The 139913-nt window shown below is 47.2% G+C and overlaps 8 non-coding genes and 2 pseudogenes across 8 annotated transcripts; 9 read left to right on the top strand and 1 right to left on the bottom strand.

The window, feature by feature from the left end:
* The first annotated feature begins 4671 nt into the window (after positions 1-4671).
* On the top strand, positions 4672-4754 carry TRNAL-CAG (transfer RNA leucine (anticodon CAG)). The gene has a single exon. It is a non-coding gene; the product is annotated as a tRNA-Leu (tRNA).
* Positions 4755-12878: 8124 nt separating this feature from the next.
* TRNAL-GAG (transfer RNA leucine (anticodon GAG)) lies at positions 12879-12961 on the top strand. Its single transcript has one exon. It is a non-coding gene; the product is annotated as a tRNA-Leu (tRNA).
* Positions 12962-22569: 9608 nt separating this feature from the next.
* On the top strand, positions 22570-22652 carry TRNAL-UAG (transfer RNA leucine (anticodon UAG)). The gene has a single exon. It is a non-coding gene; the product is annotated as a tRNA-Leu (tRNA).
* A 2345-nt stretch (positions 22653-24997) lies between these two features.
* Positions 24998-25080, top strand: TRNAL-CAG (transfer RNA leucine (anticodon CAG)). The gene has a single exon. It is a non-coding gene; the product is annotated as a tRNA-Leu (tRNA).
* A 4778-nt stretch (positions 25081-29858) lies between these two features.
* On the top strand, positions 29859-29941 carry TRNAL-CAG (transfer RNA leucine (anticodon CAG)). The gene has a single exon. It is a non-coding gene; the product is annotated as a tRNA-Leu (tRNA).
* A 1128-nt stretch (positions 29942-31069) lies between these two features.
* Positions 31070-31152, top strand: TRNAL-CAG (transfer RNA leucine (anticodon CAG)). Its single transcript has one exon. It is a non-coding gene; the product is annotated as a tRNA-Leu (tRNA).
* A 22628-nt stretch (positions 31153-53780) lies between these two features.
* On the top strand, positions 53781-54343 carry LOC138276468 (heat shock 70 kDa protein 1-like; annotated as a pseudogene).
* Positions 54344-86644: 32301 nt separating this feature from the next.
* On the top strand, positions 86645-87228 carry LOC138276469 (heat shock 70 kDa protein 1-like; annotated as a pseudogene).
* A 43672-nt stretch (positions 87229-130900) lies between these two features.
* TRNAL-CAG (transfer RNA leucine (anticodon CAG)) lies at positions 130901-130983 on the bottom strand. Its single transcript has one exon. It is a non-coding gene; the product is annotated as a tRNA-Leu (tRNA).
* Positions 130984-131671: 688 nt separating this feature from the next.
* On the top strand, positions 131672-131744 carry TRNAV-CAC (transfer RNA valine (anticodon CAC)). The gene has a single exon. It is a non-coding gene; the product is annotated as a tRNA-Val (tRNA).
* The last annotated feature ends 8169 nt before the right edge of the window (positions 131745-139913 follow it).

Below are 139913 nucleotides of genomic sequence, written 5' to 3' on the forward strand. Positions count from 1 at the left end.
AGATCTATTGTCCGTTGCTTGCACTAATTTCCTGAAGTTGGCTAAATCGCAGTAAATTGGTAAAGCGGGAAATCACAGCATCTTCAACAAATCGTGATAGAGGGGTAGAGATAAAGGTTTTGACAATACATATCAAGAGCGCAGCTGTCAATAGTTCAGCAGGTTCACAGTGCAGAAGATTCAGTGGCACCAGGGTCCCCTGCGTCCCAATCACAACTGGTTTTTAACTTCTGTATTCAGGGCATGGGAGGGGTGTGTTGCATCGTGCACACACGGTGCCTGTTTCGCAGATAAGTTTTAATAAATACACAGAGAATAATATAGAGTCATTGGCCACAAGGATCACCTTCCCTGACCTTTTATTCTCTACGGTTCCACGTCACCGCGCCTACCATCCAAATCCAAAACTCGGGGGAGACTAACACTCCCTACCTCCCTTGGTGTGCATCATAGGCGTGCCCATGACGAACACAACATTTCTCCTTAACCAATACAAAACAAACATAGCTTCTCAAAAAAAAGATACTATACTAATCCAGTATACAAGAATAGTACACAACAAGAAATGCCACATTCAGTCAATCTACCCCGAATCCTTGCAGCCGCGTTGAGCATGGCGGTCGAGGACTCAAACTGTACCGTTCAAGTCCTTGTCTCAGAGGCACTGAGTTGATTGGAATGAAGCCAGGCACCTCCTGATCTGAATCTTGAACTGGCTCCAAATTCTGCATGTCCACACCCCCTGTAGTAGATTATTGAGAATTATTAGCAGTCACCACCGGCCATGTGCACTGGCTCAAAATTCAGCATGTCCACACCCCATGTAGTAGATGATTGAGAATTAGTAGCAGTCACCACCGGATCCACTGTCAGGATGATCCATCCTCTCTCCTTCATCAGCTTCAGAACCCACTGTTTCCCTGAGCAGGAAGGTCTGGAATTGAAAATACAGAGGACATTAAACAACATTCACTCAGTACATGGCACTCATTTTGGTTTATAAGCTGGAAATTGAGCCATCATTGCAGTGTCAAAAGTGTCAGGATGGCCGAGTGGTCTAAGGCGCTGTGTTCAAGTTGCAGTTTCCTTTGGAGGCATTGGTTCGAATCCCACTTCTTATAAGTGTCTTTTGCGAGGTGGATACATGTTTGGACTTTTTTTTTCCAAGCACCCGTATCAAAAACAATGTCAACAGTTTCTGTAAATTATCGATAAGATCTATTGTCAGTTGCTTGCACTAATTTCCTGAAGTTGGCTAAATCGCAGTAAATCGGTAAAGCAGGAAATCACAGCATCTTCTACAAATCGTGATAGAGGGGCCAAGATAAAGGTTTCGACCCTACATATCAAAAGCACAGCTGTCAATAGTTCAGAAGGTTCACAGTGCAGAAGGTTCAGTGGCACCAGGGTCCCCTGCGTCCCAATCACAGCTGGTTTTTAACTTCTGTATTCAGGGCATGGGAGGGGTGTGTTGCATCGTGCACACACAGTGCCTGTTTCGCAGATAAGTTTTAATAAATACACAGAGAATAATATAGAGTCATTGGCCACGAGGAACACCTTCCCTGACCTTTTATTCTCTCCGGTGCCACGTCACCGCGCCTACCATCCAACTCCAAAACTCGGGGGAGACTAACACTCCCTACCTCCCTTGGTGTGCATCGTAGGCGTGCCCATGACGAACACAACATTTCTCCTTAACCAATACAAAACAAACATAGCTGCTCAAAAAAAAGATACTATACTAAACCAGTATACAAGAATAGTACACAACAAGAAATGCCACATTCAGTCAATCCACCCCGAATCCTTGCAGCCGCGTTGAGCATGGCGGTCAAGGACTCAAACTGTACCGTTCAAGTCCTTGTCTCAGAGGCACTGAGTTGATTGGTATGGAGCCAGGCACCTCCTGATCTGAATCTTGAACTGGCTCCAAATTCTGCATGTCCACACCCCCTGTAGTAGATGATTGAGAATTATTAGCAGTCACCACCGGCCATGTGCACTGGCTCAAAATTCAGCATGTCCACACCCCATGTAGTAGATGATTGAGAATTAGTAGCAGTCACCACAGGATCCACTGTCAGGATGATCCATCCTCTCTCCTTCATCAGCTTCAGATCCCACTGTTTCCCTGAGCAGGAAGGTCTGGAATTGAAAATACAGAGGACATTAAACAACATTCACTCAGTACATGGCACTCATTTTGGTTTATAAGCTGGAAATTGAGCCATCAGTGCAGTGTCAAGAATGTCAGGATGGCCAGGTGGTCTAAGGTGCTGCATTAAGGTTGCAGTCTCCCTTGGAGACGTGGGTTCAAACCCCCCTTCTGACAAGTGTCTTTTGCGAGGTGGATACATTTTTGGACTTTTTTTTTCCAAGCTTCCGTATCAAAAACAATATCAACAGTTTCTGTAAATTATCAATAAGATCTATTGTCCGTTGCTTGCACTAATTGCCTGAAGTTGGCTAAATCGCAGTAAATCGGTAAAGCAGGAAATCACAGCATCTTCAACAAATCGTGATAGAGGGGCCGAGATAAAGGTTTCGACCCTACATATCAAAAGCACAGCTGTCAATAGTTCAGCAGGTTCACAGTGCAGAAGGTTCAGTGGCACCAGGGTCCCCTGCGTCCCAATCACAGCTGGTTTTTAACTTCTGTATTCAGGGCATGGGAGGGGTGTGTTGCATCGTGCACACACAGTGCCTGTTTCGCAGATAAGTTTTAATAAATACACAGAGAATAATATAGAGTCATTGGCCACGAGGAACACCTTCCCTGACCTTTTATTCTCTCCGGTTCCACGTCACCGCGCCTACCATCCAACTCCAAAACTCGGGGGAGACTAACACTCCCTATCTCCCTTGGTGTGCATCAGAGGCGTGCCCATGACGAACACAACATTTCTCCTTAACCAATACAAAACAAACATAGCTGCTCAAAAAAAAGATACTATACTAATCCAGTATATAAGAATAGTACACAAGAAGAAATGCCACATTCAGTCAATCCACCCCGAATCCTTGCAGAAGCGTTGAGCATGGCGGTCGAGGACTCAAACTGTACCGTTCAAGTCCTTGTCTCAGAGGCACTGAGTTGATTGGAATGGAGCCAGGCACCTCCTGATCTGAATCTTGAACTGGCTCCAAATTCTGCATGTCCACACCCCCTGTAGTAGATGATTGAGAATTATTAGCAGTCAACACCGGCCTTGTGCACTGGCTCAAAATTCAGCATGTCCACACCCCATGTAGTAGATGATTGAGAATTAGTAGCAGTCACCACCGGATCCACTGTCAGGATGATCCATCCTCTCTCCTTCATCAGCTTCAGATCCCACTGTTTCCCTGAGCAGGAAGGTCTGGAATTGAAAATACAGAGGACATTAAACAACATTCACTCAGTACATGGCACTCATTTTGGTTTATAAGCTGGAAATTGAGCCATCAGTGCAGTGTCAAAAGGATGACCGAGTGGTCTAAGGTGCTCTGTTCAGGTCACAGTCTCCTTTGGAGGTGTGGGTTCGAATCCCACTTCTGACAAGTGTCTTTTGCGAGGTGGACACATTTTTGGAGTTTTTTTTTCCAAGCACCCGTATCAAAAACAATGTCAACAGTTTCTGTAAATTATCGATAAGATCTATTGTCCGTTGCTTGCACTAATTTCCTGAAGTTGGCTAAATCGCAGTAAATCGGTAAAGCGGGAAATCACAACATCTTCAACAAATCGTGATAGAGGGGCAGAGATAAAGGTTTCGACCCTACATATCAAGAGCGCAGCTGTCAATAGTTCAGCAGGTTCACAGTGCAGAAGGTTCAGTGGCATCAGGGTCCCCTGCGTTCCAATCACAGCTGGTTTTTAACTTCTGTATTCAGGGCATGGGAGGGGTGTGTTGCATCGTGCACACACGGTGCCTGTTTCGCAGATAAGTTTTAATAAATACACAAAGAATAATATGGAGTCTTTGGCCACGAGGAACACCTTCCCCTACCTTTTATTCTCTCCGGTTCCACGTCACCGCGCCTACCATCCAACTCCAAAACTCGGGGGAGACTAACACTCCCTACCTCCCTTGGTGTGCATCATAGGCGTGCCCATGACGAACACATTTCTCCTTAACCAATACAAAACAAACATAGCTGCTCAAAAAAAATATACTATACTAATCCAGTATACAAGAATAGTACACAACAAGAAATGCCACATTCAGTCAATCCACCCCGAATCCTTGCAGCCGCGTTGAGCATGGCGCTCGAGGACTCAAACTGTACCGTTCAAGTCCTTGTCTCAGAGGCACTGAGTTGATTGGTATGGAGCCAGACACCTCCTGATCTGAATCTTGAACTGGCTCCAAATTCTGCATGTCCACACCCCTTGTAGTAGATGATTGAGAATTAGTAGCAGTCACCACCGGCCATGTGCACTGGCTCAAACTTTTGCATGTCCACACCCTATGTAGTCGATGATTGAGAATTAGTAGCAGTCAACACCGGATTCACTGTCAGGATGATCCATCCTCTCTCCTTCATCAGCTTCAGATCCCACTGTTTCCCTGAGCAGGAAGGTCTGGAATTGAAAATACAGAGGACATTAAACAACATTCACTCAGTACATGGCACTCATTTTGGTTTATACGCTCGAAATTGAGCCATGAGCAAGGTGTGAAGAGTGTCAGGATGGCCGAGTGGTCTAAGGCGCTGCGTTCAGGTCGCAGTCTCCTTTGGAGGCGTGGGTTCAAATCCCACTTCTGGCAAGTGTATTTTGCGAGGTGGATACATTTTTGGACTTTTTTTTCCCAAGCACCGTATCAAAAACAATGTCAACAGTTTCTGTAAATTATCGATAAGATCTATTTTCCGTTGCTTGCACTAATTGCCTGAAGTTGGCTAAATCGCAGTAAATCGGTAAAATAGGAAATCACAGCATCTTCAACAAATCGTGATAGAGGGGCCGAGATAAAGGTTTCGACCCTACATATCAAATGCGCAGCTGTCAACAGTTCAGCAGGTTCACAGTGCAGAAGGTTTAGTGGCACCAGGGTCCCCTGCGTCCCAATCACAGCTGGTTTTTAACTTCTGTATTCAGGGGATGGGAGGGGTGGGGGTGTTGGGTCGTGCACACACAGTGCCTGTTTTGCAGAGAAGTTTTAATAAATACACAAAGAATAATATGGAGTCTTTGGCCACGAGGAACACCTTCCCCTACCTTTTATTCTCTCCGATTCCACATCACTGCACCTACCATCCAACTCCAAAACTCGGGGGAGACTAACACTCGCTACCTCCCTTGGTGTGCATCATGGGCGTGCCCATGACGAACACAACATTTCTCCTTAACCAATACAAAACAAACATAGCTGCTCAAAAAAAAGATACTATACTAATCCAGTATACAAGAATAGTACACAACAATAAATACCACATTCAGTCAATCCACCCTGAATCCTTGCAGCCGCGTTGAGCATGGCGGTCGAGGACTCAAACTGTACTGTTCAAGTCCTTCTCTCAGAGGCACTGAGTTGATTGGTATGGAGCCAGGCACCTCCTGATCTGAATCTTGAACTGGCTCCAAATTCTGCATGTCCACACCCCCTGTAGTAGATGATTGAGAATTAGTAGCAGTCACCACCGGCCATATGCACTGGCTCGAAATTCTGCAAGTCCACACCCCATGTAGTAGATGATTGAGAATTAGTAGCAGTCACCACAGGGTCCACTGTCAGGATGATCCATCCTCTCTCCTTTATCAGCTTCAGATCCCACTGTTTCCCTGAGCAGGAAGGTCTGGAATTGAAAATTCAGAGGACATTAAATAACATTCACTCAGTACATGGCACTCATTTTAGTTTATAAGCTGGAAATTGAGCCATCAGTCTGGTGTCAGGATGGCCGGGTGGTCTAAGGTGCTGCATTCAGGTCACAGTTTTCCTAGGACAGGAGGGTTCAAACCCCACTTCTGACAAGTGTCTTTTGCGAGGTGGATACATTTTTGGACTTTTTTTTTCCAAGCACCCTTATCAAAAACAATGTCAACAGTTTCTGTAAATTATCGATAAGATCTATTGTCCGTTGCTTGCACTAATTGCCTGAAGTTGGCTAAATCGCAGTAAATCGGTAAAGCAGGAAATCATAGCATCTTCAACAAATCGTGATAGAGGGGCCGAGATAAAGGTTTCGACCCTACATATCAAAAGCACAGCTGTCAATAGTTCAGCAGGTTCACAGTGCAGAAGGTTCAGTGGCACCAGGGTCCCCTGCGTCCCAATCACAGCTGGTTTTTAACTTCTGTATTCAGGGCATGGGAGGGGTGTGTTGCATCGTGCACACACAGTGCCTGTTTCGCAGATAAGTATTAATAAATACACAGAGAATAATATAGAGTCATTGGCCACGAGGAAGACCTTCCCTGACCTTTTATTCTCTCCGGTTCCACGTCACCGCGCCTACCATCCAGCTCCAAAACTCGGGGGAGACTAACACTCCCTAACTCCCTTGGTGTGCATCATAGACGTGCCCATGACGAACACAACATTTCTCCTTAACCAATACAAAACAAACATAGCTGCTCAAAAAAAAGATACTATACAGTACTAAACCAGTATACAAGAATAGTACACAACAAGAAATGCCACATTCAGTCAATGCACTCCGAATCCTTGCAGCCGCGTTGAGCATGGCGGTCGAGGACTCAAGCTGTACCGTTCAAGTCCTTGTCTCAGAGGCACTGAGTTGATTTTTATGGAGCCAGGCACCTCCTGATCTGAATCTTGAACTGGCTCCAAATTCTGCATGTCCACACCCCCTGTAGTAGATGATTGAGAAAAGTAGCAGTCATCATCATCATCATCATTAGCTTTATTTCGGTAAATATAAATACCATAAAAGCACATCACATAAAAAAGGAACGGCAAGCTACATGATAAACAATTTAAGTCATAAAAGATTAAAAAGGAGAGAAAAAAGAAGAGAGAAATATTTACACATAAGCAGTTCCCTACTGGAAAATCGCACCTTATAGTTATACGTAAAAACACATTGTGGGTAAAAGAATAAAATACAAGCCTGGCAAACCATATCAGATAAAAAGGACGTTTCTATTTAAAAAGTATCTAAGAACAAAACGAGATAAAAACAACAGGTAGGGAATACGTCTGAACCAATAAAAGTAATATGTGCATACAATGATAAGTCCATCAATTGTTGCTTGCCACATTCATTGTTAAATTTCCCTCTGCTTTTTTAAGCGTGTTCAGTCTGATATGCCAGATTGAATCTAAATATTTTGACAAACAACAAACCACTAAAACCGATGAATCAGATTTTAAAATTCTCAAAGCTAGCGAGCAGTTTTTAAAACCCTTACTTCTGCACAGAGGAATAATCCAACGGGCTCTTTGTTTGGAGTATGCGGGGCATTGGAAGAGAATATGAGTTACTGATTCTTCTCTGGCACAGCCCATCGGACACATCTTAGAAGAACAACTAAAATTAGACCATTTATATGTGAGGGAACGCAAAGGAAGGGAGCCCACCCTGAATCTGATGTATAATGAACGAGCAAACGGAGAAGATACTATATCCATATATTGGGCAAATTCATAATGGCATTTAAAATATAGAAAGTTTCCCGTCATGGATGATGGCGAGACAACGGACAATTGGGAAAGTTGAGCGTGGAGCCAGAAAGCATCCTTTAGTGTCTAGGTTGCGTTCTTAGGGATAGATAATGGTTCCTTCCAATAGGACCCCAAACCAAGAAGCGAGAGGGTCCTTTCTACATATGCACACCACTTGATTTTGGAGCTAGTGTTGTTAGCCATCAAGTTAACTAGCGCACATCTATAATGGACGAGAGAATCTGTTGACCATAAGCGAATCCTGTACAACAGGAGCTTGAGTGCAACAATCTGGCTGATAGAAGGGAGATTTAGGTCCATGCGTATTGGGAGCAGTGGGGTGCTGGGAGGAACTCTTAGCAGTGACCTTAAAAAAGAGTTCTCCACTTTTATCAAATCATCTAGGCAACAGTGGCCCCACAGTTCAGCTCCATAAATTGCTCCTCCTCTTGCTTGTAGTTTATAAATTTCTACTGCGGGCGTCATGGCAAAGCTAGGAGATCTAGCTGCAAATCTTGCAATGCCACTCGCTCGCTGTTGCAATCGTAAAGTTGCCTTCTGGATGTGGCGCTGCCACTTGTGCGAGTCTTCTAATTTCAGGCCTAAATAATCAAAGTCACTGACTCTTTCCAGCGCGGCACCCTCTAAATAAATAGGTCGTCTCATTCTGCCTTTCCTATCGCCAAACACCATGCACTTGGTTTTTAATCGGTTAATTTCAAGCCCATAATCATTGCAATAGTCAATGAATCTTGAAAGCAGGGTTGAAAGGCCTGTGGCTGTTTGAGATACCAGCAGGGTGTCATCGGCAAAAAGAAGTCAGGGGATCTTCTGCCCTCCTATTTTAGGCAAGTCGTTAGCGCACTCCATAAGATAAGGGATGAATGCGTTTATGAAGAGAAGGAATAAGGTAGGGGCAAGAACACAACCTTGTCTTACACCTCGGGCAGTAAGGAATTTTTCTGTTAATTCACCTTGTGGGCCCCATCTAATTCTACCATAGTTGCCAGTGTAAAGATCCCTGATAATATTTAAAATAGAGCACGGGACTCCTATTTTAGACAGAACTTCCCACAGTTTGTGGCGGGGTACTAGATCAAAGGCCGATTTTAGGTCTACAAATGCTACATATAGGTGGCCTAAGTCAACATCGACAACTTTCCATTTAATGGAAGTAAAACGAAATATCTGATCTAATGTGCTAATTTTTTCTCTGAAGCCCGCTTGTAGATGATTTAAGATTTGATTTTCAACTAGCCACTTGTTCAGCCTGCTCAACAACTGATAACAGAAATTTTTTTGAAGGTTGTCGAGGAGGCTGATAGGTCTATAATTACCCGGGTTGTTCCTCTCTCCTTTCTTATGGATGGGCACTATGATCACCTCTTTCCATGCGTCAGGATAAATTCTGCTAATCAAGATGGCATTAGAAAGTCTGTTAATATATGGGCCCCAGGTATTCTGGTCCACTTTAAACATATCAGAGGGGATCCCGTCCATCCCGGAGGCTTTTGCTGCTTTCTGGGCTGCAATGGCCGACACATTTTCGTTCAGTGTAAAAGGGGGCAAGAAAGACATGGGCTCATCAAAAGTTGTTAGCTCCTCCGAAATTATGTCAGGAATATGACTTGCCAGCAATGGTCCATACAATTCCTTAAAGTAGGAGAGCCAGATGTCAGGAGGGATATAAGACTCCAGGTGAGATGCGCGGTTCTGATCACCACAGGAAACTAGGAGCCAGAACCGTTTGGAATCATGGACGGTAGCTGCCTCAAGTAAATTGCTCCATAGCCCCTCTTCGTACTCGAGTTTACTTTTATTGCAAGTAGAAGCATAATGGCGTCTAGCATTGATGATGCCTGATCTGTCCTTGGTCCTTAGCGCGATGGCCAAAGTATTTTTGGCCTCCCTACACCTCTTGTTGAACCATTTAGTATGTGGTCGAATACAGGAGATAGTCAGTGGCCTAGGACGTTTAGTAAACAGCTCTTTCAAAGTGGCAAAAAGGTCCAGATGGAGAGGCAATATTTCTAATGGAGCCAGAATAAGGTTGGTATCAAATAACTGATGAGAAGAGGTTAGGGCACGCAATTTTCCTTGAAGCTTGTTTGATTGCACAAAGGAGTCCCACCTGACTGTACGCCTATTACTAGACAGCTCCATAGCAGTAGAGGAGACAGGGGGAAATGCGACCCCTACTAGGAGAGGTCTCTTGTATGTGATCTGGAGGGGAGCATGATCACTAGTATGGGGAAAGCCCACCTCTAGGTCTAGAATATGGTGCCATAGTCTTAAGTCAAAGAGGATATAATCCAATTTGTTGCTATATGAGCCCCTGAAGAAGGTTGGTCTGGCCGGAATGTCCGCTGGAAAGCGGCCATTACCCAAACGAAGGCCATGGGATATCATGAGATCCACTATCTGTGAGGCCCTAACGCATGGTTTATATGAATTTTGCTGGGTAGAATGAGAAGTCACAGGAGGAGGGATATTCCATACACTATCTTCAGACTGCATGACCTCTATGTGATCTGCATTAAGTTCAAATAGAACGTTAAAGTCACCAGCTATTATGATATGATATTTGAGGCAAAGGTCTGAGATTAGGATATTCAATAGCTCGATAGTGGGAGATCGGTGATTTGAGGGTCCCGGTCTGCTATAAATATTTAGACAAAGGACAGGAGAGCCTGAGGCTGGGTAGATGGCAACGGCCAAAATATCATGGGAATCCACATATATCTCCTTTGTACCACTCCCCTCTGTAGATTTTACCCATGTGATTAAACCCCCTGCCGCCCTGCCAGCTAAAGATGGCTTAGCAGGCTTGAAAAAAGAGCTATACCCTTGTTTGTATGTACAATGCGTTGCCCATGTTTCCTGGAACATGCAGACGTTAAAATTTCCGACGAATGCCCCCCACTCAGTGTCAACAAGTTTGCTCTTAATGCCAGCCACATTCCAGGACAAAAGTTTTGCTGTGTGCTGGGCACAAGAGATGTTTGAGTTCGTGGTAGTATCAACTTGGACGTAACTGGCAACGGGGTTCGCCTTAAATAAACTTGTGGTATTATTAATAGTTCCAGGTTGTGGGTCCGATAAAAGAAGAGAGCCTGGGCAAGGTGAATTAGATGCAAAGTTCATGGCTGCTGTAGCTGTGCAAAGGTTGGTGAGACATAGTCAGTCAATATCTGAGGTAGCCCCAGGATCATGGGGTAGTTGGGCCCTTGAAACAGGGCCAAAACAGGACTTAGGGGCCAGATCAGGGAGTGGATCTCTCTGGACCTGATGGCCTGTTGGTCTTATATCTTGAGTAGTTGTAGAATAGTTCGGGACCAAATTGGCTGATCTAGTGGAAGGATTCACACACATGTAGCTAGCAATAGGACAGCTAGCTGAAAGAGTAATTGCTGAGGACTTCCTGCATATAGACCGTGCTTCCATTTCCATGAGGCCTGCTGCCAAATGTGGGCTTTTAAGACTAAGTGTTATAAAGTCACTAGGACCAGAGAGACCAGGGGAACCATTAGATCGTTCGACAGATACAATGTCATCATGGATGATTGAACCACAACCCCTGGTATGTCTCACCCAGTGCAAGACCTTGTTTGTTAGTGAGGCTTTGTCTTCTCTCACGTTTGGAGGCAAAGGTGGAACATTGCACATGTATATGTAGTTGTTGCTAATTGATTTATGATTGTGGTATGAAGCTTTGGTAATATCCCATTTGAAGGGAACATTAAGAAGGAGAGGAGTAGTTCTTCCAAAAGAGGACGTAAGCTGTTTTGCAGGACACTGATCGTCTATGGGACCTGCAGCACAAGCTAGTGGCAGAAGAGGCCCGTTTGATAAGACGCCTTTTGCAGGTGGATGCTTGGTAGGCAAAAGGTTTGAGTTAGGCTCGCTAATAGGGGAAGAATATTTGTTTTTAAGAAGGGTGGTGATTTCAAGCAATAATGCTCTCAACTCGCCAACTTCAGTCTTAAGGCTACACACCAATGTGAACAGATCATTTTGTAGAGGAGGACTCACTGTACATGGCAGAGTTGAGACGGCTGGTTGCTAATTGTCCGAATCAATGGATGCCAGCGGAGAAAAACGATTAGAGCATAAAATTGAAGGGTGAGGTGTGCAAGCTCTAGGAGCATCTAATTCAGAATAGGGTGTAGGGAGGGCAATGGGATCTTGACAAGGCAACGACTGTTGGAGTGGTTGGTGAGATGAGGCGACAGAATGTGAGTTAACAACAGTGTGTGAACTAGATGTTAGAAATGGAATAAGCGTGCCAGATTTTGAGCCCTTTCGACTAGGCTTCTCCTTGTTGTTTAGAATCTGTTCTACCTCTTCTATTAAATCGTCTATTTCCTTGGCAACATGGCTAGTGTGGGGTAACATAGTCTTATTGATTTTGAGTATTTTGGATTTGCCAGAGCCTAAAGTCGGGCTGTCTTTGGCCTTACGCTTCCCCATTGGCGAATGGTACTATGTCACAATATAGAGGAGAGATTGGGGTTCTTCCCTATGCAGAAGGGGCAATTGCCGTGCCTTAGGACCAAGAGGGGTGGCCCAGCCCGGCCTCCTTCGGCCTCTGACGGGCACGGACGGGCCCGCCCTTGGCCCGGGCTTCGTCTGGGCACGCCCGCGCGCGTCCCGCGAGCGGGAGCGCAAAGGAAGAATTTAAAGGGCTCCTTCCCTTTAGCTCCGGTGCTCCGATGTCAGCCCCCAGGTGAGGAGAGTCAGAACAAACCAACAGCGCAACCCGCGTCCCCGCGAGCGGGAGCGCAAAGGAAGAATTTAAAGGGCTCCTGCCCTTTAGCTCCGGTGCTCCGATGTCAGCCCCCAGGTGAGGAGAGTCAGAACAAACCAACAGCGCAACCCGCGTCCCCGCGAGCGGGAGCGCAAAGGAAGAATTTAAAGGGCTCCTGCCCTTTAGCTCCGGTGCTCCGATGTCAGCCCCCAGGTGAGGAGAGTAAGAACAAACCAACAGCGCAACCCGCGTCCCCCGGCCATGTGCACTGGCTCAAAATTCAGCATGTCCACACCCCATGTAGTAGATGATTGAGAATTAGTAGCAGTCACCACAGGATCCACTGTCAGGATGATCCATCCTCTCTCCTTCATCAGCTTCAGATCCCACTGTTTCCCTGAGCAGGAAGGTCTGGAATTGAAAATACAGAGGACATTAAACAACATTCACTCAGTACATGGCACTCATTTTGGTTTATAAGCTGGAAATTGAGCCCTCAGTGCAGTGTCAAGAGTGCCAGGATGGCTGAGTGGTCTAAGGCGCTGTGTTGAGGTTGCCGTCTCCTTTGGAGGCGTGGGTTCCAATCCCACTTCTGACAAGTGTCTTTTGCGAGGTGGATACATTTTTGGACTTTTTTTTTCCAAGCACCCGTATCAAAAACAATGTCAACAGTTTCTGTAAATTATCGATAAGATCTATTGTCCGTTGCTTGCACTAATTTCCTGAAGTTGGCTAAATCGCAGTAAATCGGTAAAGCGGGAAATCACAGCATCTTCAACAAATCGTGATAGAGGAGCAGAGATAAAGGTTTCGACCCTACATATCAAGAGCGCAGCTGTCAATAGTTCAGCAGGTTCACAGTGCAGAAGGTTCAGTGGCACCAGGGTCCCCCGCGTCCCAATCACAGCTGGTTTTTAACTTCTGTATTCAGGGCATGGGAGGGGTATGTTGCATCGTGCACACACGGTGCCTGTTTCGCAGATAAGTTTTAATAAATACACAGAGAATAATATAGAGTCATTGGCCACGAGGAACACCTTCCCTGACCTTTTATTCTCTCCGGTTCCACGTCACCGCGCCTACCATCCAACTCCAAAACTCGGGGGAGACTAACACTCCCTACCTCCCTTGGTGTGCATCATAGGCGTGCCCATGACGAACACAACATTTCTCCTTAACCAATACAAAACAAACATAGCTGCTCAAACAAAAGATACTATACTAAACCAGTATACAAGAATAGTACACAACAAGAAATGCCACATTCAGTCAATCCACCCCGAATCCTTGCAGCCGCGTTGCGCATGGCGGTCGAGGACTCAAACTGTACCGTTCAAGTCCTTGCTCAGAGGCACTGAGTTGATTGGTATGGAGCCAGGCACCTCCTGATCTGAATCTTGAACTGGCTCCAAATTCTGCATGTCCACACCCCCTGTAGTAGATGATTGAGAATTAGTAGCAGTCACCACCGGCCATGTGCACTGGCTCAAAATTCAGCATGTCCACACCCCATGTAGTAGATGATTGAGAATTAGTAGCAGTCACCACCGGATCCACTGTCAGGATGATCCATCCTCTCTCCTTCATCAGCTTCAGATCCCACTGTTTCCCGGAGCAGTAAGGTCTGGAATTGAAAATACAGAGGACATTAAACAACATTCACTCAGTACATGGCACTCATTTTGGTTTATAAGCTGGAAATTGAGCCATCAGTGCGGTGTCAAGAGTTTCAGGATGGCCGAGTGGTCTAAGGCGCTGCGTTCAGGTTGCAGTCTCCTTTGGAGGCATGGGTTCAAATCCCACTTCTGACAAGTGTCTTTTGCGAGGTGGATACATTTTTGGACTTTTGTTTTCCAAGCACCCGTATCAAAAACAATGTCAACAGTTTCTGTAAATTATCGATAAGATCTATTGTCCGTTGCTTGCACTAATTTCCTGAAGTTGGCTAAAACGCAGTAAATCGGTAAAGCGGGAAATCACAGCATCTTCAACAAATCGTGATAGAGGGGCAGAGATAAAGGTTTCGACCCTACATATCAAGAGCGCAACTGTCAATAGTTCAGCAGGTTCACAGTGCAGAAGGTTCAGTGGCACCAGGGTCCCCTGCGTCCCAATCACAGCTGGTTTTTAACTTCTGTATTCAGGGCATGGGAGGGGTATGTTGCATCGTGCACACACGGTGCCTGTTTCGCAGATAAGTTTTAATAAATACACAGAGAATAATATAGAGTCATTGGCCACGAGGAACACCTTCCCTGACCTTTTATTCTCTCCGGTTCCACGTCACCGCGCCTACCATCCAACTCCAAAACTCGGGGGAGACTAACACTCCCTACCTCCCTTGGTGTGCATCATAGGCGTGCCCATGACGAACACAACATTTCTCCTTAACCAATACAAAACAAACATAGCTGCTCAAAAAAAAGATACTATACTAATCCAGTATACAAGAATAGTACACAACAAGAAATGCCACATTCAGTCAATCCACCCCGAATCCTTGCAGCCGCGTTGAGCATGGCGGTCGAGGACTCAAACTGTACCGTTCAAGTCCTTGCTCAGAGGCACTGAGTTGATTGGTATGGAGCCAGGCACCTCCTGATCTGAATATTTAACTGGCTCCAAATTCTGCATGTCCACACCCCCTGTAGTAGATGATTGAGAATTAGTAGCAGTCACCACCGGCCATGTGCACTGGCTCAAATTCAGCATGTCCACACCCCATGTAGTAGATGATTGAGAATTAGTAGCAGTCACCACAGGATCCACTGTCAGGATGATCCATCCTCTCTCCTTCATCAGCTTCAAATCCCACTGTTTCCCTGAGCAGTAAGGTCTGGATTTGAAAATACAGAGGACATTAAACAACATTCACTCAGTACATGGCACTCATTTTGGTTTATAAGCTGGAAATTGAGCCATCAGTGCAGTGTCAAGAGTGTCAGGATGGCCGAGTGGTCTCAGGAGCTGCGTTCAGGTTGCAGTCTCCTTTGGAGGCGTGGGTTCGAATCCAACTTCTGAATAGAGTCTTTTGCGAGGTGGATACATTTTTGGACTTTTTTTTTCCAAGCACCCGTATCAAAAACAATGTCAACAGTTTCTGTAAATTATCGATAAGATCTATTGTCCGTTGCTTGCACTAATTTCCTGAAGTTGGCTAAATCGCAGTAAATCGGTAAAGCGGGAAATCACAGCATCTTCAACAAATCGTGATAGAGGGGCAGAGATAAAGGTTTCGACCCTACATATCAAGAGCGCAGCTGTCAATAGTTCAGCAGGTTCACAGTGCAGAAGGTTCAGTGGCACCAGGGTCCCCTGCGTCCCAATCACAGCTGGTTTTTAACTTCTGTATTCAGGGCATGGGAGGGGTGTGTTGCGTCGTGCACACACAGTGCCTGTTTTGCAGATAAGTTTTAATAAATACACAAAGAATAATATGGAGTCTTTGGCCACGAGGAACACCTTCCCCTACCTTTTATTCTCTCCGGTTCCACGTCACCGCGCCTACCATCCAACTCCAAAACTCGGGGGAGACTAACACTCCCTACCTCCCTTGGTGTGCATCATAGGCGTGCCCATGACGAACACATTTCTCCTTAACCAATACAAAACAAACATAGCTGCTCAAAAAAAAGATACTATACTAATCCAGTATACAAGAATAGTACACAACAAGAAATGCCACATTCAGTCAATCCACCCCGAATCCTTGCAGCCGCGTTGAGCATGGCGCTCGAGGACTCAAACTGTACCGTTCAAGTCCTTGTCTCAGAGGCACTGAGTTGATTGGTATGGAGCCAGGCACCTCCTGATCTGAATCTTGAACTGGCTCCAAATTCTGCATGTCCACACCCCTTGTAGTAGATGATTGAGAATTAGTAGCAGTCACCACCGGCCATGTGCACTGGCTCAAACTTTTGCATGTCCACACCCCATGTAGTCGATGATTGAGAATTAGTAGCAGTCACCACCGGATTCACTGTCAGGATGATCCATCCTCTCTCCTTCATCAGCTTCAGATCCCACTGTTTCCCTGAGCAGGAAGGTCTGGAATTGAAAATACAGAGGACATTAAACAACATTCACTCAGTACATGGCACTCATTTTGGTTTCTACGCTCGAAATTGAGCCATGAGCAAGGTGTGAAAAGTGTCAGGATGGCCGGGTGGTCTAAGATGCTGCATTCAGGTCGCAGTCTTCCTTGGAGACGTGGGTTCACACCCCACTTCTGACAAGTGTCTTTTGCGAGGTGGATACATTTTTGGACTTTTTTTTCCAAGCACCCTTATCAAAAACAATGTCAACAGTTTCTGTAAATTATCGATAAGATCTATTGTCCGTTGCTTGCACTAATTGCCTGAAGTTGGCTAAATCGCAGTAAATCGGTAAAGCGGGAAATCACAGCATCTTCAACAAATCGTGATAGAGGGGCAGAGATAAAGGTTTTGACCCTACATATCAAGAGCGCAGCTGTCAATAGTTCAGCAGACTCACAGTGCAGAAGGTTCAGTGGCACCAGGGTCCCCTGCGTCCCAATCACAGCTGGTTTTTAACTTCTGTATTCAGGGCATGGGAGGGGTGTGTTGCATTGTGCACACACGGTGCCTGTTTCGCAGATAAGTTTTAATAAATACACAGAGAATAATAGAGAGTCATTGGCCACGAGGCACACCTTCCCTGACCTTTTATTCCCTCCGGTTCCACGTCACCGCACCTACCATCCAACTCCAAAACTCGGGGGAGACTAACACTCCCTACCTCCCTTGGTGTGCATCATAGGCGTGTCCATGACGAACACAACATTTCTCCTTAACCAATACAAAACAAACATAGCTGCTCAAAAAAAAGATACTATTCTAATCCAGTATACAAGAATAGTGCACAACAAGAAATGCCACATTCAGTCAATCCACCCCGAATCCTTGCAGCCGCGTTGAGCATGGAGCTCGGGACTCAAACTGTACCGTTCAAGTCCTTGTCTCAGAGGCACTGAGTTGATTGGTATGGAGCCAGGCACCTCCTGATCTGAATCTTGAACTGGCTCCAAATTCTGCATGTCCACACCCCTTGTAGTAGATGATTGAGAATTAGTAGCAGTAACCACCGGCCATGTGCACTGGCTCAAACTTTTGCATGTCCACACGCCATGTAGTCGATGATTGAGAATTAGTAGCAGTCACCACCGGATTCACTGTCAGGATGATCCATCCTCTCTCCTTCATCAGCTTCAGATCCCACTGTTTCCCTGAGCAGGAAGGTCTGGAATTGAAAATACAGAGGACATTAAACAACATTCACTCAGTACATGGCACTCATTTTGGTTTATATGCTCGAAATTGAGCCATCAGTGCAGTGTCAATAGTGTCAGGATGGCCGAGTGGTCTCAGGAGCTGCGTTCAGGTTGCAGTCTCCTTTGGAGGCGTGGGTTTGAATCCAACTTCTGAAAAGTGTCTTTTGCGAGGTGGATACATTTTTGGACTTTTTTTTTCCAAGCACCCGTATCAAAAACAATGTCAACAGTTTCTGTAAATTATCGATAAGATCTATTGTCCGTTCCTTGCACTAATTTCCTGAAGTTGGCTAAATCGCAGTAAATCGGTAAAGTGGGAAATCACAGCATCTTCAACAAATCGTGATAGAGGGGCAGAGATAAAGGTTTTGACCCTACATATCAAGAGCGCAGCTGTCAATAGTTCAGCAGGTTCACAGTGCAGAAGGTTCAGTGGCACCAGGGTCCCCTGCGTCCCAATCACAGCTGGTTTTTAACTTCTGTATTCAGGGGATGAGAGGGGTGGGGGTGTTGGGTCGTGCACACACAGTGCCTGTTTTGCAGAGAAGTTTTAATAAATACACAAAGAATAATATTGAGTATTTGGCCACGAGGAACACCTTCCCCTACCTTTTATTCTCTCCGATTCCACATCACCGCACCTACCATCCAACTCCAAAACTCGGGGGAGACTAACACTCCCTACCTCCCTTGGTGTGCATCATGGGCGTGCCCATGACGAACACAACATTTCTCCTTAACCAATACAAAACAAACATAGCTGCTCAAAAAAAAGATACTATACTAATCCAGTATACAAGAATAGTACACAACAATAAATACCACATTCAGTCAATCCACCCTGAATCCTTGCAGCCGCGTTGAGCATGGCGGTCGAGGACTCAAACTGTACCGTTCAAGTCCTTCTCTCAGAGGCACTGAGTTGATTGGTATGGAGCCAGGCACCTCCTGATCTGAATCTTGAACTGGCTCCAAATTCTGCATGTCCACACCCCCTGTAGTAGATGATTGAGAATTACTAGCAGTCACCACCGGCCTTATGCACTGGCTCAAAATTCTGCAGGTCCACACCCCATGTAGTAGATGATTGAGAATTAGTAGCAGTCACCACAGGGTCCACTGTCAGGATGATCCATCCTCTCTCCTTCATCAGCTTCAGATCCCACTGTTTCACTGAGCAGGAAGGTCTGGAATTGAAAATTCAGAGGACATTAAATAACATTCACTCAGTACATGGCACTCATTTTGGTTTATAAGCTGGAAATTGAGCCATCAGTCTGGTGTCAGGATGGCCGGGTGGTCTAAGGTGCTGCATTCAGGTCACAGACTCCCTTGGAGACATGGGTTCAAACCCCCACTTCTGCCAAGTGTCTTTTGCAAGGTGGATACATTTTTGGACTTTTTTTTTCCAAGCACCCTTATCAAAAACAATGTCAACAGTTTCTGTAAATTATCGATAAGATCTATTGTCCGTTGCTTGCACTAATTGCCTGAAGTTGGCTAAATCGCAGTAAATCGGTAAAGCAGGATATCACAGCATCTTCAACAAATCGTGATAGAGGGGCCGAGATAAAGGTTTCGACCCTACATATCAAAAGCACAGCTGTCAATAGTTCAGCAGGTTCACAGTGCAGAAGGTTCAGTGGCACCAGGGTCCCCTGCGTCCCAATCACAGCTGGTTTTTAACTTCTGTATTCAGGGCATGGGAGGGGTGTGTTGCATCGTGCACACACAGTGCCTGTTTCGCAGATAAGTATTAATAAATACACAGAGAATAACATAGAGTCATTGGCCACGAGGAAGACCTTCCCTGACCTTTTATTCTCTCCGGTTCCACGTCACCGCGCCTACCATCCAACTCCAAAACTCGGGGGAGACTAACACTCCCTAACTCCCTTGGTGTGCATCATAGGCGTGCCCATGACGAACACAACATTTCTCCTTAACCAATACAAAACAAACATAGCTGCTCAAAAAAACACACTATACTAAACCAGTATACAAGAATAGTACACAACAAGAAATGCCACATTCAGTCAATCCACTCCGAATCCTTGCAGCCGCGTTGAGCATGGCGGTCGAGGACTCAAACTGTACCGTTCAAGTCCTTGTCTCAGAGACACTGAGTTGATTGGTATGGAGCCAGGCACCTCCTGATCTGAATCTTGAACTGGCTCCAAATTCTGCATGTCCACACCCCCTGATTGAGAATAAGTAGCAGTCACCACCGGCCATGTGCACTGGCTCAAAATTCAGCATGTCCACACCCCATGTAGTAGATGATTGAGAATTAGTAGCAGTCACCACAGGATCCACTGTCAGGATGATCCATCCTCTCTCCTTCATCAGCTTCAGATCCCACTGTTTCCCTGAGCAGGAAGGTCTGGAATTGAAAATACAGAGGACATTAAACAACATTCACTCAGTACATGGCACTCATTTTGGTTTATAAGCTGGAAATTGAGCCATCAGTGCAGTGTCAAGAGTGTCAGGATGGCTGAGTGGTCTGAGGCGCTGTGTTTAGGTCGCTGTTTCCTTTGGAGTCGTGGGTTCGAAACCCACTTCTGAGAAGTGTCTTTTGCGAGGTGGATACATTTTTGGACTTTTTTTTTCCAAGCACCCGTATCAAAAACAATGTCAACAGTTTCTGTAAATTATCGATTAGATCTATTGTCGGTTGCTTGCACTAATTTCCTGAAGTTGGCGAAATCGCAGTAAATCGGTAAAGCGGGAAATCACAGCATCTTCAACAAATCGTGATAGAGGGGCAGAGATAAAGGTTTCGACCCTACATATCAAGAGCGCAGCTGTCAATAGTTCAGCAGGTTCACAGTGCAGAAGGTTCAGTGGCACCAGGGTCCTCTGCGTCCCAATCACAGCTGGTTTTTAACTTCTGTATTCAGGGCATGGGAGGGGTGTGTTGCATCGTGCACACACGGTGCCTGTTTCGCAGATAAGTTTTAATAAATACACAGAGAATAATATAGAGTCATTGGCCACGAGGAACACCTTCCCTGACCTTTTATTCTCTCCGGTTCCACGTCACCGCGCCTACCATCCAACTCCAAAACTCGGGGGAGACTAACACTCCCTACCTCCCTTGGTGTGCATCAGAGGCGTGACCATGACGAACACAACATTTCTCCTTAACCAATACAAAACAAACATAGCTGCTCAAAAAAAAGATACTATACTAATCCAGTATAAAAGAATAGTACACAACAAGAAATCCCACATTCAGTCAATCCACCCCGAATCCTTGCAGCCGCCCTTGAGCATGGCGGTCGAGGACTGAAACTGTACCGTTCAAGTCCTTGTCTCAGAGGCACTGAGTTGATTGGTATGGAGACAGGCACCTCCTGATCTGAATCTTGAACTGGCTCCAAATTCTGCATGTCCACACCCCCTGTAGTAGATGATTGAGAATTAGTAGCAGTCACCACTGGCCATATGCACTGGCTCAAAATTCTGCAAGTCCACACCCCATGTAGTAGATGATTGAGAATTAGTAGCAGTCACCACAGGGTCCACTGTCAGGATGATCCATCCTCTCTCCTTCATCAGCTTCAGATCCCACTGTTTCCCTGAGCAGGAAGGTCTGGAATTGAAAATACAGAGGACATTAAATAACATTCACTCAGTACATGGCACTCATTTTGGTTTGTAAGCTGGAAATTGAGCCATCAGTCCAGAGTCAAGAGTGTCAGGATGGCTGGGTGGTCTAAGGGGCTGCATTCAGGTTGCAGTCTACCTTGGAGATGTGGGTTCAAACCCCACTTCTGACAAGTGTCTTTTGCGAGGTGGATACATTTTTGGACTTTTTTTTTCCAAGCACCCTTATCAAAAACAATGTCAACAGTTTCTGTAAAATATCGATAAGATCTATTGTCCGTTGCTTGCACTAATTGCCTGAAGTTGGCTAAATCGCAGTAAATCGGTAAAGCAGGAAATCACAGCATCTTCAACAAATCGTGATAGAGGGGCCGAGATAAAGGTTTCGACCCTACATATCAAAAGCACAGCTGTCAATAGTTCAGCAGGTTCACAGTGCAGAAGGTTCAGTGGCACCAGGGTCCCCTGCGTCCCAATCACAGCTGGTTTTTAACTTCTGTATTCAGGGCATGGGAAGGGTGTGTTGCATCGTGCACACACAGTGCCTGTTTCGCAGATAAGTTTTAATAAATACACAGAGAATAATATAGAGTCATTTGCCACGCGGAACACCTTCCCTAACCTTTTATTCTCTCCGGTTCCACGTCACCGCGCCTACCATCCAACTCAAAAACTTGGGGGAGACTCACACTCCCTACCTCCCTTGGTGTGCATCATAGGCGTGCCCATGACGAACACAACATTTCTCCTTAACCAATACAAAACAAACATAGCTGCTCAAAAAAAAGATACTATACTAAACCAGTATACAAGAATAGTACACAACAAGAAATGCCACATTCAGTCAATCCACCCCGAATCCTTGCAACCGCGTTGAGCATGGCGGTCGAGGACTCAAACTGTACCGTTCAACTTCTTGTCTCAGAGGCACTGAGTTGATTGGTATGGAGCCAGGCACCTCCTGATCTGAATCTTGAACTGGCTCCAAATTCTGCATGTCCACACCCCTTGTAGTAGATGATTGAGAATAAGCAGCAGTCACCACCGGCCATGTGCACTGGCTCAAACTTCTGCATGTCCACACCCCATGTAGTCGATGATTGAGAATTAGTAGCAGTCACCACCGGATTCACTGTCAGGATGATCCATCCTCTCTCCTTCATCAGCTTCAGATCCCACTGTTTCCCTGAGCAGGAAGGTCTGGAATTGAAAATACAGAGGACATTAAACAACATTCACTCAGTACATGGCACTCATTTTGGTTTATAAGCTGGAAATTGAGCCATCAGTGCAGTGTCAAGAGTGTCAGGATGGCCGAGTGGTCAAAGGTGCTGAGCTTAGGTTGCAGTCTCCTTTGGAGGCGTGGGTTCGAATCCCACTTCTGACAAGTGTTTTTTGCGAGGTGGATACATTTTTGGACTTTTTTTTTCCAAGCACCCGTATCAAAAACAATGTCAACAGTTTCTGTAAATTATCGATAAGATTTATTGTCCGTTGCTTGCACTAATTTCCTGAAGTTGGGTAAATCGCAGTAAATCGGTAAAGCGGGAAATCACAGCACCTTCAACAAATCGTGATAGAGGGGCAGAGATAAAGGTTTCGAACCTACATATCAAGAGCGCAGCTGTCAATAGTTCAGCAGGTTCACAGTGCAGAAGGTTCAGTGGCACCAGGGTCCCCTGCGTCCCAATCACAGCTGGTTTTTAACCTCTGTATTCAGGGCATGGGAGGGGTGTGTTGCATCGTGCACACACAGTGCCTGTTTCGCAGATAAGTTTTAATAAATACACAGAGAATAATATAGAGTCTTTGGCCACGAGGAACCCCTTCCCTGACCTTTTATTCTCTCCGGTTCCACGTCACCGCGTCTACCATCCAACTCCAAAACTCGGGGTAGACTAACACTCCCTACCTCCCTTGGTGTGCATCATAGGCGTGCCCATGACGAACACAACATTTCACCTTAACCCATATCAAAACAAACATAGCTGCTCAAAAAAAAGATACTATACTAATCCAGTATACAAGAATAGTACACAACAAGAAATGCCACATTCAGTCAATCCACCCCGAATCCTTGCAGCCGCGTTGAGTATGGCGGTCGAGGACTCAAACTGTACCGTTCAAGTCCTTGTCTCGGAGGCACTGAGTTGATTGGTATGGAGCCAGGCACCTCCTGATCTGAATCTTGAACTGGCTCCAAATTCTGCATGTCCACACCACTTGTAGTAGATGATTGAGAATTAGTAGCAGTCACCACCGGCCATGTGTACTGGCTCAAACTTCTGCATGTCCACACCCCATGTAGTCGATGATTGAGAATTAGTAGCAGTCACCAACGGATTCACTGTCAGGATGATCCATCCTCTCTCCTTCATCAGCTTCAGATCCCACTGTTTCACTGAGCAGGAAGGTCTGGAATTGAAAATACAGAGGACATTAAATAACATTCACTCAGTACATGTCACTCATTTTGGTTTATAAGCTGGAAATTGAGCCATCAGTGTGGTGTCAAGAGTGTCAGGATGGCCGGGTGGTCTAAGATGCTGCGTTCAGGTCGCAGTCTCCCTTGGAGACGTGGGTTCACACCCCACTTCTGACAAGTGTCTTTTGCGAGGTGGATACATTTTTGGACTTTTTTTTCCAAGCACCCTTATCAAAAACAATGTCAACAGTTTCTGTAAATTATCGATAAGATCTATTGTCCGTTGCTTGCACTAATTGCCTGAAGTTGGCTAAATCGCAGTAAATCGGTAAAGCGGGAAATCACAGCATCTTCAACAAATCGTGATAGAGGGGCAGAGATAAAGGTTTTGACCCTTCATATCAAGAGCGCAGCTGTCAATAGATCAGCAGACTCACAGTGCAGAAGGTTCAGTGGCACCAGAGTCCCCTGCGTCCCAATCACAGCTGGTTTTTAACTTCTGTATTCAGGGCATGGGAGGGGTGTGTTGCATTGTGCACACACGGTGCCTGTTTCGCAGATAAGTTTTAATAAATACACAGAGAATAATAGAGAGTCATTGGCCACGAGGCACACCTTCCCTGACCTTTTATTCCCTCCGGTTCCACGTCACCGCACCTACCATCCAACTCCAAAACTCGGGGGAGACTAACACTCCCTACCTCCCTTGGTGTGCATCATAGGCGTGCCCATGATGAACACAACATTTCTCCTTAACCAATACAAAACAAACATAGATGCTCAAAAAAAAGATACTATACTAAACCAGTATACAAGAATAGTAGACTACAAGAAATGCCACATTCAGTCAATCCACCCCGAATCCTTGCAGCCGCGTTGAGCATGGCGGTCGAGGACTCAAACTGTACCGTTCAAGTCCTTGTCTCAGAGTCACTGAGTTGATTGGTATGGAGCCAGGCACCTCCTGATCTGAATCTTGAAGTGGCTCCAAATTCTGCATGTCCACACCCCCTGTAGTAGATGATTGAGAATTAGTAGCAGTCACCACCGGCCATGTGCACTGGCTCAAAATTCAGCATGTCCACACCCCATGTAGTAGATGATTGAGAATTAGTAGCAGTCACCACCGGATCCACTGTCAGGATGATCCATCCTCTCTCCTTCATCAGCTTCAGATCCCACTGTTTCCCTGAGCAGTAAGGTCTGGAATTGAAAATACAGAGGACATTAAACAACATTCACTCAGTACATGGCACTCATTTTGGTTTATAAGCTGTAAATTGAGCCATCAGTGCAGTGTCAAGAGTGTCAGGATGGCCGAGTGGTCTAAGGCGCTGCGTTCAGGTTGCAGTCTCCTTTGGAGGTGTGGGTTCGAATCCCACTTCTGACAAGTGTATTTTGCGAGGTGGATTCATTTTTGGACTTTTTTTTTCCACGCACCTGTATCAAAAACAATGTCAACAGTTTCTGTAAATTATCGATAAGATCTATTGTCCGTTGCTTGCACTAATTTCCTGAAGTTGGCTAAATCGCAGTAAATCGGTAAAGCGGGAAATCACAGCATCTTCAACAAATCGTGATAGAGGGGCAGAGATAAAGGTTTTGACCCTACATATCAAGAGCGCAGCTGTCAATAGTTCAGCAGGTTCACAGTGCAGAAGGTTCAGTGGCACCAGGGTCCCCTGCGTCCCAATCACAGCTGGTTTTTAACTTCTGTATTCAGGGAATGGGAGGGGTGTGTTGCATCGTGCACACACGGTGCCTGTTTCGCAGATAAGTTTTAATAAATACACAGAGAATAATATAGAGTCATTGGCCACGAGGAACACCTTCCCTGACCTTTTATTCTCTCCGGTTCCATGTCACCACGCCTACCATCCAACTCCAAAACTCGGGGGAGACTAACACTCCCTACCTCCCTTGATGTGCATCATAGGCATGCCCATGACGAACACAACATTTCTCCTTAACCAATACAAAACAAACATAGCTGCTCAAAAAAAAGATACTATTCTAATCCAGTATACAAGAATAGTACACAACAATAAATACCACATTCAGTCAATCCACCCCGAATCCTTGCAGCCGCGTTGAGCATGGCGGTCGAGGACTCAAACTGTACCGTTTAAGTACTTGTCTCAGAGGCACTGAGTTGATTGGTATGGAGCCAGGCACCTCCTGATCTGAATCTTGAACTGGCTCCAAATTCTGCATGTCCACACCCCCTGTAGTAGATGATTGAGAATTAGTAGCAGTCACCACCGGCCATATGCACTGGCTCAAAATTCTGCAAGTCCACACCCCATGTAGTAGATGATTGAGAATTAGTAGCAGTCACCACAGGGTCCACTGTCAGGATGATCCATCCTCTCTCCTTCATCAGCTTCAGATCCCACTGTTTCCCTGAGCAGGAAGGTCTAGAATTGAAAATACAGAGGACATTAAATAACATTCACTCAGTACATGGCACTCATTTTGGTTTTTTAAGCTGGAAATTGAGCCATCAGTCTGGTGTCAAGAGTGTCAGGATGGCCGGGTGGTCTAAGGTGCTGCATTCAGATTGCAGTCTCCTGTAGAGACATGGGTTCAAACCCCATTTCTGCCAAGTGTCTTTTGCGAGGTAGATACATTTTTGGACTTTTTTTTTCCAAGCATACTTATCAAAAACAATGTCAACAGTTTCTGTAAATTATCGATAAGATCTATTGTCCGTTGCTTGCACTAATTGCCTGAAGTTGGCTAAATCGCAGTAAATCGGTAAAGCAGGAAATCACAGCATCTTCAACAAATCGTGATAGCGGGGCCGAGATAAAGGTTTCGACACTACAGATCAAAAGCACAGCTGTCAATAGTTCAGCAGGTTCACAGTGCAGAAGGTTCAGTGGCACCAGGGTCCCCTGCGTCCCAATCACAGCTGGTTTTTAACTTCTGTATTCAGGGCATGGGAGGGGTGTGTTGCATCATGCACACACAGTGCCTGTTTCGCAGATAAGTTTTAATAAATACACAGAGAATAATATAGAGTCATTGGCCACGAGGAACACCTTCCCTGACCTTTTATTCTCTCCGGTTCCACGTCACCGCGCCTACCATCCAACTCCAAAACTCGGGGGAGACTAACACTCACTACCTCCCTTGGTGTGCATCATAGGCGTGCCCATGACGAACACAACATTTCTCCTTAACCAATACAAAACAAGCATACCTGCTCAAAAAAAAGATACTATACTAAACCAGTATACAAGAATAGTACACAACAAGAAATGCCACATTCAGTCAATCCACCCCGAATCCTTGCAGCCGCGTTGAGCATGGCGGTCGAGGACTCAAACTGTACCGTTCAAGTCCTTGTCTCAGAGGCACTGAGTTGATTGGTATTGAGCCAGGCACCTCCTGATCTGAATCTTGAACTGCCTCCAAATTCTGCATGTCCACACCCCCTGTAGTAGATGATTGAGAATTAGTAGCAGTCACCACCGGCCAAGTGCACTGGCTCAAAATTCAGCATGTCCACACCCCATGTAGTAGATGATTGAGAATTAGTAGCAGTCACCACCGGATCCACTGTCAGGATGAACCATCCTCTCTCCTTCATCAGCTTCAGATCCCACTGTTTCCCTGAGCAGGAATGTCTGGAATTGAAAATACAGAGGACATTAAATAACATTCACTCAGTACATGGCACTCATTTTGGTTTATAAGCTGGAAATTGAGCCATCAGTCTGGTGTTAAAAGTGTCAGGATGGCCGGGTGGTCTAAGGTGATGCATTCAGGTTGGAGTCTCCTTTGGAGATGTGGGTTCAAACCCCACTTCTGACAAGTGTCTTTTGCGAGGTGGATACATTTTTTGACTTTTTTTTTCCAAGCACCCTTATCAAAAACAATGTCAACAGTTTCTGTAAATTATCGATAAGATCTATTGTCCGTTGCTTGCACTAATTGCCTGAAGTTGGCTAAATCGCAGTAAATCGGTAAAGCAGGAAATCACAGCATCTTCAACAAATCGTGATAGAGGGGCCGAGATAAAGGTTTCGACCCTACATATCAAAAGCGCAGCTGTCAATAGTTCAGCAGGTTCACAGTGCAGAAGGTTCAGTGGTACCAGGGTCCCCTGCGTCCCAATCACAGCTGGTTTTTAACTTCTGTATTCAGGGGATGGGAGGGGTGGGGGTGTTGGGTCGTGCACACACAGTGCCTGTTTTGCAGAGAAGTTTTAATAAATACACAAAGAATAATATGGAGTCTTTGGCCACGAGGAACACCTTCCCCTACCTTTTATTCTCTCCGATTCCACATCACCGCACCTACCATCCAACTCCAAAACTCGGGGGAGACTAACACTCCCTACCTCCCTTGGTGTGCATCATGGGCGTGCCCATGACGAACACAACATTTCTCCTTAACCAATACAAAACAAACATAGCTGCTCAAAAAAAAAAAACTATACTAATCCAGTATACAAGAATAATACACAACAATAAATACCACATTCAGTCAATCCACCCCGAATCCTTGCAGCCGCGTTGAGCATGGCGGTCGAGGACTCAAACTGTACCGTTTAAGTCCTTGTCTCAGAGGCACTGAGTTGATTGGTATGGAGCCAGGCACCTCCTGATCTGAATCTTGAACTGGCTCCAAATTCTGCATGTCCACACCACCTGTAGTAGATGATTGAGAATTAGTAGCAGTCACCACCGGCCATATGCACTCTCTCAAAATTCTGCAAGTCCACACCCCATGTAGTAGATGATTGAGAATTAGTAGCAGTCACCACAGGGTCCACTTTCAGGATGATCCATCCTTTCTCCTTCATCAGCTTCAGATCCCACTGTTTCCCTGAGCAGGAAGGTCTAGAATTGAAAATACAGAGGACATTAAATAACATTCACTCAGTACATGGCACTCATTTTGGTTTATAACCTGGAAATTGAGCCATCAGTCTGGTGTCAAGAGTGTCAGGATGGCCGGGTGGTCTAAAGTGCTGCATTCAGATCGCAGTCTGCCTTAGAGACATGGGTTCAAACCCCATTTCTGCCAAGTGTCTTTTGCGAGGTAGATACATTTTTGGACTTTTTTTTTCCAAGCACCCTTATCAAAAACAATGTCAACAGTTTCTGTAAATTATCGATAAGATCTATTGTCCGTTGCTTGCACTAATTGCCTGAAGTTGGCTAAATCGCAGTAAATCGGTAAAGCAGGAAATCACAGCATCTTCAACAAATCGTGATAGAGGGGCCGAGATAAAGGTTTCGACCCTACATATCAAAAGCACAGCTGTCAATAGTTCAGCAGGTTCACAGTGCAGAAGGTTCAGTGGCACCAGGGTCCCCTGCGTCCCAGTCACAGCTGGTTTTTAACTTCTGTATTCAGGGCATGGGAGGGGTGTGTTGCATCGTGCACACACAGTGCCTGTTACGCAGATAAGTTTTAATAAATACACAGAGAATAATATAGAGTCATTGGCCACGAGGAACACCTTCCCTGACCTTTTATTCTCTCCGGTTCCACGCCACCGCGCCTACCATCCAACTCCAAAACTCGGGGGAGACTAACACTCCCTACCTCCCTTGGTGTGCATCATAGGCGTGCCCATGACGAACACAACATTTCTCCTTAACCAATACAAAACAAACATAGCTGCTCAAAAAAAAGATACTATACTAAACCAGTATACAAGAATAGTACACAACAAGAAATGCCACATTCAGTCAATCCACCCCGAATCCTTGCAGCCGCGTTGAGCATGGCGGTCGAGGACTCAAACTGTACCCTTCAAGTCCTTGTCTCAGAGGCACTGAGTTGATTGGTATGGAGCCAGGCACCTCCTGATCTGAATCTTGAACTGGCTACAAATTCTGCATGTCCACACCCCCTGTAGTAGATGATTGAGTATTAGTAGCAGTCACCACCGGCCATGTGCACTGGCTCAAAATTCAGGATGTCCACACCCCATGTAGTAGATGATTGAGAATTAGTAGCAGTCACCACCGGATCCACTGTCAGGATGATCCATCCTCTCTCCTTCATCAGCTTCAGATCCCACTGTTTCCCTGAGCAGGAAGGTCTGGAATTGAAAATACAGAGAACATTAAACAACATTCACTCAGTACATGGCACTCATTTTGGTTTATAAGCTGGAAATTGAGCCATCAGTGCAGTGTCACGAGTGTCAGGATGGCCGAGTGGTCTAAGGCGCTGCGTTCAGGTCGCAGTCTCCTTTGGAGGCGTGGGTTCAAATCCCACTTCTGACAAGTGTCTTTTGCGAGGTGGATACATTTTTGGACTTTTTTTTCCAAGCACCCGTATCAAAAACAATGTCAACAGTTTCTGTAAATTATCGATAAGATCTATTGTCCGTTGCTTGCACTAATTTCATGAAGTTGGCTAAATCGCAGTAATTCGGTAAAGCGGGAAATCACAGCATCTTCAAAAAATCGTGATAGAGGGGCAGAGATAAAGGTTTTGACCCTACATATCAAGAGCGCAGCTGTCAATAGTTCAGCAGGTTCACAGTGCAGAAGGTTCAGTGGTACCAGGATCCCCTGCGTCCCAATCACAGCTGGTTTTTAACTTCTGTATTCAGTGCATGGGAGGGGTGTGTTGCATCGTGCACACACGGTGCCTGTTTCGCAGATAAGTTTTAATAAATACACAGAGAATAATATAGAGTCATTGGCCACGAGGAACACCTTCCCTGACTTTTATTCTCTCCGGTTCCACGTCACCGCGCCTACCATCCAACTCCAAAACTCGGGGAGACTAACACCCCCTACCTCCCTTGGTGTGCATCATGGGCGTGCCCATGACGAACACAACATTTCTCCTTAACCAATACAAAACAAACATAGCTGCTCAAAAAAAAGATACTATACTAATCCAGTATACAAGAATAGTACACAACAAGAAATGCCACATTCAGTCAATCCACCCCGAATCCTTGCAGCCGCGTTGAGCATGACAGTCGAGGACTCAAACTGTACCGTTCAAGTCCTTGTCTCAGAGGCACTGAGTTGATTGGTATGGAGCCAGGCACCTCCTGATCTGAATCTTGAACTGGCTCCAAATTCTGCATGTCCACACCCCTTGTAGTAGATGATTGAGAATTAGTAGCAGTCACCACCGGCCATGTGCACTGGCTCAAAATTCAGCATGTCCACACCCCATGTAGTAAATGATTGAGAATTAGTAGCAGTCACCACCGGATCCACTGTCAGGATGATCCATCCTCTCTCCTTCATCAGCTTCAGATCCCACTGTTTCCCTGAGCAGGAAGGTCTGGAATTGAAAATACAGAGGACATTAAACAACATTCACTCAGTACATATCACTCATTTTGGTTTATAATCTGGAAATTGAGCCATCAGTGCTGTGTCAAGAGTGTCAGGATGGCCGAGTGGTCTAAGGTGCTGCGTTCAGGTCGCAGTCTCCTTTGGAGGCGTGGGTTCGAATCCCACTTCTGACAAGTGTCTTTTGCGAGGTGGATACATTTTTTGATTTTTTTTTTCCAAGCACCCGTATCAAAAACAATGTCAACAGTTTCTGTAAATTATCGATAAGATCTATTGTCCGTTGCTTGCACTAATTTCCTGAAGTTGGCTAAATCGCAGTAAATCGGTAAAGCGGGAAATCACAGCATCTTCAACAAATCGTGATAGAGGGGCAGAGATAAAGGTTTTGACCCTACACATCAAGAGCGCAGCTGTCAATAGTTAAGCAGGTTCACAGTGCAGAAGGTTCAGTGGCACCAGGGTCCCCTGCGTCCCAATCACAGCTGGTTTTTAACTTCTGTATTCAGGGCATGGGAGGGGTGTGTTGCATCGTGCACACACGGTGCCTGTTTCGCAGATAAGTTTTAATAAATACACAGAGAATAATATAGAGTCATTGGCCACGAGGAACACCTTCCCTGACCTTTTATTCTCTCCGGTTCCACGTCACCGCGCCTACCATCCAACTCCAAAACTCGGGGGAGACTAACACTCCCTACCTCCATTGGTTTGCATCATAGGCGTGCCCATGACGAACACAACATTTCTCCTTAACCAATACAAAACAAACATAGCTGCTCAAAAAAAAGATACTATACTTATCCAGTATACAAGAATAGTACACAACAAGAAATGCCACATTCAGTCAATCCACCCTGAATCCTTGCAGCCGCGTTGAGCATGGCGGTCGAGGACTCAAACTGTACCGTTCAAGTCCTTGTCTCAGAGACACTGAGTTGATTGGTATGGAGCCAGGCACCTCCTGATCTGAATCTTGAACTGGCTCCAAATTCTGCATGTCCACACCCCCTGTAGTAGATGATTGAGAATTAGTAGCAGTCACCACCGGCCATGTGCACTGGCTCAAAATTCAGGATGTCCACACCCCATGTAGTAGATGATTGAGAATTAGTAGCAGTCACCACCGGATCCACTGTCAGGATGATCCATCCTCTCTCCTTCATCAGCTTCAGATCCCACTGTTTCCCTGAGCAGGAAGGTCTGGAATTGAAAATACAGAGGACATTAAACAACATTCACTCAGTACATGGCACTCATTTTGGTTTATAAGCTGGAAATTGAGCCATCAGTGCAGTGTTAAGAGTGTCAGGATGGGCGAGTGGTCTAAGGCGCTGCGTTCAGGTCGCAGTCTCCTTTGGAGGCGTGGGTTCAAATCCCACTTCTGACAAGTGTCTTTTGCGAGGTGGATACATTTTTGGACTTTTTTTTCCAAGCACCCGTATCAAAAACAATGTCAACAGTTTCTGTAAATTATCGATAAGATCTATTGTCCGTTGCTTGCACTAATTTCCTGAAGTTGGCTAAATCGCAGTAAATCGGTGAAGCGGGAAATCACAGCATCTTCAACAAATCGTGATAGAGGGGCAGAGATAAAGGTTTTGACCCTACATATCAAGAGCGCAGCTGTCAATAGTTCAGCAGGTTCACAGTGCAGAAGGTTCAGTGGCACCAGGATATCCTGCGTCCCAATCACAGCTGGTTTTTAACTTCTGTATTCAGGGCATGGGAGGGGTGTGTTGCATCGTGCAACACGGTGCCTGTTTCGCAGATAAGTTTTAATAAATACACAGAGAATAATAGAGAGTCATTGGCCACGAGGCACACCTTCCCTGACCTTTTATTCTCTCCGGTTCCACGTCACCGCGCCTACCATCCAACTCCAAAACTCGGGGAGACTAACACTCCCTAATTCCCTTGGTGTGCATCATGGGCGTGCCCATGACGAACACAACATTTCTCCTTAACCAATACAAAACAAACATAGCTGCTCAAAAAAAAGATACTATACTAATCCAGTATACAAGAATAGTACACAACAAGAAATGCCACATTCAGTCAATCCACCCCGAATCCTTGCAGCCGCGTTGAGCATGGCGGTCGAGGACTCAAACTGTACCGTTCAAGTCCTTGTCTCAGAGGCACTGAGTTGATTGGTATGGAGCCAGGCACCTCCTGATCTGAATCTTGAACTGGCTCCAAATTCTGCATGTCCACACCCCTTGTAGTAGATGATTGAGAATTAGTAGCAGTCACCACCGGCCATGTGCACTGGCTCAAAATTCAGCATGTCCACACCCCATGTAGTAAATAATTTAGAATTAGTAGCAGTCACCACCGGATCCACTGTCAGGATGATCCATCCTCTCTCCTTCATCAGCTTCAGATCCCACTGTTTCCCTGAGCAGGAAGGTCTGGAATTGAAAATACAGAGGACATTAAACAACATTCACTCAGTACATATCACTCATTTTGGTTTATAAGCTGGAAATTGAGCCATCAGTGCCTTGTCAAGAGTGTCAGGATGGCCAAGTGGTCTAAGGCGCTGCGTTCAGGTCGCAGTCTCCTTTGGAGACATGGGTTCAAACCCCATTTCTGCCAAGTGTCTTTTGCGAGGTGGATACATCTTTGGATTATTTTTTTCCAAGCACCCGTATCAAAAACAATGTCAACAGTTTCTGTAAATTATCGATAAGATCTATTGTCCGTTGCTTGCACTAATTGCCTGAAATTGGCTAAATCGCAGTAAATCGGTAAAGCGGGAAATCACAGCATCTTCAACAAACCGTGATAGAGGGGCAGAGATAAAGGTTTCGACCCTACATATCAAAAGCGCAGCTGTCAATAGTTCAGCAGGTTCACAGTGCAGAAGGTTCAGTGGCCCCAGGGTCCCCTGCGTCCCAATCACAGCTGGTTTTTAACTTCTGTATTCAGGGGATGGAAGGGGTGGGGGTGTTGCATCGTGCACACACAGTGCCTGTTTTGCAGATAAGTTTTAATAAATACACAAAGAATAATATGGAGTCTTTGGCCACGAGGAACACCTTCCCCTACCTTTTATTCTCTCCGATTCCACATCACCGCACCTACCATCCAACTCCAAAACTCGGGGGAGACTAACACTCCCTACCTCCCTTGGTGTGCATCATGGGCGTGCCCATGACGAACACAACATTTCTCCTTAACCAATACAAAACAAACATAGCTGCTCAAAAAAAAGATACTATACTAATCCAGTATACAAGAATAGTACACAACAGTAAATACCACATTCAGTCAATCCACCCTGAATCCTTGCAGCCGCGTTGAGCATGGCGGTCGAGGACTCAAACTGTACCGTTCAAGTCCTTCTCTCAGAGGCACTGAGTTGATTGGTATTGAGCCAGGCACCTCCTGATCTGAATCTTGATCTGCCTCCAAATTCTGCATGTCCACACCCCCTGTAGTAGATGATTGAGAATTAGTAGCAGTCACCACCGGCCAAGTGCACTGGCTCAAAATTCAGCATGTCCACACCCCATGTAGTAGATGATTGAGAATTAGTAGCAGTCACCACCGGATCCACTGTCAGGATGATCCATCCTCTCTCCTTCATCAGCTTCAGATCCCACTGTTTCCCTGAGCAGGAATGTCTGGAATTGAAAATACGGAGGACATTAAATAACATTCACTCAGTACATGGCACTCATTTTGGTTTATAAGCTGGAAATTGAGCCATCAGTCTGGTGTTAAAAGTGTCAGGATGGCCGGGTGGTCTAAGGTGATGCATTCAGGTTGCAGTCTCCTTTGGAGATGTGGGTTCAAACCCCACTTCTGACAAGTGTCTTTTGCGAGGTGGATACATTTTTTGACTTTTTTTTTCCAAGCACCCTTATCAAAAACAATGTCAACAGTTTCTGTAAATTATCGATAAGATCTATTGTCCGTTGCTTGCACTAATTGCCTGAAGTTGGCTAAATCGCAGTAAATCGGTAAAGCAGGAAATCACAGCATCTTCAACAAATTGTGATAGAGGGGCCGAGATAAAGGTTTCGACCCTACATATCAAAAGCGCAGCTGTCAATAGTTCAGCAGGTTCACAGTGCAGAAGGTTCAGTGGCACCAGGGTCCCCTGCGTCCCAATCACAGCTGGTTTTTAACTTCTGTATTCAGGGGATGGGAGGGGTGGGGGTGTTGGGTCGTGCACACACAGTGCCTGTTTCGCAGATAAGTTTTAATAAATACACAGAGAATAATATAGAGTCATTGGCCACGAGGAACACCTTCCCTGACCTTTTATTCTCTCCGATTCCACATCACCGCACCTACCATCCAACTCCAAAACTCGGCGGAGACTAACACTCCCTACCTCCCTTGGTGTGCATCATGGGCGTGCCCATGACGAACACAACATTTCTCCTTAACCAATACAAAACAAACATAGCTGCTCAAAAAAAAGATACTATACTAATCCAGTATACAAGAATAGTACACAACAAGAAATGCCACATTCAGTCAATCCACCCTGAATCCTTGCAGCCGCGTTGAGTATGGCGGTCGAGGACTCAAACTGTACCCTTCAAGTCCTTGTCTCAGAGGCACTGAGTTGATTGGTATGGAGCCCGGCACCTCCTGATCTGAATCTTAAACTTGCTCCAAATTCTGCATGTCCACACCCCTTGTAGTAGATGATTGAGAATTAGTAGCAGTCACCACCGGCCATGTGTACTGGCTCAAACTTCTGCATGTCCACACCCCATGTAGTCGATGATTGAGAATTAGTAGCAGTCACCACCGGATTCACTGTCAGGATGATCCATCCTCTCTCCTTCATCAGCTTCAGATCCCACTGTTTCCCTGAGCAGGAAGGTCTGGAATTGAAAATACAGAGGACATGAAACAACATTCACTCAGTACATGGCACTCATTTTGGTTTATAAGCTGAAAACTGAGCCATCAGTAAGATGTTAAGTTTGTCAGGATGGCCGTGTGGTCTAAGGTACTACATTCAGGTTGTAGTCTCTCTTGGAGGCGTGGGTTCAAATCCCACTTCTAACAAGTGTCTTTTGCGAGGTGGATACATTTTCGAACTTTTTTTTTCCAAGCACCTGTATCAAAAACAATGTCAACAGTTTCTGTAAATTATCGATAAGATCTATTGTCCGTTGCTTGCACTAATTGCCTGAAGTTGGCTATATAGCAGTAAATCGGTAAAGCGGGAAATCACAGCATCTTTAACAAATCGTGATAGAGGGGCCGAGATAAAGGGTTCGACCCTACATATCAAGAGTGCAGCTGTCAATAGTTCAGCAGGTTTACAGTGCAGAAGGATCAGTGGCACCAGGGTGCCCTGCGTCCCAATCACAGCTGGTTTTTAACTTCTGTATTCACGGGATGGGAGGGGTAGGGGGTGCTGTGTCGTGCACACGGTGCCTGTTTCGCAGATAAGTTTTAATAAATACACAGAGAATAATATGGAGTCATTGGCCACGAGGAACACCTTCTCTGACCTTTTATTCTCTCCGGTTCCACGTCACCGCACCTACCATCTAACTCCAAAACTCGGGGGAGACTAACACTCCCTACCTCCCTTGGTGTGCATCATAGGCGTGCCCATGACAAAAACAACATTTCTCCTTAACCAATACAAAACAAACATAGCTGCTCAAAAAAAAGATACTATACTAATCCAGTATACAAAAATAGTACACAACAAGAAATACCACGTTCAGTCAATCCACCCTGAATCCTTGCAGCCGCGTTGAGCATGACGGTCGAGGGCTCAAACTGTACCATTCAATTCCTTGACTCAGAGGCACTGAGTTGATTGGAATGGAGCCAGGCTCCTCCTGATATGAATCTTGAACGGGCTCCAAATTCTGTATGTCCACAACCCCTGTAGTAGATGATTGAGAATTAGTAGCAGTCACCACCGGCCATGTGAATTGGCTCCAAATTCTGCATGTCAACACCCCCTGTAGTAGATGATTGAGATTTAGTAGGCGTCACGACCGGATCCCACTGTTTCCCTGAGCAGGAAGGTCTGGAATTGAAAATACAGAGGATATTAAACAACATTCACTCAGTACATGGCACTCATTTTGGTTTATTAGCTGGAAATTGAGCCATCAGTGTATTGTCAAGAGTGTTAGTATGGCTGAGTGGTCAAAGGTTCTGTGGTTAGCTCGCAGTCTCCCCTGGAGGCGTGGGTTTGAGTCCCACTTCTAACAAGTGTCTTTTGCAAGTTTGAATACATTTTTTGACTTTTTTTTCCAAGCATCCGTATCAAAAACAATGTCAACAGTTTCTGTAAATTATCAATAAGATCTATTTTCCGTTGCTTGCACTAATTGCCTGAAGTTGGCCAAATCGCGGTAAAGCAGGAAATCACAGCATCTTCAACAAATCATGATAGAGGGGCCGAGATAAAGGGTTCGACCCTACATATCAAGAGCGCAGCTGTCAGTAGTTCAGCAGGTTCACAGTGCAGAAGGTTCAGTGGCACCAGTTTCTCCTGCATCCCAATCACAGCTGGTTTTTAACTTCTGTATTCAGGGGATGGGAGGGGTGGGGGTTGTTGCATCGTGCACACACAGTGCCTGTTTCGCAGATAAGTTTTAATAAATACACAGAGACTAGTATGGAGTCATTGGCCACAAGGAACACCTTCCCCGACCTTTTATTGTCTCTGGTTCCACGTCACCGTGTTGTAGTTTAGCAGCGATTAGATTAAGCATTAGCAGAAGACATCTTGTATTTAGTAACTATTGTGAACATTTCGCGGAATCCATTTTGTATTCATGGCAGCCATTTTCTCTGCCACATGCTGCCATGTGCTTACCATGTGCTCTGTCCTAACTTTCTGTTAACTACTCTTGAAAATCTGCCTAGTGACAAGTTATATTTAGCATCTCCCACTTCGCACATGCTCAGTAAGGTCTGCAGCTGTTAGTCCTTGGAAACTGTCAGCTCCTCCTACCTGTCGACTGTGCATTTCCACATGACCTTACATGTATGCAAGTCTTGCTTCTATAATTGTACCACCTCCTTTTAGCCCCTGCGGGGGTATAAAAGGACCATGCTCTCTCAGTTCAGTGTGCTACTTCAAACATTACCGAAGGGTGCTGTTTGAACTGTAGTACCACCTCATGAGGTTAATAAACTTTGTCTTTTATTTCAGTTTCTGTGCCAACGTCTTCCTACATGGTCTGAGGACTTTGTGCAGAGAAAGGTGAACCCCTTGCACTAGTGGGCCTTGCTGAGGCTTACTTCAACAACCGCACCTACCATCCAACTCCAAAACTTGGGGGAGACTAACACTCCCTACCTCCCTTGGTGTGCATCATGGGCATGCCCGTGACAAACACAAAATTTCTCCTTAACCAATACAAAACAAACACAGCTGCTAAAAAAAAAGATACTATACTAATCCAGTATACAAGAATAGTACACAAGAAATACCACATTCAGTCTGTCCACACCGAATCCTTGCAGCCACTTTGAGCGTGGCGGTCGAGGTCTTAAACTGTACGGTTAAAGTCCTTGTCTCAAAAGCAATGAGTTGATTGGTATGGAACCAGGCTCTTCCTGATCTGAATCTTGAATTGGCTCCAAATTCTGCATGTACACACCCCCTGTAGTAGATGTCTGAGAATTAGTAGCACTCACCACCAGACTCAGAGACAAGGATCCATTGTCAGGATGATCCATCCTACCTCCATCATCAGTTTTAGACGAACTTGCAAACTGAGATCCATTTTCTATCGCCACCTCACCATCTGGCATGTGAAAAAGTTTGAAGAATATTTTCATTATGATGGTCTCTTGATTCCATTTGGCGGTTACCATAGTGCTCTTGATTGCACTTACCACCCAGGGATCTTTCTCAAAAGGCAGCATAAATTTGTTTCCACTCTGTCTGTTTTTTGCAAGAACATAGTCCCCAACATTGATTTCTCTCCTCCGCTCTCTCCATTTCTTCGATTCCGTATAATTTTTTTCCTTTCTCCTCGACAGCGCCACACTTACTCTATCAAGGATTTTGAAGGACTCATTCATGTAAGGGATGGTGTCTCTTACCAGCTGATTCAGAAACAAAGAGCTGGGCTTTTCTCCAGTGGTGGCATGAGGAGTGAGTCTGTACTCACGCAAGAAAGCATATACGGCACAGCCCACCTTCTTGCCATTCGCAGCAGCAATTATTAGCACCTTGTTAAGGGTTCTCATGAAACGTTTGGCTTCTCCGTTCACCTGAGGCCAGCAAGAAGTGATCTTTTTGTGAATGATTACTCATGACATCAAATATTCTGCAAACTCCTTGCTGGAGAATGGCGGTCCATTGTCAGTTCGAATCTCCTGCAATAGCCCATGTGTGGCCATGATCTTTTCTAAACGAGGAATGGTTTGAGAAGCACTCATAGACTCCAAAACTTCAACTTCTGGATATTTGGAGAAGTCATCAATAACTACAAACATATGACGACCATCAGGCAAACTCTCAAAATCCGCACTGGCTCAGAACCAAGGAACAGGGTGAATAGTCTCTGTGATTATCAGCGGGTCGTTTTTGCTGGACCAACAGCTTGACACATTGAGCATTGACGCACTGTTCCTTTCACTTTGTCATCGAGTCCCAGGAACCACACCTTGCTCCTTAACCTTGACTTCGTCTTAACCATCCCTTGGTGCGAGCAGTGGGCCAACTCCACTACCTGACTCTGCAAGGAAACTGGAATCACAAGTCTCGGACCTCTCAGCAAACATCCTTCAGGAGACACAGCCAGCTCATGACAGATTTAATGTAACAAGGAAAACATCATCTGGCCTTGACATTTATTTGAGTCACATGTTTAAGAATGTTATGCCACTTGCCAGAAACCACTGCAGACATCACCAACTGCAAACACTCGTCTCTATCAGTGGCTGTTAGAAATGCGGTTTTTAGTTGGTAGTCAGGTTACCCCCGTCCAAGCAAGGACCCTCACTCTAGTTAGGGTAAAGGAGAATCACCCTCAGCTAACCCTGCTCAACCCTTTGGTAGCTTGGCACGAGCAGGCAGGCTTAACTTCAGAGTATTAGGTGTAAAATATTTGTACCAACACACACAGTAACTTAATGAAAACACTACAAAATGACACAACACAGGTGTAGAAAAATAGAAAATATTTATCTAATCAAAACAAGACCAAAACGACAAAAATCCAACATACACAAGTCAAGTTATTAATTAAAAAGTAAAAAGAGTCTTAAATCCTTGAGAAAACAGGTAAAACACTGTTAGCGTTGAAAAGTGCCTGGGTAGCGTCAAAATAACACGCACGGGTGAGTGTGCGTCGAAAAAGGTAAGCAGTGTGTCGATTTCTCACCCACAAGCGAGCTCGTGCGTAATTTCTCCTTCTCCGGTCGGTTCGGAGTGCGTCATTTTTTCTCCCTGCCGGGGAGCGCTGCATCAATGCGGGCAGCACTCGGGTCTGGGCAGGCGCTGCATCGTTTTTCCACACCCAGCAAGGCTTGCGTTGAAAATCCTTCCGCACGGTCTCAGCAAAACCGCGCAATGTGTGTTGCAACGTTAACAGCCTCCGTCAGCGGGTGTGAGCATCATTCTTCAAGCACCGTGTGTCAATTTTCTAGCTGTGATGCTGGTGGAGCGTTGATTTCTGTTGCAAAGCTGGCGGCGTGTCGTTTTTCAGCCACATCTCAGAAGGTGCGTCAAATTTTTCCCTGCACAGCTTCACCTTCCAAGGCCCCTGGAACTGGATAGGGCACCACTTGGCAGGGCAGGAGTCTCAGCAGAGAGTCCAGGTGCTGGCAGGAGAAGTCTTTGATGGCCCTGAGATTTCAACAACAGGGGTCAAGCTCAGGACAAGCCATAGGAGATTTCTTCACAAACAGGAAGGCACACAAAGTCCAGTCTTTGTCTTCTTGCACAGGCAGAAGCAGCAACTGCAGGATAGCTCCACAAAGCACAGTCTCAGGCATGGCAGCACTTATCCTAAGCTCTTCAGCTCTTCTCCAGGCAGAGGTTCCTCTTGATGTCCAGAAGTGATCTAAAGTCTGTGGTTTTGGGTGTCCTTCTTATACCCATTTGTCCCTTTGAAGTAGGCTTACTTTAAAGAAAAGTCTCTCTTGCTTGTGAAATCCTGCCTTGCCCAGGCCAGGCCCCAGACACACACCAGGGGGTTGGAGACTGCATTGTGTGAGGGCAGGCACAGCCCTTTCAGGTGTGAGTGACCACTCCTCCCCTCCCTCCTAGCACAGATGGCTTATCTGGAATGCAGACTACACCCAGCTCCCTTTTTGTAACTGTTTAGAGAGAGGTGCAAACAGCCCAACTGTTAACCTGGCCCAGACATGGAATCCACAAACAGACAGAATCACAGAAATGGTTTAAGTAAGAAAATGCCCAATTTCTAAAAGTGGCATTTTTAAACACACAATCATAAAACCAACTTTACTAAAAGATGTATTTCAAAATTGTGAGCTTAGAGACCCCAAACCCCACATGTCTATCTGCTCCCAAAGGGAATCTACGCCTTAATCATTTTTAAAGGTAGCCCCCATGTTAACCTATGAGAGAGATAGATAGGCCTTGCAACAGTGAAAACTGAATTTGGCAGTATTTCACTGTCAGGACATATAAAACACATTAGTATATGTCCTACCTTAATCATACACTGCACCCTGCCCATGGGCTACCTAGGGCCTACCTTAGGGGTGTCTTATATGTAAATAAAAAAAAAGGGAAGGTTTAGGCCTGGCAAGTGGTTACACTTGCCTAGTCGAATTGGCAGTTTAAAACTGTACACACAGACACTGCAGTGGCAGGTGTGAGACATGATTACAGGGCTACTAATGTGGGTGGCTCAATCAGTGCTGCAGGCCCACTAGTAGCATTTGATTTACAGGCCCTGGGCACCTCTAGTGCACTGTACTAGGGACTTACCAGTAAATCAAATATGCCAATCATGGAAAGCCCAGAGTAACAAAAACAGCAAAATCAGAGTCCAGCACACATCAACAACCTGGGAAACAGAGGCAAAAAGTTAGGGGAAACCACGCCAAGGATGAAAAGTCTAACACGTGTCCCCCCAGATGAAAGTGGGGAGCAACTACCCTACCTCATGGGAGTTCTCATCACTAAGGTGGAAGAACCAGGACAGACCATCAGCATTGGCGTGTTCTGTGCGAGGGCGGTGTTCCACCGTAAAGTCCATCCCCTGTAGGGAAATGGACCACCTCAACAGTTTTTGGATTCTCACCTCTCGTCTGCATTAACCATCTGAGGGGCCTGTGGTCGGTCTGAACCCGGAAGTGAGCCACAAACAAGTAGGGTCTTAGCTTCTTCAGCGTCCAGACCACAGCAAAAGCTTCACGCTCTATGGCACTCCACCTACGTTCCCTGGGAAGTAACCTTCTGCTCATGAAGGCTACAGGTTGATCTAGGCCCTCTTTATTAAGCTGTGAGAGTACTGCTCCAATACCATTTTCTGAGGCGTCCGTTTGCACAACAAACTCCTTGGAGTAGTCAGGGGCCTTCCGCACAGGTGCTGTGCACATGACAGCCTTCAGGGCATCAAAAGCCGTCTGGCAAGACTCAGTCCAGATCACCTTTCTGGGCTGCTTTTTGTATGTCATTTCAGGCAAGGGAGCAACAATGGTGACATACCCTTTGACAAACCTCCTATAGTATCCTGTGAGACCTAAAAAGACTCTCACTTCAGTATGGGTCTTGGGAGGCTCCCAAGCCAGAATGGTATCAATCTTTGGCTGTAGGGTTGCCACCTGGCCACTCCCCACCTGGTGTCCCAAGTACACCACAGAACCCTGCCTATTTGGCACTCACTTTTGCAGGGCCTCTAACACTTTACAGAGGTGTTGCAAGTGTTCCTCCCATGTGGAACTAAAGACAGCAATGTCATCCAGGTAGGCAACACTGAACTCATCCAGCCCAGCCAACACCTGATTGATAAACCTCTGAAAGGTGACAGGGGCATTTTTCATCCCAAATGGCATCACCTTAAACTGAAAGTGCCCATCTGGGGTAGAAAATGCAGACCTCTCCTTGGCCCCCTCAGTCAAGGCAATCTGCCAATACCGAGACGTTAAATAAAACATACTGAGGTACTTGTCAGCTCCCAACCGATCTATGAGCTCATCCGCTCGGGAGATGGAGTGCGTGTCAGTTTTAGTGACCGCATTGAGACTTCTGTAGTCCACGCAGAACCAGAGTTCAGGAGTGGCACCAGGAGCAGCAGCCTTTGGGACCAAAACCACAGGGCTGGCCCAAGGACTGCTGGAATGCTCAACAACCCATAGGGTTAAGATCTTGGATACCTTCTCCTTGATGCTAGCCCTGACCTTGTCAGTCACCCTATAAACCTTTTGCGTAATGGGTGTACTGTTCCCAGTGTCTACATCATGTGTGCACAAGTGTGTGACCCTTGGGATCAAGGAGAACAGTGAGGCGAACTGTCCCAACACCTGCCGACATTCCCTCTGCTGCTCTGCAGTCAGGGAGGGGGAGAGGTTCACTCCCTCCACAGACCTATCTTTCTCTCCTGCTGACAGGAGGTCAGGAAGAGGCTCACTCTCCTCCTCCACCCCTTCATCTGTCGCTAGGAGCATGGACAACTCGCTCCACTGAAAGTGTGGCTTGAGCTGGTTAACATGCAGGACCCTTAAAGAGTTCCTGGGAGTCCAAAAGTTCACCAGGTAGGTGACTTCACTGTTGCGCTCCACCACCTCAAATGGCCCAGTCCACTTATCCTGGAGCGCCCAAGGCTCCACTGGTGTCATCACCCACACTTTTTGTCCAGGTTGAAACTCGACCAGAGTGGCATTCTGGTCATACCAGCGTTTCATGCCCTCCTGGCTTGCTTCCAGGTTCTCCTGTACAAGACTCCTGAAGCGGGCAGTCTGGTTTCTCAGAGCCAGCATATAACTGAATACATCCTGGGGGGGGTTTACTAGGAGCTTCTTCCAAAGCCTCCTTGACCATACTTAAAGATACACCCTGACAGGGTGGCCATAAATCAGCTCAAAAGGACTAAACCCAAGTCACTTTTGAGGCATCTCCCTTTAAGCAAACAGAAGGCATGGCAAGAGGACGTCCCACTTCCGCCTCAAGGGCTTTGACAGGCCTAAAATCATGCCTTTCAAGGTGCAGTTGAATCTCTCAACCAGACCATTAATTTGGGGGTGGTAAGGTGTGGTGAACTTATACGTTACCCCACACACCTTCCACAGAGACTTCATATAAGTAAAAATGAATTTGGTACCCCTATCAGATACCACTTCCTTGGGGAACCCCATGCGGGTAAAAACTCCCATCAAGGCATGGCCCACCACAGGGGAAGTGAATGATCTTAAAGGAATGGCTTCTGGGTACCAAGTGGCATGGTTCACCAAGACCAGGATAAACCTTTTGCCCATGGCTGTCTTGGGATCCAGAGGCCCCACAATGTCAATGCCAACTCTTTCAAAGGGGGTACTGACAATAGGACACGGTTGGAGGGGAGCCTTACATTTCCCCCGCTCTTGCCACTTGCCTGACAAGTTGGGCAAGACCTGCAGTGAGCATCAGAGTGCCTGCGCATTTGGGGCCAATAGAAGTGGGTGACACGCCACTCAAAGGTCTTGTCCTGCCCCAAATGGCCAGCTAAAGGCACATCATGAGCCAGACCCAGAAGGAAGGCTCTGAAGCACTGGGGTATCACCAGCACAGTGGCTGACCCAGGCTCAGGAATCTTAGGCTTGCTACATAGGAGGCCATCCTCCCAGTAAATCAAGTGTGATCCAGGCTCCTTGACAGATGCCTGGACTGCAGCCTGCTGCCGCAAACCCTCCAGAGTATGGCATGACTTCTGTGCCTCACTGAATACTTCCCTGGTTGGCCCCCTTCCTGCTGCCACTTTGACAACTCAGGAACCTCACCCAGTTCAGCCACCTGTTCCCCTGTAGGCTCCAGGGCCTCCCCCTCAGGTTCAGCTCCTCCTGGACCATGGGAACTTCTGGGGGCGGTTTCCCGCGCCCCCTGCCCTTCCTCCTTCTGGCAGACACCTGGGCCACTCTTTCAGGCTCCAGGGTCTCCTGATCACCCTGACGGGCTGCCATAGACCTAGTGGATACGCATACCCACCCAGGCAGACCCAACATCTCCAAGTGTGACCTGTGTTCCACCTCCTTCCAAGGGGAATCCTCCAGGTCATTGACAAGCAAACAATCTACAGGCATGGTTGGACTCACAGTTACCTTCAAGGAACCTGAGACCACCCCCCATTCAAAGGGAACCTGCACCACTCTGCACAGGTGCTCTGAGTTGTCTCCCGCAACTACTTGGTGAAGTACCCAGGGATCTACCTGCCCTTCCGACACCAGGTGACTCCTCACTGTAGTCACACTGGCTCTTGTGACTCTCAGAGCTTCCACCCTCTGTCCATTGATGGTCACCCACTGCCTGTACTTTTTAGTGTTCTCAGGCACTAGGGTTCTCTGCACCATCTCACTGTCCCCTAGTGAGACAAACGTCATCTCATCTGGCTCCCACCCACCTCGAATCAAGTCCTCTCCAAGCACTACACTAGCCAAACCCTGGGACTGCGCACCGGTGGGTGCCGGTGTACTCTTGGGGCATTTGGGTCCAGCACACATCAACAACCTGGGAAACAGAGGCAAAAAGTTAGGCAAAAAGTTAGGGGAAACCACGCCAAGGATGAAAACTCTAACAGTGGCTATTTTGATTTCATCCATTGAGATAGGCAATGGTTGTGTTCTTTCTACCACCATTCTCACATACTCCCCACTTCATCAGCATCAGCAATTTCCCGAGGAGTAGCAGGCTGGGCATGCCGTGACAGATAATCTGCAGGATTGAGAGAACCAGGTCTGTACACCACCTGGAAGCGGTAATCCTGCAGCTGCAGGATCCACTTCTCGATCCGTGGTGGAGGTTTGGAGGAGAATCCATTAAAAGGGGTATTAAGGGCTTGTGGTCCGTGTGCACAGTGGATGGCTGGCCATACAAATAGAGGTGAAAATGCCAGCAGCCCCAATGCACCGCAATGGCCTCCTTTTCAATTTGAGAACAGCGTTGCTCAGTCTCTGTCAGAGCACGGCTGGCATATGCCACAGGAGCCCACTCTCTATCCAGTGGAGAAGTTTGGCTTAGTGGAGAAGTGTGGCTCAATGGTTAAAGCGGCAGACCCTGATGCAGAGGTGTGGCCTGGGACCAGGGTTCAATTCCTTCTTCAGTGGGTCTTGGGCTCAATTTCCTCAGACTTGATAACTCTTGCGTCGGTGCCAATCTAATCATGGGGTCCCACTCTGTAACTCTGGGCAATAGCTTGCTTAATCTCCACAACGGCCCCAACAGCGCTAGGGATACCTGGCTTCACCTTGGGGGTGCCCATGAGTGGGCACTTCACAGGGAAAGCCAGGAAGGGTTCCACAGCGGTATGTGTAAAAGTGCCAAGATGCCCTCAGTGTAAAAGAGTGCTATACAAGTACGAAGTTTACAGTTTCTTCTGTGCCAACACTGCCCCCAAACCAGTGGGACTGATAGCTCTGACTCTTTATTGGGATCAAAATATACTAACGTGGTGTGCTCTGATAAAGCTGTTTTGGTGGCCTGGAGGGATGCCTCTTATTCAGACCCCCGTTCCCATACCGCATTGGACTTTATCAGATCTCTGAGGGGGGCTTTTATAGCTGTTAAATTCTTGATAAAACACCCACAGTAATTGATCATGCCTGGCAAACACCAGATACGTTGGTAGGGGCTGACACTGACTGAATGTCTTTTACCTTGGCAGGATCAGGCATGACCCTCTCCCGAGAGAACCGGTGTTCAAAAAAACGCCACCTCAGTCTGTAAGAAAGCACACTTGTCTTGATGAAGTGTAAGGCCACCTTCTTGAAGTCGCTTAAATGTCGCTCTGAGACGATGAAGATGTGATTCTATGGTGGGAGCGTGCACCATGATGTCATCACTGACATTGATAAATCCTGGCAGAACAGTGAGCACTCTACGAATAATGTCCTGAAAAACCTCAGCAGCACTGGAGATCCCAAAACTCAAACGTTTATACCTTCGTAGACCAACGTGGGTGGAAAAGGTTGTGATGACTCGTGAGTCAGGATCCAACAGTAGCTGGTGGTATCCAGCACACAGATCCATTCTCGAAAACCACCGTGAATCAGCAACCTCTGCAACAATGTCATCTACAGTAGGTGTCAAATGACGTTCCCGCTTGATGTCAACATTTGGCAAGTGCATGTCGACACAGATCCTCACAAAGCCGGGCTGATTGGGTTTTCAAGCAATCAAAATTGGTGATACCCAGGGTGTGGGACCTTCCCCCTTCTCAATTATGTCCACTTGCTCCAGCTTCCTGAGTTCTACTTCCACCTCTGCCCGCAGATGGAATGCTACACGACGATGTTTTAGAGCCACTGGCTGCATAGACTTGTCGATATGCAAGTGTATCATGCGGCCTGTCAGACAACCAATTCTTTCAAGAAGCTGCCCAAATTCGGCTAAAAGACTATCAACTGTTCCAAGGTGTACACTGAAAGCAAACAAGATGAGGTTAAGTTGCTCAGCCGTTCTGCAGCTCAGTAACATTTCAGACCCAGCCTTGATCACAAATATTCTGGTGCGCACTAAGCTCTCCTCATGAGAATTATCGGTGGTGAAAACTCCTGCCAGTGGCAACGGTTGAGATGACCCAAACGCATACACCTGAGTCGATGTAGGTCGCAGTTGGGGCTGTATAGGAAGATTCTTTAGTACTGACTGCGCCAAGATGTTAATGGATGCACCAGTATCAATCAAAGCAGGAATCCTCTGACCTGCAAGAAGGACGGTGAATCGTGGTACTTGTCTCCGAGGGTACCCTCCAGGCTGCAGGGTGTGCACAACATGAACAGTTCCTTCTTGCTCCTCATCATTGTCCAGATCATCGTCATCCCCCATGGTCACAGGTTGCTGCACTAAATTAGCTGTTTTGGGTTTTTGTGTTTTCTGACGTGCAGATGAACGGCACACCTTGGCAAAATGATTCAGCTTGTTACAGTTTGAGCATTTTTTTCCTTGAGTAGGGCACAAACCTTGATGAGGGAATGGGCCACCACATAGGAAGCATGTCCATGAGCAGGTGGCAACCTTTGGCCATTTTTTCTTTTTGTCCATGACTGCCGCAGTGACTGCGTTTACTGATTCCACCTTGACCGAAGTCTGCAACGCAGCTTCCATGTGGGCTGCGCATACTTTTGTCAGCTCTTTGGAGCGGCCCATTGTGAGAATATTCACCTTAAACATGCCAGGTACCTGTAAAATGTTTTCTCGCAGCTTGACAGAGGCACAGCCCTGTATGAATTGCACGCAATTTCTTCATCTGTATCCAGCAACATGCAGGTGCTTGCAAGTTCTTTTAGCCTGGCATAGAACGTGTCAACAGATTAATCTGTGAGTTGTCTGGCTTGCCTTAATAAAAATCTCTCATAGTCTGGGTTCGCTGAAGTTTCAAAATGAGCCGTTAGAGCCTTTTTTGGTGATTGGTAAGTGAAAGGTGGGCCTTCTTCTACTACAGACTTGCCCAATTTATGAATAGTTGCACCCCCTAGGTGTAGGAGCATGGGGCGGCGTCTTTCATTATCCAACGTCACTGCTGCAAAATAAGTTTCCAACCTATCCACCCATTCTTTCCAAAGTGTGGTTTGTGCAGAGGGGGGCCCTTCAGGATGAAAGGCTCCAAAGCCGAAACTGAGGACATGGCTCTGGCACTGTGCAAAATGTTGACCAATAATTAGCAGGACACGTTAGCGGAGTGAAATGTAAGGGTGTGCATTCCTTGTAATGAGCTGAATAAGAGCACACAAGTGAGAGACAGCAACACAGCCACTTATTATCGGTGTCTTTTCTCTTTTTTGTTTTTTAGCGTGTACTGTACGTTGTAGCTTCGTTTCACACTACTTAGATATGTCCTGTTTCTCTGACTTTTTTGTTTGTTTGTTTGTTTAATGATGCCTGTCGAATCACTGGCCCCCTCCACGTGACTCTAGTGAAGTAGGCCCAAGTGCACACATATCCGCTGCTTACCAGTGCCGGAATGAGGCTTTCCTCGTGCTGTTGTTCAACAAGGCAGCACCATTGTTCGTTGGCCCGGCAACCTGGGAGACAGCCAGAGCATCGTGCATGTATAAAAACACTGTGGGTGCCGCCTCACAGCACGTTGCATGCGATCAGGGCCGCAGCGGACATAAAAACTGCCCCAGTCCATGCTGCTGCTCGAGAGTGGTGCAGGCGGCCCCTTACTGGATGTGGTGCCGACCTCTGGTGACAGCGTCCAATGTCAAGAGCTCTGGACGGCAGGTACGGGCAGACGGGGGGTCACATGCAGAAAAAGCTTTTCATGAGGGATACAAGCTGGAGTGAATCGCACCCTTGTTGTCAATTTGTTGTGTCATGCACACACAGCGCCTGTTTCACAGATAACAAGTTTTAATAAATACACGGAGACTAGTATGGTGTCACTGGCCACGAGGAACACCTTCCCGAACTTTTATTCTCTCTGGTTCCATGTCACCGGACCTACCATCCAACTCCAAAACTTGGGGGAGCCTAACACTCCCTACCTCCCTTGGTGTGCGTCAAAACCAGGAGAGCAGGAGGTTGGTCGGAGGTGAATCTGTGGTATTGGTGGTTGCCGGGGGGTCTGGGTGCTGAAGCTGTGGTGGATGTATGCAATCTTGAGGTGCAAGTAATAGGCTATGGAGCTACAGAGGTCTTTGGATGGTGGGAAGTCATTAGCGTTGGAGCTGGGGTGGAGAGTTCCTTCACTACTTTGAAGAGCTCCTTGTGGCTGTGTGCATTGTTGTTGATTTGGTCTTTGAAGGTGGTTCTCTTTGCGGCTTGGATGAGTTGGTGGTGTCTATGGATGGTGTTTTTGAAGGCTGTGTGGTTGTACAGTCTGATCTTGGCGTCACTTTCTTTCGAGCCTTTGACAAGTTTGCTTAGATTCATGGAGGTCGGCAGTAAACCAGAAGGCATTTCTGTTGGTGCGTCTGTTGGAGGGATTCTTGACTGGGGCGAGAGTATTGGCACAGGTGTCGACCCATTGCCCCATGGCAGCTGCATCAGTGTCGGTGGTGTCGATGGGTGGGTTCCAGGAGAGGGTTGCGATAAGTTGGTCTTCGGTGACCTTGTTCCAACTGAGGTGGGGGATCCGTTGTGGGAGGGTGTGTTGTGGGTTTCTTGAAGGAGAAGTGGGTGCAGCGGTGATCTGTCCAGTGGAGTTCGGTGTTGTGGCTGAAGGAGACGTGATTGCTGGCAGAGAAAATAGGGTCGAGTGTGTGTCTTGCGGAATGTGTTGGTGTCGTGACGAGCTGTTTGAGGCCGAGGTTGGAGAGGTTGTCAAGCACGGTGGCGGTGTTGTTGATGTTGGTGTTTTCGAGGTGGAAGTTCAAGTCCTCAAGGAGTATATAGTCAGTGGATGCGTGCGTGCTGATGACGTCGGTGATGGAGTCGTTGAACTGCTGTCGGGACCAGGGGGGCTGTAGATGAGGGTCTCTCAGAGGGTGGTGTTTGGATCATTGTTGATCTGAAAGTGCAGGTGTTTGGCGGTGCTGAGGGTGTCTTTGGTGTTGGTCGTGATCCTGATGGTGTTCTTGTGGATGATGGCGATGCCTCCTCCTAGTTTGGTGGAGCGGTCCTTGCGGGTGATCTTGTAGCCATCCAGGATGGCTATGGTGATGTCAGGCGCTGAGGAAGGGTTCATCCAGGTCTCGGTCAGAAAGGCAACGTCTGGGGAGGCTGAATCGAGTAGATTCCATAGCTCTACTGCGTGCTTGTGGACAGAGAGGGTGTTGAGGAGGATACATCTGAGATGATTGCGTCCTGCCTTGGTGGGTGGGTCACTGGCGTGAGAGGCTGGTGAAGGTCCGCGGGTGGTCTGTGCGGAGGCTTGAAGGCAGGCAGGAGAGCGGCTGGTGTTGAGGTTGCAGAGGGTGGCGGCGTTGTAGTGAAGACGTGTGTGGCGGTGGTGGGGGGTAGGAAGCCAGAGGTTCTGGTGCTGGGCACAGACCAGGTGCAGACGGGCGCAGATGGGCTTGCCTTTGGCGCGCCTTCAACGCGTAGCACCCCACATTAAGTAGGAAGGTAGGGGAGGAGAGGACAGCTGGGAGGCGGGAGCGGGCGTGAAAAACAGTGTAGTGCGCTGACCAGTGATAAAACTAAGTAGCTCACAAACAATAATGAGGGGCAAAATGTTTTTTAATACATATTTACCAGTTTCACAGCATCAAGGGTCTTGATTTGAACCTATTAAAATATTGGTTTCCATCAGACTTCAGAATTACAAGAAAACTGTGCTGTGAGTTATATAGAAATGACACCCTACAGCCTTTCCTTTTACACTCCCTGCACCCCCACAAGAATGTGAGAGCTCATTTTCAAAAATCCTCTAACTTTGCAGTCAGATAAACAAAAGTAAACACCAATTTGCATTTTAAAACATAAGCAGCAATTTGTCAGAAGACATTGCCTAACATTTGACCTCTTTCTATGAGTGCACAACAGGTGTGACAAGATAAGAAGACAATTTAAACTCATCTTCATTGTTTTAACCTTTTGAACTCCAGAATGGTTATTATGGGGATGCCGCAGCACCCCACCACCCACCCTGCACCCCTACTTCGAGCATCTAGGAACCAAACCTGAGCCTAAAGTTTTAAATCTTGCACACCTAAAATCTTAGAGCAGCAGATCCCAATCTGTGCAGCGCTGCAGATCACTGTGCTGTTAAAACTAGCCAGGGAGTGCCATGAACAGATAGTGATGCGTTTCTGCAGCTGCATATTTTTTCAGAACTTTGGTGATGCCCTTGATTAAAAAAAAAACAGACAGAAGCCACTTTCTTTGTTCAGAGCACACAGCTTTAGGGTTCTTGTCTTTTCCAGAACCTTTGAGCAGGGTGGGGGAGACAGCTTCAAAATGTCTGGAACAATCAACAGAGTGTGCGCTGACAGAAAGAAATTTAGATAAATGTGGTGAAATAAGTTGAATGCTTTGTTCCTTCTTAATCCAAGTTTATTAAGAAGAATCCTTAAGTTACATTATAACAGTAACAGAGACACATGAAATACAACCAGCACCGTTAAACCTCCTCACACCAATGTCACATTCCAATCCTGACATCAATACTCATGTCAGAAGTCATGTCACCAGATTCCACTCAACCCACTCCACACTCCCAACAGTCTTCTACAACCATCACTACAATAAACCACGCCTCCTCCTCTCTAAATGGCTGTGATATTCCAAGCCTACAAGGTGCTCTATTTTGATTGGCCAGCAGATTTGATTGTCGCGTAGGCTCTCATTATTCTAATGAGACTAATGGATTTTGAGCGGCAAGATCGTTCACAGTGTGGGGGACTGAGTCTGACCCACGGTGGATGACACTTGTCACTCTAAATCCGGGTTTTGCTCCGGCTAACTAGCAGTGCCTCATCTCTCCCAAATGGTAGAGACAATTGGGCAGCTGAGCGCATGACATATTAATACTTCTCAGGGAAGTCGTGGTCACTCAGGTCACAACCGGTTCTCTCATACACAGTGTGGTCTCATATATAAATGACAATAGAAGCAGTGTAAGTTTTAAAGATTGGTTTAATAAAAACGACTGCATTTTAGATAGCAAAGCGTGAGCTGCAATAACCAGAACTACACAACACAGTAATATTAAAATAGTAACGATGAGAGTGAAGCACAAAAATAAAGCTATCATAGTGCCGCTAGGTTATTCTCTCTCTATGTTATATTTTCGAGCACAGCATCTTAAGCTCTAAGCCTGCCTTTCAGGTTTTCCCGGGAGGACATCGACCCTCATACCTGAGCAAAGGCCTGTAATCTGCATCAGCATCTGCAACAGGGCATTCAGCATACAGTTGTGGGTCCCTGGCTGGAATCTTCCTCTTGACATGTACTAGGACTAGAAAGTGTTTTTATAACTAACACACAGATGTTCTAAGAAAATGGCCCTACGTAAGGATGTGTATTTTCTACGAATGCTGGAGACTAAGGGCCAGATGTAGCAAGCAGTTTTGCCCATTCTGTGTCTATGGGAAAATGTGTTCGTACATATGGCCCTAAACTTCTACCACGTTTACCCTCAATGTACCAGACTGTAGCCTTGACTGAAGCATAGGGCGATCAAGAATGCATTATTTGAGAACACAGTGCTGAACTAAGCTAAACAGTGCAATAAAAGAAATTAAAACAAGACCGTAAAAACTGGTTATTGTAAAATAACAGTGCAACGCTGAATAAAATATATCTAGGGCAAAGTGCACAGCGGCCTAGTATGTAAAACTAACGTGCATGAAGCTATATTAAAAATGGCTACACTACATGATCATGCCAAAGCCTTCGAGAAGCTGTGCGTTTGTCACCACCCAGGTCTTTTTTAATTGGATTACACTTGCTAAACTTCATGAAAGGTCCAGATGTGTGAGAATCATGGAGCTGTGATTGGCTGTGGGGCGGGTTCTACTGCGTGTGGCTACTTAGTGTATACGGCTGCTCTAGAATAAATACAGGAGCCTGTAAGCGATGCAGTCAGTTCTGAGTAGGAGAACAGAGCAGACGATGTACAGACAAACCTAACTGAGAAGCAGTTTCCATCACCTTCGAAGAGAGAAGTTAGAGAGCAGCAGCAGAGAGGCCATTTTAAATAAAGGCTCATAAAAGCACATACCATAGCCAAAAGAAGTCTGAAGGCAGGAATCTGCCAAAAGAACCTCCCCAAATCTACAACTACTGCTGAAGATGTCTGCACCCAAAGACTTCACTATCGTTATCGCCCTGGGCACCACCTACTCTTGTGTGGGGTCTTCCAGCATGGCAAGGTGGAGATCATCGCCAACAACCATGGCAACCGGACCAGCCCCATCTATGTGACCTTCACAGACACTGAGAGGCTCACAGGAGATGCTGCCAAGAACCAAATGACCCTCAACCACAAAAACACGGTCTTTGATGTCAAGAGACTGATTGGCAGGAAGTTTGATGACAAAGTGATACAGGCTGACATGAAGCACTGGCCCTTCAAGGTGGTGAGAGATGGTGGGAAGCCCAAGGTGATAGTGGGGCATAAAGGAGAAAACAAGACTTTCTCCCCTGAAGAGGTGTATGTAATGGTGCTGACCAAGATAAAGGAGATCGTTGAGGCGTACTTGGGCCACCAAGTCTCAAAAACAGTCATCACTGTGGCTGCTTACGTCAATGATTCCCAGAGGCAGGCCACCAGAAATGCTAGAGTGATCGCTGGTGACGGTTATGTCCAGCACCAGAGCCACACTGTGTCATTTCCAGTACATCAGTCCTGCTGAGAAGGGTTGGAACTGTCTGAATGAGGGTGTACAGCAAAGCTGAGAAGCAATGGTCTGGTCAGAACAAAAAGTATGGCATCCTTGCTAAGTAGCCTTGTAACTAACTGCCCTACTAAACATATACCAGCCACTGTTTAATTTGAACTGGTGGTTGCAGGTGAGGCTTACCAGCACAAACGTTTGGGAACCAGGACTTACTTTTCATCATAAAACTTTGAACATGAGAAAACCGAAAATGTCAAAAGAAGAAAGAAGAGAAATGCAGGAAAGAAGTGACAAAAGGAGAAAGCAAGCATGAAAAAGAACCTGCAAACGTGGGATAATGGGGTGTGCAGGGAAGTGCGGTGGGTGAAATAGCGCAAGTCGCTGGCAAGACTAGACAGTCTTGTTATTTGGCAACCTTAACATCCAGCAGTCGGCTTCTGAGAGAAACGTTAGCCCAGGTACTTATTCTTTTATAAAGTAAGCACAACAGCAGCTGTGAAAAGGTGTTTGCTTTCAGTAGAGGTGGCAGATCCAGTAAAGGTATAAGACGGGCTCGAGTTGGATGCCAGTCTCTGGCTCAGCTCTAACTTCTCTGGGTCAGTGGACCCCAAAAAGAGCCATGCTTTCAAGTGTCTTTTTTCTGCCACCCACACATACTCTAAAGTCAGGCTGCAAGAATTAGCAACAAATATTAAGCTTTAAATTAACTGTTAGACCTGGCATCCTTGGCATGGTTTCCCCCTGACCTTTGCATTCTGATATCCTCATTTTTTTGCTTCATTTTTGCTGGCCTTAGTATTCTGTACACGTTACCACTGCTAACCAGTGAGAAAGTGTTCGCTTTTGATCCATAAAACATGGTAACATTGGGTTATCCTCAATTAGTATATTTACTTTACTTATAAGCCCCTAGTAAGTAAACTTCCTGTGCCCAGAGCCTCTAAATTAAATGCTACTAGCGGCCTTGCAGCACTGATAGTGCCACACACTTAAGAAGCCCATGAAACTTGTCTCAGGCCTGCCATGGAAGAGCCTGTGTGTGCAGTTTAAACTGCCATGTCGACCTGGCAAAATGATTACTTTGCCAGCCCCAAACATTCCTTTTTAATACATGTGTCAGCCCTAAGGTATGACCTAGGCAGCCCCAAGGCAGGGTGCAGTTGAACATGTACTTTTAAGGTGTCCTGGTAATAAAAAAACACTTCGCTACTGCAAGGCCTATATCTTCCATGGTAACATTGGGATTACTTTATTACACCTTATACGTACAATTCACAATGTGGAAGAGATACATTTTTCAAGCTTGGTGTCTCTGGAATCGCAATTTAAAATAACAATTGATGATGAAGTTAGATTTTAAATTGTAATTCTGAAAATGCAAGTTTAAGAAAGTTGACATTTTCTTACTTTATCCATTTTGCTGCCTGTCTCTGATCACATGTCTGAGTTGGGTGAGGTGGGCTTTGTGTATTCCCCTTAGACAGCCACACACAAAGGGAGCTTAGGTGCGACATGATGGGCCATCTGTGTGCTGATAGGCCATCTTGGGCAGGGTGGAAGGGAGGAGCTGGACACAGCCCTACTTACACTTGAAAAGACTATGTCCCTCATTACAACATTGGTGGTAAAAGCTGCTTACTGCCATGCAGAAGACCGCCAACACACCACCGTGCCCGCGGAAAACCGCCACAGCTATTATGACCCACAGCACGGAAACCGCCAAAATTCAGACACCCACACAAGTCCGCCACACCAAAGGTCAGTGATAAACTGGTGAAAACAAAACCTCCACCGTCACGCCAACAGAAATACGCCCACACTATCACGACACACGAATCCACACGGCGGTCTTTCAACCGCATTATTCCATTGGCGGTACACACCGCCACGCTCAAAATACACACACATCTACAAAACACAGCCACACTGGACAGTTCAAAATACACACACTTGATACACATACACATACCACTACCACACACCCAATACCATATATAACACACACCCATATCATCCACAAACCCCTATGACCAAAATTCACGAAGGAAGGCCAGAGAGAGACACCATAAACAACTAACAAGCATCCACAGGCACACAACACCATCACCCACATAACTTCCACGCACCTCACTACACACAACTACATATCAGCACACTTATCACCACACACACCACCCCACACATCACCTACACCATCCCATGGCATGGCAAAGACACCCCAGGTTCTCAGAGGAGGAGCTCAGGGTCATGGTGGAGGAAATCGTCCGGGTAGAGCCACAGCTATTCGGATCACAGGAGCAGCACACCTCAATTGCAAGGAAGATGGAGCTATGGCGAAGAATAGTGGACAGGGTCAACGCAGTGGGACAGCACCCAAGAAATCGGGATGACATCAGGAAGAGGTGGAACGACCTACGGGGGAAAGTGTGTTCCGTGGTCTCAAAACACCACCTGGCGGTTCAGCAGACTGGCGGCGGACCCCCACCTCCTCCCCCACAACTAACAACATGGGAGGAGCAGGTCTTGGTGATTCTGCATCCTGAGGGCCTCGCAGGAGTCGGTGGAGGAATGGACTCTGGTAAGTCAAATCTTAACTATTACATCCCCCACCCCACCTGCATGCCAGCACATACCCCCACCCTCACCCCCATCACTCCTACTCCTCACAAATGTCCCACTATCACAACCCACCCATCCCAACACCAAGCCCTGCATGCAACAACAACGCATGGATACACAGCACTAAAGCATGCCCACTGCACATACCCATACACCCCCCTAAACCATCATCACACGAGGTCCCACACAGGAATGCAAGCATTGGGGTACACGGTCACCCACCCATTGCACACCATGGCACACACAGATGTAATAAACATCCTTTTATACCCCTTCAGGACCCCTACCCAACGTCATCGGACAGGAGGGTCCACACATGTCCACACCACCAACAGAAGAGGCCCACAGTGATGACAGCACCTCTGTCCAACTGGATCTAGATGACCAGCCCGGCCCATCGGGGACCTCGGGACAGTCGGTTCCCCTCACACAGTCACAGGCCACTACAGACCTTCCCCCTCTGGAAACACCAGCACAGCACCCACCCAGCGGGCCCATACCTCCGTCCCCAGGACACATCAATCAGCTGTGTGTCCACCACTATAGGGAACCCAGGCTAACCCACCACCCCAACAACAACAGGGACCTGGGGGCAGTGGTAGTGGGCACACAGTCCAGGGGACGGAGGCCCAGGAACACAGGGGAAATGGGAGGGCTGCTGTGCGACAGGGGTCGGACAGGCCAAGGGAACCCACTCTCCACGAGGCCCTCTCCTCCATCATGGGAGCCTACCACCACTCCCAGGAAACAATGGCAACGGTACTAGCCAAGTTTCAGGAGACCCAGCGCATGCAGGAGGAACAGTATATGGGCTTCAGGGAGGAACTCAGAACCATCAACTCCACCCTGGGCACCATCGTAGGGGTGCTGAAGGAACTCTTCAACACCAGGAGGGACACTGTGGCACTACAAGGGGCCCCTGACACTAGCTTGGACGATGAACTGCCCACCACCTCCGACGGCGCTAGTGGACAGGACACCCCGCCACAGGACCATCCCACCAGCACCCCACCCCCTGCAGAGGGAGAATCACCTCGCAAACGGTCCCTGAGATCCAGGAACAAGACAGAGAACGATGCCAAGACCCTCGCCAAGAAATGAGACCACCCTGATTTTCATCCTTCTGTCCCACTTTGTCACCCTGTCCATCCTTAAACTGCCCCAGCTCCACTTCCTATGCCCATATGGGCAATGCACCTGTCAGACTAATAGACTGGACTCTGCCATGGACATTCCTCCACCATCACCCCTCACCATTTTACTACCCCCTCCAATATTGAGCACTTACATAAACACCCTTAAAGCACAAAACAATCTGGAGTCTGTCTGTGATTTCGTAATACTGTATTAGCAATAACTGTGTCAAAAAGCTTTTTTCATTGGTAATGTCAACATACCTATGTCACACAGCTCTAGTCCATGAGGAATCAAAGCAGAAGTCACACAGTGGGACCCACATCTGTGAAATTGTAAGAGAAAGTGACAACTCAGTGACCATACACTGGGTGAAAACGACAGACAGTAGAGAGGCAGTAGTGATTAAGTACATGTAGTAGGCAGGTCTGTACTCTTACATGTGTCTCACTGGAAATATTGCTGGATCACTGAGTCCCTGTTGTCCATGTCTTCTTCCTCTGCTTCCTCGTCTTCACTGTCCACAGGCTCCACAGCTGCCACAACACCTCCATCTGGACCATCGTCCTGCAGAAAAGGCACCTGTCATCGCAAAGCCAAGCTGTGAAGCATACAGCAGGCCACAATGATCTGGAACACCTTCTTTGGTGAGTAGAATAGGGATACACCTGTCATATGGAGGCACCTGAACCTGGCCTTCAGGAGGCCGAAGGTCTGCTCGATCACCCTCAGAGTTCTCCCATGGGCCTCATTGTAGCGTTCCTTTGCACTTGTCCTGGGATTCATCACTGGGGTCAGTAGCCATGACAGGTTGGGTTAACCAGAGTCACCTGCAAATGGCGAGGGACAACTGTTAGACACACAATAACCTGGAGGGATATCCCCAGACCCAGACAACCATTCCCACTGACTAGCTTCCAGGTGCTCACCTAATAGCCACACTCTGGAGTTGACCCATCACATAAGGGATGCTGCTATTCTGCAGGATGTAGGCGTCATGCACTGAGCCAGGGAGCATGGCATTCACATGGGAGATGTACTGGTCTGCCAAACATACCATGTGTACATTCATTGAATAATAACTCTTCTGGTTTCTGTACACCTGTTCACTCCTGTGGGGGGGGTACTAAAGCCACATGGGTCCTATCAATGGCACCTATTATGTTGGGGATATGTCCCAGGGCATAGAAATCACCTTTCACTGTAGGCAAATCCTCCACCTGAGGGAAAACGATGTAGCTCCGCATGTGTTTCATCAGGGCAGCACGTTGGAAAACATAGACTGGGACATCCCTGATGCTATGGTCACTGTTGTTTGAAATGACCCACTTGCAAGGAAATGGAGCACTGACAGCACCTGCACTTGAGGGGGGGATTCCTGTGGGATGGCGGATAGCTGACATCAGGTCTGGCTCCAACTGGGTACACAGTTCCTGGATTCTGGCACGGTCAAGCCTATATGTGATTATCACATGTCTTTCCTCCATTGTCAACAGGTCTACCAACGGTCGGTGCAACGAAGGATGCCGCCATCTCCTCACATGTTCCAGCGGACGGTGCCTATGAAGGACAACAGCAAGCACAGAGTCAACCAACTCAGAGGTACGTACCCACAGCTTACACAGAACACCATTCATATTCAAAAAGTGGCCTGTATGTGTGTTAAGTCTAGGCCTAGGTATGTGTGACGCAGTTGAAAATGAAGCCATGTGGGCCCCTGAAATGGCAGCTGCCTGACCTGTAAAGTGGGACAATGAGATGTGAGGTAACTGCGCTGGTGTTGTACACCGTCGCGGTAGGCGGTCGAAGACCGTGGCGCAATGATGCATTGGTTAACATTGGACCCTATGGGTCCCAGGAGCCAATTGCGATGTACGCCGGCGGTGACGGTACGCACTGCCGCGGAAGTGACCGCCATTTTCTATCTGTTTAATCACTAGATACCTGATCTTCGACAGGAGAGGACCTACACTACAAGTGCTGCTGTGACCTCGGTCTGGAAGAGACAATGGTTCGAGTGTCTGGGGAAAGGGCCCCTGCCTTCACACCGGAGGAGTTGGGGAAACTCGTGGACGGGGTCCTCCCCAGTACACGCTACTCTACGGTCCTCCAGACAAACAGGTAAGTACATAGGGAGCATGATGTATGGGCTATGCCTGTGTGGAGAGGAGTGGATGTAAGAAGGAAGGGGGGAGAGTGCGGCGTGCATGAAAGGACGGTGAATGCATGTGCCACATGGTAAGGGTAGGGATGGGGGCCAATCACTTTGACGGTGCAGTTGGTAATAACTGTCTCTTCCCCCCTGTACAAATCATGTAGGTCAACACCCACCAGAAAAAAACATATTTGGCGTGCCAGCGCCAAGGACGTCTGGACCGTGGGTGCTCTACCACAGACGGAGCACCACTGCCCGGAAAAGAGGGGAGGACATTCGCCGCTGGAGCAAGAAGATGGCGGAGCCACAGCTGGGGATGGCCTCCCAACGTGGGAGGGGTGCCTGTCGCACCATGACCCCCCTGACGTTCAGGATCCTGGTGGTGGCGTACCCGGAGTTGGATGGGCGCTTGAGGGCATCACAGCAGCCACAAGGGGGGTGAGTACACTCGCATTCTGCTAACTTTGGGCGCAGTGGAGGGGTCTGGGTGGGGGAGGTGGGCTGTGGGTTTCCCTAGGCCAGGGCGAGTTCCGTAGGCAAGGTCCCTCCGTAAGGCAGGCCATGTGGCACCCCACCCCACCTCTGTCATGCCCCTGTGTCATCTATGTGTGCAGATGTCATCCATAGCCTTGTAGGCCATTTCCCAGGAATTGAACAGTGGAGCCCAAAAGTGTGGCGTAGTGCAGGGGGCTTCTGTGTCTGTCGTGTCCGCCAACGGTAGCGGTAATACATGCACTCAACATGTCTTTCTTCTGTCGTCCCCCCCTTTTTGTGGTCTCCCTGTTCTTGTGTGCATTAGCATCATCAGGCGGAGGAGCAGTGGCACCGGAGCACCAGGGGGCTGCATCCCACATGGCCATGGAGGGCCACACTACGGAATCGGACTTCACCAGTGGGACGGAGGGCGAGGGGAGCTCCACGGCGGGGACAGGAGCTGAGACCAGTGACACGGACACGTTGTAGGAGGCTGGACTGGCTTGTAGTGAGTACCAAGGGGTACTTGCACCTTGCACCAGGCCCAGTTATCCCTTATTAGTGTATAGGGTGTCTAGCAGCATAGGCTGATAGATAATGGTAGCCTAGCAGAGCATCTTAGGCTGAACTAGGAGACGAGTGAAGCTCCTACAGTACCACAAGTGTCACTTGCACAATATCATAAGAAAACACAATACACAGTTATACTAAAAATAAAGGTACTTTATTTTTATGACAATATGCCAAAGTATCTCAGAGTGTACCCTCAGAGTGAGGATAGCAAATATACACAAGTTGTATGTATACAATACCAAAAATATGCAGTATAGTCTTAGAAAACAGTGCAAACAATGTATAGTTACAATAGGATGCAATGGGGACACATAGGGATAGGGGCAACACAAACCATATACTCCAAAAGTGGAATGCGAACCACGAATGGACCCCAAACCTATGTGACCTTGTAGAGGGTCGCTGGGACTATTAGAAAATAGTGAGGGTTAGAAAAATAGCCCACCCCAAGACCCTGAAAAGTGAGTGCAAAGTGCACTAAAGTTCCCCAAAGGACAAAGAAGTTGTGGTAGGGGAATACTGCAGGAAAGACACAAACCAGTAATGCAACAACAATGGATTTCCAGTCGAGGGTACCTGTGGAACAAGGGGACCAAGTCCAAAAGTCACAAGCAAGTCGGAGATGGGCAGATGCCCAGGAAATGCCAGCTGTGGGTGCAAAGAAGCTTCTACTGGACAGAAGAAGCTGAGGTTTCTGCAGGAACGAAAAGGGCTAGAGACTTCCTGTAGGAAGTTGGCTCTGTATGCACTATTTCAAAGTAAGGAATAGTATGCACAGAGTCCAAGGGTTCCCCTTAGAGGTAAGATAGTGGCAAAAAGAGATAATACTAATGCTCTATTTTTGTGGTAGTGTGGTCGAGCAGTAGGCTTATCAAAGGAGTAGTGTTAAGCATTTGTTGTACATACACACAGGCAATAAATGAGGAACACACACTCAGAGACAAATCCAGCCAATAGGTTTTGTTATAGAAAAATATCTTTTCTTAGTTTATTTTAAGAACCACAGGTTCAAATTTTACATGTAATATCTAATTTGAAAGGTATTGCAGGTAAGTACTCTAGGAACTTTGAATCATTACTTTAGCATGTATACTTTTTACATAAAACACAAATAGCTGTTTTAAAAGTGGACACTGCAATTTTCACAGTTCCTGGGGGAGGTAAAGTTTTGTTAGATTTCACAGGTAAGTAAGTCACTTACAGGTTTCAGATTTTGGTCCAAGGTAGCCCACTGTTGGGGGTTCAGAGCAACCCCAAAGTTATCACACCAGCAGCTCAGGGCCGGTCAGGTGCAAAGGTCAAAAAGGTGCCCAAAACACATAGGCTTCAATGGAGAGAAGGGGGTGCCCCGGTTCCAGTCTGCCAGCAGGTAAGTACCCGCGTCTTCGGAGGGCAGACCAGGGGGGTTTTGTAGGGCACCGTGGGGGACACAAGTCCACACAAAAAGTACACCCTCAGCAGCGCGGGGGCGGCCGGGTGCAGTGTGCAAACAAGCGTCGGGTTTCCTTTAGTTTTCAATGGGAGACCAAGAGGTCTCTTCAGCGATGCAGGCAGGCAAGGGGGGGGCTCCTCGGGGTAGCCACCACCTGGGCAAGGGAGAGGGCTTCCTGGGGGTCACTCCTGCACAGGAGTTCCGTTCCTTTAGGTGCTGGGGGCTGCGGGTGCAGGGTCTTTTCCAGCCGTCGGGAAATGGAGTTTCAGGCAGTCGCGGTCAGGGGGAGCCTGGGGATTCCCTCTGCAGGCGTCGCTGTGGGGGCTCAGGGGGGACAACTTTGGTTACTCACAGTCGTAGAGTCGCCGGAGGGTCCTCCCTGAAGCGTTGTTTCTCCACCAGTCGAGTCGGGGTCGCCGGGTGCAGTGTTGCAAGTCTCACGCTTCTTGCGGGGAGTTGCAGGGGTCTTTAAATCTGCTACTTGAAACAAAGTTGCAGTTCTTTTGGAGCAGGGCCGCTGTCCTCGGAAGTTTCTAGTCTTTCTTGAAGCAGGGCAGTCTTTAGAGGATTCAGAGGTCGCTGTTCCCTTGGAAACAGTCGCTAGAGCAGGTTTCCTTTGGAAGGCAGGAGACAGGCCGGTAGGACTGGGGCTAAAGCAGTTGGTGTCTTCTGTTCTTCCTCTGTAGGGGTTTTTCAGCTCAGCAGTCTTCTTCTTCAGGTAAGTTGCAGGAATCTAAATCTTAGGTTCAGGGGAGCCCTTAAATACTAAATTTAAGGGCGTGTTTAGGTCTGGGGGTTAGTAGCCAATGGCTACTAGCCCTGAGGGTGAGTACACCCTCTTTGTGCCTCCTCCCAAGGGGAGGGGGTCACATCCCTAATCCTATTGGGGGAATCCTCCATCTGCAAGATGGAGGATTTCTAAAAGTTAGAGTCACTTCAGCTCAGGACACCTTAGGGGCTGTCCTGACTGGCCAGTGACTCCTCCTTGTTGTTTTCTTTGTTTCCTCCGGCCTTGCCGCCAAAAGTGGGGGCCGTGGCCGGAGGGGGCGGGCAACTCCACTAGCTGGAGTGTCCTGCGGTGCTGTGACAAAGGGGTGAGCCTTTGAGGCTCACCGCCAGGTGTTACAGCTCCTGCCTGGGGGAGGTGTTAGCATCTCCACCCAGTGCAGGCTTTGTTACTGGCCTCAGAGTGACAAAGGCACTCTCCCCATGGGGCCAGCAACATGTCTCTAGTGTGGCAGGCTGCTGGAACCAGTCAGCCTACACAGAGAGTCGGTTAAGTTTCAGGGGGCACCTCTAAGGTGCCCTCTGGGGTGTATTTTACAATAAAATGTACACTGGCATCAGTGTGCATTTATTGTGCTGAGAAGTTTGATACCAAACTTCCCAGTTTTCAGTGTAGCCATTATGGTGCTGTGGAGTTCGTGTAAAACAGACTCCCAGACCATATACTCTTATGGCTACCCTGCACTTATAATGTCTAAGGTTTTGCTTAGACACTGTAGGGGCACAGTGCTCATGCACTGGTGCCCTCACCTATGGTATAGTGCACCCTGCCTTAGGGCTGTAAGGCCTGCTAGAGGGGTGTCTTACCTATACTGCATAGGCAGTGAGAGGCTGGCATGGCACCCTGAGGGGAGTGCCATGCCGACTTACTCATTTTGTTCTCACTAGCACACACAAGCTGGTAAGCAGTGTGTCTGTGCTGAGTGAGGGGTCTCCAGGGTGGCATAAGACATGCTGCAGCCCTTAGAGACCTTCCCTGGCATCAGGGCCCTTGGTACCAGAGGTACCAGTTACAAGGGACTTATCTGGATGCCAGGGTGTGCCAATTGTGGATACAAAAGTACAGGTTAGGGAAAGAACACTGGTGCTGGGGCCTGGTTAGCAGGCCTCAGCACACTTTCAATTCAAAACATAGCATCAGCAAAGGCAAAAAGTCAGGGGGTAACCATGCCAAGGAGGCATTTCCTTACACAACCCCCCCCCCAAACGAAAGAGGATGAGACTAACCTTTCCCAAGAGAGTCTTCATTTTCTAAGTGGAAGAACCTGGAAAGGCCATCTGCATTGGCATGGGCAGTCCCAGGTCTGTGTTCCACTATAAAGTCCATTCTCTGTAGGGAGATGGACCACCTCAACAGTTTTGGATTTTCACCTTTCATTTGCATCAGCCATCTGAGAGGTCTGTGGTCAGTTTGAACTACAAAGTGAGTACCAAAGAGGTATGGTCTCAGCTTTTTCAGGGACCAAACCACAGCAAAGGCCTCCCTCTCAATGGCACTCCAACGCTGCTCCCTGGGGAGTAACCTCCTGCTAATGAAAGCAACAGGCTGGTCAAGGCCATCATCATTTGTTTGGGACAAAACTGGCCCTATATCATTTTCAGAGGCATCTGTTTGCACAATGAATTGCTTGGAGTAATCTGGAGCTTTTAGAACTGGTGCTGTGCACATAGCTTGTTTCATGGTGTCAAAGGCCTGTTGGCATTCTACAGTCCAGTTTACTTTCTTGGGCATTTTCTTGGAGGTGAGTTCTGTGAGGGCTGTCACAATGGATCCATATCCCTTCACAAACCTCCTATAGTACCCAGTCAAACCAAGGAATGCCCTGACTTGAGTCTGGGTTTTTGGAGCTACCCAGTCCAGAATAGTCTGGATCTTGGGTTGGAGTGGCTGAACTTGGCCTCCACCTACAAGGTGTCCCAAGTAAACCACAGTTCCCTGCCCTATCTGGCATTTGGATGCCTTGATAGAGAGGCCTGCAGATTGCAGAGCCTTCAAACCCTTCTTCAGGTGGACCAGGTGATCCTGCCAGGTGGAGCTGAAGACAGCAATATCATCAAGATAAGCTGCACTAAAGGATTCCAACCCAGCAAGGACTTGATTCACCAACCTTTAGAAGGTGGCAGGGGCATTCTTTAAACAAAAGGGCATAACAGTGAACTGATAATGCCCATCAGGTGTGGAGAATGCTGTCTTTTCTTTTGCTCCAGGGGCCATTTTGATTTGCCAGTACCCTGCTGTTAAGTCAAAGGTACTTAAGAATTTGGCAGCCCCTAATTTGTCTATTGGTTCATCAGCTCTAGGTATGGGATGGGCATCTGTCTTGGTGACAGAATTGAGACCTCTGTAGTCCACACAAAACCTCATCTCTCTCTTTCCATCTTTGGTGTGAGGTTTGGGGACTAAGACCACTGGGCTAGCCCAGGGGCTGTCAGAATGTTCAATTACTCCCAACTCCAGCATCTTGTGGACTTCCACCTTGATTCTTTCCTTAACTTGGTCAGACTGTCTAAAAATTTTGTTTTTGACAGGCATGCTGTCTCCTGTGTCCACATCATGGGTACACAGGTGTGTCTGACCAGGGGTTAAGGAGAAGAGCTCAGCAAACTGTTGCAGGACCTTCCTACAATCAGATTGCTGTTGGCCAGAGAGGGCGTCTGAGTGGATCACTCCATCTACTGAGCCATCTTTAGGGTTTGATGAGAGGAGATCAGGGAGAGGTTCACTCTCAGCTTCCTGGTCCTCATCTGTTACCATCAACAGATTTACATCAGCCCTATCATGGAAGAGTTTTAGGCGGTTTACATGGATCACCCTCTTGGTGCTCCTGCTTGTGCCAAGGTCCACCAGGTAGGTGACCTGACTCTTCTTTTCCAGGATTGGGTAAGGGCCACTCCATCTGTCCTGAAGTGCCCTGGGGGCCACAGGCTCCAAAACCCAAACTTTCTGCCCTGGTTGGAATCCAACCATTGCAGCCTTTTGGTCATACCAAAACTTCTGGAGCTGTTGGCTGGCCTCAAGGTTTTTACTTGCCTTTTCCATGTACTCTGCCATTCTTGAGCGAAGGCCAAGTACATAGTCCACTATGTCTTGTTTAGGCTCATGGAGAGGTCTCTCCCAGCCTTCTTTAACAAGAGCAAGTGGTCCCCTTACAGGGTGGCCAAACAGAAGTTCAAAGGGTGAGAACCCTACTCCCTTCTGAGGCACCTCTCTGTAAGCGAAAAGCAGACATGGCAGGAGGACATCCCATCTCCTTTTGAGTTTTTCTGGGAGCCCCATGATCATGCCCTTTAATGTCTTGTTGAATCTCTCAACAAGGCCATTAGTTTGTGGATGATATGGTGTAGTGAATTTATAAGTCACTCCACATTCATTCCACATGTGTTTTAGGTAAGCTGACATGAAGTTGGTACCTCTGTCAGAAACCACCTCCTTAGGGAAACCCACTCTGGTAAAGATACCAATGAGGGCCTTGGCTACTGCAGGGGCAGTAGTCGACCTAAGGGGAATAGCTTCAGGATACCTAGTAGCATGATCCACTACTACTAGGATGTACATATTTCCTGAGGCTGTGGGAGGTTCTAGTGGACCAACTATGTCTACACCCACTCTTTCAAAGGGGACCCCCACCACTGGAAGTGGAATGAGGGGGGCCTTTGGATGTCCACCTGTCTTACCACTGGCTTGACAGGTGGGACAGGAGAGGCAAACCTCCTTGACCTTCTGGGACATGTTGGGCCAGTAGAAGTGGTTGACTAACCTCTCCCACGTCTTGGTTTGTCCCAAATGCCCAGCAAGGGGAATATCATGGGCTAAGGTCAGAATTAACTCTCTGAAACTCTGAGGCACTACCACTCTTCTAGTGGCACCAGGTTTGGGATCTCTGGCCTCAGTGTACAGGAGTCCATCTTCCCAATAGACCCTATGTGTTCCATTTTTCTTGCCTTTGGACTCTTCAGCAGCTTGTTGCCTAAGGCCTTCAAGAGAGGGACAGGTTTCTTGTCCCCTACACAACTCTTCCCTTGAGGGTCCCCCTGGGCCCAAGAGCTCAACCTGATAAGGTTCTAGCTCCATAGGCTCAGTTCCCTCAGAGGGCAGAACTTCTTCCTGAGAAGAGAGGTTCTCTTTTTGGTGTTGTGTTGCAGTTGGTTTCCCAGCTGACTTTCCTTTCTCTTGGTAGGCTGGGCCATTCTTCCAGACTCCAGCTCTACTTTTTCACCCTGTGCCTTGCACTGTGCCCTTGTCTTGACACACACCAGTTCAGGGATACCCAGCATGGCTGCATGGGTTTTCAGTTCTACCTCAGCCCATGCTGAGGACTCCAGGTCATTTCCAAGCAAACAGTCTACTGGGATATTCGAGGAGACCACCACCTGTTTCAGGCCATTGACCCCTCCCCACTCTAAAGTTACCATTGCCATGGGATGCACTTTAGTTTGATTGTCAGCATTGGTGACTGGATAGGTTTGTCCAGTCAGGTATTGGCCAGGGGAAACCAGTTTCTCTGTCACCATAGTGACACTGGCACCTGTATCCCTCAGGCCCTCTACACTTGTCCCATTAATTAAGAGCTGCTGCCTGTATTTTTGCATGTTAGGGGGCCAGGCAGCCAGTGTGGCTAAATCCACCCCACCCTCAGAGACTAATGTAGCTTCAGTGTGACACCTGATTTGCTCTGGGCACACTGTTGATCCCACTTGGAGACTAGCCATTCCAGTGTTAGCTGGAGTGGAGTTAGAAGTCGTATTTTTCTTGGGACAGGCCTTGTCTCCAGTTTGGTGTCCAGACTGACTACAGCTACGACACCAGGCCTTTTTGGGATCAAAGTTTTTACCCTTGTACCCAGAATTGTTTTGTGAAGAGGCTCTGGGCCCACCCTCCTGTGCAGGTTTTTGGGGGCCTGTAGAAGACTCTTTACTATTTTTGTTTTTGGCTGTCTCACCACCCTTCCCCTGGGGAGGTTTTGTGACCCCTTTCTTTTGGTCACCCCCTGTGGAAGTTTTGGACACCCTAGTCTTGACCCAATGGTCCGCCTTCTTTCCCAATTCTTGGGGAGAAATTGGTCCTAGGTCTACCAGATGCTGATGCAGTTTATCATTGAAACAATTACTTAATAGGTGTTCTTTCACAAATAAATTGTACAGCCCATCATAATCACTTACACCACTGCCTTGAATCCAACCATCTAGTGTTTTTACTGAGTAGTCTACAAAGTCAACCCAGGTCTGGCTCGAGGATTTTTGAGCCCGCCTGAATCTAATCCTATACTCCTCAGTGGAGAATCCAAAGCCCTCAATCAGGGTACCCTTCATGAGGTCATAAGATTCTGCATCTTTTCCAGAGAGTGTGAGGAGTCTATCCCTACACTTTCCTGTGAACATTTCCCAAAGGAGAGCACCCCAGTGAGATTTGTTCACTTTTCTGGTTACACAAGCCCTCTCAAAAGCTGTGAACCATTTGGTGATGTCATCACCATCTTCATATTTAGTTACAATCCCTTTGGGGATTTTCAACATGTCAGGAGACTCTCTGACCCTAGTTATGTTGCTGCCACCATTGATGGGTCCTAGGCCCATCTCTTGTCTTTCCCTTTCTATGGCTAGGATCTGTCTTTCCAAAGCCAATCTTTTGGCCATCCTGGCTAACTGGATGTCCTCTTCACTGGAGTTATCCTCAGTGATTTCAGAGGTGCTGGTCCCTCCTGTGAGGGAGCCAGCATCTCTGACTATTATTTTTGGAGTCAGGGCTTGAGAAGCTCTGTCCTCCCTAGATAGGACTGGTAGGGGGAATTTTCCTCCAATTCACTATCATCTTCATCTGTGTTGCCATCCACAGAGGGGTTGGCTCTCTCATACTCTGCCAACAGCTCCTGGAGCTGTAGTTTGGTAGGTCTGGAGCCCATTGCTATTTTCTTTAGTTTACAGAGTGACCTTAGCTCTCTCATCTGGAGATGGAGGTAAGGTGTGGTGTCGAGTTCCACCACATTCACATCTGTGCTAGACATTATGCTTCTAAAAGTTGGAATACTTTTTAAGAATCTAAAACTAGTTCTAGAATCTAATTCAAACTTTTACAAACTTTTAAACCCTAAAAGAAATGCTAACAGGGACTAACACAAGGCCCTAGCAGGACTTTAAAGAATTTAGAAAAATTTCAAATTGCAAAAATCTATTTCTAATGACAATTTTTGGAATTTGTCGTGTGATCAGGTATTGGCTGAGTAGTCCAGCAAATGTAAAGTCTTGTACCCCACCGCTGATCCACCAATGTAGGAAGTTGGCTCTGTATGCACTATTTCAAAGTAAGGAATAGTATGCACAGAGTCCAAGGGTTCCCCTTAGAGGTAAGATAGTGGCAAAAAGAGATAATACTAATGCTCTATTTTTGTGGTAGTGTGGTCGAGCAGTAGGCTTATCAAAGGAGTAGTGTTAAGCATTTGTTGTACATACACACAGGCAATAAATGAGGAACACACACGCAGAGACAAATCCACCAATAGGTTTTGTTATAGAAAAATATATTTTCTTAGTTTATTTTAAGAACCACAGGTTCAAATTTTACATGTAATATCTCATTTGAAAGGTATTGCAGGTAAGTACTCTAGGAACTTTGAATCATTACTTTAGCATGTATACTTTTTACATAAAACACAAATAGCTGTTTTAAAAGTGGACACACTGCAATTTTCACAGTTCCTGGGGGAGGTAAAGTTTTGTTAGATTTCACAGGTAAGTAAGTCACTTACAGGTTTCAGTTTTTGGTCCAAGGTAGCCCACCGTTGGGGGTTCAGAGCAACCCCAAAGTTATCACACCAGCAGCTCAGGGCCGGTCAGGTGCAAAGGTCAAAGAGGTGTCCAAAACACATAGGCTTCAATGGAGAGAAGGGGGTGCCCCGGTTCCAGTCTGCCAGCAGGTAAGTACCCGCGTCTTCGGAGGGCAGACCAGGGGGGTTTTGTAGGGCACCGTGGGGGACACAAGTCCACACAAAAAGTACACCCTCAGCAGCGCGGGGGCGGCCGGGTGCAGTGTGCAAACAAGCGTCGGGTTTCCTTTAGTTTTCAATGGGAGACCAAGAGGTCTCTTCAGTGATGCACGCAGGCAAGGGGGGGGCTCCTCGGGGTAGCCACCACCTGGGCAAGGGAGAGGGCTTCCTGGGGGTCACTCCTGCACAGGAGTTCCGTTCCTTTAGGTGCTGGGGGCTGCGGGTGCAGGGTCTTTTCCAGCCGTCGGGAAATGGAGTTTCAGGCAGTCGCGGTCAGGGGGAGCCTGGGGATTCCATCTGCAGGCGTCGCTGTGGGGGCTCAGGGGGGACAACTTTGGTTACTCACAGTCGTAGAGTCGCCGGAGGGTCCTCCCTGAAGCGTTGTTTCTCCACCAGTCGAGTCGGGGTCGCCGGGTGCAGTGTTGCAAGTCTCACGCTTCTTGCGGGGAGTTGCAGGGTCTTTAAATCTGCTACTTGAAACAAAGTTGCAGTTCTTTTGGAGCAGGGCCGCTGTCCTCGGGAGTTTCTAGTCTTTCTTGAAGCAGGGCAGTCCTCAGAGGATTCAGAGGTCGCTGGTCCCTTGGAAAGCGTCGCTGGAGCAGGTTTCTTTTGGAAGGCAGGAGACAGGCCGGTAGGACTGGGGCCAAAGCAGTTGGTGTCTTCTGTTCTTCCTCTGCAGGGGTTTTTCAGCTCAGCAGTCTTCTTCTTCAGGTAAGTTGCAGGAATCTAAATCTTAGGTTCAGGGGAGCCCTTAAATACTAAATTTAAGGGCGTGTTTAGGTCTGGGGGGGTTAGTAGCCAATAGCTACTAGCCCTGAGGGTGAGTACACCCTCTTTGTGCCTCCTCCCAAGGGGAGGGGGTCACATCCCTAATCCTATTGGGGGAATCCTCCATCTGCAAGATGGAGGATTTTTAAAAGTTAGAGTCACTTCAGCTCAGGACACCTTAGGGGCTGTCCTGACTGGCCAGTGACTCCTCCTTGTTGTTTTCTTTGTTTCCTCCGACCTTGCCGCCAAAAGTGGGGGCCGTGGCCGGAGGGGGCGGGCAACTCCACTAGCTGGAGTGTCCTGCGGTGCTGTTACAAAGGGGTGAGCCTTTGAGGCTCACCGCCAGGTGTTACAGCTCCTGCCTGGGGGAGGTGTTAGCATCTCCACCCAGTGCAGGCTTTGTTACTGGCCTCAGAGTGACAAAGGCACTCTCCCCATGGGGCCAGCAACATGTCTCTAGTGTGGCAGGCTGCTGGAACCAGTCAGCCTACACAGATAGTCGGTTAAGTTTCAGGGGGCACCTCTAAGGTGCCCTCTGGGGTGTATTTTACAATAAAATGTACACTGGCATCAGTGTGCATTTATTGTGCTGAGAAGTTTGATACCAAACTTCCCAGTTTTCAGTGTAGCCATTATGGTGCTGTGGAGTTCGTGTAAAACAGACTCCCAGACCATATACTCTTATGGCTACCCTGCACTTACAATGTCTAAGGTTTTGCTTAGACATTGTAGGGGCACAGTGCTCATGCACTGGTGCCCTCACCTATGGTATAGTGCACCCTGCCTTAGGGCTGTAAGGCCTGCTAGAGGGGTGTCTTACCTATACTGCATAGGCAGTGAGAGGCTGGCATGGCACCCTGAGGGGAGTGCCATGTCGACTTACTCATTTTGTTCTCACTAGCACACACAAGCTGGTAAGCAGTGTGTCTGTGCTGAGTGAGGGGTCTCCAGGGTGGCATAAGACATGCTGCAGCCCTTAGAGACCTTCCCTGGCATCAGGGCCCTTGGTACCAGAGGTACCAGTTACAAGGGACTTATCTGGATGCCAGGGTGTGCCAATTGTGGATACAAAAGTACAGGTTAGGGAAAGAACACTGGTGCTGGGGCCTGGTTAGCAGGCCTCAGCACACTTTCAATTCAAAACATAGCATCAGCAAAGGCAAAAAGTTAGGGGGTAACCATGCCAAGGAGGCATTTCCTTACACTTCCCCTTTGGAGGACAGATCCCTCTCGCCGTGGAGAGTCGTGCAGAAGTGGTTTCCCGCCGAAAGACCGCCAACAAGCCTTGCTAGCTGCAAATTGTGCGGTAAGCGTTTTTGGATGCTGCTGTGGCCCAGGAGGGACCAGGATGTCGCAAATTGCATCAGGAGAGAGAGGGGACGTCGAGCAAGACAAGGAGCCCTCTCAGCAGCAGGTAGCACCCGGAGAAGTGCCAGAAACAGGCACTACGAGGATGTGTGAAACGGTGCTCACCCGAAGTTACACAAAGGAGTCCCACGTCGCCGGAGACCAACTTAGAAAGTCGTGCAATGCAGGTTAGAGTGCCGTGGACCCAGGCTTGGCTGTGCACAAAGGATTTCCACCGGAGGAAGTGCACAGGGGCCGGAGTAGCTGCAAAAGTCACGGTTCCCAGCAATGCAGTCTGGCGTGGGGAGGCAAGGACTTACCTCCACCAAACGTGGACTGAAGAGTCACTGGACTGTGGGAGTCACTTGGACAGAGTTGCTGGATTCGAGGGACCTCGCTCGTCGTGCTGAGAGGAGACCCAAGGGACCAGTAATGCAGCTTTTTGGTGCCTGCGGTTGCAGGGGGAAGATTCCGTCGACCCACGGGAGATTTCTTCGGAGCTTCTAGTGCAGAGAGGAGGCAGACTACCCCCACAGCATGCACCACCAGGAAAACAGTCGAGAAGGCGGCAGGATCAGCGTTACAGAGTTGCAGTAGTCGTCTTTGCTACTATGTTGCAGTTTTGCAGGCTTCCAGCGCGGTCAGCAGTCGATTCCTTGGCAGAAGGTGAAGAGAGAGATGCAGAGGAACTCTGATGAGCTCTTGCATTCGTTATCTAAAGTTTCCCCAGAGACAGAGACCCTAAATAGCCAGAAAAGAGGGTTTGGCTACCTAGGAGAGAGGATAGGCTAGCAACACCTGAAGGAGCCTATCAGAAGGAGTCTCTGACGTCACCTGGTGGCACTGGCCACTCAGAGCAGTCCAGTGTGCCAGCAGCACCTCTGTTTCCAAGATGGCAGAGGTCTGGAGCACACAGGAGGAGCTCTGGACACCTCCCAGGGGAGGTGCAGGTCAGGGGAGTGGTCACTCCCCGTTCCTTTGTCCAGTTTCGCGCCTGAGCAGGGATAAGGGGTCCCCTGAACCGGTGTAGACTGGTTTATGCAGAATTGGGCACATCTGTGCCCAAGAAAGCATTTCCAGAGGCTGGGGGAGGCTACTCCTCCCCTGCCTTCACACCATTTTCCAAAGGGAGAGGGTGTAACACCCTCTCTCAGAGGAAGTCCTTTGTTCTGCCATCCTGGGACAAGCCTGGCTTGACCCCAGGAGGGCAGAAACCTGTCTGAGGGGTTGGCAGCAGCTGCAGTGAAACCCCAGGAAAGGCAGTTTGGTAGTACCAGGGTCTGTGCTACAGACCACTGGGATCATGGGATTGTGCCAACCATGCCAGGATGGCATAGAGGGGGCAATTCCATGATCATAGACATGTTACATGGCCATATTCGGAGTTACCATTGTGAAGCTACATATAGGTAGTGACCTATATGTAGTGCACGCGTGTAATGGTGTCCCCGCACTCACAAAGTCCGGGGAATTGGCCCTGAACAATGTGGGGGCACCTTGGCTAGTGCCAGGGTGCCCTCACACTAAGTAACTTTGCACCTAACCTTTACCAGGTAAAGGTTAGACATATAGGTGACTTATAAGTTACTTAAGTGCAGTGTAAAATGGCTGTGAAATAACGTGGACGTTATTTCACTCAGGCTGCAGTGGCAGGCCTGTGTAAGAATTGTCAGAGCTCCCTATGGGTGGCAAAAGAAATGCTGCAGCCCATAGGGGTCTCCTGGAACCCCAATACCCTGGGTACCTCAGTACCATATACTAGGGAATTATAAGGGTGTTCCAGTAAGCCAATGTAAATTGGTAAAATTGGTCACTAGCCTGTTAGTGACAATTTGGAAAGAAATGAGAGAGCATAACCACTGAGGTTCTGATTAGCAGAGCCTCAGTGAGACAGTTAGGCACCACACAGGAAACACATACATATAGGCCACAAACTTATGAGCACTGGGGTCCTGACTAGCAGGGTCCCAGTGACACATAACAAACATACTGAAAACATAGGGTTTTCACTATGAGCACTGGGCCCTGGCTAGCAGGATCCCAGTGAGACAGTGAAAACACCCTGACATACACTCACAAACAGGCCAAAAGTGGGGGTAACAAGGCTAGAAAGAGGCTACTTTCTCACACAACCCCCCCTCCCCCAAACGAAGGACAATAAGGCTAACCTTGGCCAGTTGAGACTTTATTGTCTAAGTGGTGATAAGTAGAGAGTAGCTCTGCAATAGACTGGTTACTCCCTTTATCATCCACTATATGGTTACTTCCCTGTGGGGATGTAAACCACCCTGTTTGAAGTTTTTTAGCTAAGCAAAAATGTGAAGATGTATTTTCAAAGTTTCTATCAGTAAGTTTTAGTTTAGAGCAGTGGGAATTGTCCACTGAACCTATTTGTAGTGATGGAAATGCCAGACAGGGATGCTGTCTCAGAAAAGCCATAGCTGGGCAAAAACTTTGTCCATATGGCTGGAAGAGAGAACAGGGATGCTGTTTCTCTTGAGTTGGAGCAGGGCAGGGATGCTGTCCTATGAGCTCCACATTAGGGCAGGGATGCTGTCCTAAGTGTTGTGAGGCAGTGCAGGGTTTCTAAACTAAAGTTTCTCTGGGAGGGTTGGAGGGATGCTCCATGTTAACTAAAATGGTGCTCTTTTTCTCACCAATGTTAGTTATCCCACAGAGAGGTACTTCTACCTCAGGGAGTCCAGCTTTGCCAGCTGATGATTCCCTTGGAACAGGTGCCACCCCAGGAGAGGTTTCTCCCACCACAGGAATGGTATCCTGAATGGTAGGGTGGTTAGGGGATACTGTGATACCCTTTTTACCTGTTGATGGAGAGGGATCCTGAGTTCTCAGGCCTTCTCTCCGTTGCTTTTTCATTTCAGTAGAAATGAGAGGGAACAATTCCTCAGGGATGCCCAGCATGGCTGCATGGGCATAAAACTCTACATCAGCCCAACCTGAGGCCTCTAGGTCATTACCTAAGAGACAGTCTACAGGTAAGCTAGCTAGGTGATACCACCACCTGCTTAGGGCCAGTAACTCCACCCCAACTAAACTGAATTATAGCTAAGGGAAGAAACTTAGTGGAGTTATGGACATCAATAATCTTATACTGTTGTCCAATGATGTGTTGATCAGGGTGCACTAGGTTCTCAGTCACCAAAGTGATACTGGCACCTGTGTCCCTGTAGGCCAAGGCCTCAACACCATTTATTGAAACTGTCTGCCTGTACTTATCCATTGTAAGGGGACAAGCAGCCAGTGTGGCAAGGCCAATGCCACTAGGTGTGACAGAAACTGTCTTGGGACTGACTACCCCAGTTTCTATGATGGATCCATAAGTGAACCCAGCTACACCCTTAACTTGACTGTTGCCAGCAGTCCCACCACTAGGACCACTACTGCTAGGGGCACTAGAGCTTGATGTATTAGTGGTGGTAGGCTCAGGGGGTTTACCTGGACAGGACTTATCCCCTGGACTATGGCCTCTATTTTTACACACAAAGCACCAAGGCTTTTTAAATTGTGTAGGTTGAGAAGAAGAGGAAGAATTTGTTTTATCCCCACCCCCTGAAGAGTGTTTAAGATTTGAAGTGGGATCTTTGGTTTTACCCTTATCCCCAGGCTTATCTTGAGATTTTTCACCATCTTTCTTCTTAGTGTTCTCTTTGTCACCCCCTGTATGAACTTTTCTGTTCACCCTTGTTCTGACCCATTTGTCTGCCTTCTTTCCCAATTATTGGGGAGAGGTCAGATCAGAGTCCACCAAGTACTGGTGCAACAAATCAGACACACAATTATTAGGAATATGCTCTCTCAGGATCAAGTTATACAGGCTGTCATAATCAGTAACTTTACTGCCATGTAACCACCCCTCCAAGGCCTTCACTGAATGGTCAATGAAATCAACCCAGTCTTGTGAAGACTCCTTTTTGGTCTCTCTGAACTTTATCCTGTATTGTTCAGTGGTTAAGCCATAACCATCCAGGAGTGCATTCTTAAGAACTGTAAAATTATTGGCATCACTTTCTTTCACAGTAAGGAGCCTATCCCTACCTTTTCCACTAAATGATAGCCATAGGATAGCAGCCCACTTCCTTTGAGGGACATCCTGTACAACACAGGCCCTCTCAAGTGCAGCAAACCACTTGTTAATGTCATCCCCCTCCTTATAAGGGGGAACTATCTTATGCAGATTCCTGGAATCATGCTCTTTTGCAGGATGACTATGGGGAATACTGCTGCTGCCACCATGGGTTTCAAAACCCAACTTCTGTCTTTCCTTCTCTAGTTCTAAAGACTGTCTATCCAAATCCAGCTGTTGCTTTTTAAGCTTCAGTCTGGTTTGTTCCACTCTCAACTTATTGAGTTCCCTTTCTAACAATCTGTCATCAGGGTTGGTGGGAGGGACATTCCTAGATACAGAGGTATGATGAGAATGAAGAGAAGGAGACCTGTCCCTTACAGAGGGCACCCTAACAGCTTGGCTGACAGTGTAATGTGAGAGCACATCATCTGTATGATGTGACTCCACCTCAGTAACAACTATGCTAGACTGTCTAGTAATGGGAAGGCTCAGAAGTTTCTTTCCTGAATCTTTTCCTGGGGGAGTCCCTGGATCAGATTGGGAACCATTAGCTACTTTTTCAACAGATGGGGCACTTTTAGCCTTATCTTGTTCTCTAAGCATGTTAAGTAACAATTCCAAGGAAGGATTCTTCCCTACACTCAAACCTCTTTCTACACAGAGACTCCTTGCTCCTTTCCAGCTAAGGTGGTCATATGCAAGTTTGGACAGATCAAAATTTTGGCCTGTGCCAGACATTTTTAGAAAGAGTTTAAGTGATAGAAAAAGAAAAAAAAGTTTTCAGAACTTTTAGAAAGACAGAAAAAAAAACTTTTAAAACTTTTTAGAACTTTTTAGAAAGTTTAGAAGTACTTTTCAGCACTTAGAAAAGAGTGAAAAGAGGAAATGCAAAACTTTTTGGTTATGTGTATATACACTGAACTTGTCTTGTATATTTTTCTCTTATGAAAAGTACAATGACAAGAGTGGTAAGTAGTCTCAAAGCACTTATCCCACCGCTGCACAACCAATTTAGGAGGCTGGACTGGCTTGTAGTGAGTACCGAGGGGTACTTGCACCTTGCACCAGGCCCAGTTATCCCTTATTAGTGTATAGGGTGTCTAGCAGCATAGGCTGATAGATAATGGTAGCTTAGCAGAGCAGCTTAGGCTGAACTAGGAGACGAGTGAAGCTCCTACAGTACCACAAGTGTCACTTGCACAATATCATAAGAAAACACAATACACAGTTATACTAAAAATAAAGGTACTTTATTTTTATGACAATATGCCAAAGTATCTCAGAGTGTACCCTCAGAGTGAGGATAGCAAATATACACAAGTTATATGTATACAATACCAAAAATATGCAGTATAGTCTTAGAAAACAGTTCAAACAATGTATAGTTACAATAGGATGCAATCGGGACACATAGGGATAGGGGCAACACAAACCATATAGTCCAAAAGTGGCATGCGAATCACAAATGGACCCCAAACCTATGTGACCTTGTAGAGGGTCGCTGGGACTATTAGAAAATAGTGAGGGTTAGAAAAATAGCCCACCCCAAGACCCTGAAAAGTGAGTGCAAAGTGCACTAAAGTTCCCCAAAGGACAAAGAAGTTGTGATAGGGGAATACTGCAGGAAAGACACAAACCAGCAATGCAACAATGATGGATTTCCAGTCGAGGGTACCTGTGGAACAAGGGGACCAAGTCCAAAAATCACAAGCAAGTCGGAGATGGGCAGATGCCCAGGAAATGCCAGCTGTGGGTGCAAAGAAGCTTCTACTGGACAGAAGAAGCTGAGGTTTCTGCAGGAACAAAAAGGGCTAGAGACTTCCCCTTTGGAGGACAGATGCCACTCGCCGTGAAGAGTCGTGCAAAAGTGTTTTCCTGCCAAAAGACTGCCAACAAGCCTTGCTAGCTGCAAATCGTACTGTACGCGTTTTTGGATGCTGCTGTGGCCCAGGAGGGACCAGGATATCGCAAATTGCGTCAGGTGAGAGAGGGGACATCGAGCAAGACAAGGAGCCCTCTCAACAGCAGGTAGCACCCGGAGAAGTGCCAGAAACAGGCACTACAAGGATGCGTGAAACAGTGCTCACCCGAAGTTACACAAATGAGTCCCACGTCGCCGGAGACCAACTTAGAAAGTCGTGCAATGCAGGTTAGAGTGCCGTGGACCCAGGCTTGGCTGTACACAAAGGATTTCCACCGGAAGTGCACAGGGGCGGGAGTACCTGCAAAAGTTGCAGTTCCCAGCAATGCAGTCTGGCGTGGGGAGGCAAGGACTTACCTCCACCAAACTTGGACTGAAGAGTCACTGGACTGTGGGAGTCACTTGAACAGAGTTGCTGGATTCGAGGGACCTCGCTCGTCATGCTGAGAGGAGACCCAAGGGACCAGTAATGCAGCTTTTTGGTGCCTGCGGTTGCAGGGGGAAGATTCCGTCGACCCACGGGAGATTTCTTCGGAGCTTCTAGTGCAGAGAGGAGGCAGACTACCCCCCACAGCATGCACCACCAGGAAAACAGTCGAGAAGGCGGCAGGACCAGCGTTACAGAGTTGCAGTAGTCGTCTTTGCTACTATGTTGCAGTTTTGCAGGCTTCCAGCGCGGTCAGCAGTCGATTCCTTGGCAGAAGGTGAAGAGAGAGATGCAGAGGAACTCTGATGAGCTCTTGCATTCGTTATCTAAAGTTTCCCCAGAGACAGAGACCCTAAATAGCCAGAAAAGAGGGTTTGGCTACCTAGGAGAGAGGATAGGCTAGCAACACCTGAAGGAGCCTATCAGAAGGAGTCTCTGACGTCACCTGGTGGCACTGGCCACTCAGAGCAGTCCAGTGTTCCAGCAGCACCTCTGTTTCCAAGATGGCAGAGGTCTGGAGCACACTGGAGGAGCTCTGGACACCTCCCAGGGGAGGTGCAGGTCAGGGGAGTGGTCACTCCCCGTTCCTTTGTCCAGTTTCGCGCCAGAGCAGGGCTAAGGGGTCCCCTGAACCGGTGTAGACTGGTTTATGCAGAATTGGGCACATCTGTGCCCAAGAAAGCATTTCCAGAGGCTGGGGGAGGCTACTCCTCCCCTGCCTTCACACCATTTTCCAAAGGGAGAGGGTGTAACACCCTCTCTCAGAGGAAGTCCTTTGTTCTGCCATCCTGGGACAAGCCTGGCTTGACCCCAGGAGGGCAGAAACCTGTCTGAGGGGTTGGCAGCAGCAGCAGCTGCAGTGAAACCCCAGGAAAGGCAGTTTGGTAGTACCAGGGTCTGTGCTACAGACCACTGGGATCATGGGATTGTGCCAACCATGCCAGGATGGCATAGAGGGGGCAATTCCATGATCATAGACATGTTACATGGCCATATTCAGAGTTACCATTGTGAAGCTACATATAGGTAGTGACCTATATGTAGTGCACGCGTGTAATGGTGTCCCCGCACTCACAAAGTCCGGGGAATTGGCCCTGAACAATGTGGGGGCACCTTGGCTAGTGCCAGGGTGCCCTCACACTAAGTAACTTTGCACCTAACCTTTACCAGGTAAAGGTTAGACATATAGGTGACTTATAAGTTACTTAAGTGCAGTGTAAAATGGCTGTGAAATAACGTGGACGTTATTTCACTCAGGCTGCAGTGGCAGGCCTGTGTAAGAATTGTCAGAGCTCCCTATGGGTGGCAAAAGAAATGCTGCAGCCCATAGGGGTCTCCTGGAACCCCAATACCCTGGGTACCTCAGTACCATATACTAGGGAATTATAAGGGTGTTCCAGTAAGCCAATGTAAATTGGTAAAATTGGTCACTAGCCTGTTAGTGACAATTTGGAAAGAAATGAGAGAGCATAACCACTGAGGTTCTGATTAGCAGAGCCTCAGTGAGACAGTTAGGCACCACACAGGGAACACATACATATAGGCCACAAACTTATGAGCACTGGGGTCCTGACTAGCAGGGTCCCAGTGACACATAACAAACATACTGAAAACATAGGGTTTTCACTATGAGCACTGGGCCCTGGCTAGCAGGATCCCAGTGAGACAGTGAAAACACCCTGACATACACTCACAAACAGGCCAAAAGTGGGGGTAACAAGGCTAGAAAGAGGCTACTTTCTCACAGCACCTAGTTGTCTGGGGTTGCAGGATGTGGGGGTGTTGCTGGACTGCTCCAAATGTCCTTCTCTGCCTTTGAAGACCAGTTTGGCAGCCCCCCCCCCTTCCTGCCTCACCATCTGCTGAAGGGCGATCCCCTCCCACAGGCACATCCCTTTGTGTGAAGTCAGGCCACTTCACATCTCATCTATGCTGCCTGGCCAGGCTGCCAGAGGCTGGCCAATCAGGGCACAGCAGCAAAAACAATGCAGGGCTGAAATTGGCAACTTTTCAGGTAAAGTTTAAAACTCTTTACCTGAACAAGTTATATTAAATCCCACAACTGGAAGTTGTGGGATTTATAGTAACAATTAATTTGATACCAAACTCTTAGTATCTGTTACTTAAGGGGACTTTTTGAATTAAAATAAAGTCTCCCCATTCTAGCCTATGGAGGCCATTCACTACAATGAGGGAAAAACGAATTCGGCTTTTTGTACCGTACCAGGGCTTATAAAACTGTTTTTATAAGTTCCCTGCTTATAGTTACATGGCACCCAGCCCTAAGGGCACATAGGGCACACCTTAGGGGTGATTTATATGTAAAAATAAGGTAGTTTAAGACTTTGGAACTACTTTTAATTCCAAAGTCGAATTTGCATATAACTTTAATTTAAAAGTAGCCAGCAAGGCAGGCCTGCCTTTAAAATGACACTGGCCACCTCAGTAGTGCACCTATGGGTGCACTACCTATGCTGAGGTCCCTAAACCTACATGCCCTACCATATACTAGGGGTTTATAGGTAGGTTGACTTAGCCAATTATATTTAGCCTAATTTGCATACTGATTTTACACAGAGCACAGGCCCTGGGACTGGTTAGCAGAACCCAGGGCACCATCAGAGTCAGGAAAACACCAGCAAAAAGTGGAAAATGGGGCAAAAAGTTAGGGGGCCTCTGCAGTCAGACCTGTTCTCTCACAGATTTGTATACATACATCGCACTTTAGATAGATAGTCAGATGAATTCCGACCAGAGGTCATCGCCACCATCGCTGATACCGATGCTGCAGGTCGTCTTGACGCTGACCCAGTCTTCGTGTCCTTGCGAATTCTGAGATAGAGACCTCAATCCAAGATAACAAGGGTTGAAGGCTCCTCTCATGGAAATAGCACTGGCAGATTAGGTTTAGCAAACCCAGCTCTCCTTTAGGTAGGAGGTTAAGCATATCACATTAGGGTATTAGGGCATATTACATCTCGTATGTCTTTTACATGCATTGCAAGATGGTGGGGGTCTTTGTAATAATGACTCTCGTCTTCTCAATTCTGTTTCTTGCATTATTCATTATCCTAATCATTGCAGCCCATGCAACATATCGCAAACTGCAGTTGTGTTAAATAAAAACTATTGAAACTTTACTGCATCTTTGTTATTGCCTTTGTTTGTATGAGACATGATATATCTGTGAGAAATGGGTAATCTCTGTTTAACCACGACACTCCCTGAGATGTCTTATTCTCAAGTCTCATAGATTTCTTTGCTCCATTTTTACAGCCCCCATAGCGCCAGAACACCCCCTGGCATATATTATGCGTGATGCAGGTATAATGTGGCGCACTGAGTTACAAATTCGGGCAATGCAAGCATTGCGCCACTTTGTAAATATAGCACAGCGTTTTTGGCCTCGTTGGGCCGCATTTGCATCACAAAAAATGATGCCCTGCGGGGAGGATTATTTATATCAACATCCTGCAGTGAGGAGGGTTATTTGTATCATCACCCTGCAGTGAGGATCATTTACATCAACACCCTGCAATGAGGATTATTTATATCAACACCTTGCACTGAGGTGGATTATTTATATCAACACGGAGCAGTGAGGATTATTTATATCAACGCCCTGCAGTGAAGATTATTTATATCAACACCCTGCAGTGAGGGTTATTTATATCAACACCCTGCAGTGAGGAATATTTATATCAACGCCCTGCAGTGAGGGTTATTTATATCAGCACCCTGCAGTGAGGAGGATTATTTATATCAACACCCTGCACTGAGGAGGATTATTTATATTAACACCCTGCAGTTAGGATGATTATTTAGATCAACACCCTGCAGTAATGGTTATTTATATCTACACCCTGAAGTGAGGATAATTTATATCAACACCTTGCAGTGAGGATTATTTATATCAACACCCTGTAGTGAGGATCTATCAACACCCTGCAGTGAGGATTATTTATATCAACACCCTGCAGTGAGGAGGATTATTTATATCAACATCCTGCAGTGAGGATTATTTATATCAACACCCTGCAGTGAGGGTTATTTATATCATCACCCTGCACTGAGAAGGATTATTTATATCAACACCCTGCAGTGAGGAATATTTATTTCGACGCCCTGTAGTGATGATTATTTATATCAACACCTTGCAGTGAGGAGTATTATTTGCATCAACACCCTGCAGTGAGGCTTATTTCTATCAACACTCTGTAGTTAGGATGATTATTTATGTCAACACCTTGCAGTGAGAGTTATTTATATCAACAACCTGCAGTGAGGATCATTTATATCAACACCCTGCAGTGAGGCTTATGTATATCAATGCCCTGCAGTGAGGGTGATTTATATCAACACCCTGCAGTGAAGATTATTTATATCAGCACCCTGCATTGAGGATGATTTATATCAACACCCTGCAGTGAGGATCTATCAACATCCTGCAGTGAGTATTATGTATCGCAACACCCTGTAGTGAGGAACATTTATATAAACATCTTGTAGTGAGGATTATGCATATTCGGCTGAATGTCATGTATTTTATGGTGCCTTTTCCAATTAGAGCAGGTCCCTAGTAAGGGTGTCCTATTTCAAGCAAGGAGACTGCCCTCCCCCCCCAATCCCCTGACTATGGAAGTTAAAAAAATAGCTGTAATTGGGAGCAGGGGGGCCTGGTGCCACTGAACCTTCTGCACTCTTGACAGCTACGTTCTTGATACCTGGGGTCGAACCCTTTATCTCTGCTCCTCTATCGCAATTTGTAGAAGATGCTGTGATTTCCCGCTTTACCGATTTACTGCGATTTAGCCACTTTCAGACAATTACTGCAAGCAACAGAAAATAGATCTTATGGATAATTTACAGAAACTGTTGACATTGTTTTTGGTAGGTATGCTTGAAAAAAAAAACAAGTCTAAAAATGTATCCACCTTTCAAAAGATGACCTGTCAGAAGTGGGCTTCGAGCCCACGACTCCGGGAAAGACTGCGACCTGAACGCAGCGCTTTAGACAGCTCGGCCATCCTGACATGTAGGTACATAACACGGACGTCTCAATTTCCAGCTTCTGTAACAAAACTAGTGCCGTATACTGAGTGATGCGTTTTCATGTCCTCTGTATTTGTAATTCCAGGGATTCCTGCTCAGGGAGACGGTGGGATTCAGAGATGTTTCTAAAGATGACCCACGCGCCTGGACACAAACAGCTCCCGCCCTCCCGTCTCTGGTTGTCCTTACTGGACACAGCTCAATGACTTACTGCCCCGACATTCTGGATATTATTGTGTGTAAATGTCCTTGAGTTAAAGGGAAAAATACTTATCTCTTTGTAGCTTTATTAGAAAGGTGAGTCAATGCAGCAGTGATTTGTAAAAAGTCGCTGAACATCCAAGAAAGAAAGATTGTGTTTTTTCCTCTGCAGCTGCCCTCAGTCTGGGCTCGGAAGGTGCAGGTCAGTCATCGGGTGAGAGACATTCAGGGACGCACGGTTGTGGGGTGCGGTGGGGGCGGTTAATCCCCGCAGCTCCTGCAAACATTGGCTGCTACACTTTCGGGGTTTCATGTTTTTGAAACCGAAGTGACTAAATTAAAAAGATGAACCGGGTTTGAAAGTGTCACAATGAGAGAGAGAGAAAAAGAGAGAGAGAGAGAGAGAGAGAGAGAGAGAGAGAGAAAAAGAGAGAGAGAGAGAGACGTAACCAGTGCTTTAAATGGGCCGGTACTCTCCGGTACTGAGTACCGGAACTTTTTTATTTTGAGAGGGAGAGTACCGGCATATCTCAAGAAAAACGTAATACTTTTAATTGGAGAGTACCGGCACTTCTCGGAAACAAGCAGGTACTCTGATAGATAGTACCTGCACTTCTATTTTTCCATTTAAAGCACTGGACGTAACTGAGTTAAAACATTATTGCACTGGCATGTTGTATGCAATTTTTGGCATAAGGCGCCCCAATAACAGGTGGGGTGGCACCCGTGACAAAATACCACAATGGAGGTAACGTCTGACATATAGGGGCACTCACAGCACTTTTGTTTTAAAATATGGGGCTGATTCTTGAGGAGCTTTAGCGGTCATTGGTTTGGCACACCTTGAAAGGAACTGAATATTTATTGAGTGCCACTTCAGAGCACACAGCTTTAGGGTTCTTGTCTTGGGGGGGGCAGACAGCTTCAAAATGTCTGGAGCATTCAACAGAGTGCGCGCTGACAGAAAGAAATTTAGATAAACCACACCTCCTCCTCTCTAACTGGCTGTGGTATGCAAATCCTAGAAGGTACTCTATTTTGATTGGCCAGCAGGTTTGATTAGTGCCAAAGCCTTCAAGAAGCTGTGTGTTTGTCACCACCCAGGTCTTTTTTGATTGGATTACACTTGCTAAACTTCAAGAAAGGTCCAGATGTGTGAGAATCGTGGAGCTGTGATTGGCTGTAGGGCGTGTTCCACTGCACGTGGCTACTTAGGGCCATATTTATACTTTTTGGCACAGGTTTGTGTAAAAAAGTATAGCACTGGTTAGCGCCATTCCTAGATGCCGGCCGGGCATCATATTTAGGGAATGGCGTTAGCCAGTGCTAAGGCCCTGTTAGCATCCTTGGAAAGGACGTTAACAGGGCTGGGGAGGCGTAGGGGGAATCGGGGCCTGTGGGCCAAAATATGACACTACACTCTTTAGAGGCAAAGAAACTGCCTCTAAGCAGTGTAATGCCATTTTCGGGTGCCCAACCCCCGTGGACATGGCTCCTGTCATAGTAAAGACAGGAGCCATGCCCACCACCCCAATGGCCATGCCCAGGGGACAGAAGTCCCCTGGGCATGGCCATTGGGGCCAGTGCTGTGCAGGTGGCCCCAAGTCAGGGACCCCGAGCAGTGTTGGTAATAAAAAAAAATAGACTCACCCGGACTACCTGGGATAGGTGCCCCATCCTTAGGTGTCCTCCTGGTGTGGGTGGGTGTGTCCCTGGGGCCAGGGAAGGGCACCTGTGGGCTATTTCCATGGTATCTGACCATGGAAATCTGCCTACAGGTCCCCTTATGCCTGCCCAGTCCCAGATGTTAAATAAGCTTGCTTAGCGCACTTATTTAAGGCCCCCATCCCCCATGCTGGATTTTAGCACAGAGGGAAAATATGGTGCAAAGGCCATACCATCCTTTTCTGAACAGGAACACCTACATTCCATCTCATTGACATAAGGTAGGTTTTCCCCTCCAGAAAACAACGTAAACTCCATTACTTTAGCGTCAGATGTGTGTAGCGCCAAAGTATAAATATAGAGTTAGGTTTGCACTGAATTAGCATAAAACAAAATGAGTCTAATTCAGCACAAACCGAGTATAAATATGGGCCCTAGTGTATACGGCTATGCAAGAATAAATACAGGAGCCTGTGAATGATACAGTCAGTTCTGAGTAGGAGAACAGAGCAGACGATGTACAGACAATCCTAACTGAGAAGCAGTTTCCAATACCTTTGAAGGGAGAAGTCGGAGAGCAGCAGCTGAGAGGCCATTTCAATAACGACTCATAAAAGCACAGACTCTAGCCAAAAGAAGTCTGAAGGCAGGAACCTGCCGAAAGAACCTCCTCAAATCCACATCTACTGCTGAAGATGTCTGCTCCCAAAGGCTTCACTATTGGTATCGCCCTGGGCACCACCTACTCCTGTGTGGGGTCTTCCAGCATGGCAAGGTGGAGATCATCGCCAACAACCATGGCAACCGGACTAGCTCCAACTATGTGACCTTCACAGACACTTAGAGGGTCACAGGAGATGCTGCCAAGAACCAAATGACCCTTAACCACAAAAACACAGTCTTTGATGTCAAGAGAGTGATTGGCAGGAAGTTTGATGACAAAGTGATACAGGCTGACATGAAGCACTGGCCCTTCAAGGTTTTGAGAGATGGTAGGAAGCCCAAGGTGCTGGTGGGGTAAAAAGAGGAAAACAAGACTTTCTCCCTTGAAGAGGTGTCTTTAATGGTGCTGACCAAGATGAAGGAGATCGTTGATGCGTACTTGGGCCACCAAGTCTCCAAAACAGTCATCACTGTGGCTGCTTACGTCAGTGATTCCCAGAGGTAGGCAATCAGAAATGCTAGAGCGATCGCTGGTCTGAATGTGCTCAGGATCATCAATGAACTCACAGCAGCAGCCACCGCCTATTATTGTATTGTTTCTGACTTAACCATTTAATGCATTTTTACTGAACAACTGTTATATCTTTATTTTGTTACATCTATGATTATAATACCTTCATCTGCTTCATTCAATTTCTTTTCAGGGAGGAAAATGGAAGTACTTCCGAAGCCGGGCTTATATCCCTCCACCCACCAAAAAAAAGTAACATAATGGAGAGCCACGGCCATTGGCCAATAGGTCAATGGAGCCACAGGTCGAAAAAGTTTGGGAACCACTCTACTAGAGGATACCATTGCTTTTAGCAATGGTTAGCACTGGGCTATGCATGGGTGAGTGGGGATAAAGTAATTTCCAGTACATCAGCCCTGCTGAGAAGGGTTGGAACTGTCTGAATGAAGGTGTACAGCACTGCTGAGAAGCCATGGTCTGGTAAGTACAAAAAGCATGGCACCCTTGCTAAGTAGCCGTTTAACTAACTGCCCTACTAAACGTATACCAGCCACTGTTTAATTTGAACTGGTGGTTGCAGGTGAGGTCTACCAGCACAAACGTTTGGGAACCAGGACTTACTTTTCATCATAAAACTTTGAACATGAGAAAACAGAAAACGGCAAAAAAAAAAGAAGAGAAAGGCAGGAAAGAAGTGGCAAAAGAAGAAAGCAAGGATGAAAAAGAACCTGCAACCGTGAGATAATGGGGTGTGCAGAGAAGTGCGGTGGGTGAAATAGCGCAAGGCACAGGCAAGTCTTGGTATTTGGCAACCTTAACATCCAGCAGTCGGCTTCTGAGAGAATCTTTGGCCCAGGTACTTATTCTTTTGTAAAGTAAGCACAACAGCAGCTGTGAATAGGTGTTTGCTTCTTGTAGAGGTGGCCGATCCAGTAAAGGCGTAAAGACAGGCTCGAGTGTGATGCCAGTGTCTGGCTCAGCTCTAACTTCTCTGGGTCAGTGGACTCCAAAATGAGCCATGCTTTCAAGTGTCTTTCTTCTGCCACCCACACATACTCTAAACTCAAGCTGCAAGAATTAGTGACAAATATTAACCTTTAAATTAACTGTTAGACCTGGCATCCTTGGCATGGATTCCCTCTGACCTTTGCATTCTGACCTCCTCCTTTGTTTACCTCATTTTTGCTGGCCTAAGGATTCTGTGCACTTTACCACTGCTGACCAGTGAGAAAGTGTTTGCTTTCTTTCCATAAGACATGATAACATTGGCTTGTCCTCAATTTGCATATTTACTTTACTTATAAGCCCCAAGTAAAGTACACTTCTTGTGCCCAGAGCCTCTTAATTAAATGCTACTAGCAGGCCTGCAGCACTGATAGTGCCACCCACTTAAGAAGCCCTTGAAACTTGTCTCAGGTCTGCCATGGCAGAGCATGAGTGTGCAGTTTAAAGTGCCATGTCGACCTGGCAAAATGACCACTTTGCCAGGCCCAAACCTTTCTTTTTAATACATATGTCAGCCCTAAAGTATGACCTAGCAACCCCAAGGGCAGGGTGCAGTTGAACATGCACTTTTAGGTTTTACATGTTCTGGAAGTGAAAATAAACACTTAAATTTATTTTATGCTACTGCAAGGCCTATTTCTCCCATGGGTAACATTGGGATTACTTTATTACATCTTATACATATAATTCACAATGTGGAAGAGATACGTTTTTCAAGTTTGGTGTCTCTGGAATCGCAATTTGAAATAACAATTGATGGTGAAGTCAGATTTTAAATTGTAATTCTGAAAATGCCAGTTTTGGAAAGTTGGCATTTTCTTACTTTATCCATTTGGTGCTTGCTGCCTGTCTCTGATCACATTTCTGAGCTGGGCTTTGTGTATTCCCCCTAGACAGCCACACACAAAGGGAGCTTAGGTGTGACTTGATGGGCCATCAGTGTGCTGATGGGCCATCTTAGACAGGATGGAAGGGAATGGACACACCCCTCTATACTCTATACTTCTGGGGGACCACTACTCTCCTGGATGCCCCTGGTTTGGGGTCCCTTGCCTCGGTGTAGATAACTCCATCCTCCCAGTAAACATTGTGGGTCCCACTTGTATCCCCTTGTTCTTGCCTGGCAGCAGTCTGCCTTAGGCCCTCAAGAGTGGGACACTCTCTTTGTCCCGGGCACAACTCTTCTCGGGTGGACCCACCTGCCCCTTGCAGTTCTGCCAAGTCAGCCAGAGCTTGCAGGGGAAGTGGCCCTCCCTCAGAGGTCGGATCCTCCACCTCAGGGTTGGATTCCTCCTGATCCTCTGTACTTGTAGGGGCTGGCAAGCCAGAACCAGTGCCCTTTCTCTTCTTCTTGGAGGCTTAGCCCATTGGTCCAGGGTCCAAGCGTCCAACACTTCCCTGTTCTGCTGCCTGTGACCTGGTCACAGCACACACTCATTCAGGGAGGTCCAGCATCTGTGCATGGACCCTTCTCTCCACCTCTGACCATTTAGATGCTTCAAGATCATTTCCCAGCAGACACTCCACTGGGAGGGCAGGAGCTACAGCTACCTTCTTAGGGCCAGTCACACCTCCCCATTCCAGGCTCACCATGGCCATGGGATGGAGTTGGCTTCTGCTATCTGCATATGTTACTTGGTGGAAGGCACCAGGTAAGACCTGTTTTGGAGAAACCAGCTTCTCTGTGACCATTGTCACACTGGCTCCTGTATCTCTCAGAGCTCCCACCTCAGTCCCATTGACTTTAGGCCTCTGCCTATACCTCTCCATGCTGGGAGGTAAGGTGGTCATAGTTGCAATGTCCACCCCACCCACGGATACTAAGGTGACCTCTGTGTACCCTGATCCAAGCCCTTGGCCAACTTCCACCCCCAATCCTACACTAGCAATCCCCTGGGATTGCCCACCAGTGGGGGGCTTCTTGGAGCAGATAGCATCTCCTCTTTTGTGTCCAGGTTGATGACACTCAAAACACTTGCCGGCCTTAGCAAGCTCCTGAAACTTCCCTTGATACCCTTTCCCCTTAGAAGTGGAATGGCTCGGGGCTCCCCCACCCTGAGAAGTTTTTGAGGACTCTTGTGAGGACTCCTTGGGCTTTTTATCATCTTTCCCTTGGTTCTTCCCCTGAGAAGAACCATGCCTTCCCTTTTTCTGATCACCCCCTGGGGGGTTCTGGTTAACCCTAGTTCTTAACCAGTCATCTGCTGTCTCCCCCAGCTCTCTGGGGTTGGTCAACTTAGAGTCAACTAGATAATGGCAGAGCTTCTCTTGGACACAATTGGTTAGAAGATGCTCCCTCATAATCAAATTGTACAGCCCCTCAAAGGTACTTACCTTGTTGCCCTGTATCCAGCCCTCCAGTGCTTTTACTGAGATGTCCACAAAGTCCACCCAGGACTGGGTGCTTGTCTTTTGGGTGTCTCTAACCTTGAGCCTATACTGCTCTGGGGTCAGACCAAACTTTTTAGTCAAGCATCTCTTCATACTGGGGTATGAATCTGCCTCCTCCCCCCTCAAGGTTAGGACCCTATCCCTCCCAGAGTTGGGGACCAACTCCCAAAGAAGTGAACCCCAGTACTGAGGCTTGACTCTCCTCATCTGGAGGGCCCTCTCAAAGGCCCCCAGCCACGTATCTATGTCATCCCCCTCTACATAGGCAGGAACCACCCCCTTGGGTAATCTAGGAAAGAACTCCCCACCCATGGACACCTCAGCTTCTCTGTCGCTGCCACCATCTCTTTTCTCTTCCTTTGCCCACTTTTTCTCTTCTAGGGACAGCTTCTTGGCTTCCACAGCTATAAATGCTAGCTGGGCCTCCAGCTCTCTTTCCCTGAGGGACAGGTGTTCTCCCCCTGAAGGGACCCCTTCCCCCAACTAGCTTTGGGTATGACCCTAGTGACTGTGTGTAGGGAGGACTGGTCTTCCGCCCCCTCACTTAGGCTCAGATGCCCTCCCTCCCCTGAGTGGTTAGAGCTAGCATCCTCCCCTACTTCTTCCTCCTCTGGAGCTTCCTCTGGGTCTACCTCTTGGGCCTCAGCCCATGCTGTCAGGGATTTGATCAGGACATGCTTCCTGAGGTCAGTGGTTGCAGGCAAGCCTTTTTCAGTACACAACCCTCTAAGCTGGACTACTGTCAGTGTGGGTAGGCTAGCCAGATCAAGCTCCATGGTTCCCTAGTTTTGTGTCAACAAAAACGTTTTTGCAAAAATTGGAAACAGGAATTTAGAAAAATCACAAAAATGTAATAATTGAAATTAATCCAAATAAAAAATGTAAAACAATTTTTGCACTAGGACAATTTAAAGGATTTTTAATTTGCTTTACTTAAAACTGTAATGTGATACTGAACACAAATACAGGATCCCACCACTGCGCACCAAGAATTTTGGAAAATGGGTTTTTGGTTAGGGCAGGTAGGTACCTACACTTAGCAACAGGCCACTAACCTCCACTTAGGTCCAGTTAGGTCTCAGTAAATTAAACCCAGCTCAACCCTTGGTAGCTTGGCAACGAGCAACAAGGCTTAACTTAGGAGACAGAGTGTAAAGCATTCAAATATCACAAAACAGAAATTAAATAAAATACAGGAAACAGTTTAAAAATCCAAAACCAATTTATGAAAATAGATTATATTTTTATCTTTAAAATGACACAAAAACGAGTAAAATCGGATAAGGGGAACCGGAGATATGAATTTTTAAAGAATTATTGTTTTTTTAGCACCTAGAAACAAAAAGCGCCAATCGGGTCATCTGGTTGCACCTCGACTGGGGCAAAGTCAAAGTTTAAGGCCGACCGCGATGGAGCCCTGCTCGGCTACAGCTCGCGGGAGGCCTCGGTCAAAAGTTTACTTTCAGACTTAGGGGGTCATTACAACATTGCGGTAAAAGCCACTTACCGCCGTGCAGAAGACCGGCAACACACCGCCGCGGCCGCGGAATTCCTCCACAGCTATTATGACCCACATCTCGGAATCCGACAAAATTCAGACACCCACACAAGTCCGCCACACCAAAGGTCAGTGATAAACTGGCGAAAACAAAACCTCCTCCGTCACGCCAACAGAAATACGCCCACACTACCACGACACACGAATCCACGCGGCGGTCTTTCAACCGCGGTATTCCATTGGCGGTACACACCGCTGCGATCAAAATACACACACATCTCCAAAACACCAACACAGTGGACAATTCGAAATACACACACCTGATACACATACACACACCACTCCCACACACCCATTACAATATAAAACCCACACCCACATCACCCACAAACCCCTACGACCACTATTACAGAGAAAAGGCCAGAGAGAGACACCACCATCCACAAACTAGCATCCACAGGCACACAACACCATCACCCACACAACTTCCACGCACAAAACACCACACACCACTACATATCACTACACTTATCACCACACACACCACCCCACACCTCACCTACACCACCCCATGGCACGGCAAAGACACCCCAGGTTCTCGGAGGAGGAGCTCAGGGTCATGGTGGAGGAAATCGTCCAGGTAGAGCCACAGCTATTTGGATCCCAGGTGCAGCACACCTCAATTGCAAGGAAGATGGAGCTATGGCGAAGAATGGTCGACAGGGTCAACGCAGTGGGACAAAACCCAAGAAATCGGGAGGACATCAGGAAGAGGTGGAACGACCTACGGGGGAAGGTGCGTTCCGTGGTCTCAAGACACCACCAGGCAGTTCAGCGGACTGGCGGCGGACCCCCACCTCCTCACCCACATCTAACAACATGGGAGGAGCAGGTCTTGCCGATTCTGCATCCTGAGGGCCTCGCAGGAGTCGGTGGAGGAATGGACTCTGGTAAGTCAAACCTTTAACTACTATATCCCCCACCATACCTGCATGCTATCACATACCCCCACCCTCGCCCCCACCCCTATCACTCAAACTCCTCACAAATGTACCAATATCACAAACCACACATCCCAACACCAAGCCCTGCATGCAACACCAACGCATGGACACCCATCACTAAAGCATGCCCACTGCACATACCCATACACCCCCCTAAACCATCATCACACAAGCCCCCACACAGGAATGCCAGCACTGGGGTACACGGTCACCCACCCATTGCACACCATGACACACACAGATGCAATAATCATGCCTTTACACCCCTGCAGGACCACTACCCAACGTCACCAGACAGGAGGATCCAGACATCTCCACTCCACCCACAGAAGAGGCCCACAGTGATGATAGCACCTCTTGCCACCTGGATCTAGATGACCAGCCCGGACCATCGTGGGCCTCGGGACAGTCGGTTCCCCTCACACAGGCACAGGCCAGCACAGACCTTCCCCCCTCTGGAAACACCAGCACAGCACCCACCCAGCGGGCCCATACCTCCGTCCCCAGGACACGTCAATCAGCTGTGTGTCCACCACTACAGGGAACCCAGGATAACCCACCACCCCAACAACAACAGGGACCTGGGGGAAGTGGCAGTTGGCACACGCTCCAGGGGACGGAGGCCCAGGAACACAGGGGAACTGGGAGGGCTGCTGTGCGACAGGGGGCAGACAGGCCAAGGGAACCCACTCTCCACGAGGCCCTCTCCTCCATCATGGGAGCGTATCTCCACTCCCAGGAGACGATGGCAACGGTACTGGCCAAGTTTCAGGAGACCCATCGCATGCAGGAGGAACAGTATTCGGGGTTCAGGGAGGAACTCAGAACCATCAGCTCCACCCTGGGCACCATCGTAGTGGTGCTGAAGGAAGTACTCAACACCAGGAGGGACACTGTGGCACTACAAGGGGCCCCTGACACTAGCATGGACGAAGAACTGCCCACCACCTCCGCCGGTGCTAGTGGACAGGAGGCACCGCCACAGGACCACCACACCAGCACCCCACCCCCTGCAGAGGGAGAACCACCCCGCAAATGGTCCCTGAGATCCAGGAACAAGACACAGCACGATGCCAAGACCCCTGCCAAGAAATTAGACCACCCTGATTGTCATCCCACTGTCCCACTTTGTCACCCTGTCCATATTGAAACTGCCACAGCTCCACTTCCTATGCCCATATGGGCAATGCACCTGTGAGACAAATAGACTGGACTCTGCCATGGACACTCCTTCGCCATCACCCCTCACCATTTAACTTCCCCCTCCAATATTTTGTATTTAAATAAGCACACCTAAAGCACCAAAAGATCTTGAGTCTGTCTGTGATTTCGAAATAGAGTATTTGCAATTACAGTGACAAAATGTTCATGAAATAGTAATGTCAACATACCTATGTCACACAGCTCTAGTCCATGAGGAATCTAAGCAGATGACACACTTTGGGACCCACACCTGTGAAACCGTAAGGGAAAGTGACAACTCAGTGACCATACACTGGGTGAAATCGACAGACAGGATAGAGGTAGAAGTGTAAAAGTACATGTAGTATGCAGGAATGTATTCTCACCTGTGTTTCACTGGAAATATTGCTGGATGACTGAGTCCCTGTTCTGCATGTCTTCTTCCTCTGCTTCCTCCTCATCACTGTCTACAGGCTCCACAGCTGCCACAACACCGCCATCTGGACCATCCTCCTGCACAAAAGGCACCTGTCGTCGCAAAGCCAAGTTGTGAAGCATACAGCAGGCCACGATGATCTGGCACACCTTCCTTGGTGAGTAGAATAGGGATCCGCCTGTCATATGGAGGCACCTGAACCTGGCCTTCAGGAGGCCGAAGGTCCGCTCGATCACCCTCCTAGTTCGCCCATGGGCCTCATTGTAGCATTCCTCTGCCCTGGGATTCCTCACTGGGGTCAGTAGCCATGACAGGTTGGGGTAACCAGAGTCACCTAATAGCCACACACAGTGCCTCTAGAGTTTACCCATCACATAAGGGATGCTGGTATTCCGCATGATGTAGGCGTCATGCACTGAGCCAGGGAACATGGCATTCACATGGGAGATGTACTGGTCTGCCAAACATACCATCTGTACATTCATGGAATGATAACTCTTCTGGTTCCTGTACACCTGTTCACTCTTGCGGGGGGGACCAAAGCCACATGGGTCCCATCAATGGCACCTATGATGTTGGGGATATGTCCAAGGGCATAGAAGTCAACTTTCACTGTAGGCAAAACTTCCACCTGAGGGAAAACGATGTAGCTCCGCATGTGTTTCAGCAGGGCAGACAACACTCTGGACAATACGTTGGAAAACATAGGCTGGGACATCCCTGATGCCATGGCCACAATTGTTTGAAAAGACCCCCTTGCAAGGAAATGGAGCACTGATAGCACCTGCACTTGACGGGGATTCCTGTGGGATGGCGGATTGCTGACATCAGGTCAGGCTCCAACTGTGTACACAGTTCCTGGATTGTGGCACCGTCAAACCTGTAGGTGATAATCAAATTTCTTTCCTCCATTGTCGACAGGTCCACCAGCGGTCGGTACACCGGAGGATTCCGCCATCTCCTCACATGTCCCAGCGGATGGTGCCTATGAAGGACAACAGCGAGCACAGAGTAAAACAACTCAGAGGTATGTACCCACAGTCTACACAGAACACCATTCATATACAAGATGTGGCCTGTATGTGTGTTGAGACTAGGCCTAGGTATGTGTGAGGTAGTTGGTAATTAGGCCATGTGGGCCCCTGAAATGGCGGCTGCCTGAACTGTAAAGTGGGACAATGGGATGTGAGGTAACTGCGCTGGCGTTGTACACTGTTGCAGTAGGCGGTCGAAGACCGCGGCGCAATGCTGCATTGGTTAACATTGGACCCTATGGGTCCCAGGAGCCAATGACGATGTACGCCGGCGGTGATGATACGCACCGCCGCGGACGTGATTGCCACAGACGTGACCGCTATTTTCTATCTGTTGAATCACTCGATACCTGATCTTCGACAGGGGAGGACCTACACTGCAAATGCTGCTGTGACCTCAGTCTGGAAGAGACAATGGCTCGTGCATCTGGGGAAAGGGCCCCTGCCTTCACATCGGAGGAGTTGGAGGAGCTCGTCGATGGGGTCCTCCCCCAGTACATGCTACTCTACGGTCCTCCATACCAACAGGTAAGTACACAGGGAGCATGTCGTATGGGCTATGCCTGTGTGGAGAGGGCTGGTTGTAAGAAGGAAGGGGGCAGAGTTCTGCGTGCATGAAAGACGGTGGGTGCATGTGCCACATGGCAAGGGTAGGGATGGGGGCCACTCACTTTGACGGCGCAGTTGTTAATGACTTCTCTTCTTCCCCTGTACATTTCATGTAGGTCAGCGCCCACCAGAAGAAGGATATTTGGCGTGCCATCGCCAAGGACGTCCGGACCCTGGGGGTCCACCACAGACGGAGCACCCACTGCTGGAAAAGATGGGAGGACATACGCCGCTGGAGCAAGAAGACGGTGGAGGCTCAGCTGGGGATGGCCTCCCAACGTGGGAGGGGTGCCCGTCGAACCATGACCCCCCCTGATGTTCAGGATCCTGGCTGTGGCCTACCTGGTGTTGGATGGGCGGTTGAGGGCATCACAGCAGACACAAGGGGGTGAGTACACTGTCATTCAGCTGACTTTGCGTGCAGTGGAGGGGTCTGGGTGGGGGAGGAGGGCTGTGGGTTTCCCTGGGCCAGGGCGAGTTCCGTAGGCTAGGCCCCTTCATAAGGCATGGCCCTGTGGCCCCCCACCTCTGTAGAGTGGCAAGTACAGCTATTCATGCCCCTGTGTCATCTATGTGTGCAGATGTCGTCCATAGCCTTGTAGGCCATTTCCAAGGAATTGCACTGTAGAGCCCAACAGCGCGACATAGTGCAGGGGGCTTCTGTGTCTGTCTTGTCTGCCAACTGTAGCGGTAAGCCATGCACTCAACATGTCTTTCTTCTGTTCCCCCCCCCCCTTTTTTGCGGTCTCCCTGTTCTTGTGTGCATTAGCATCATCAAGCAGAGGAGCAGTGGTACCGGAGAACGAGGGAGCTGCATCCCACATGGCCATGGAGGGCCACACTACAGACTCTGAATACACCAGTGGGACGGAGGGCGAGGGGAACACCACGGCGGGTACAGGAGCTGAAACCAGCGACACGGACTCGTCCTCCGATGGGAGATCCCTTGTGGTGGCGGCAACATCTGTGCCCCCCACTTCTACAGGTACAGCCGCCATCCCCCTACCAGCACCGCCCTCCCAGCAGCCCCTCAGCCTTCGCCCCGTGCCCGCTTACCCAGGAGGGCGGGCATCACCTTCGCCCCAGGCACCTCAGCCCCTGCCCCTGTCACCTCTGCTGCCCTCGGTGAGGAGGCCATTGACCTCCTCAGGCCACTCATTGTTGGGCAGTCTACCATTTTTAATGCCATCCAGGGTGTAGAAGGGGAGTTGCAACAAACCAATGCATTCCTGGAGGGCATTCATTCTGGTCAGGCGGCCCTTCACCGATCCTTTCAAACTCTGACCTCAGCACTGACGGCAGCCATTGCCCTGTGTCTAGCCTCCCCCTCCAACTCCCTCCACCCAGACCCAATCCCCTGTACCTCTGCCTATCCCAAGCACACCATCAGACCAGCCTGCATACACCTCACCACACAAGGGAAGCTCAGGAAAACATAAGCACCACACATCCCACAGGCAGTCACGCAAGCATCACACACATACAGGCACACCAACATCCACTGCCTCCACTGTGTCCCCCTCGTCTCCCTCCTCCCTCCCAGTCTCGTCTACACCCACACCTGCATGCACTACCTCTACAGCCACTACGTCCCGCACCAGCACACCCACCACCACACCCCGCTTACGTGCAGTCACCACCCCCAGGACCTGTTTCCTCTCCCAGTGTGCCTCCGAAGATACACAAACGCAGGCACACACCCACCCAACATACATCCACCTCACAACAGCCTCCAGCGCATGCACCTGCACCCAAAGCCACAAAACTTACACCTCCTACAACCACCACCTCTTCCACAACTCCCAAACCCCCTCCAGCTACCCGTCCCAGTGTCTCCAAACAACTTTTCCTGTCCACCCTTAACCTATTTCCCACCACCCCCCCGTCCAACTCATAGGTCCCGAACTAGCACCTCAGCCACAAAATCTCCGGGACCAGTGGTGCCTGTTGTCACAGGTATGTGGAGTGCACCAGCCACCAGGACAGCCAGTGTGTCACAGAGCCACAGAACAGCCAGTCCCAAGCCGCTCCCAGGGGTCCCGGTGGGAGTGTGGACTCAGCTGTTACTCCTCCCAAGGTGGGGAAGGGCCAGAGGAAACCCGGCAAGTCTGGGAGGAGCAGCACGGCGGAGAAGACCACCATCATCCCCGCTGGCCAGGAGGGCCCCGCCAGCACCATCGTCGCTGCCCAGGAGGCCACCGCCAGCCCCATCGTCGCTGCCCAGGAGGCCACCACCAGCCCCATCGTCGCTGCCCAGGAGGCCGCCGCCAGCCCCATCGTTGTTGCCCAGGAGGGCTCCGCCAGCCACAGCCCAGCTGCCCAGGAGGGCCCCGCCAGCCACAACCCAGCTGCCTAGGAGGGCCCGCCAGCCACAGCCCAGCTGCCCAGGAGGGCCCCGCCAGCCACAGCCCAGCTGACCAATGAAGGACCGCCAGCCCAGCTGGGCAATGAAGGACCGCCAAGTCAAGCACCTTTGAACAGGGCAAGCACCGCTGAACAGGGCGAGGACTGCCAAGTCAAGCATCGCTGAACAGGGCAAGCACCGCTGAACAGGGCAAGGACCGCCAAGTCAAGCACCGCTGAACAGGGCAAGGACCTCCAAGTCAAGCACCGCTGAACAGGGCAAGCACCGCTGAACAAGGCAAGCACCGCTGAACAGGCCAAGGACCGCCAAGTCAAGCACCGCTGAACAGGGCAAGGACCGCCAAGTCAAGCACCGCTGAACAGGGCAAGGACCGCCAAGTCAAGCACCGCTGAACAGGGCAAGCACCGCTGAACAGTGCAAGGACCGCCAAGTCAAGTACCGCTGAACAGGGCAAGGATCGCCAACTCAAGCACCGCTGAACAGGGCAAGGACCGCCAATTTCAGCACCGCTCAACAGGGCAAGCACCGCTGAACAGGGCAAGCACCGCCAACTCAAGCACCGCTAGCCCATGAGTGGCAGGGGCACTGACGCAACAGGGACCGTCACGGGGTGAGTGATGCACTCTGGGCACCAGACCCCCTCCAGAACCAGTGGAGAAAGACACCAACTACGTCTGTCCTTGGCAGGATGAAGCACTCTGGGCACCAAGCCCCCTCCAGAACCAGTGGAGAAAGACATCCACTACGTCTGTCCTTGGCAGGATGAAGCACTCTGGGCACCAAGCCCCCTCCAGAACCAGTGGAGAAAGACATCCACTACGTCTGTCCTTGGAAGGATGAAGCACTCTAGGCACCAGTCCCCCTCCAGAAGCAGTGGAAAAAGACATCCACTACGTCTGTCCTTGGCAGGATGAAGCACTCTGGGCACCAGTCCCCCTCCAGAACCAGTGGAGAAAGACATCCACTACGTCTGTCCTTGGCAGGATGAAGCACTCTGGGCACCAAGCCCCCTCTAGAACCAGTGGAGACAGGCATCTACTTGAGAGACTGTGGCTTTGCACTCCCCAGGATGCAGCAGTGGGCAAACCACCCACTGTAGAGACTTGAGAGACTGTGGCTTTGCACTCCCCAGGATGCAGCAGTGGGCAAACCACCCACTGTAGAGACTTGAGAGACTGTGGCTTTGCACTCCCCAGGATACATCAATGGGCATGGAGGCCCCTCGTGGATCTGGCGTCGTGCACTCCTCCGGCTGAGGTGCCCCCCCTTCCCTTCCCCCTGAGGTGCCTGTTGTATTTCTATCTGATGCCCCTGCAGTGTTCTCTCTGTTTTGATGTGGTATCGTGTGTGGGCCTTGCCCATGCATTTTGGGCCCAGTGGTCCACGGACTATAAATGGTGCAATACCTGGACTACTAATCTTGGTGTATATTTTGTTAATAGTGTATATATGTATATGTTTGCTTACTGATTTTTGATATATTACAATGGTTACACTCAGTTCCTTTTGTCTTTGCATTCTTCCACGGGGGTTGAGGGGGGGTGACTGTAATGTATAGTTATGCATTGGTGTGTGTGTTGTAGTGGGTGAGGGTGGGGGTGGGGGTGTTGCATGTGTGTGTCCCTGTTTTTTGCCTCCCCCTCCCCTGTGTCATAGGTGCAGTACTCACCGTGGTCTTCGCCGTCGGCGTTGGTGCTCCTGGTACAGGAGCAGGAAGACTATCGCAGACAGAATATGGAGTTCCGGCTCCATGGTGTCCTCCTTCCTCGTGGAGTGTGTAGAGGTGAGCGTTTTCCCTTCGAATTTCCTGTTTCCGCCGTGTTTTTATCCGCGGTGTATCCGCCCCGGAAAAGGTGGCGGATTGGCCTGTCATAATAGTGTGGGCGGTACATCGTCCTCCGTCTGTCTGTTGGCGGTGACCGTCGAGCTGTTTGTTTGTACCGCCGTAGTGCTTTCCTCTTATCTAGTTTCTAAAGCACTAACATAACACAACAGAAATGCACTTCTGAGGTCAAAGAAGACTTTTATTGCTGTTAATTCTTCCCCAACCACAATATTTTATGTATGACGAATTAGTAGCTTTCAAGTCCGCGTTAATCAAACAAAATATATCAGTTTGCAATATACACAGCAGGTTATATTTATAAGATATTGGATGCAAAGCAAAACAAATACTTCACCGTGTGGGAACTATTCACAGCTACATCTTTCTAAGGTCTGCAAGCTGATGACCCCTGTCAGCCGCGAGAAAGAGTTTCATCTACCCACACGGGATTGCTGGCAGCTGGCGCCAAGCTCCAGCACGAGGTCCGGCAGATTCGAATCTGACTCTCTGCAGCCTGTTACATTCGTTACAAAGGTGTGCCCCCTCCTCTCAGACCTGGGAAACTGAGCAAGCCTTTTGGAGACTGGCCAGGTCTCCAAGACTACTCCTGTTCCCAAGCTCAAGCAGAGAGAACAACACCCATGTACTCTCTCTTATCATGTCTAGTCTACTGTGAGAACAAAACATCTTGGTTCATCTTGTGCAAAAACACAGCTTGGAAAAATACAGCTTGGATTCTCAACTGCAATGTCTAACTCCACGTTAAAGGCAATGGGCAGCTAACCTAAATATCAAATGCAATGTCTAGTGTCATGTCAAAGCCAATAAGCATCTAAGCTGAATACAAAATGCAATGTCTTATATCATGTCAAAGCCCATAGGCAGCTGAGCTGAATACAAAATGCAATGTATAATATCATGTCAAAGCCAATAGGCAGCGGAGCTGAATACAAAATGTAATGTATAATATCATGTCAAAGCCAATAGGCAGTTAAGCTGAATACAAAATGCAATATATAATATCATGTCAAAGCCCATAGGCAGAATATCTAATAGCATGTCAAAGTCAATAGGCAGCTAAACTGAATACATCATGTCAAAGCCAATAGGAATGCAATGTCAAAGCCAATAGGCGGCTAGACTGGATACAGCATGTCAAAGCCAATAGGCAGAATACAGAATGTAATGGCTAATGCAATGTCAAAGCCCATAGGCGGCTCAACTGAATACAGAAAGTAATGGCTAATGCCATGTCAAAGCCCATAGGCGGCTCAACTGAACAAAACATACCATGTGCTACTGGTGAACATTGAGCAACTAATATGCGCAGTGGTGAAACACAAAGTCATTGGTCAAAACAAACTTTATCAAATGGCAGTACATTCCGCCCTTTGACCAATGAATTTTTGTTTCACATATCTCTTGTTTCAAACAAAAACAAAAAACATCGGCACAAAACAAAAAAAAAAAAAACATTATGATCAAAGCAATCCCTGTAAAGCAATAGAAGTGAATTAACACATTGATTTCATAACCTTTCACATCAGATACATCTACATAGAAAAGACTGGGCAATTTGTATACTCTGAATGAGTCTCTAATTCAACAGTGTTAGCAATTTGATGTGGCATGAGTTCTGCTCATGTAAAGGGGCACGGTCCACCTGAAAGGTTTGCTGGAAGATAAGCAAAAGTCAGAGTTCCATACGAGAAGGGCTTAGTTCCAGTGGAAGATCCATGGTGCTGGCACTTTACTCAGCCAGGTTCAGGTTGGGGATTCGGTCCCTTCCCCGACCCCACACGCACACACCGGAAGGGGGACCACACAGCACACTCAGGGACAGTGGCGAAACGTGGTAGGATCTGCAAAAGAAACAAGTATGACTTTTCTTGCAAATAACATTTTTCATTTAAACTGCACCCTTCCTCTTTCTTTCCCTGTTTTATAATCAGCAGGACGTTTTTGAGGCCCTTTGTTATATTTTCTGCAGGTTCTGGAGGGTCACTTGGGGCTTCAGCCCACACATCAGCACTGAGGTTTTTATCTGCTGCGCCACAGCTTCCCTTTTCTTGCACTGTCAGAAGGGCTGGGGCAGACTCCTTCTTTACCAAACCTCCATTCACTGCACTTTTGCCAATTTGGGCCATTCTGTCTCCAATTTGTTTGAATGAATCAGATTATTTTCTAGGTATCAGCATAATTTCGATTTTTCCTTGGTAATTTGCAGCAATCACTTTCCCTAAAACCTGATCAATTTGCCATTTCTGTTCTGGTAACTTTCCTCTCCCCAACTGCTCTGTGACTGCTTGCATGACAGATTGCTTTTGTGCATGCTGCACAGTTTTTATCAAATCTAGGGGAATGTACATCTCTCTCATCTCTGCCCACCTGTAAGTGGCTTTTTCTCTCAGCTGTTCACATTTCTGGGGCACCCACTTAGCCATCCCCACTAAGGCAGAATTCTGGGTGTACACTTCTCTCTCTGAATTTTTCTCATTAACATCTGCAAGGTAATTGAACCAGTTAGGTGCTAAAACATTAGCAATGAACCAAAAATCAGCGTAAAAATGACACATCTCACGTAGCTCTTGCTTTAAAATCTGACACACATTATACAACGCTGTTCCTTCTACGGTGCCAGAAAACAACATTTCAGTCAATGAATCATTAGTAAAACAAAAATGCTTTTTATCTTCAGTGGACACGAATTCAAATGGTGCATTCAACTTCATTGGTAACTCTTTTATCTGTGGTACTCTAGCCCTGTCTTGCAAGTACCAGATCCATTGTATGATTCTAGCTAGGGGCACTATTTTCTTTCCTTGTTCTTGAGTTACATGTACATAAGTATTTCCTTCTTGCACTGCGCAGCAACCTAAAGTCTGCATTATTTCATTTGCCAAATCACAAGCGCGCAGCTGCATATTATTTTTCACAGTGACCATATACAAAAGTGTTAGGATTTCACTCAAATGAGAGCTATTCTTTTTCCAAAAATCAAACAAGCTAATGAAACTCGGTGTCTCTTTCTCTAAAATCTTTCGTTTTACTTGTGCATTTTGCAACGGTAACTCGTAAATCACATTCTGGTCTCTCTCGTCCGTGTTATCAGTTAAGGAATGCATTTTGTCTGCCACACGAAAACTCAGTGCAGCTCGGAGCTGTCTTAACCCCCTCATTACTGGAATGGGACAAGAAAGATTCTTCAAAAACAGCCTTTTTATAACTTTCAGTCGGGCTAATTTGCTCACGTAAATTCCTATTTTCATGTTCCAACTTCCTACATTTCTCCTGCATTTCTCTGTAAGCAGATAAAGGTATCCAGACCTTTCTGTCATCATTATTTCCAAAACACACGTTTTCTACACATGCATTTTCTTCTGTAATTCCCCAAACAGAAAACAATTCACAGTTTTTCTTAGCACCATCAGGCAGTTTAACAACACATGACATGGTCTGCCGTGCTACTGTGATTCTCCAAACAACAAACAATTCACCGTTTTTCGTAGCACCATCAGGCAGTTTAACAACACATGACATGGTCTGCCGTGCTACTGTGATTCTCCAAACAACAAAAAACAATTTCTGTAACTCTCCAAACAACAAAAAAACAATTACACTTTTAAAGTGTGCACTTAGAAATCTACTAACTCGTCAAACCCCTTCTTAATCACCTCTTAATGACCGACCCCACGACTTCTGGTACCAATTGTAGTGCTTTCCTCTTATCTAGTTTCTAAAGCACTAACATAACACAACAGAAATGCACTTCTGAGGTCAAAGAAGACTTTTATTGTTGTTAATTCTTCCCCAACCACAATATTTTATGTATGACGAATTAGTAGCTTTCAAGTCCGCATTAATCAAACAAAATATATCAGTTTGCAATATACACAGCAGGTTATATTTATAAGATATTGGATGCAAAGCAAAACAAATACTTCCCCGTGTGGGAACTATTCACAGCTACATCTTTCTAACGTCTGCAAGCTGATGACCCCTGTCAGCCGCGAGAAAGAGTTTCATCTACCCACACGGGATTGCTGGCAGCTGGCGCCAAGCTCTAGCACGAGGTCCGGCAGATTCGAATCTGACTCTCTGCAGCCTGTTACATTCGTTACAAAGGTGTGCCCCCTCCTCTCAGACCTGGGAAACTGAGCAAGCCTTTTGGAGACTGGCCAGGTCTCCAAGACTACTCCTGTTCCCAAGCTCAAGCAGAGAGAACAACACCCATGTACTCTCTCTTATCATGTCTAGTCTACTGTGAGAACAAAACATCTTGGTTCATCTTGTGCAAAAACACAGCTTGGAAAAATACAGCTTGGATTCTCAACTGCAATGTCTAACTCCACGTTAAAGGCAATGGGCAGCTAACCTAAATATCAAATGCAATGTCTAGTGTCATGTCAAAGCCAATAAGCATCTAAGCTGAATACAAAATGCAATGTCTTATATCATGTCAAAGCCCATAGGCAGCTGAGCTGAATACAAAATGCAATGTATAATATCATGTCAAAGCCAATAGGCAGCGGAGCTGAATACAAAATGTAATGTATAATATCATGTCAAAGCCAATAGGCAGTTAAGCTGAATACAAAATGCAATATATAATATCATGTCAAAGCCCATAGGCAGAATATCTAATAGCATGTCAAAGTCAATAGGCAGCTAAACTGAATACATCATGTCAAAGCCAATAGGAATGCAATGTCAAAGCCAATAGGCGGCTAGACTGGATACAGCATGTCAAAGCCAATAGGCAGAATACAGAATGTAATGGCTAATGCAATGTCAAAGCCCATAGGCGGCTCAACTGAATACAGAAAGTAATGGCTAATGCCATGTCAAAGCCCATAGGCGGCTCAACTGAACAAAACATACCATGTGCTACTGGTGAACATTGAGCAACTAATATGCGCAGTGGTGAAACACAAAGTCATTGGTCAAAACAAACTTTATCAAATGGCAGTACACCGCCGTGGCGGTCGGAGTGTTAAAGTGGCTGTCTTTGTTGGCGGTTTCCGCCACGGTCGTAATTCCAAAATTTTTACCGCTGGCCTGTTGGCGGTCTTACCGCCGCTTTAACACCGTCCACCGGGGTTGTAATGACCACCTTAGTCTCTTTTCTGAAGATTTTCTTCAGCGGGATGAACCTGCCAGTCCAATCCGACCTCCTGGAACTCTTCTCCGGATACGCGTCGCGGGAGCCCTCGGTGGAGATTTTTACCTTCGGACTTAGTCGTTTTTTCGAGGTGAAAATCCTTCGACCGGCGCAAACCTGGATCTTGATCCGACATCCCTGGAGCCCTCCTCAGATACGTTGGCTGGGAGGTCCCGGTCAACTTTTTACCTTCGGACTTAGCCGGGGCCAGGGTTGGCGGGAGCACCGCAGGGCATTCTGACCGCGGCGGTTCGGCCGCGGTCAGAAGAGGAAAACCGGCTGTCTCCCGCCGGTTTTCCGCTGCCCCATTGAATCCGCCATGGGGATTCTAACACCCCATACCGCCATCCTGTTCCTGGCGGTTCTCCCGCCAGGAACAGGATGGCGGTATGGGGTGTCGCGGGGCCCCTGGGGGCCCCTGCAGTGCCCATGCCAATGGCATGGGCACTGCAGGGGCTCCCGTAAGAGGGCCCCAAAAAGAATTTCACTGTCTGCATTGCAGACAGTGAAATTCGCGACGGGTGCCACTGCACCCGTCACACCTTCCCACTCCGCCGGCTCCATTCGGAGCCGGCGTCCTCGTGGGAAGGTAGTTTTGCACTGGGCTGGCGGGCGGCCTTTTGGCGGTCGCCCGCCAGCCCAGTGCAAAACACAGAATGCCCTCAGCGGTCTTCCGACCGCGGAGCGGTATTCTGGAGGGGGGAAGTCTGGCGGGCGGCCTCCGCCGCCCGCCAGACTTAGAATCACCCCCTAAGTCTCCTTTTTGGAGATTTTTCTTCACCAGGACTAACCTGCAAATCAGGCCGGGTCGCGGTTGAGGCAAGCCGGATAGGATTGCCGCGCGCGTCGGTCCCTCTATGGTGCTTTTTTTCAAAAGTTATCAAAACTTCTCCAAACTTCTGGGGCTTCTCCCAGATGTTCTTTTAAGGTTCTTTTGGGGTCCACAGCTCACCCCAAGGGTCCAGAAGCTCTGAGATGATCCTTGGGGGGTGTGGACTACAACTCCCAGAATACACCTGATGCAAACTCCTTTTTGGCCACTGGGCAGTGGTCAGCTGGTTGATTTCTTCAGGAGTTGGTGCAGGGGACTCTGGTTAGCAAATTTTCACCTGTAGCAAACAGGGAGTCCCTCCTTGAACCAGTTGAAGCTAGGCAAAGTCCTTCTTGTGAAAAAGCCCAAGGGTGTAGCTGGTGCAGTCCTTCTGAGTGCAGGTTCCAGGTACAGGCCAGGGGTCCAGCAGGGCAATCCTTCTTCTCCTTTGGTTCTTCCTTGTAGGACTCTGATGGCGATCTGTGGTGTGGGTGCAGGTCTGCCAGTTTTATCCTTGCTCCTGGGTGAAAAACAGGGGGGTCCTGATTCTCCAGTCAGGTTCAGGGTCCTACCCCCTGTGATGACCACTTCCTGGGAAGTGTGGCAAAAATCAGTCCCAGGAGGCAACATTCTTTAAAAATCCATCATGGCTGAATCTGATTTTTGGAGGTTACATCTGGCTGAGCCCACCCACTGGTGTGGCTAAAAATCATAAACACACCCCTCTCCTAATCTAATCAAGGGGCCCCTAGTTGTCTGGGGTTGCAGGATGTGGGGGTGTTGCTGGGTTGCTCCAAATGTCCTTCTCTGCCTTTGAAGACCAGTTTGGCAGCCCTCCCCCTTCCTGCCTCACCATCAGCTGAGGGGAAATTCCCTCCCACAGGCACATCTCTTTGTGTGAAGCCAGGCCTCTTCACAACTCATCAAGGCAGCCTGGCCAGGCTGCCAGAGGCTGGCCAGTCAGACCACAGCAGCAAAAACAATGCAGGGCTGAAATTGGCAACTTTTCAGGTAAAGTTTAAAACTCTTTACCTGGACAAGTTATATTAAATCCAACAACTGGAAGGTGTGGGATTTATCATAACAATTAATTTGATACCAAACTCTTGGTATCCATTACTTAAGGGGACTTTTAAAATTAAAATAAAGTCTCCCCATTCTAGCCTATGGAGGCCATTCACTACAACGAGGGGGAAACTAATTTGGCTGTTTTTACCTCACCAGGGCTTATAAAACGATTGGTATAAGGTCCCTGCTTATAGTTACGTGGCACCCAGCCGCAGGGGCACATAGGGCAGACCTTAGGGGTGACTTATATGTAAAAATAAGGTAGTTTAAGACTTTGGAGCTACTTTTAATTCCAAAGTCGAATTTGCATATAACTTTAATTTAAAAGCAGCCAGCAAGGCAGGCCTGCTTTTAAAATGACACTGGGCACCTCAGCAGTGCACCTAGGTGTGCACCACCTAGTCTGTGGTCCCTAAACCTACATGCCCTACCATATACTAGGGACTTATAGGTAGGTGAACTTAGCCAATTATAATTAGCCTAATTTGCATATCCATTTTACACAGAGCACAGGCCCTGGGACTGGTTAGCAGTACCCAGGGCACCATCAGAGTCAGGAAAACACCAGGAAAGGAGGACTTTCCTACAAGCAATCACAAACATGATGGTCTGCTGACACCAGCAGGGCATCAACACTGTGACTGCAACAAATCGTAGGTTTCAATGTACGACCTGCATTATTAATATGTATGAAGTAGGTAGGATTCCGACCTACTACAGTTTGGATTTTGAAGAACTGAACTATTAGTGCATAGGTAGGCTCTTAAAAATCTTTACTAGTCAGGAAAATATTGGTCACAAATTGCGACCACTGTTTTTGTGACCAGTAAATAGTAAATATGGTGTAAAATTGTTAAACTCCATGAAGGATTTAGATTAATATGAGGGTAAACCCATAAAATAAAGCAGCCAATGGGAAAAGGGTGAAGGGGCATGAACTGCAGAGTCACTGTCCCGTCACTGCTTCTCACAGGGTTTAACTTTTGAGCTGTCACTACATGGTGTGGACTCCAAGCAAAAGCACGAGAAAAGGACAGTAAAACAGAAGCTAAAAACCTCAAATTGATCTGGGCAATAAGGAATGGTGGTGAATGTGGGTTTAAAGATAGACAGGTCATTTGTCTTTGATAGGAAGAGAAGGGAGTGCATAGAATATGTAGAACCTATGGTGAACAGTTCATCTATACTGCAAACCTGGAGTCATTCAGTGCACAGCAGCCTGTATGGCTTGATACTAGTGAGTAAACATCAACAGAACTCCCTCTAATCATCCATTCCACACTCTCAGAGCTATGTCTGCTGGGCATTTCTTTGGTAAGCTGGACAACTGCCTCGCCCTGCAGTCATTTTCATCATCAAATAAGATATTAAACCTGGCCACCAGGAATCTTAATAATCTTAATTTAATTATTCTGACCAAGACATTATTCTGGACTAGATTTATATATTTGGGCAGTGAACTCTAGAAACAGACAAACAACAATTTCATTTTATATGTAGTTTTATTCACTGCTCACTAGATCTAATTATCATTTACAAGAACATCTGGTGTATCATTATTACAAAAGAAATAATAAATTATATGCCAGGGAAAACAGAATAAAATATAAGAATTGCAACATATGTATTCTTTAAATGTAAACAACATTTCATTAATTGGTTTTATATAGAACATAAACCTTACACCAACTAGTCTCGAGTCTAGTTCTTTATCAGATATTAGTGATTAGGTTAGTAACTATTTGCAGACCAATATGTTCCCATATAAATTTAAATATTGCAACATTTTGCAATGTATACCAGGCCTTGAAAGTTGTGTGGAGTCTTGTATCCCCACTCACTCACAATCACCAGGCTCACTATCCCATTTATGCTACCACCAAACATTATTTTTGAGATATATACTGTAGATCTTATTGTTACTTGTGTGCATTTCATGAGGAAATTGTATTGTTCATGTTCTATAAATAATAGTACAATTTCCAACAAGAGGAGATGCATCGGGCATCCTAGTGAGTATGACAAGCACTAGTTCCCTTTCTATGCTTTTTCATCCTAATCTTTGTACACACCTTCGGCAGAGATGGAATGAATTAACGGTATACTTGGTCTCATTGGGGATCTGTCAGCCTGGAGGCTATGGTGGAGTGCGTGAAAATATACAACAGTGTTTGTAAAGTTTGCATTGTGTAATATACATGGAGTTTGACTATATGTAGCATTACTCCTATAGACCCCTGCTGGCTTCCTGCTTCTCCTGCGGAGGCCTGTAGTTATACGGCAGAAATGCATCAACGCATACTTTGGAGGAGTCCACAAAAATGCTGAAACTAGGAATTGAAAACAATTGTACGAGACACATCTTGGAAATGCTTCTGGAACATTCAGGCCACTTGCTGTGACTCTGTCCCAAAAGACTACCTCTAATGAGGACTGCAAGTATACAACAAAGCAGATTTTTTAAAACATAGTGGGGAAACTTTGAAAGACTTCTCTTTGAGAATTATGTTTCTGTCTTTATTTTTTATTTGTTGTGATGTGACAATGTCATAGAAATAGTCTGTTATGTGTTTGCACAATTTATTCCAAATGTAAATATCATTATCCCTAAAATCAACAAACCAAGAATGTAGATTATAATTTTTTTAAATCTGATGGAAGACATTTCACAAAATAGTTTGACTGGTTGGCTGTGAGCAAATCCTATGCCCCTTTTTGCTTGAACTGGTTCTTATTCTTTTCCCACTGTATACCACATTTACAAATAAATATTGTTTTGACCCAGGTATAGTGGGGTTGTATGGACATACCCCTATTTTTTAGACACTAAAGTCTCATAGGACAGAGTGCATTGTGTTTAGTAAGTAGGACATATGGGTTTAAGTTGTATATGTCCTGCTACTCCTAAACTTGTTTTCACTACTAGAGGGGTTATCTCTCCCATTGGCTAACATTGGGCTACCAAATTACATTTAATAAGTGCTAACTTTTGTTTGGGGGCAGATAGAGACATGCTGTTCAGACTCAAATGAATTGCAACATGAAATGCTCTTTAATGGCAAAGTCGGATTTTAAGTCAACATTATGAAAATGTCACTTTTAGAAAGTTGGCATTTTCTTATCCTTACCATATGTGCCTTCTGCCAGTATCCTGGGTTACTTGACGGTGAATAACTCTGCTGTTGGGGTTTATATATTCCTGCCAGACAGTGACACAAAATTGCAAAAAAAGGGGACTGGGTGTTGACAGGATGGGCCATTCTGCCAGGTTTGTTGGGTTGGAGCTGTTCCCTGCCCCACTTACACTTCAAAGGGTTTACCTCCAGTGCACACGAAGGAGCCAGACACTAACCCTTTGTCTTTATGGAGCCTTGACAAGGGAAGAACTTTCAAGAGCCAGGTGTGGGGCTAACATAAGGAATCCCCCACTTCAAAGGCTGGCATCAGGTATAAATATTAGACCTCCTCAGCCACTCATAAGTACACTACTGGACCTGTGGACATTACAGAAGAGGGATTCACATGTTCTCCAGAGGGCTGACTGCTGCTTGAGGCCTACCTTGTTCCGCAGAGTACTGCCTTGCTGCTACAAAAGAACTGCCCTGCTGCTTGAGGCCTGTCCGGCTTTCAGAGAAGAAAGACTGGGCCTGCGCCCTTCATCCCAGTCTAACCTGAGTAACCTCAAAGATCAATTGACTGACTTTCAGTTCTGAGCTACAGGGCCACAACACGCTCCAGAGACCTCTCTGCAACTTCCCTGCTGACCTGCAGCAACTGGACATGCCCGGACCTGTAGCTGGACCTGTCTGAGCCTGGCTAGCCTCTGCTAGAGTGCCTGATCCCTACGAGGTGTCTCCCCAGGCCCTGATCGCTGGCTGGCATCAGTGTGCACTTCTCTTCAAGAAAAGGAGTGTAGGAAAGTACCATCTTGCCTGGCATGTTACCCCCATTTTTCACTGTATATATGTTGTTTTAGTTGTATGTGTCACTGGGACCCTGTTCTCCAGGGCCCCAGTGCTCATAAGTGTGCCTGAATGTGTTACCTGTGAAGTGACTAACTGTCTCACTGAGGCTCTGCTAATCAGAACCTCAGTGGTTATGCTCTCTCATTTCTTTCAAATTGTCACTAACAGGCTAGTGACCAATTTTACCAATTTACATTGGCTTACTGGAACACCCTTATAATTCCCTAGTATATGGTACTGAGGTACCCAGGGTATTGGGGTTCCAGGAGATCCCTATGGGCTGCAGCATTTCTTTTGCCACCCATAGGGAGCTCTGACAATTCTTACACAGGCCTGCCACTGCAGCCTGAGTGAAATAACGTCCACGTTATTTCACAGCCATTTTACACTGCACTTAAGTAACTTATAAGTCACCTATATGTCTAACCTTTACCTGGTAAAGGTTAGGTGCAAAGTTACTTAGTGTGAGGGCACCCTGGCACTAGCCAAGGTGCCCCCACATTGTTCAGAGCCAATTCCCTGAACTTTGTGAGTGCGGGGACACCATTACACGCGTGCACTACATATAGGTCACTACCTATATGTAGCTTCACAATGGTAACTCCGAATATGGCCATGTAACATGTCTAAGATCATGGAATTGCCCTCTCTATGCCATCCTGGCATTATTGGTACAATTCCATGATCCCAGTGGTCTGTAGCACAGACCCTGGTACTGCCAAACTGCCTTTTCTGGGGTTTCACTGCAGCTGCTGCTGCTGCCAACCCCTCAGACAGGTTTCTGCCCCCCTGGGGTCAAGCCAGGCTTGTCCCAGGATGGCAGAACAAAGGACTTCCTCTGAGAGAGGGTGTTACACCCTCTTCCTTTGGAAAATGGTGTGAAGGCAGGGGAGGAGTAGCCTCCCCCAGCCTCTGGAAATGCTTTCTTGGGCACAGATGTGCCCAATTCTGCATAAGCCAGTCTACACCGGTTCAGGGACTCCTTAGCCCCTGCTCTGGCGCGAAACTGGACAAAGGAAAGGGGAGTGACCACTCCCCTGACCTGCACCTCCCCTGGGAGGTGTCCAGAGCTCCTCCAGTGTGCTCCAGACCTCTGCCATCTTGGAAACAGAGGTGCTGCCAGCACACTGGACTGCTCTGAGTGGCCAGTGCCACCAGGTGACATCAGAGACTCCTTCTGATAGGCTCCTTCAGGTGTTAGTAGCCTATCCTCTCTCCTAAGTAGCCAAACCCTCTTTTCTGGCTATTTAGGGTCTCTGTCTCTGGGGAAACTTTAGATAACGAATGCAAGAGCTCATCAGAGTTCCTCTGCATCTCTCTCTTCACCTTCTGATAAGGAATCGACTGCTGACCGCGCTGGAAGCCTGCAAAACTGCAACAAAGTAGCTAAGACGACTACTGCAACTCTGTAATGCTGATCCTGCCGCCTTCTCGACTGTTTTCCTGCTTGTGCATGCTGTGGGGGTAGTCTGCCTCCTCTCTGCACCAGAAGCTCCGAAGAAATCTCCCGTGGGTCGACGGAATCTTCCCCCTGCAACCGCAGGCACCAAAAAGCTGCATTACCGGTCCCTTGGGTCTCCTCTCAGCACGACGAGCGAGGTACCTCGAATCCAGCAACTCTGTCCAAGTGACCCCCACAGTCCAGTGACTCTTCAGTCCAAGTTTGGTGGAGGTAAGTCCTTGCCTCACCTCGCTGGGCTGCATTGCTGGGAACCGCGACTTTTGCAGCTACTCCGGCCCCTGTACACTTCCGGCGGAAATCCTTTGTGCACAGCCAAGCCTGGGTCCACGGCACTCTAACCTGCATTGCACAACTTTCTAAGTTGGTCTCCGGCGACGTGGGACTCCTTTGTGCAACTTCGGCGAGCACCGTTTCACGCATCCTTGTAGTGCCTGTTTCTGGCACTTCTCCGGTTGCTACCTGCTTCAGAGAGGGCTCCTTGTCTTGCTCGACGTCCCCTCTCTCTCCTGGTCCAACTTGCGACCTCCTGGTCCCTCCTGGGTCTCCGCAGCATCCAAAAACGCTAACCGCACGATTTGGAGCTAGCAAAGCTTGTTGGCGTTCTTTCGGCGGGAAAACACTTCTGCACGACTCTCCACGGCAAGATGGATCAGACCACCAAAGGGGAAGTCTCTAGCCCTTTTCGTTCCTGCAGAAACTGCAGCTTCTTCTGTCCAGTAGAAGATTCTTTGCACCCGCAGCTGGCATTTCCTGGGCATTTGCCCATCTCCGACTTGCTTGTGACTTTTGGACTTGGTCCCCTTGTTCCACAGGTACCCTAGATTGGAAATCCACAGTTGTTGCATTGTTGGTTGGTGTCTTTCCTGCATTATTCCTCTATCACGACTCTTTGTCTTTTGGGGAACTTCAGTGCACTTTGCACTCACTTTTCAGGGTCTTGGGGAGGGCTATTTTCCTAACTCTCACTATTTTCTAATAGTCCCAGCGACCCTCTACAAGGTCACATAGGTTTGGGGTCCATTCGTGGTTCACATTCCACTTTTGGAGTATATGGTTTGTGTTGCCCCTATCCCTATGTGTCCCCATTGCATCCTATTGTAACTATACATTGTTTGCACTGTTTTCTAAGACTATACTGCATATTTTTGATATTGTGTACATATAACTTGTGTATAATTGCTATCCTCATACTGAGGGTACTCACTAAGATACTTTGGCATATAGTCATAAAAATAAAGTACCTTTATTTTTAGTATATCTGTGTATTGTGTTTTCTTATGATATTGTGCAAGTGACACTTGTGGTACTGTAGTAGCTTCACACGTCTCCTAGTTCAGCCTAAGCTGCTCTGCTAAGCTACCATTATCTATCAGCCTAAGCTGCTAGACACCCTATACACTAATAAGGGATAACTGGGCCTGGTGCAAGGTGCAAGTACCCCTTGGTACTCACTACAAGCCAGTCCAGCCTCCTACATTGGTTGTGCAGCGGTGGGATAAGTGCTTTGAGACTACTTACCACTCTTGTCATTGTACTTTTCATAAGAGAAAAATATACAAAACAAGTTCAGTGTGTGTACACATTGCTAAAAAGTTTTGCATTTCCTCTTTTCACTCTTTTCTAAAGTGCTGAAAAGTACTTCTAAACTTTCAAAAAGTTCTTGAAAGTTTAAAAAGTTTTTTTTCTGTCTTTCTAAAAAGTTCTGAAAACTTTTTTCTCTTTTTCTATCACTTTAACTCTCTCTAAAAATGTCTGGCACAGGCCAAAATGTTGACCTGTCTAAGATTGCATATGATCACCTTAGCTGGAAAGGAGCAAGGAGTCTCTGCATAGAGAGAGGTTTGAGTGTAGGGAAGAATCCTTCCTTAGAACTGTTACTTAACATGCTTAGAGAACAGGATAAGGCTAAAAGTGCCCCATCTGTTGAAAAAGTAGCTAATGGTTCTCAATCTGATCCAGGGACACCCCCAGGTAAAGGTTCAGGAAAGAAACTTCTTATCCTTCCCATTACAAAACAGTCTAGCATAGTTGGTACTGAGGTGGAGTCACATCATACAGATGATGTGCTCTCACATTACACTGTCAGCCAAGCTGTTAGGGTGCCCTCTGTAAGGGACAAGTCTCCTTCTGTCCATTATCACCATACTTCTGTGTCTAGGAATGTCCCTCCCACCCACCCTGATGACAGAATGTTAGAAAGGGAGCTCAATAGATTGAGAGTGGAGCAATCCAGACTGAAGCTTAAACAGCAACAGCTGGATTTAGATAGACAATCCTTAGAAGTAGAGAAGGAAAGACAGAAATTGGGTTTTGAAACCCATGGTGGCAGCAGCAGTATTCCCCATAGTCATCCTGTAAAAGAGCATGATTCCAGGAATCTGCACAAGATAGTTCCCCCCTTATAAGGAGGGGGATGACATTAACAAGTGGTTTGCTGCACTTGAGAGGGCCTGTGTTGTACAGGATGTCCCTCAAAGGCAGTGGGCTGCTATCCTATGGCTATCATTTAGTGGAAAAGGTAGGGATAGGCTCCTTACTGTGAAAGAAAGTGATGCCAATAATTTCCAAGTTCTTAAGAATGCACTCCTGGATGGTTATGGCTTAACCACTGAACAATACAGGATAAAGTTCAGAGAGACCAAAAAGGAGTCTTCACAAGACTGGGTTGATTTCATTGACCATTCAGTGAAGGCCTTTAAGGGGTGGTTAAAAGGCAGTAAGGTTACTGACTTTGAAAGCCTGTATAACTTGATCCTGAGAGAGCATATTCTTAATAATTGTGTGTCTGATTTGTTGCACCAGTACTTGGTGGACTCTGATCTGACCTCTCCCCAAGAATTGGGAAAGAAGGCAGACAAATGGGTCAGAACAAGAGTGAACAGAAAAGTTCATACAGGGGGTGACAAAGATGGCAACAAAAAGAAGGATGGTAAGTCTTCAGACAAGGGTGGGGACAAATCTAAAAATGAGTCTTCATCAGGCCCACAAAAACACTCTGGTGGGGGTGGTGGGCCCAAATCCTCTTCAAATCAGAACAAGGAAAAGAAACCATGGTGCTATTTATGTAAGATAAAAGGCCATTGGACAATAGATCCCAGTTGTCCAAAGAAAAGCACCAAGCCTCCTACCACTACAACCCCTACTGCTACACCTAGTGTCCCTACTAATAGCAGTAGTGGTGGGAGCAAACCTACTAATAGCCAATCCAAGGTAGTAGCTGGGCTCACTTTTGGTAACTTAGTTGGGGTTGGCCTTGTTAGGGAGGCCACAGAGGCTGTGTTAGTCTCTGAGGGGGCTATTGATCTAGCCACCTTAGCTGCTTGTCCCCTTAATATGGATAAGTACAGGCAGCTACCCCTAATAAATGGTGTTGAGGTTCAGGCCTACAGGGACACTGGTGCCAGTGTGACTATGGTCATAGAGAAACTGGTCCACCCTGAACAACACCTACTTGGTCACCAGTACCAAGTAACCGATGCTCACAACAACCCACTTAGCCACCCCATGGCTGTTGTTAATCTCAACTGGGGGGGGGGGGGTTACTGGTCCAAAGAAAGTTGTGGTAGCCTCAGATTTACCTGTAGACTGTCTACTAGGAAATGATTTGGAGACATCAGCTTGGTCAGATGTGGAGTTGGAGGCCCATGCAGCAATGCTGGGCATCCCAGGGCATATTTTTGCTTTAACCAGGGCTCAGGCCAAAAAGCAAAAAGGACAGGGAAGCTTGGATCCTGGAACAATGGACCAAGTGCTCCCTAAAGCTAGGGCTAGTAGAAGCAAAACACTTCCTACTATCCCTCCCTCTACAGTGGATTCAACTTCAGAGGAAGAAGAATTCCCTCCCTGTGCAGAACCTACACCAGAGGAGCTGGAAGCAGATACTGCTGAGCTTTTGGGTGAAGGGGGTCCTGCCAGAGAGGAGCTGAGTGTGGCACAGCAAACCTGTCCCACATTAGAGGGTCTGAGACAGCAAGCTGTCAAACAGGCTAATGGGGATGTCAGTGACTCTCACAGAGTTTACTGGGAGGACAACCTCTTGTACACTGAGGCAAGGGATCCTAAACCTGGAGCTGCCAGGAGATTAGTGATTCCTCAGGAGTACAGAAAGTTCCTCCTAACACTGGCTCACGACATTCCCCTAGCTGGGCATCTGGGACAAATGAAAACATGGGACAGGCTTGTTCCCTTCTTTCATTGGCCTAGGATGTCTGAGGACACAAAGGAATTTTGTAAGTCCTGTGAAACCTGTCAAGCCAGTGGCAAGACAGGTGGCACTCCAAAGGCACCCCTTATTCCACTGCCTGTGGTTGGGGTTCCCTTTGAAAGGGTAGGGGTTGACATAGTTGGCCCCCTTGACCCTCCTACTGCTTCAGGCAATAGATTCATCTTGGTGGTAGTGGACCATGCCACAAGATATCCTGAAGCTATTCCTTTAAGGACCACTACAGCTCCTGCAGTGGCAAAGGCCCTCCTGGGAATATTTTCCAGGGTGGGCTTCCCAAAGGAAGTAGTATCAGACAGGGGAAGCAATTTCATGTCTGCATACTTAAAGGCCATGTGGAAGGAGTGTGGTGTAACTTATAAGTTCACAACACCCTATCATCCACAAACAAATGGACTGGTGGAGAGATTTAACAAAACTCTCAAAGGCATGATTATGGGTCTCCCTGAAAAACTCCGCAGGAGATGGGATATCCTTTTACCATGCCTCCTTTTTGCCTACAGGGAGGTACCCCAGAAAGGAGTGGGCTTCAGCCCCTTTGAACTTCTTTTTGGACACCCTGTTAGGGGTCCACTAACACTTGTGAAGGAGGGTTGGGAACAACCTTTAAAAGCTCCTAAGCAGGATATTGTGGATTATGTACTTGGCCTCAGATCAAGGATGGCTGAGTATATGAGAAAGGCCAGTAAAAACCTTCAGGCCAGCCAAGAGCTCCAGAAGCAATGGCATGATCAGAAGGCTGTTTTGGTTCAGTACCAACCAGGGCAGAAAGTGTGGGTCTTGGAGCCTGTGGCCCCAAGAGCACTCCAAGATAAATGGAGTGGTCCCCACACAATTCTTGAGAAAAAGGGTGAAGTCACCTATTTAGTTGACTTAGGCACTGCAAGGAGTCCCCTTAGGGTACTCCATGTAAACTGCCTGAAACCCTACTATGACAGGGCTGATCTCACCCTGCTCATGGCAACTGATGAGGGACAGGAAGAAGACAGTGATCCTCTACCTGATCTCTTCTCTTCCACAGAACAAGATGCTCTTGTGGAAGGTGTAGTTTTGGCTGATTGTCTTACTGCTGAGCAGAAAGATAATTGCATAAATCTCCTAGATCAATTCTCTGAACTATTCTCTACTGTGCCAGGTACCACTTCTTGGTGTGAGCACACTATAGATACTGGAGACAGTTTACCTGTCAAAAGTAAGATCTATAGGCAGCCTGGCCATGTCAGGGACTGCATAAAGCAAGAGGTCCAGAAAATGTTAGAACTAGGAGTGGTTGAGCACTCTGAAAGTCCATGGGCTTCTCCTGTGGTACTTGTACCAAAACCCCATTCCAAAGATGGAAAGAAGGAAATGCGGTTTTGTGTAGACTATAGAGGTCTCAACCTTGTAACCAAAACTGATGCTCACCCTATACCCAGGGCAGATGAGCTCATAGATACACTGGCATCTGCCAAGTATCTAAGCACTTTTGACTTGACTGCAGGGTATTGGCAGATCAAATTGTCAGAAGATGCTAAACCTAAGACTGCATTTTCAACCATTGGAGGACATTACCAGTTCACTGTAATGCCTTTTGGTTTGAAAAATGCACCTGCCACTTTTCAGAGGTTGGTGAACACAGTCCTGCAAGGGCTGGAAGCTTTCAGTGCAGCATATCTGGACGATATAGCTGTCTTTAGCTCCAGCTGGGATGAGCACCTGGTCCACCTATGGAAAGTTTTAGAGGCCCTGCAAAAGGCAGGCCTTACTATCAAGGCTTCAAAGTGCCAGATAGGGCAGGGTAAGGTGGTTTATCTGGGACACCTTGTTGGTGGGGAACAGATTGCACCACTTCAGGGGAAAATCCAAACAATTATTGATTGGGTTCCCCCTACTACACAGACTCAAGTGAGAGCCTTCCTAGGCCTCACTGGGTATTACAGGAGGTTCATTAAGAACTATGGCTCCATTGCAGCCCCTCTTAATGACCTCACTTCCAAGAAGATGCCTAAAAAGGTATTATGGACAGCAAACTGTCAGTAAGCTTTTGAGGAGCTGAAGCAGGCCATGTGCTCTGCACCTGTCCTGAAAAGCCGTTGTTACTCTAAACAATTCTATGTCCAAACTGATGCATCTGAATTAGGAGTAGGGGCAGTCTTATCACAACTTAATTCTGAGGGCCAGGATCAACCTGTTGCTTTTATTAGTAGAAGGTTGACCCCTAGAGAAAAGCGTTGGTCTGCCATAGAGAGGGAGGCCTTTGCTGTGGTCTGGGCTCTGAAGAAGTTGAGGCCATACCTGTTTGGCACTCACTTCATTGTTCAGACAGACCACAAACCTCTACTTTGGCTAAAACAAATGAAAGGTGAAAATCCTAAATTGTTGAGGTGGTCCATATCCCTACAGGGAATGGACTATACAGTGGAACATAGACCTGGGAGTAGCCACTCCAATGCAGATGGACTCTCCAGATATTTCCACTTAGACAATGAAGACTCATCAGGTCATGGCTAGTCTTATTGTCCTTCGTTTGGGGGGGGGGGGGTTGTGTAGGAAAGTACCATCTTGCCTGGCATGTTACCCCCATTTTTCACTGTATATATGTTGTTTTAGTTGTATGTGTCACTGGGACCCTGTTCTCCAGGGCCCCAGTGCTCATAAGTGTGCCTGAATGTGTTTCCTGTGTAGTGACTAACTGTCTCACTGAGGCTCTGCTAATCAGAACCTCAGTGGTTATGCTCTCTCATTTCTTTCAAATTGTCACTAACAGGCTAGTGACCAATTTTACCAATTTACATTGGCTTACTGGAACACCCTTATAATTCCCTAGTATATGGTACTGAGGTACCCAGGGTATTGGGGTTCCAGGAGATCCCTATGGGCTGCAGCATTTCTTTTGCCACCCATAGGGAGCTCTGACAATTCTTACACAGGCCTGCCACTGCAGCCTGAGTGAAATAACGTTCACGTTATTTCACAGCCATTTTACACTGCACTTAAGTAACTTATAAGTCACCTATATGTCTAACCTTTACCTGGTAAAGGTTAGGTGCAAAGTTACTTAGTGTGAGGGCACCCTGGCACTAGCCAAGGTGCCCCCACATTGTTCAGAGCCAATTCCCTGAACTTTGTGAGTGCGGGGACACCATTACACGCGTGCACTACATATAGGTCACTACCTATATGTAGCTTCATAATGGTAACTCCGAATATGGCCATGTAACATGTCTAAGATCATGGAATTGCCCCCTCTATGCCATCCTGGCATTATTGGTACAATTCCATGATCCCAGTGGTCTGTAGCACAGACCCTGGTACTGCCAAACTGCCTTTTCAGGGGTTTCACTGCAGCTGCTGCTGCTGCCAACCCCTCAGACAGGTTTCTGCCCCCCTGGGGTCAAGCCAGGCTTGTCCCAGGATGGCAGAACAAAGGACTTCCTCTGAGAGAGGGTGTTACACCCTCTCCCTTTGGAAAATGGTGTGAAGGCAGGGGAGGAGTAGCCTCCCCCAGCCTCTGGAAATGCTTTCTTGGGCACAGATGTGCCCAATTCTGCATAAGCCAGTCTACACCGGTTCAGGGACCCCTTAGCCCCTGCTCTGGCGCGAAACTGGACAAAGGAAAGGGGAGTGACCACTCCCCTGACCTGCACCTCCCCTGGGAGGTGTCCAGAGCTCCTCCAGTGTGCTCCAGACCTCTGCCATCTTGGAAACAGAGGTGCTGCCAGCACACTGGACTGCTCTGAGTGGCCAGTGCCACCAGGTGACGTCAGAGACTCCTTCTGATAGGCTCCTTCAGGTGTTAGTAGCCTATCCTCTCTCCTAAGTAGCCAAACCCTCTTTTCTGGCTATTTAGGGTCTCTGTCTCTGGGGAAACTTTAGATAACGAATGCAAGAGCTCATCAGAGTTCCTCTGCATCTCTCTCTTCACCTTCTGATAAGGAATCGACTGCTGACCGCGCTGGAAGCCTGCAAAACTGCAACAAAGTAGCTAAGATGACTACTGCAACTCTGTAACGCTGATCCTGCCGCCTTCTCGACTGTTTTCCTGCTTGTGCATGCTGTGGGGGTAGTCTGCCTCCTCTCTGCACCAGAAGCTCCGAAGAAATCTCCTGTGGGTCGACGGAATCTTCCCCCTGCAACCGCAGGCACCAAAAAGCTGCATTACCGGTCCCTTGGGTCTCCTCTCAGCACGACGAGCGAGGTCCCTCGAATCCAGCAACTCTGTCCAAGTGACCCCCACAGTCCAGTGACTCTTCAGTCCAAGTTTGGTGGAGGTAAGTCCTTGCCTCACCTCGCTGGGCTGCATTGCTGGGAACCGTGACTTTTGCAGCTACTCCGGCCCCTGTGCACTTCCGGTGGAAATCCTTTGTGCACAGCCAAGCCTGGGTCCACGGCACTCTAACCTGCATTGCACAACTTTCTAAGTTGGTCTCCGGCGACATGGGACTCCTTTGTGCAACTTCGGCAAGCACCGTTTCACGCATCCTTGTAGTGCCTGTTTCTGGCACTTCTCTGGGTGCTACCTGCTTCAGAGAGGGCTCCTTGTCTTGCTCGACGTCCCCTCTCTCTCCTGGTCCAATTTGCGACCTCCTGGTCCCTCCTGGGCCTCAGCAGCGTCCAAAAATGCTAACCGCACGATTTGCAGCTAGCAAAGCTTGTTGGCGTTCTTTTGGCGGGAAAGCACTTCTGCACGACTCTCCACGGCGAGAGGGATCCGTCCACCAAAGGGAAAGTCTCTAGCCCTTTTCGTTCCTGCAGAAACCGCAGCTTCTTCTGTCCAGTAGAAGATTCTTTGCACCTGCAGCTGGCATTTCCTGGGCATTTGCCCATCTCCTACTTGCTTGTGACTTTTGGACTTGGTCCCCTTGTTTCACAGGTACCCTAGATTGGAAATCCACAGTTGTTGCATTGTTGGTTTGTGTCTTTCCTGCATTATTCCTCTATCACGACTCTTTGTCTTTTGGGGAACTTCAGTGCACTTTGCAATCACTTTTCAGGGTCTTGGGGAGGGCTATTTGCCTAACTCTCACTATTTTCTAATAGTCCCAGCGACCCTCTACAAGGTCACATAGGTTTGGGGTCCATTCGTGGTTCACATTCCACTTTTGGAGTATATGATTTGTGTTGCCCCTATCCCTATGTGTCCCCATTGCATCCTATTGTAACTATACATTGTTTGCACTGTTTTCTAAGACTATACTGCATATTTTTGGTATTGTGTACATATAACTTGTGTATAATTGCTATCCTCATACTGAGGGTACTCACTGAGATACTTTGGCATATTGTCATAAAAATAAAGTACCTTTATTTTTAGTATATCTGTGTATTGTGTTTTCTTATGATATTGTGCAAGTGACACTTGTGGTACTGTAGTAGCTTCACACGTCTCCTAGTTCAGCCTAAGCTGCTCTGCTAAGCTACCATTATCTATCAGCCTAAGCTGCTAGACACCCTATACACTAATAAGGGATAACTGGGCCTGGTGCAAGGTGCAAGTACCCCTTGGTACTCACTACAAGCCAGTCCAGCCTCCTACAAGGAGCAATCCTAAAGTGTTGGGTTCTTCATGACTGTGAAAGGGCCCGTTCGTGCCGAGATCTTGCCACCATCGATAACAGCAAATACAAAGCTCCAGCAACAACCATCCTCAACTTCTGACTTGCTCTTCGCACTACGGTGATGACAGCCTGTGCAAGCAGGCCTGCTTTCTGGGCTTCAGTGACGACCACCTGTGACGCACTCCCTCCTCATCGTGGCCACCGCCACTTCAAACTGGATTCTTCCCACCAGACTTTGAGAAGGTAACTTTCTCAGCGGGACTAACCTGGTCCCTGTCTCTGGCCCGCACTCTGCTGTGATTGGCCGGAACTTGTAACTTTCCTCTGGCCTAGCATGATCAGATAATCAAGAGTGGCACTATGTGCTTTTAGGTGCCATTTTACACTAAAAACCTCTAAAATCAATAACACCAGTTCAACTGATTGGATTAAATTTGTTTTGGTGTTAGTTTATTTTTAAAAAATCATCCTAGTTTTCTAAATTGGTTAGGGATTTTTTTGTGTTTTGTTTTCACTATATTACTGTTCGTGGGCTGTCTAAATACTTTATACATTGCCTCTAAGGTAAGCCTGACTGCTTGTGCCCCAAGCTACGGGGGTCGGGGGTGGATAAGCACAGGTTAACTTAATGATTTCTTGGGGTTCATCCTGACAAGGATTGTGGTTGTTCCCTGAGTGGGAATTTGATCCCTGTCTTAAAACATTCAACTAAATGGAGCCCACTGTACTGACCTAAAAAAGAATGAACAACATAACTGCCCTGCAAGGATTCAAACTTGTTGTCATTCTGGGTGCAGGTAGCTGTTTGCACCAAGAGCGAATCTCACTGAACAACTTAGATATTTTTTAGTGCATTTTACACAAGCAGAGATTAAAAATATGATGCACACAGCACCTTATTTGCATACGAGTACGTGGCCTGCAGGTTACAGACACTTCTCTGCAGCAAGCTTCGCCCTGGTAGATATGTTATGGCTATCATTCATTTTATTTGTTGCTGTTGTACAGCACTCCTCCACCCAGGCCTCCTTGGCCCGGAGATTTCAGGATTCAGGGACCTAATTTAATACGGTGCTCTTTGAAAGGTTATTGCACGGTCTGCAATGTTTCCCAGAACTTCAGCAGCAGTAGAGGGGGCTCTCTGCTCAGAGCCAGCAGAAGAATGTGCCAACTGGAGTCCTCTGCACCGAAAAGGGACCTTGTAACCAGCAGATGACGCACATATCAGCAGCAAAGCTCATTAACCTCCTGAGCCACCTTCCTAAAGCGCCTGCCACGTGTCCCTTGACCTCAGTGCCCAGTGTGACACTGGGGGGGGCCCCCTGCAAAGAGCATGGAGGGGGCCCCCTGCAGACTCACTCAGGCCAGGTGCTCTGCTGAGAGCGGAGGGTGGGAGGGCTGGAGCTCGCTCCCACCCCCGCCACCCGGACTGCGAGGGCTGCGGGGGCCTTTGTACGCCATTGGTGTGACACAGCCACGGCTGCTCTTGTCAGTCACCAGCATCCAGGGCTGGGAGGACTGAGGCTGCTGCCAGCCCCCACCAGGAAACGGGGAGCAGCCCACAGGAAGGGAAGTGTCTGGAGCAGATAAGAGACGCACCTGACTCTGGGGGCTCCAGTTTAATGCATTCGTGCATTTTAGAAATTTGTATTGATCAGCGTCATGCAGTGATGTACAATCCCTGAGAGAGTGAGACATCCACGGAGTATTAATACCAGGGCTCGCACTACACTGAGACAGCCTCGGAGTATTAATGATAGGGCTCGCACTACAAGGAGGGAACCTCAGAACACTAATGATAGGGCTCGCACTACACTGAGGGAACCTCAGAACACTAATGATAGGGCTCGTACTACACTGACACAGCCTCAAAGTACTAATGATAGGGCTAGCACTACACTGAGGGAACCTCAGAACACTAACGATAGGGTTCGCACTACACCAAGACAGCTTCAGAGCACTAACGATAGGGCTCGTACTACACTGAAGGAACCTTGGAGAACTACTAACAGGGATTGCACTACACCGAAGCTCCCACAGAGCACTAATGATAGAGCTCGCAATACACTGACACAGCCTCAGAGCACTAATGATAGAGCTCGCACTACACTGACACAGCCTCAGAGCACTAATGATAGGGCTCGCACTACATCAAGACAGTCTCAGTGCACTAATGATGGGGCTCGCACTACACTGAGACAGCCTCAGAGCACTAATGATAGGGCTTGGACTACACTGAGAGAGCCTCAGATAACTAATAACAGGGATTGCACTGCACCGAGGCTGCCACAGAGCACTAATTATAGAGCTTGCACTACACTGACACAGCCTCAGAGCACTGATGATAGGGCTCGCACTACACTGAGACAGTCTCAGAGCACTAACGATAGGGCTCGCACTACACTGAGACTGCCTCAGAGCGCTAATGATAGGGCTCATTCTACACTAAAACAGTCACAGAGCAGTAATAACAGGGCTCCCACTACACTGAGACTGCCTCAGATTGATAGGGCTTGCACTACACTGAGAGAGCCTCAGATCACTAATAACAGGGATTGCACTACACCGAAGATCACACAGAGCACTAATGATAGGGCTTAAACTACACTGAGACACCCTCAGATCACTAATAACAGGGATCGCACTACACCGAGACAGCCACAGAGCTTGAAAGCTAGGTCTCGCACTACACTAGGAGTACCTCAGAGCACTAACGATAGGGCTCGCCCTTCACTGAGACAGCCTCAGAGAGCTAACTATGGGGCTCATTCTACACTAAAACAGTCACAGAGCAGTAATAACAGAGCTCCCACTATGCTGAGACTGCCTCAGAGTGATAGGGCTTGCACTACACTGAGCGCCTCAGAGCACTAATGATAGGGCTCACACTTTACTGAGACAGCCTCCGTGCACTAACAATAGGGCTCACACTAAATTGAGACAGTCTCAGAGCACTAAGACAAGGAATTCCACTATACTGAGACAGCCATGGAGCATTAATACCAAGCCTCCCACTGCACAGAGACAGCCTCAGAGCACTAACAGTAGGGCTTGCATCACCAAGACCGCCCCAAAGAATGAATGATATGGCTCACACTACACTGAGACAGACTCAGAGCACTAATAAAAGGGATTCCACTACATTCAGACATCCATAGAGCATTAATACCAAGCCTCCCACTACACTAAAACAGCCTCGGAGAACTAATAGAAGGGATTGCACTAGACCGGGACAGTCTCAGAGCACTAAGGATAAGGCTCCCACTACACCGAGAACGCCCCCAATGAACTGTCTTCGGAAGGGCAGATGTCATTCACTTTGCTCACCCACATGGCCTACTGGTTAACAAAGACACTCTAACCAACTACACCACAGACCATAACATAAGATGGTTGGGATCCCTTGTGATGGAAGCTAGAGGCAACACATTAACAGGCACGTTTATTAAAAATGATAGTTTTTAAACATTAACTCAGAAACATTATTTCCATGTCCCCCGACAACAATGGCATTAGAGAACTAACAGACAACTCAGTTGCCATCTGAACCCTATATGTGAGCTGTATTCTTAATCTAAAGGGAAAAAATGCAGGGCCAGATATACGAGAAGTGGCGCAGTCCACCACAGCAAGTCACTTTGATGCGCTGCACTGCGTCACTTGAAAAGGGCACTATGGTGCAAGGGTGTCTGCGATTCATGCAGGATTGTTTTTTGTGCAGGAAGGGGCACTTCCCTGCACTAAAACAATCCTGGGAGGGCTTGCAGAATGCAGCACACATAGAAAGAGGAAAAAGCTAGGAGAAAAAAACATATTTCTCCTTGCTGCGCCTCACCTGGGGAGGCGTAATGTTTTGGCACATCCTCAGGTTTACCATGGTACTTAAATCTGGGGGTGCATCACAATCCATGGGTGGTGCATGGGAACACCCACCGCAATGCCCATGGATCGCCTCCCTTGCGCAGAGTGAGGCAAAGCAGTGATTTGCGCTGCCTTGCTTTACTCCATATCTATGAGGCCATTCAAGGCCACGCAAAGTGGCTTTACATGGCCACATAAATATGAATGGAAGGAATATGCCACTACTGCGTCTCAAAAAATGATGCAACAGCAGGGTAAGGGGACCATAAATATGCCCTATAGTCTTTAATCAAGCACAAGAGAGGGTTTTGTGCAGCAGACATAATTTGCTCACATATTTCAAGGTTTGCAATAACAAAGAAAAAGGAGAGACATTTAAATAAAATGTTTGCCTAGGATCACACAATTTCATCATACAAGGAAGCCGGATTGATCCCAGTTTTTCTGGTTTCACATTGCACAATTTAGTCACTAATTGAGTATCTCTTTCTCGTTCCAGTTTTACATTAAAGGTTAATGCTTTGTCTCTATTTCTTGCAGCAAGAGGTTAGAGTGTGGGTGGCAGGAAGAAGCCACTTGACAACCTGGCTCGTTTCGAGCTCCATGGGCCAAGAGGACAGGGTGGGACTGGGAACCCAAAGCAGTCCTGGAATTGTTGTCTGACGAGCCACCGGGTTGTTATGGGGGGGGGATGCAAGTGCAAAGCATTGCTGCTTTTATTACCAGGAGCCATATTGGAACACACCTGCAAAACTGGCCCCCACCCTTCAAACCGGTGGGCACTCTTCCAGCCTCCTGGGGAACCGCCTGATGCCCGCTACAGCCAGCCCGGCCCTGCAAGAGGAGTTTGAACTGAGGCAGAGCCTGGCACCTTGCTTGAGCCTGTCTGGAGTCTTCTGTGTATCTCTCACCCCCTACTAGAATAAACTCCTAATCACAGTTGTTGTTGTGCGTAATTTGTAATAGAATAAGTGCCAGGCCCAATGCTTTTCTCAGAAGCCCACTGCCAAGTTTTAGGGTTGCAAAGCACCAAGGGGCAGATTTATGAAAAGTGGTTCTGCACCCAGTGCAGCGTCACTTTTCTTGTGCCCCTTAGCACCCCCCCTAACGCCACCATGTGTGCGCCATATTTAAAATATGACGCACCATGGCGGTAATCAGGAGTACTAGCGTCATACTTTTTTACGCTAGCATGGCGCTTTGCAGGATTAGCATAAAAAATGATGATGCTAATCCTGCAAAGCACCCAGAGGCCCATTGAAACCAATGGAAGCCTCCGGGTGTCGATCAAAAATGGTGCAATTATTTTGGCCCCCATAACGGGGGAACACCCCCTTTGCATTCATTATGTTTGGCACAGGCATAATGTGGCCAAAAGGTTACAAAGTGGCGCAGTGCATATATTGCACCACTTTTTAAAGATGACACTGCCTTTGTGGCCTTCTAACGTCACATTAGCATAAAAAAATGATGCTAATGTGGCGTTTGAATGATGCAAGGCCCTCTTAAATCTGGTCTCAAGTCTTTCTAGTCTTTGCTGCACCTTGTGCTTATTTCACCCACCAAACTTCACTCTTTGCCCCCTTATCTAGGTTATTTTTCATCCTTGTTTTCTCCTTTTGTCACTGTTTTCCCATCTTTCTCTTCTTTCCTTTCTTCATTTTCCGACTTTATCATGTTCAAAGTTTTATGATGAAAAATAAGTTGCAGTCCCCGCAAATGACTGCAGGTAGGCCCTACCAGCAACCACTGGTTCAAATTAAACACTGCCTGCTTCACTTTTAGTGGGCCAGTAGTTACAAAGCTACTTAGCAAGGATGCAACATGTTGTGGAATGAACAAAGCTGTGGCTTCTCAGCTTTGCGTACCCCTTCAGTCAGACCGTACCAAGACGTCTTAACAGGGATGTTGTACTTGTAATGGGAGAGTCTGGCTCTGGTGCCTGAGAGAAGAGATAGCCTTGTGTCTCTGTGATACTTTGTGCTTAGTGCTGAGGGTGAGCATGACTGGCGAAACTCCGTATAGCATACTTACTCGTAATTACTGCAAGATTATTCATAATTGTGCGGAATTGTGTGAGAAGCATAATCCAGCATTTATTATTTCCTTAGTGTAAAATTCACCCTTGCGTTCAAAATGGGCCAGAAGATGCATTTTATGCTACGAAAATAGTATTAAATGGTACAGGACACGAACAGCAGTAGCCAGCAGCGCTCGTACCTGTGCTGCTCTGTCAGGAGTTTTGATCCAAAGTACTCTTAATAATTCAAACTGAAGCAAACGTGTAATTTCAGTCATTTTGCTTCACAAGAGTCATGCTTATTTACTGAAATTACTCCAATTACTCCAACATAACTAAAATGTTACCAGGCCTACTTACGGCTTACCACCCTGCTCGTCCATACATAGGTCAGGGCCGAACATTTCTAAAGTCACGTGTATGGATTTATTGTCTGCACAGATTTAACCATTTAAACTCAGGTATGGTTCATAGGTGCTGAAAGCAGAGGTGTGTGGGGGGCTGCAGCACACCAAAAATAACCATCCTGGAGTTCAGAAGATTAAAACAATAAACATGCCTTTACATTTTTACTTTATCTTGTCACATTTATTCTGCACTCAAGGACTCAGGTCAAACCTCAGGCCATGTCTTCCGACAAATTGCTGCTTATACTTTTAACATGGAGATTGGTGTTTTCTTTCTCTGACTGCAAAGTTGGAGGATTTTGTAAAATTAGCTATGCGAAGATCTTGCTGGGGTGTAGGGAGTGTGAAAGCAAAGGCTGTAGGATAGTGGATCCCAACCTGTGGTCTGGGGATCCGTGAAGCCTGCTCAGGGGGTCTGCGACTACTTAGAAAATTAAATAATATTAACATGTAAATCTGAACATTTTAAAGTTTTCTATAAATGTGATGGAATTTAAAATTGGAGGCTAAAAATTAAGTTTGTGTCCTCATTTTGATGAGTGGAAGCAGTGCAAGTACATCAAACAGAATGTAGTGTGGAGAGCCAGTGGCCTCAATTGAATTTAGAAAAAGTACAACCTAACCAGTGAAATTTTGCTTTTTTATATTTGTTTGGGAATTAGATACATTATTAAATATTTTGTGTATTTATTTGATAAATGCTTGTTTCTGTATTTTTGTGTATTGTTTTGCTGTTCAAATCATCGTAAATACTTAGGCCGGGGTCTCCAGCTTCAAGTAATTACTCACTGGGAATCGTCCTAGATTCCAATAGTGACTCATTGGGGACCCTGGGTTACAGTAATTATTATGTGGGGGTCCACAGGAGTCAAAAGGTTGAGAACCACTGCTGTAGGATGAGCACACACCACATTTTTTGTAATTCTAAAGTGTGATGGAAACAAATATTTTAGTAGGACCAAATCAAGACAATTGATGCTGTACAAATGATAAATATGTGTCGAAAAGTGATTTCTACACATTTTTGTTTGCGTGCTATATATTGTTTTATCAGTAAAACTGAAGGTCAGTGGGTAGTTTGTGGCCATTTCAATTGAAAATGGGCTTTCTGTAAATGACAGTGCTCTACCACACCAGGTTTTAAAAACATATTTGCGATAACGCACTTCAAAGTGCACCGCCCACTACAGGTCAGACCCTTACCAGTGTCTTGTTGAATGGATGTGGCTTATTCGCTGCTGAATGGGTGTGGCTCATTTGCTGCTGAATGGGCGTGGCTCATTTGCTGCTGAATGGGTGTGGCTCATTTGCTGCTGAATGGGCGTGGCTCAATCGCTACACTTGTTCTTTCTGTGACACTTGCATTTTTCCAAATCCCTATGAGTTCAGAAGACATAACATAATGAACATCTGGGAGCACCATTTGTGGTATCGCCCTGCAGCGAGGGTTATTTATATTGGGCTGTGTGCTGAGGCTGCCCGTGGTCTCCTGCGACATTCGAGTGCAACCTGCGTAGGGGTGCCTCTTCCAATCAGAGCAGGTCCCTAGTAAGGGTGTCGTTATTCAAGCATGGAGGTTGAACCCCCATTCCCGGAGTATGGAGGCAATAAACATACAGCTGCAATTGAAACACAAAGGACCCTGGTGCCACTGAACCTGCTGCACCATTGATAGCCACCCTCTTGAGAAAGAGAGTCAAGGTCCTTATTTCTGGCCCCTTTGCTCGATTTGTTGGACATTCTGTGATTTACTGTCTCAAAAGCTACCTGCATGCATTTAGTTGAAGAAAGGGAAAGTAGATCGCAGCGCTAATTTACTGAAACATTATGTTTATATACTGTTGAACTCGTTTGTAATTCAGTGGAAGATACTGAAAAGACGTCCAAAAGAAAGTATCAAAATTAAAGAAAATATGTCAGAAGTGGGATTCGAACCCACGCCTCCAGAGGAGACTGCGACCTGAACGCAGCGCCTTAGACCGCTCGGCCATCCTGACAGTGTCACAAATGACACTTGTGGCTCAATTGGAAGTTGATAGAAGGACGATATAGTTCAGTAACTAGTTTCTTTTCCTGACGTTTGCCCCTGCAGTCAGACGGCTTCCTGCCCAGTCACAAGTGTTTCTACTGATGACTCACGAGCCTCAATACAAAAGGTTTCCCCCCTCCCGCCTCCTGTCCTTATTGGGCACAGATCAATAATCATCTCTCCCCGACATTCTACATATTGTGCGTAAAAGTCGTTTGCCATTGATTCTTAAGGAAAAATAGAGATTTTTTGCAGCGTTACTGGAAAGGGAAGTGAAATGACAAAAGTCACAGAACGAGTCACCAGGGAAAGATGTGTTTTTATTCTGCAGCTCAGGGTCACCCCTCGGGGTGCGGGTTTACGAGCTCTGGCGGGTGAAGCTCCCCCCGCCCTCGCGACAAAACTCCTCTCTCTCCACATTCGTGGTTCCCTGTTCTTCAAGCCGGACTGCCTGAAAAATATAAGAAGGTACAAAGTCGTGTTTGAAAAAAAATACGTTTTTCCTCTTAATAAAATATTAGGAAAATAACTCTAAAACGTTCATGACATTGGAAATCTTCAAAGTCAGGGTGACAGACAAAATTTGTAGAATACGGTGTACAACCTCCTGGTGAACTGTGGTCCTGAGAGTTCACCAAAACAACGTGCTTATGTGGGTTTCCGTAGTGTAGTGGTTATCACGTTCGCCTCACACGCGAAAGGTCCCCGGTTCGAAACCGGGCGGGAACACTTTTACAACTTGACAGAATTCAAAGTTGAAGAGCATAAAATAGTTATAAAAGAAAATATTTCTCACAGGCAGCTGAAGGCTGACTTCATTTTATTGTCGGAAGTGAAGTGCCATTAGAGACAAAGGTGACCAATGAACCCGCGGGTCATAAGAAAGGGCTAAACATTCTGTCCTAGCCGGGCTGGGATTTACTTGTATTCAGTAGAGCTTTTAAACAAATTCAGTGGTATATGGTTTATACACAACTTAAGTCTCAAACCTGACAGACATACGGAACAAATAATGGACTGACCTGGCATTAAAACTATGGGTGTAATTTCTATAATTTTGAGTAGAATAATTACTCAAAATTACGTATGCTTTGTTGACCATCCATATTAAAAGAACTCCTCCTCGCGTTATAAACACTGCTGTTTGTCTTCAGATGTATAGTTTTTCACTAAACAAATTCCCCAAATAGTCTGCTCGGGAAAATAATGTACCTGAAATGCCGTTCTTGTGAAAAAATTATCAAAACGGCACAATTTGCGTTAAAATTTGTGCCCGAAATTACACATTGTGGATTAATGGCGTAATCTTAGTATTTTTGTGCAGTGTTGTTATGCAAAACTTCCAAAATTACGCCAATTTCTGCATCGTAATTAACATCTTGCCCGGACCTACATGTCCTGTCATCAACTCGTGCAAAGTGCCCACAACAATGTGATGCTGGCACTAAACTTCTGCATGTGCAAAGCACTGTGGCGTGGCAAGGGTACCACGGGCCCGATGAAAGGAAGAAAATGGGCCCACGTTTGCATTGTTAGCTAGTAAAAGACAACAATTGTTGGGGTGAAGAGGGGCTCAGACACATGAGTTCTAGTAGTGATGCAACATTGGCAGCTATGCCCATGGTAAAGACGTCTCATAGTGATGCTGAGAATAGTGAGACAGCACGCCTACCGTCAGTATTTCTAGGACATTAGTAATTCCGGCCTGTGGCACTTTGCTTCATGCAGAGTAAGAAACGCGAGCTTGGGCTGGCCGTAGAGGGCACAGGAAGACACCTGGAACGGGGATGACCAATGGGCTGCCTTTGGGGGTGGCTGAACCCAGGCATTATCAGCTATTATTGCACGTCATTTGGAGCCTCCAGGGATCACAGCTATGACCCTTGATGTACCTCTGGCAACACCTGTCACTATCTTTGCTATTCCTGGCCTCAGAGGTGGCAAAATCAATGCCAAAAACGCAGAGGTAGCTCACCTACACGGGTGTGAGGGCACCAGCCTCCTTGTTTTCTACCAATTAACTTTTTTGCACAAATAGTGAATGATAAACTTATTATTCACTATACTTGAAATAAAAATGGAGTACCTAGAGTTTGAATGGGATCTTGGCTGGTATCTCATATAACTCAAAAACTGTTTTTGAATGTATGATGTGTGCATGTTTATGAGTGAGTGTCTGTGTAAGAAAGTGTGTGTGTGTGAGTGAGTATGTGTGTCTGCAGTGCTTTATTTGAGTCAGTGGTTGCAGGTAGGGCACAACGGCACTCATTTTTATGGCCTGGCACTTATTTTTCCTCAAAAAGTAAAAAAGCAGGACCTTCAAGAGTGGTTTGCAGTTAGTTTCCCTTCCATTGGATTTGGAGCCTGACTGGCTGGGGGAACAAATGTTTGCTTTCCCCAGGTATCACCTTACATCTCATATTTGCTTGTGAAGGGACAGGATCTTTACAAGTTAACGAAGTCCCTGGGTCCACCTTACCTGATCTTCCTGTAAGGGGAAGAAAGGCACCTCCCCAGATTCAGGCCATTATTTCTGCTCTGGGTGCATTTTTCACACGTCATATAGGTCAAGCACCATCAGCATATTGGTGAGTCTTGATGTGGCTATCTGTGGGTAGAGCACCAAGGAGCTCCATGAAAAGGTATGAGATGATTGGAGGCAGTATCGAACCCCGGGGGACTCCACAAGCAACCACAATCTATATCAGAGTGAAACACAAGCAAACCCCAAATTCACCCGTGCTTATCTCCCTGGTAGCTTGCCACAATAATAATCAGGGTTAACCTAATGGCAATGTGTATAGTATTTGTGCAGCACTACAAAGAGTAATGAAGTGAAGACATAACAGAAGAAAAATCAAATTAAAATGTAATAAAAAGTTTAAGACCAAAATGACAAAAATCGGATCAACAGAACCGTTAATATGCAATTTTTAAGATTTAAGTGAAAAAGTGCCAAAAAGCACAAAGTACTAACTGTGTTGATGCAAGGTCCGTGCAAGGAGATAAGCCACGCAGGAATGGTTCCCGTGGCTGCGGTGGGCGATGTGAAGTCCTTGCATTACGATGTGTCACACAGCAAGGGATCCGGTAAGCTATAGTGGACGATGCAAGGTCATTGCACGGAGCTGCAACAAGCAGCAGCAGTTCCGATGGTCTGCAAGGCTGAGATGCAAAGTCCTGCATCTGGAATGCATTGTACAGTGGTTCCAATGCAGACTTTGGCAAGGTGATGTAATGCACTGCGTTGGTTCTGCTGAGACCACAGATGGGCAGTGCACCTTCAGGTCCACCTTCCACAACTCAGGACTGGGGTGGCACCACTTGGGGGTCAGGAATTTGATTCAGCTGGGTTCAGGGACAGAGGCAGGATGTTGGGGTGCCTTTAATGGCCTTGAGGCTCTGATCAGGAGGCCAGTCAAGTAGCCCTTGGAGTCACTTTGGTGGTCCTCGGTCCAAGGTGCATCTCCAGCCCTTCTTACTCAGACAGAAGGGCATCATGGCAACACAGCAGGGCAGCAGAGTGTCAGTCCTTCTTGCAGCAAAACAAAACAGCAGTCCTTCTTCTGAGACTTCCACAGGACGAGATATATACTGAAGAGTTGAGTCTGAGGGTCCAATATGTATATATCTGGTACTTGCTTGGAAGTGGAAGAAGTTTCTGGGAGAAAATCCTTTGAAGTTCTTTAACCCCTTCGGTGCCTTGAACAAGCTGGTCTCCCAATGGCCACAGGGCTTGTGTGCAGAGGACAAAACCAACTCGTCCTGCACCTGGTCCACCCACACCCCGTCAGGGATGAAAGGGGAATTGCTTCCCCTTCCACCCCGGCCCTCCTTGATCCCCTCCCAGTGACGTCTGATGACGTCAGCACACAATTGCGTGCTGACTTCATCAGAGGTCACCTCCCATTGCGCTGGAAGCATACTTCCAGCGCAATGCGGAAGAGAAATGCTCAGCATTTCTCTTCTGCTCGGGGGGAAGCGGCAGGCAGAGGCATGAAAGGAAAGGCCTTTCCTTTCATGTCTCTACAACCATTTCTGCTGCCCGATCGCGATGCGACCAGGCAGCAGAAATGCCCACTAGACACCAGGGAATGTTTTTTTTTAAATACTTACGCATAGGAGGAGTGGCCCCTTGGGCAAGAGCTGCTCCCCAGAGGGGCAAAATATTTTTAGGTCTTTTTTGCCCCCCACGGGCAGATCGTCCTATTATAATTAGGCCGATCTGCCCCCGGGAGGGGGGGGGGGAAGAAACACCTAGACACCAGGGATATATATATTTTTTGTTTACTCTGTGTTTTTGCGTATGGGGAGCGACCCCTAAGGCAAGGATCGCTCCCCTGGGGGGCAAATTGTATTTAGGCCATTTCTGCCCCCCCTTTGGGGCAGATCGGCTTATTTTTTATTAGGCCAATCTGCCCCCAAAGGGAGCAGAAACCACTAGGGATGAGGGATTTTCACACAAAGGGAGCAACCCCTTAGGCAATGGTAAATTTAATTTAGGCCATTTATGCCCCCCTTGGGGGCAGATCAGGCTATTTTTATTAGGCCAGAAACAAAGGGCACAGGGATTTTTTTTTTTGCGCCAATTTCACGCAAGGGGAGTGACCCCTTAGGCAAGGGTCGCTCCCCTGGGGGGGGGTGGATTTATTTTGGGCCATTTCTGCTCCCCTTGGGGGCAGATCGGCGTATTTCTATTAGGCCGATCTGCCCTCGGGGGGCAGAAACCACTTAGGCACCAGGGATTGGTGTGTGTGTATGTGTGTGTTTTCTTTAGGGGGGCAGCCCCTTGGGTAAGGGTCGCTCCCCATGGGGGCACATTACTATTGGCCATATCTGCCCCCCTTGGGGGCAGCTCGGCCTATTTTTGGAAGGGGGCAGAAAGCCCACCGGAGACCAGGGATGTTTTTTTTTTTCAAAAGAAGAGGGTAGGGGGTATGGCCATACCCCCACCCGAAATAAATGGGGCAAAAGTTGTTCTGCCCACCAGTGGGCAAATGGGGTAATTAGCCGGGCAGAAAGTCTATTAGATGACAGGGAATTAAAAAAAAAAATAGTGTGATGGTGGCTACCAACCAGTATGGGCATGTTATGCCCCCACCCCAAGTGAAGGGGGTAACAGTCTTTCAGCTCTCCTCCGCACACTAAAACATCTTATTCCATGGCAAGCAAGAGGACATTTGATTATTTTGGGTTTTGGTTTTACATTTGGGCCATGAGAGCTTGGCTAACTCTCAAAATGTCCCACTTGAAATAGTGAGGGTTGCACTTTTTGGACGCTGGGACGCTGCCACATAGAAAAATCCATAAAACGTAGACATATCTAAAAACTAAACATCTGGGTGAGTTCACGGTGGTGTGCTTCACATGCACCCCGCACCATTTTCTTACCCACAATGAACTGCAACCCTTCAACTTTGCTGGAAATCACACATTTTTTCCAAATTTTGTGATGGAACCTTCCGGAATCTGCAGGAATCCACAAAATTCCTACCACCCAGCATTGTCTCATCTATACCGATACCACTTGTCAGCCTACAAATGGTTTTTTTCAAACTGCCCTTTTGGACCCGCTTTGGTTCCCCTTCAATTTCGACAAGTGTTTGGCTCTTCCCTGTCACAGGCACTTGGCCCACCTACACAAGTGAGGTATCATTTTTACTGGGAGACAGAGGGGAATGTTGTGTGGTGGGAAATTTGTCCCGTTGCGGTGATCCCACACAGAAATGTGGGAAAAATTTGATTTTTTAGCTTAATTTGAGGTTTGCTGAGGATTCTGGGTAAGAAAACATTGGGGGATCCACGCAAGTCACACCGCCCTGGATTCCCTCAGGTGTCTAGTTTTCAGAAATGTTTGGGTTTGGTAGGTTTCCCTATATGGCTGCTGAGCCCAGGACCAAAAACGCAGGTTCCCCCCCTGAAAAAACAGGTAGTTTAGTATTTGATCATTTTGATGTGTTCACATAGTGTTTTGGGGCATTTCCTTTTGCGGGCGCTAGGCCGACCCACACAAGTGAGGAACCATTTTTTTATCGGGAGACTTGGGGGAACGCTGGGTGGAAGGAAATTTGTGGCTCCTCTAAGATTCCACAACTTTCAGTCACCGAAACGTGAGAAAAAAAAGTGTTTTTTGTCCAAATTTTGAGGTTTGCAAAGGATTCTGGGTAACAGAACCTGGTGAGAGCCTCACAAGTCACCCCATCTTCGATTCCCCTAGGTGTCTAGTTTTCAAAAATGCACAGGTTTGGTAGCTTTCCCTAGGTGCTGGCTGAGCTAGGGGTCAAAATCCACAGCTAGGAAAATGTGATGTGTCCACGTTGTGTTTTGGTGCATTTCCTGTCACAGGCTCTAAGTCTACCCACACAAGTGAGGTAGCATTTTTATCGGGAGACTTGGAGGAACGCTGGGTGGAAGGAAATTCGTTGCTCCTCTCAGATTCCAGAACTTTCTGTCACCGAAATGTGAGGCAAAAGTGTGTTTTTGGCCAAATTTTGAGGTTTGCAAAGGGTTCAAGGTGACAGAACCTATTGAGAGCCCCACAAGTCACCTTGCAAAAAACACGTCAGATTTCAAAGTAAAAATGTGATGTGTCCATGTTGCGTTTCCTGTCGCGAGCATTAGGCCTACCCACGCAAGAGAGGTACCATTTTTATCGGGAGACTTGGGGGAACACAGAATAGCAAAACAAGTGTTATTGCCCTTTGTCTTTCTCTACGTTTTTTCCTTCCAAATGTAAGACAGTGTGTAAAAAAGACATTTATTTGAGAAATTTCCCTGTAATTCACATGCTAGTAAGGGCTCCCCGGAATTCAGATATGTGCAAATAGCCACTGCTTCTCAACACCTTATCTTGTGCCCACTTTGGAAATACAAAGATTTTCTTGATACCTATTTTTCACTCTTTATATTTCAGCAAATGAATTGCTATATACGCAGTATAGAATGAAAACCCATTGCAAAGTGCAGCTCATTTATTGGCTCTGTGTACCTAGGGTTCTTGATGAACCTACAAGTCCTATATATCCCTGCAACCAGAAGAGTCTAGCAGACGTAACGGTATATTGCTTTCAAACATCTCAAATCGCAGGAAAAAGTTACAGAGTAAAATGCTGAGAAAAATGGCAGTTTTTTTTATCTCAATTTCAATCTTTTTTTTATTTCAGCTATTACTTTCTATAGGAAAACCTTGTAGGATCTACACAAATTACTCCTTGCTGAATTCAGAATTGTGTCTACTGTCTAAATGTTTAGCTTTCTGGGATCCAGCATTCGTTTCACACCCATTTCTGTCACTAACTGGAAGGAGGCTGAAAGCACAAAAAATAGAAAAAATGGGGTATGTCCCAGTAAAATGCCAAAATTGTGTTGCAAAATTGGTTTTTCTGATTCAAGGCTGCCTGTTCCTGAAAGATAGGAAGCTGGTGATTTTAGCACTGCAAACCCTTTGTTGATGCCATTTTCAGGGAAAAACCACAAGCCTTCATCTGCAGCCCTTTTTTCCCCATTTTTTTTTAAACAAAATTGTTGCTGTATTTTGGCTAATTTTTTGGTCTCCTTCAGGGAAACCCACAAACTCTGGGTACCTCTAGAATCCCTAGAATGTTGTTGAAAAAGGACACAAATTTGGGGTGGGTAGCTTATGTGGACAAAAAGTTATGAGAGCCTAAGCGCAAACTGCTCCAAATAGCCAAAAAAGGCCTGGCACCTGAGGGGGAAAAGGCCTGGCAGCAAAGGGGTTAAGCTTCCCTCCTTCAAGCTGGCTACATGAACAATTCAGTTATGACAAGTCCTTTGTGTGAAGGCAGGGCACACCCTATTTAGTTGCAAGAGGTACTGTACCTAGCTTCGCTCCCCCAACCCTGCTATTTGATGGCCCATCCAGGCACACCTAATCCCTCTATTGTTTTGCTGTTGAGAGGGAATAAACAAAGTCGCACTGCCAACTACACCCGGTTGTGTGACCCAGGAACAGGCAGTAGGCACCATATAGCTAGGGCAGGAACATGCCAACTATATAATAGTGGCAATTTCGAAATTGTAACTTAAAATCAACTTTACCATTAAAGAGGAATTTTAAATACAGTTTCTCAGATGCCAAACATGAGACTCCTATCTACTGCCAAATGAAAATTATCACTTCTTAAATGTAATAATGTAATCCAATGTTGTTGAGAGGGAGGGCTCACAGAAGTGAAAAATATATTTAGAGGTTTTTCACTACCAGTTCATGTAAAAATTAAAAGTACATATCCAACGGTTTAAATACCCTGCACCTTGCCTTTTGGGCCATGTTGGAGCCACCCTAGGGATGACGTATGGGTATTAGAAAAGGAGGTGTGGCCTTGCAAGGGGTTTGTCCTGCCATGTAGAATGACAATATAAACTACTCGCGCAGGCTGTAATGACAGATCTGAGATATGTTTAAAGGACTACGTAGATGGATGGCACTATAAGTGCTGCAGGCCCACTAGTAGCATTACATTTACAGGCAGGCCCTAGGTACATGTAGTACTTTACTAGGGACTTACAAGTAAATTAAATATGCCAACTGGGTGTAAGCCAATTCTACCATATCTAAGGGTGAGAGCACAAGCACGTAAAGTGCACAGAGTTCAAAGGCCAACAAATTCAACAAAAATAGGAGGGGTGGGAGAAGACCACCCTAAGCCTAATAGGGTTAACACGAACAAACTGGTGTCAGTTGGAAAGGTACAACTAGAACCAGCAGAGGACCTTGTTGGTGAATCACATTTGAGACTGGAGTGTGCATATAGGAGTTGAATAGTAGACTGTGTTGAAGGCACCTGGGAAGTCCAGCAGTATCAGGAGGTAGGGGGTCATCTACGTCTGTAGCCAAAGGGTGTCGCCTCCTATGTGTATGTTAGCAATCTCCTGCTG

This window comes from Pleurodeles waltl, unplaced genomic scaffold (assembly GCF_031143425.1).
Source record: "Pleurodeles waltl isolate 20211129_DDA unplaced genomic scaffold, aPleWal1.hap1.20221129 scaffold_39, whole genome shotgun sequence".
NCBI classification, from domain to species: Eukaryota; Metazoa; Chordata; class Amphibia; order Caudata; family Salamandridae; genus Pleurodeles; species Pleurodeles waltl.